Source organism: Gopherus evgoodei, chromosome 13 (genome assembly GCF_007399415.2).
Source record: "Gopherus evgoodei ecotype Sinaloan lineage chromosome 13, rGopEvg1_v1.p, whole genome shotgun sequence".
NCBI classification, from domain to species: Eukaryota; Metazoa; Chordata; order Testudines; family Testudinidae; genus Gopherus; species Gopherus evgoodei.
Genome location: NC_044334.1, coordinates 19,181,132 through 19,324,841, shown reverse-complemented (window position 1 = coordinate 19,324,841; position 143,710 = coordinate 19,181,132). Strand labels below are relative to the sequence as shown.

The 143,710-nt window shown below is 48.5% G+C and overlaps 1 protein-coding gene and 7 gene segments (V, D, J or C); all 8 read left to right on the top strand.

Moving 5' to 3' along the window:
* Window positions 1–12,148: 12,148 nt before the first annotated feature.
* LOC115660722 lies at window positions 12,149–12,849 on the top strand. The segment is given in 2 exon segments: window positions 12,149–12,239; window positions 12,354–12,849. Coding segments are annotated over 2 exon segments (447 nt in total).
* A 19,044-nt stretch (window positions 12,850–31,893) lies between these two features.
* Window positions 31,894–32,539, top strand: LOC115661063. The segment is given in 2 exon segments: window positions 31,894–31,980; window positions 32,097–32,539. Coding segments are annotated over 2 exon segments (489 nt in total).
* Window positions 32,540–43,103: 10,564 nt separating this feature from the next.
* LOC115661062 lies at window positions 43,104–47,695 on the top strand. The segment is given in 4 exon segments: window positions 43,104–43,182; window positions 43,307–43,657; window positions 46,662–46,946; window positions 47,598–47,695. Coding segments are annotated over 4 exon segments (780 nt in total).
* Window positions 47,696–52,654: 4,959 nt separating this feature from the next.
* On the top strand, window positions 52,655–53,181 carry LOC115660729. The segment is given in 2 exon segments: window positions 52,655–52,723; window positions 52,883–53,181. Coding segments are annotated over 2 exon segments (345 nt in total).
* Window positions 53,182–57,663: 4,482 nt separating this feature from the next.
* On the top strand, window positions 57,664–68,440 carry LOC115661061. The segment is given in 3 exon segments: window positions 57,664–57,764; window positions 57,891–58,217; window positions 68,382–68,440. Coding segments are annotated over 3 exon segments (432 nt in total).
* LOC115660723 lies at window positions 61,721–62,310 on the top strand. The segment is given in 2 exon segments: window positions 61,721–61,805; window positions 61,958–62,310. Coding segments are annotated over 2 exon segments (399 nt in total).
* LOC115660849 lies at window positions 64,214–67,610 on the top strand. The segment is given in 4 exon segments: window positions 64,214–64,259; window positions 64,384–64,734; window positions 67,085–67,359; window positions 67,596–67,610. Coding segments are annotated over 4 exon segments (687 nt in total).
* An 8,246-nt stretch (window positions 68,441–76,686) lies between the features above and the next one.
* On the top strand, window positions 76,687–137,911 carry LOC115661060 (immunoglobulin epsilon heavy chain-like). The gene is made up of 17 exons (XM_030583198.1): window positions 76,687–76,796; window positions 76,893–77,196; window positions 80,005–80,010; window positions 87,919–87,926; window positions 93,166–93,172; window positions 97,497–97,534; window positions 100,592–100,906; window positions 103,027–103,040; window positions 104,549–104,648; window positions 107,609–107,923; window positions 110,970–111,066; window positions 111,741–111,793; window positions 114,561–114,878; window positions 122,581–122,895; window positions 130,476–130,741; window positions 134,717–134,861; window positions 137,589–137,911. Exons 1-17 carry the CDS (start codon window positions 76,751–76,753, stop codon window positions 137,909–137,911), a joined length of 2,670 nt encoding a protein of 889 aa, XP_030439058.1. The 5' UTR covers window positions 76,687–76,750.
* The last annotated feature ends 5,799 nt before the right edge of the window (window positions 137,912–143,710 follow it).

Genomic DNA, 143,710 nt, shown 5'->3' with positions numbered 1-143,710 from the left:
GTCCTTGTGCTGAGTTTGTTTGTAATGTTGATTTCAGGGGTCAGTTCGCAGCCCGTGGTGACTCAGGAGCCCTCAAAGTCGGTGACCCCAGGAGGGACTGTCACTCTGTCCTGCAGCCTGAGCACTGGAGCCATCACCACCAGCAACTATCCCTCCTGGTACCAGCAGAAACCAGGCTCTGCTCCTCGGATGCTCATATATGAAACTAATAAGAGACCCTCAGGGATCCCTGCTCGGTTCTCTGGGTCCATTTCCAGTAACGACGCTGCCCTGGCCATCACCGGTGTCCAGGCAGAGGATGAGGCTGACTATTACTGTTTGATATATACCGGTAGTAGTGGTAGTTGGTCTCACAGTGATCCAGCCAGATGGGGAACTGAGACAAAAACCTCCCCTGTCTTCCCCCGTCATCTCCTCCACCCTGGGCTCTGCACTGGCTGCACAATTTGGTTCCTCCCTGCAATAGATGAGACGCCGATTGCTCCTCCTTAGGAATTTCAGCCACCAGCTCTTGCTATCAACAGGGGGCCCTGCTCCAGCCACTCCCCATTCACTCCCTCTGGGGGAGATGGCAGCCGCTGTCATGCTCACTGCTTAGTGTCTACAATGAAGCAGCTTTTGCTGCCTTAGGGATCCCTGCGTTACTGTATTGTTTGGGCTAGTAGTGTGAATCACAGTGATCCAGCCAAATGGGGAACTGAGACAAAAACCTCTCCTGTCTTCACGCCCTGCTCCAACGTAGGCTCTGCACTGGCTGCACAGTTTGGTTCTTGCCTGCAATAGATGAGACACTAATTGCTCCTCCTTATGAATTTCAACCCTGCTTGCTGTCAGCAGGGGGTGATGCTCCACGCACTCCCCATTCACTCTGTCTGGGGGAGATGTTAGCCGCACTGGGTCTCTGCAAGGGGAGCAGCTTTTCCTGTCTTATAGATCCCTGTGTTACAAGCCCACCACAGTCTGGTTCAAACTGGGAGCAGACGGCCGCATGCTCTTGGGTAAAGGGACACGTCTGCCCTAACACTGTTCTCCTGTGTTACCCTGCCAGCTTCACAACACCCTGAATGGCCTGGAAGTTAAGGGAAATGTAAAAAAAAAGACCTCTGAGATCCTTTAGTCCATTCCCGTTGCCAGGGCTGGATGAAGTCTCCAGATACAGGGTGTAGCAGATAATAGATTATATCAAAATTCCTCCTCCCGAGAACCTGCTCCCTGCCCCCATCCCAGCTGCTTTGCAGCTTCCCTGGCCCCTCCAGAAGTTCATTAGTGCTTCCATGGCCCCTGCTCCTCCTGGCCCCTGCAGCCCAGCAAGCCCCTGGCCAGCACAGTGTTTCTGAGCTGTATTAACACGATGGCTGGAGCCTGACACAAGGCTGTGACACTGTGCCCCAAAGCGACACCCCGGCACACCCCAATTCACTACGGTGATATAAATTATGATGTGTTTTGTACAAAGTATGCCTAGTGAGGCATCATTCTTAAAGTCTTAATCTGTTGAACATGGATCTCCTGTTAAGTTGTATGTGCTAGCAATAGGGTTGCCAGGCATCCAGTTCTTTACTGGAACGCCCAGTCGAAAAGTGACCCTGGCGGCTCTGGTCAGCACCAGTGACCAGACCATTAAATGTCCAGTTGGCGCCACAGTCAGGCTGCCTGCCTGGCTCCACATGGCTTCTGGGAAGCAGCGACATCTTCTTCTGACTCCTAGGTGGAGGGATGGCCACAGAGGCTCTACGTGCTGCCCCCACTCCCAGTGCCAACTCAAGAGCTCCCACTGGCCAATGTGAGTTGAGGGGAAATGCCTGCAGGTACGGGCAGCAAACAGAGCTATGTGGTTGTACCTCTGTCTAGGAGCCAGAGGGAGATGTCTCTGCTTCCCAGGAGCCGCCTGAGGTAAGTGCCATCCGGAGCCTGCTCCCCATACCCACTCCCATGCCCCAGCCCTGAGCCCCCTCCTGCACTCCAAACCTCAGCCCCACCCCAGAGCCCACACCCCGAGCTGGAGCCCTCACCCCCCTCACACCACAAGCCCCTGCCCCAGCCCAAAAATAAGCAAGTGAATGAGGGTGAGGGTGACTGAGTGATGGAGGGATGGGGGATGGAGTGACCATGGGCTGGCCCTCAGAAAAGGGGCGAGGTAGGGGGCAAGGGTGTCCGGTTTTCTGCAAATAGACAGTTGCCCCCCTAACTATCATTGTATGTGAAGTTATAAAGTTTTGCTGTGTATGTGCTACGGAAACATGTGCAGTTGGGAACACCCACAGGCAGCCTTTCAGGTACAACACTAAAAAGGCCAAACAATATTGTTGACCTGTTGAGGAAATACGCACCCACAAGGATTACCCCAGGAACTGAGTACAACAGAAACCTCTCAGAGACAGCACTGCTATACAATGGAGACTGTTTGACCCAGGTCACAGCGAAAGAACTTTACAGCAAGTTGGAAGAAGATATAAAAGGGGAAAGTGACATCATGACTGGACTCTCTTTCTCCACAACAAAGCCCCTGGAAACACCTTAGGAACAAAGATTGAACTGGGGAAGGAGGATCCCAGGCAGGGAAGAAGGACACTTGAGGGACTGTTTATACTATCAGTGACACACTGCTTGATACAAATCCTATCAACTGTATAAGACTTAGATTGGGATTTTGTTTATTTGCTAGGTAATCTACTTTGGTCAGTTTGCTATCACTTATCACCACTTAAAGTCTATCTTTTGTAGTTAATAAATCTAGTGTATTAATTTTTCACCTAAAACAATGTGGTTTGAGGGAACTGTTTGGGTAAAATATCAGCTCAGTTAACAAAGGTTTTGTGCATATTCCTCTTCACATGAAGGGAATGGTAAACTGAGTAATTATAATAAATTCATACTGGTCGGGTTTTTGACCAGGGCAGGACAGTAGAGCTGTGGGGTCCTAGGCTGGGGAGCTGAGAGTATTTTGGCTGGAGCCTCCTCTGTTGCTGGTTCATGCAATGGCTGGCCAGAGCATTCATGAATTGAGCTAGGTGTGGTCCCTGCCTGTGGAGGCTGGTGTGAGTGCAAGCTTGGAGGGCTTTGCAGCTTATCACAATGTCACAGTGTGATTGGTGAGACACAGGGCTCAGCTGTACCCCAGTTCTACGTGGCACCCAGGGGAACCCATCACGAAGGCAGTGAAGCCTGTAATCTTAGAACCATTCCTATGCGTCTTGCCTACTGGAGCCCAAAGCTGGGTCTGAAGGTTTTGACCAGCTTCTACTGATGAGGCTGTGGCAAGGGCAGAGGCCGACATGGAAGCTGATAATGCTGAACCACCCGACCAAAGGATTAGTTCAAGAGGACTGTTCTGAGGGAAGCAAGGTGACAGAGACCCCAACTGTAGCATGGCGAGGGGAACATATGGGGAGAGAAATTCTTAGGCAATCTGGTACCTAACAGACTAGAGGAGGTAGCAGCATCTCAGTTATCACAGGACAAGCACCCAGGAATCAGTCAGGAGAACACGGTTGTGTGTTTCCAGTGTGGTTAGAGGCTTGGCTAAGAAAGGACTGTCCACTCCTGGAGTGCAAGTATTTGCATTGCAACCACAGCCGTCTGTGGCTTGGGATGTTCCCTCGGTAGGGACCGCACTCCACCGCTAACATGGCTGGCTGTGAAATGAGAGGACTGATTGACTCCAGGGGCGGGCAGGTGCTAGTTCGCAGGTGCAGACTCCCAGCTGTCAGACTAGGTTGGCATTTGTTGGTGCACATTTCATGTGCACATGGAGTGATAGGAGTGTACCCAGCTGTGGAACTAGACATAGAAATACAAGGTGAAGTGAACAAGCTGAGGGTCAGCCTAGTAAGAAACCTCTCCTGGCCTGTAATTGTAGGCAGAGACTGGCCTAATGCTATGTCCCAGCCCGTTACAAGACGGGTGCTGCTTGGATGAGCTGACCATAGGATGACCCTCACTTGAAGATGGGCTCTTGGGCCAGGGGTCCAGAGGCAAGACCGAGTTGCATGGACTGGACACCCTGGGGCAGTAGATCAAGACAATTGGGCAAAAGATGCCATGTCAACTATAGGCCCTGGAAACACAGTTACAGGAGGCAAACCGAGTGCTGAGGGAGTTGAAAGCCTCATGCCAGACAATAATAGAGAAGGCTGCAAAACAAGGGCAAGAACTGATTGGACAAAAACGACTGTTGGCAGCAACTCGAGCAGGAACTAGCTGCACTTTTCAACTCTCCTGCACCATCAGCAGTGGGTACCCGATCACACATACCACCTGTTGCCAACCAAAAATTGGAAATGGTTGAAAATATCTTCTGTGTTTCAAATCCACTGCTGCCAAGCACCAGGGCACTGGAGTCCCCAGTGGCTTCTCCGGTTCCAAAGATGTGGCTAATACAATCATCAACCCACCATCACCAACGACCAAGCAGACAATGAGGCTGGTTATTACTGTGACACATGGAGTGGGGTGCTGCACAGTGATGCAGATGGAGAACTGACAAAACCCTTGTGTTCCAGGAACCTGTATTGTGCTTGACTCCAGTGTGTGTGTGTCTGCATGCAACAATCTTCCTCGTTCATGTGTTGGGGTTTAACAAGGCACATTTCAGTCACCAGTGAGGGGCACTACCAAGGATTATCAGGGTCTGCACATTTAAGGCCAAATCTTGGGGCCAGTGACACAAGGGGCATTTGTCATTTATTGTCCATGGAATGAGGATGAAACCCTTTATGGAACCTGACTCTCGTACTTTGATCCAGTGATAATCCCAAAGAAAACACTCCAGTGTCCCATTCCCAAGCACATGCCGTGAGAGGAGGGAGTCCTGTCCCTTAAATACCAGCTCATCCTGCAGTGCCAACCCAGTGAGATTCAGAGCCCGAACAGCTGGGTGTTAGGACCCAGAGCCCAGGCATTTCACACACACAAAGCCAGGGCAGGAAAAGAACAGCCTCTGGGCCTGATAAGAAATGCCCCATTGCCAAGGCTGAATCTGAAAAATCATCAAGCCACACAACACAGAGAAGCTACATTGAGAGCAACTGAATAGTAAAGACCCCCAGCACTTTCACTCCTCAGTCATGCTAGCCACGTACCTGACACGTCACTGGGTGTTTCCAAGTCCAGGCTATCTCTGCATATGAAATAGTAGCATGGGAGGTGAATTGGAGGGACATATTAACACGCAGCCACATTCCTAAGACAAACTGGGCTGTCTGTAGCTGGGAACTACAAAGAATCTCTCCTTAAACTCCAGAGATGGAAAGAAAAAAATGGGATTTGGGAGGTACTTAGATTTTCCCATCTACTCTTCTGCAGCTCAGTGTCGGAGATCGGTTGTGACTGGGCACCAGATGGCGACTTTGCCCTGTATTTGGCCCCCTTCTATATGAAGTGTTCAAGCCCCATCTTACTGGGGTCTACAAAATATTAGCCCAAAACACAAATGGGAGAAGGCTGAAAAGAACACAAGACTCAAAAGGGCTTAGCAGAAAGTAACTCGCCAGCAGTGACCAATAGGAGGAAGGACACGCTCAAATCAGGAGGTGTTTGCAGTGGGGAGGCAGAGAACGCGAATGAGAACCCCCTTGGTGCACACAAATTCTACAGCAGCAGCCAGTGAGAAGGGAGATGATTTACATGAAGGGGCCGTTCTCCAGCTCTGGGGGTTTAAGAGAAAATCGGAGGGTCCCAGCCACAGACCCGTTTGCCTCAGGAAGCCGAGCTCATCTGGATTCCCACCATGGCCCGGGCCCCTCTGCTCCTCACGCTGCTCACATGCTGCTCAGGTGGGGGAATTGTTTGCTTCAGTGACAAACATATGAAGGGAACTTGCAGGTGAGGAGGTTTGTCTGTGAGGATTCGGAGTCGTTGTGCTGAGTCTGTTTGTAATGTTGATTTCAAGATTTCAAGGGTCAGTTCGCAGCCCGTGGTGACTCAGGAGCCCTCGATGTCAGTGACCCCAGGAAGGACTGTCACTCTGTCCTGCAACCTGAGCACTGGAGCCATCACCACCGGCAATGCTCCAGGCTGGTTCCAGCAGAAACCAGGCTCTGCTCCTCGACAGCTTATATACTACACTAATAACAGATCCTCCGGGATCCCTGCCTGGTTCCCTGGGTCCATATCCGGCAACAACGCTGCCCTGATCATCACAGGTGTCCAGGCAGAGGATGAGGCCAATTATTATTGTATTGTGTATACGGGGAGTAGTGGTAGCGAGAATCACAGTGATCCAGCCAGATGGGGAACTTAGACAAAAACCTCCCCTGACTTTCCCCTCATCATCTCCTCCTGCCTGGGCTCTACTCTGGCTGCACAATTTGCTTCCTGCCTGCAACACATAAAAACTAATTGCGTCTTCTTATGAATTTCAGCCACCTCTTGCATCAGCAGGGTGTGCTGCTGCACCACTCCCCATTCACTCCTCCTAGGGGAGATGTCAGTCGCTGTTATGCTCTCTGCTCAGTCTCTCTAGAAGGAGCAGCTTTTCCTGCCCTATAAATCCCGGAGTTACAGACCCACGACTAACCGGTTCAAACTGGGAGCAGATGGCCACATGCTCCTTCAGTAAGGAGACACGTCTCCCATAACACATTTCCCTTTTCCCCCACCAGCTGGACAGCACCCTGAATGGCCTGGAAGTTAGAGGAAGGACTTATCAGATCGTTTAGTGTGTCCCCCTTCCCACGCCTGGATGAAATGTCCAGATATAGGATGTATCCGATAATAGATGATGTAAAAATCCCATTTGTTCTTTGCCAAAAGTAAGAACCAGGGATTCTTGGGACAGTTCAGGGTCTCTGGTTCCCAGTCCTGGCCCAGCCCTCAGAGACACACACATGGGGGCAGCAGGGCATAAGGAAGCTGAGGATACAGTTCAAGATCATCTCAGGTCAAAGACCTCCAACTCCTAACCCTGGTGGCACAAACACTGCCCGTGAGACCTGAGAATTTCCCAGCTAACTTTCCCAGTGTCTCACAGACCCCGTGGTGCTAACACAGATCCATTCTCCTGTAGCTCCGGGAGTCAAACCTTTCAGCCCCACGTTACCCAGCAGGAAGCAGCAAAGCAGGGCCCAACCCCCGTTTGCAAGCGCCTCTGGCTGTCTGCTGTGCAGTGTGGAGGGAGGCCAGAGCCCAGTAGAATTCAGGTTTCAGCAGGAAGGGAGGAGTTTGGGAGGGAAGGGAATGGTGCCATCAGCTGCTTCAGCCCTTGGGTTCCCCGGCTGATCATTGTAGAATCAGGCAGAAGTTTCCTTCTTCCCATGGCAAAGCTCGGCAGTGAGGGCAGCTGTCAGGTCCTGAGCACCAGGTCTGTGCTCCCCAAGCAAGGTTATAAATTGCCAGGAGCCCAGATCCCAGGGGACTAGAGATCCTGGTCACACAACGCAGTGTTGGGGTTAGAGACAATTCTTATAAAGAGCTGAGTTCTGCAGCTTAGACTGACTGCTGGGAACTGCTGTAAATGTAACCTTCTCCACCAGTGAGAGGTCTTCATCTACAATGTCCATTGTCCAGGCCAGAGGAGCGTAAGGCTACCAACAGCTGGGGTACAGAGGGATCTCTGGGGTTCTCGGGCATGTTTATCTATACAAAGAAATCTCCCCTTTGCAATAGTGTGAAACCAGCCTCAGGCATCCCCGCTGCCCTCTGCACTCCAGGGTCCGTCCCCTCCCAAACCTGTTTCAGATTCCAGACACCCCCCATCACCTCCTTCCTGGTTTGGGGAAAGGGGCAGATAGGGGTGAAGAGCAGGCAGGTGGGTGCAGATGGGGTATGTGCTCAGAGCAGGTATGAAGCGAAAATCCCAGTGATTTTTGCAGGAACAGTTTAATTCAAAGTTCTTTTGGGACCCAGCACGTGTCATTCTCGTGGGCTACACTGACCTGTCCCTGTGCTGGGATCTGAACAGAGATCAGAGCAGGAACACGAGTTCCCAGCAAAAGCTTTTCCAGTTGGGACCCCAACAACTTCCCTCCTCAAGTCCCATCTCCACCTCCTTCCCTAGGTGTCAGTCACCAGAGCTGAATCCTGTCCCCTAGAGTCTGAACCAGTCAGTCCAGGGCATCCCCACAGGACACACAGGAGAGGCATGTTGATGGCTTTACCCAGAGTTACTGGGACCAGAAATGTTCCTGCTAATTCAGTGCAGTGTATGTGGGGGAGGGGTTTGGAGGAGGTTATGAAATCCCATCATAATCCATGTGTTCCGTGTAGGTAAATGAGTGATGGCACATTTCCCAGTCGGAGCTCTCTGCACTGGGATCACATTGGCTTCCCCACTCAAATGATAAAGCAGAGGGGCCTTTCTTACTTCTGTCATATGGGACCTTAGAGACAATTCTGCCCAGGCAATCTGCAGGGCTCAGCTTCAATATGAGATGCCAACAGTATCAGGCAGATTTGCACGAAGGGGCCGTTCTCCAGCTCTAGGGGTTTAAGAGAGGATCAGAGGGTTCCAGCCAGAGACCTGTTTGGGTCAGGAAGCCGAGCTTATCTGGATTCCCACCATGGCCTGGGCCCCTCTGCTCCTCACGCTGCTCACGTACTGCTCAGGTGATGGAATTGTTTGCTACAGTGACAAAAACATTAAGGGCACTTGCAGGTGAGGAGGTTTGTGAGGATCTGGAGTCCTTGCACTGAGTTTGTAATGTTGATTTCAGGGGTCAGTTTGCAGCCCATGGTGACTCAGGAGCCCTCGATATCAGTGATCCCAGGAGGGACTGTTGCTCTGTCCTGCAGCCTGAGCACTGGAGCCATCACCACCAGCAACTATCCAGGCTGGTTCCAGCAGAAACCTGGCTCTGCTCCTCGGCAGCTTATATACTACACTAATAACAGACTCTCAGGGATCCCTGCCCGGTTCTCTGGGTCCATATCCAGTAACGACGCTGCCCTGACCATCACCGATGTCCAGGCAGAGGATGAGGCTGACTATTACTGTGCTGTGTGGACTGGTAGTGCAAATCACAGTTATCAAGCCATATGGGGAAGTGAGACAAAAACCTCCCGTCTTCATCCCCTGCTCCAGCCTGTGCTCGGCACTGGCTGCACAGTTTGGTTCTTGCCTGCAATTGACGAGATAACGATTGCTCCTCCTTAGACATTTCAGCCACCCCTTGCTATCAATGGGGGGCACTGCACCACACACTGCTCATTTATTCCCCCCAAGAGAGAGCATGAAGGGGCCGTTCTCCAGCTCTGGGGGTTTAAGAGTGAATCGGAGGGTCCCAGCCACAGACTCGTTTGCCTCAGGAAGCCAAGCTCGTCTGGATTCCCACCATGGCCTGGGCCCCTCTGCTCCTCACGCTGCTCACTTACTGCTCAGGTGCTCTGAGGGGGTTGGTTTTTCCCCTAGCTCCCTGCAGATCATGTTAACTGGGGATAAAGTCAATGCTGAGTCTGTTTTATCCAGCGTTTTCTCCTGCTGTCTCAGGTTCTCTCACCCAATATGTGCTGACTCAGCCACCTTCAGTGTCTCCAAAGCAAAACGCTCGACTCTCCTGATCAGGGAACAGCACTGAAGTCTATGGTGACACAACCAGATGGGAGAGTGAGACACAAACAACCATCTAGTGCCAGGAGCCTCTAGATGTGATGGTGCACCTCATTCCCGCATAGTACATGGGCATCTGTCAGAGGATGGGGGGTGGAGGCTGCATTTTTAACGAGCCCCCAAATCTTCCCAGGCCTGTCTAGATTTTATCCCCATGGAAACCAGCTTTCATCTCTCTCCACCAGTTGTTTACCAAACTTCTCTGTGGAGTAGGGGGGCTAGTCACAGAGCAAAGACAGCTCAGGTTTATTCTTGTTGAGCCCTGACAGGGACAAATTGTGCCCTGCCTGCTGCTTGGTTCGTGTTCTTTCTCTGATCTCCCACCTGCTCTGGTATGGCCGTGGAATGAAGCAGGCAATTCCCTGGTAACATTAGACGCAGCCTCTGAAACCACAGAAACCTCACCCCCTCCAGGGGTTCCTAGAGCAATCAGAGGAATCTGTCCCTGCGAGAGACCCCTCCCCATTCACTGTTCTGTGCACTGGCTCTGTAAATGCCAAGTGTCTCTGTGTTGGGCACTGTAGGGCAGCTCATGATTAAGGCAAAGATTTAGTCATTGGTACTTTTAGTAAAAGTCACAGATAGGTCACGGGCGGGGCAATAAAGAAAAATTCATGGCCTATGACCTGCCCATGACTTTTACTATATAAATACCCCTGACTAAAACTTAGCAGCTTCTGGGGGCCCAGGCGCTGCTACTCTGGGGGGCCCCAGGACACTGTTATTGTGGGGGACAGGGGGCCAATGGCTAGCCCCTGCACTGGCTGTGGGGGCTGATTGTCCCCCGATCCCCTGCTCCGAGGCCTTGGGGACCGCTGCTTGGGTGCTTCGTGGGGCCACTCTTGTGACTGCTGCTCGGGCGCTGCTTGGTGCCAGCTGTCCCGGGACTGCTGCTTGGGATTTTTCCCTCTGGGCCAGCCGCCCGAGCTGTGGCTGGTGCAGCTGGGCTGAGGCCAGCCCCGAGATCGCTGCTTGGGTGCTCCCCAGGGCCAGCCACGCTGGGACCGCCTGAGCAGTGGCCGGTGGGCCGGCCATGGGTGCGCTCCAGAAGCGCCTAGTGCTGCTGGCCATGAGGCGTCTGAGCAGCTGGTCCCAGGAGTGGTTGCTCTGACAGCCCTGGGATCAGCCACACCACAAAACCCGACAGAGTCACAGCCTTAGGCATGATGGCCACTTTCCCAGGAGACTCTTTGTGCTTCTCAGCCTCATTTTATCATTTTCCCTCATCTGAATAAAGGTCATTTGAGCCTGTTAAGGATCTTTGTGTGTGGGGAGCATCCCAGGGCCTAAACCAGAACAGATTGAGACAGTGCCCCATCCCCTCCTCTCTCACACACATGGATTTGGGAGGATTTAGTTTGCTGCCCAGATTAGGGCTTCAGCACTTGTACTCCTTTCTAAATCCAAGAGGCCATGGCAGCATAGAGCTCTCCTCGGCCCTGTTCCAGCGCTCACTGAAGTCAATAGAAAGCCACCCATTGACCCCTGTGGGCCCTAGAACACTGCTGGTGCGGTGTGATGCCCTGTGCCATACAAGAAGCTGTTTCTGGGAGCAATGTTGCATTTTGATGTTCATTAATTTCCATTGGGCTCAAATCCCATCTATGCGCTTGGATGTGATTCATTCGCCTTTCAATTTCTTCTCCATGAACATCTCTAGTGGGAAGGGAGAGAGGGACGGGGCTTGAAAGAAAGAAATGGCACAAACACTCCTGCGAATGCGTTGGCACGATGGTCCAAGGTACAAGTCTGCGCAGAGTTGTGTTGAACTCTTTGATTTCTCCCCTCCTCGTTATTAAATTGCCAGCCGTTCTGTCCAAGAGCAGAAGTAAAACCAGGTGACCAGACAGACAACAAATCCAATAAGGAACAGGCAAAGCCCATAGTTCAGTTCACAGAATGTGTTTGTTACACAAATGGGAACCACAATTGTGTGGATGATTTCTGAAGAGAAAAAGGGGATAAATGCATTGAATGAACAGGTTTCTCAGCACAGGTGGCTCTGTAGAAGTTTATGGGTTGATAATTATTTGTGTTGCTGTACAACAGAATCCCTCTCTATTCTGTTTCTCTTGCTTTGCTCTGTCTCCTTTATGTCACCAAAGTGACAGTCAGTCTGGGATCCTTGAGGTTTTTCTTTTGACTCTCTGGGGCAATATATCCTCTGTGAGGTGATTGGGGGGCCTGGGTATTGTGACGAGTGAATCTCCATTGTGGGTGCCTCCCCCTGGGTTTTCCCTGTGCACCAGCCTGGATCAGTTCTGCTATGTTCTTTGGGTCACACATCATGTGACAAGAGTTCATGAGGGTGCTAATGGTGTCTACAGCATCATCAGAGCTGTGGGGCTAATTAAGAAAAGAACTACATGATTATATGACTCATTAAGATATCTCTGCTTGAGTCTTCTACTACTGGGCCAGCTGTGGGGTCTGCCTTTATAAGCCAGGAGCTTGTCACTAAAACTCGGTGTCTCCTCCAATGGGCCCAGCTCTGGGTGGTCACATGGCTGCTCAGAGGAGAGGAGATTAGCATAAGGGGTGGAGCTTGCATACTGCTTATTTAGCAAGTTCAGTACAAGGAGCAGATACTGCCAGGCATTTGCAGTGTGACCACCTTGGTTTCTTGCAGGAGACTGAAATCTTCTCACCATGCTCTGGGCTCCCCTCGTCGTCCTGTTGGGGACGTGGTGCACAGGTGAGAACAGGGGGAAGGGAGAGGATTAAAAGTATCCTGTTCAGTGGCCTGCAATGTGAGATACCAGAGCCAGGTCTCCCTGAGCGCTAACACCTTTTACCATTGTATCCCCAGCCTCCAGCGCCCAGCCTGTCCTGACTCAGCTGCCATCCATAGCCGCATCCCCGGGACAGACAGTGAAAATCTCCTGTTCCATGAGCAGTGGGGTCATGGTGCAGAGCTATCCCCAGACCTGGCAGCAACAGACACCGGGCAGCCCTCTGCGATACCTGCTCTCTTACTATAGCAGCATGAGCAGGGGTTCTGGGGTCCCCGACCGATTCTCAGGGTCCAAGGAGAGCTCCAGCAACGTTTGGTATTTGACCATCACCAATGTCCAGGCAGAGGACGAGGCTGATTATTACTGTGCTGTGTGGTATGGCAGTGGGGGAGTGTCTCACAGTGATACACCCACATGGGGAAGTGAGACAGAAATATCCCCTGAGCAAATCACATCCTCCCAGGCCAGGGTCTGAGCTGGCAGCTGCTCTGGCTGCAGAGGGTGGGGTCTGGCTGTGACATCGTCTGTCAATACCAGAGACTTGACTGTGTGACGCTCACTGTGTCCCTGTGCAGGGAGTCAGGAGTTTGTTGGGTCTGGTACTGGTGGTATCAGGTTCTTCCACCTTTTCCTTCTCGGTTCGGTGTCAAGTGAACTCCCAAACTCTGAAAGTGAATCTGAGTCCCAGCCACTGGCTCCAGCTGGTCCAGTCTGGACACCACGAGTCTGCAGAGATTTCACTCTCAACCATTAACTGGCCTAGGGTTGTTCCGAGGTTTCACAGACTTTTCCATGACCCTGCTCTGAGTTTGTAAAGCAGCCCCAGAGCAGGTGAGAGTCTCTTGTGTTTGTGTTTCAGTTCCTCCCCAGCCTGCAGGGAAACAGCTCTTCTTGGTCTCTCTCACGTGCCAGGCCCCCAGGGATCCTCACTGTCTGTTAAGAGATAACAGTCAGAGCAGATATGTGAACACACTAAAGTTAACCACTAGGGGGAGCTCTTCATCTACTGTATGTGAAAGCTGTAAAAAAATCCCTTTCTACTACAAGCTTCTGAGATACAGAAGTGGGTGTGGATTACAAGGGCTTTTCATCTGTGCTAAGAAATCTCACCCTGATAGCTTCAAGTAATCCCCCTCAAGCTTGTCCTATTACTAACGTACTAATGGTCTTCATTATAGAGCACTTTCCCACCAGGAACCTCAAGATCTTTGGTCATCAAGATTTAAGTTTCCCAACACCCATGCAAGGTATTACGAAGGCCTTTGTGGAGGACGAACGACACGCATGACACACTCCTTCTACTTCACAAAACCCAGCTGACTAAAAAATAAAAAGTAAAAAATACTCCCCTGAAACAAATTAACATGAAACAAAAATTAACCAAGCAGCCAACTACGAAAAGAAAATTAATAAACTAAAAATAACCAAACTCGCAAACCCAACCCCAAACATTGTTTTTACCCCAAAATGGGAGGAAGGGCTGCTGGTCATGGGGGACTTTCTGTGGAAAAAGCTAAGATACGATGGTGATGGGAGGAGTCTGAACCCCTAAAATAAGATCCTTGTTTTATAGATGGGGAAATCTAGGCTCAGGGATGTCTAGACTTTGGCCAGGGTCATTCAGCATGTTTGTGGCAGAGCTGCTAATCAAAATTTTGTCTCCTGACTGCCAGAGCACTCTTCCAACCTGCAGGCCACGCTCCCTCGGAAATAGTCTGCTTTGGAGTTCCATCACCCCCACCTCTGCTTTCCTGTCTATGATCTGTCCCTTCTGCTGGCACCTCCTCATTCCCTTGTATCTTATATAGACCTGTAAACACTACAGAAATACCTTCAGTGCAGTAATCTCTCGGGAGAATACTTTGTTGGTAGCTCGCTGATACATTTTTCCACTAGCTGAGAGAGGCTTAGCAGGGGTATGAACTTGAGCTCTGAGCAAAAACCCAGAGTGAAGCTCAACAGAACTCCCCCTGAACTAACGTCATCCCTTCCTCTTCTAGCCTACAATCCAATGGCATAACTATCACCCCTCCAAGTGCAAGTCTCTCTCTATCAGACTCAGCCCTTTGTGTTCAGAGCTGCCCTGAATGTAACTATCTGTCACAGAGTGTGGGGAGTCCAGTCCTGCACCCTGCTTCCTGGGACCCACAGTGACTCTTAGCCAGACAGTAAAACAGAAGGTTTATTGGACAACAGGAACACAGGTTACAGCAGAGCTTGCAGGCACAGTCAGGACCCCTCCATCGAGTCCTTCTGGGCTTTCAGGGTGCTTGGATCCTAGCTAGGATACCCTGAATTCTGCCCACACAGCCCCAAGCCCAAACTCAAACTGCTTCCCTCCTGCCACTTCCTTCCTTTGTTCCCCTTCCCGGGCAAAGGTGTTGACCTTTCCCCTCCCTTACCTAGCTCAGGTTACAGGCTCCGGTCTCGTCCATCCCCTAAAGTCCTCCCCTGCTCTCCCATTCCCCACACAGAAAGCCCCTACTCCATCACACTATCCAACACCAGATTATGGGTTATTATCCTCCCATACAATTAGACCAGGAGCTTCCTTTGCTAACACTACAGAAGACTTTGTAAGGTGCAATGGATGGTCCTCAGGTATATAAAAGTACCCCCCAATGCAGTGCCACTGTGGATAGGATATTTCTAACTCTAATGTGTAAAGGATCCTTTTATGGCTATGAACAATGGGCTTTGAATGGTTCAGTGACTCAGCAGGACGCCTTTGGCTCTGGATGATATTTAAACTTCGTTAAATGTTTGAATTTACGCAGAGAGGCCCTGGTTCTCCACTCACTTACACTGTTTGTACAACAGTTCGGCTGCATGAAAGTCAGTGGAGTTACCCCGGATTTACACTGATGAAAAACAGAGAAGAATTGGGCCTAGAGACTGGCCCCTGTGTCTGCCCCTCTCAGATGGGTGAGTGAACATGCTTGAGCAGCCAGTGAGCAGGGAGCAGATTTGCATGAAGGGGCCGTTCTCTAGCACTGGGGGTTTAAGAGAGAATCGGAGGGTTCCAGCCTGAGACCCGTTTGCCTCAGGAAGCCGAGCTCGTCTGGATTCCCACCATGGCCTGGGTCCCTCTGCTCCTCACGCTGCTCACTTACTTCTCAGGTACTACAAAAGGGCAAGCTTCCCCCTGAGCTGCCTGCAGATCATGTTAACTGGGGATAAAGTCAATGTTGCTGACTTATTTTGTCACAATGCTTTCTCCTGTCCCAGGTTCTCTGGCACAGTACGTGCTGACCCAGCCGCCTTCAGTGTCTGTGTCTCTAGGGCAAAAGGCTCAACTCACCTGCTCAGGGAACAACATTGGTAGCAAGAGTGTGCAGTGGTACCAACAGAAACCTGGCAGTGCTCCACTACTTGTTATATATAGCGATAGCAGCAGACCCTCCGGAATCCCTGATCGATTCTCTGGAGCCAACTCCGGTAACACGGCCACGTTAACCATCACTGGAGTCCAAGCGCAGGACGAGGCTGATTATTACTGTCAGGTGTGGGACAGCAGCAGTGCTCAGCCTCACAGTGACGCAGACAGATGGGGAAGTGAGACACAAACCTCCCATTTCAAAGGGAACATGTCATGTTATTGTCTTTAACGCGTGAGGTGGGGAAGGTGCATGAAAGGAGGTTGTTTCCAGTCAACCCAGAAACCTTTCCTGCCAACTATGGAGTACAAGTCAACTGCTCGCTATCCCCATGGAGAACTCCCTACACTGCAGGGCTTTTATCCAGACAGTATTTAGGAAGGAGGGGGCTGGGAGGAGGATATACTTGTAAGCAGTGTGCCCTCACCTACAGGCTGTTTAAACACTGAAAGGAAAACCTGGTGCCCCTCCCTGCTGCCTAGCTCTGTGTTATTGCCCCCCCAACTGCCGCTCAGATATCTCCCCTGGTGATGTCAGCTCTCCCCTGGCAAAAGGCCATGGCTGAGGCCTGTTTCCCAGACATGCACTTCCAAGCACAGATCACCCCTCCCTCGCCTCAGGGCCCGACAGAGAAGTTATACAGTCTGTCCCATGGGATAAACCTTCCTCAGAGAGGCAAGAGAGTGGAATTATCCCTGCTCCCAACCCAGGAGCTCTGAGCTTTGCTGGCTGGAGGACTGTCCTAGTTTTCCCCACATGCAGACAGCCCACAGCTCCCTCCTATGAAGGCAGTGTGACTGGAACTGGGGTCTGTCTCTGTCATATTAGCAATGGTCAGTGATAAGGGCTGTAACATGCCCAGAGCTCTAAGGAGCGACAAGTGGAGGGGAGAGTAGAACTCGGGCTCCTGGAATGGGTCCTGTCCCTGCGGCTAATGGATGCTCTGTGCAGGAGACGGTACGGGGACTGCAGAACATGCATGGCTTGACCAAACGAGAGAACAGGATCCAGCCGAAATGTGGAACATCCTGCGAAGTGCACCATGTTGGAGAGCTCCCCTGCCTGCTGCCATGAGGGGAGCAGTCCCCAACAAGGAGCCTCTGGGGTGAGAGCAGAGTCAGATTTAGTCTTTGAAATTGTGAACATCGCAGAAGTAAACGAGGGTAAATATTTGCTGGTAGGCAGTAATGTCCTGCTTTGATTCCCTCCCCACCCCGCTGCAGTCTGGACACCGGAGAAAGGATCTGACAGACCCCCCGCCTGCGTGGGAGATCAGCTCTACTTAGAAGAGCATCAGCAAAATCCTTTATCCAGCCCAGGACTGGCTTCATTGTGTGGCTTACAGGACTGCACAGAACCCACTGAAACCCTAGGGGCCCCCTGAGAGGTGGGGACTCTGAGCATTATGGGATAGAGTCTAGTTCCACCCTCCCCGAACCAATATGGAAACAAGTAAATCTTTAGAAATCAATTTCTGACATTTCAGGTCCTGATTCAGGAAAGCATCCCTCCTCACTACAGCTATTAGCACATATTTACTGATCAGCAGGTACTTCAGGGCTGTCCTGTATCGGGCCTGGGTGTTGATGGGTCTCAGGTTTGAGTGGGTGGGCAATGTGGCAGGTAGATTTCCATCATACAGAATCCCTATGTCCTTCCACTGCCCCCAGACAGTGAACAAGATTCCTCATTAGTCCAAGTCTCCCATGAGGATTATCACCCCATAAAAATCCCTAATGAAGAAGCCAAAACACCTGTAGCCCTGCCGTGTGGCCTGGAGAGCAGAGAAACCGTGGCTGCTGGCAAAGAACAGCTACTAAGCACATGCATCCCCAGCCACAGAAATCTCACCCTCTCATGTGGTCCTGAAGTGGATAGAAAGTGACTTATCAACATCCTTAACCTTTACAATTTCCCCTGCCCACTCCACTAGCTTTACTTTAAAATGTTCCATGATTGGCAATGAGTATTGATTTGATTCTCCTTGTTCTCAGAATCTGCTAGTTGTGTTGGCTCAAACTGTGAGTGAGCAATGAACCTCTAGCAAAGCTGGGAAATGTCAGGCTCAAAGGGGAGGGTTGGAGAAAGTTACAAACTGGTGAAAACAAGGGATTGGAATGGAAACTGTCACCCAGCCTGAACTCCCATGGTTGCTACTGTGGATGAAGAAAGAAAATGATCTCAGCTGAACTGGTCACAGTTGGGGTGGCTCTGAACCAGTGACTTTATACAGCAGGAGCTCATCACCACCAACGATGCTCTCCCCTCCCACGTGCATTTCCCTGTGGGGAAAAGGACTAATCAGACTAGAGCAGATTAGCATAAAGGCAGGGCTTGCATGCGCCTTCCCCAGGAGGATCAATATAAGAGGCAGATAGGTTCAAGTATTCTCAATCGATCCATCAGTTTTTCTCCCAAAGGTCGGAAATCCCCTCACCATGCTCTGGGCTCCCCTCATCGTCCTACTGGGGACATGGTGCACAGGTGAGAACAGAGGGAGCACGTTAAACCCACAGTCATGTTACTGCTGAAGCCAGTGTACAAACTGTGTCACTAGCAGCTGGGAATGGACAAGGAGGGGTTAAAAAGTTTCTACCTTATTTTTTTCCAGGTTCCAGCTCACAGTCTGTGCTGACTCAGCCAACCTCAGAGTCAGTGTCCCCAGGAAACACTGTGAAACTCTCCTGCACCATGAGCAGTGGGACCAGCATCAGTGACTACTATGTGCACTGGTACCAACAGAAACCTGGGAATTCTCCACGATACCTGCTGTATTACAAGTCAGATTCTGACAAGCACCAGGGCTCTGGGGTCCCTGCGCGCTTCTCAGGTTCCAAAGAAACATCCAGTAACACCGGCTATTTGACCATCTCTGGTGTCCTGGCAGAGGATGAGGCTGATTATTACTGTGCTGTGTGGCACAGCAATGCTTGTCACAGTGACACAGACAGATGGGGAAGTGAGGCAAAAACCTGCCCTTTCATCCCCCAGACCAGGCTCTGTGGAGCCTAGGCAGAAGTCACACGGTGCAGAGTTTGGTGTGAAGTGTAACACTTCACCTAAATAACTGCTCCTCCCAAGAAAATCCACTTTCTCATATCTGCTCTCTCCTCTTTACACTTCTGCAGCAGGAGGAGCTGTCAGCTTCCTCTAGAGAAGAGTTAACATCGCTGTTCTCATCATGGGGAGAGGGAGAGATTCAGCTAAAGTTACAGACTCAAGTGACATCAGGGCCTAGATCCATTCAAAGATCTTGCCACTCCTTCCTGCAAAGAGAAAGAGGTCAGAAGAACCTCTGATTTCTAATGTAGGAGTGTCCAGGGGGACGGGAAGGGAGTTAATGGCTATGGAAGCGGGAAGAAGGGGCATGACATGAGCGCGGTAGGGAAACAAAGGGCTCATCAGGCTCACACCCGCTGGCTGAGTGGATGCGCAGCAACTTCTGGGGACTTTCAAAAGCCTGCGCAGGGAGGAAAATCTGGGCCTGGGAGTCTGAGCCAAGGTCCCGGAATGGGGGGAGCAGGAAGTAGAATTGGAAATGATGATAAAGGTGCTGATTGGGGTAAGTGCAAGTGACCATGTAAGTCTAACCGTGAGGGGGAAATCTTCACCTGCAATACACCAAACAGGAGACAGTAACTTTCAGACTACACCTGCCGGGGTGGGGCACAGACTCGGTTGGATTTAAAGTCACAACAACAATTCCCGCCGTTCTCCTTCTTTCTCTGTGGGCAGCAAGGGCTAGTTGGAGCAGGTGAGAACTGGAGGGGAGCAGGTGCAGTCAGACATCACCAAACAAGGAGCCCGTTTGAAACACACACACTCCAATTTCATTCACTGAGCTCTCATGAGGGTATCTCAAGAGGTCCCTTTCTTGGTAATTCTCTCATGACATTTGCTCCCTGCTGATACAGGCCAAGCAGGTGCCTGTAAAAGAAACAGCTCTGAGAAAAAACCAGCCAAAAGTAAATACAGACCTTCACCTCAGCCCTAGGATCTGATGGTGCAAGCCCCTCTCAGTGTGCAGGATGATCTCTTGCAGACTGAACTCTTTGCTTTCCCAGCTCCCATTCTGCTCTGCACGTACATCACCAGCAACCAGACACCTGGTTCCCATCTACAGCTTCAGAGCTTAATGTTACGAAAGTCCTACTGGAAACACTGTAGGAAGCTTTGAAACTGCAGGGGGGGGTCCTCAGGAACATAACCTTTCCCCCGGGCAGTGCCAGAGTTAATATGATATTTATGGGATGATGGGAGAATGGGGACAGGAGAGCGACTGGGAGGGAAGATCTCTGAGCTCAGTTGTGCCCAACATGAGCCTTTGAAGCCAGGAACCACGAAGAGCTGAGATGCAGGAGCGAGATTCTGTGCAAGATGAGAGTGGGCTCAGGAGCCAGGTCTGGAGCGCAGAAGCGTGTCAGCGAGTTCTCAGTGTAGCGGAGACACCGATCCCATGTGGGCACAGTGGGTCACCCCAGGGTGAGGTGTGGAGGGAGAAAAGGAGGAGGGGCAGATGAGAGCTCTCCTATCAAATCACAAATATTTTAAGCCACTCTCTTGCTTCTGGGCAGCAGACTCCTGATGTTTGAGCACTTGGGGTTGGCAGTAGTGCCTTGTGGCAGCGGCCCACGGAGGCTACCAGAGGGCTAGCAATCTGAGTGCTTGTGAAGGGAACTGAGAGACTCCTTTCCCCCACTGAGCAGTCTGCCATGATCTTGAGTTTGACATGGCTGCATTGTAAGGATGCCTTGCAAACCCTAGCAGTGTGGTCACTGCGGAACGAGAACTGAAATAACAACCTTATACAGCTGGATCTCATCACCCAGGGATGGTTTCCTCCGGCTTGTACCCATCTCTCTGGTCAGCAGAGCGAATCATAAAAGATCAAATTAGCATAGAGGGTGGAGCTTGGATGCTGCACACTCAGGAGGATCAATATAAGGGGCAGGTTTCTGTGGGGCACTCTCAGTGGATCTGGCTTTTTATCCACAAAGGGCCTGAAATCTCCTCACCATGCTCTGGGCTCCCCTCATCCTCCTGCTGGGGACGTGGTGCACAGGTGAGAACAGCGGGAGCGGGGTCAATACACATTGAAGATACAGGTGATGCCAGTTTGTAAACTGTGTCACTAACAGCCCGGGACAGACACGGTGGGGTTCACAGGCTTCTCCATTATTTTTCCCAGGTTCTAGCTCACAGCCTGTGCTGACTCAGCCGCCCTCAATGTCAGTGTCCCCAGGAAACACTGTGAAACTCTCCTGCACCATGAGCAGTGGGACCAGCATCAGTGACTACTATGTGTACTGGTACCAGCAGAAACCTGGGAATTCTCCACGATACCTGCTGTATTACTATACGGATTCCAGCAAGGGCCAGGGCTCTGGGGTCCCTGCTCGCTTTTCTGGTTCCAAAGACACATCCAGTAACGTCGCCTATTTGACCATCTCTGGTGTCCTGGCAGAGGATGAGGCTGATTATTACTGTGCTGTGTGGCATAACAATGCTTGTCACAGTGACACAGACAGATGGGGAAGTGAGAAAAAAACTTCCCCTCCCCAAACCTGGGCCCTGCAAAAATCCACCAACTGCAGAGTTTTCTCTCCAGCCTAACATATGATAGTGCTACTCATCACAAGGAAATTCATATGATCTTTCCTCCAGCAAACAACATGCAGCTATCACCTGAGATCTCTGATGTAGGAAAACCAGGTGCGGGGCGGGGAGGTGAGCAGGAGGGGAGGAAGGGCTACTGGAATGGGGAGGGGCATGAAGAGAGAAAGCAAAGGAAACAAAGATCTCTGGTGGCTCAGGGAGCCTATTACTCCTCCCGTGGAAAGAGGGAGGAGGATTCAGAGGTCAATGTTCTCCGCAGAAAGGGGTACAGGCTGCCCTTCCTGGCTGCTTGTTCTGTTATGGCTCTGAGCTCTCCCCTGGTCTGAGTGAAGGAGTCCCTCACTTGGCAGCAACTTGGTCCGTTACCAGCGAGGCCTGCAACACAAGGATAGCTGATGGGCCATGCTGGCATCTAGCATTGTTCTCCGCCTTTTCACTGTGGGGAGATGCATTCCAAAGCCAGGGGATAGATGTTTATTAATAGAGGCAAATTACTTTCCTGTTTTATTGCACTGAACCTGGTAACTGCACATCAGAGAGGACTCCTCTGACTTGCTCACACATTTGATATCTAGCAAAAGGAGCCAGTGATTTCACTAGCAAAACCTCTCAAGAAAGAGTCTCAGTGTTAGAAACGAATCAGGATGATTTCAGTCCAGGTAGCGGTCATAACTTGGTGACTTTAGCCAGTAGGGGGAGCGCTTTACCTCTAGAAGTGGAGTCTGAGACAATGCCAGCTGTGCTGCAGTTTGCACATATGTGAGGCTGCAGGTTGGTGGGGACTGAAGTTCTGGGTTCAGCAGTGTAGAGCTGTGCTAAGAGATACCAGCAATGGGATTTGAAGACAGTAATACAGAAAACATTCTCTTTAGAGTTCTGGATCCTTAACCCCGTAATTGACACCAATTCCACTCCACAGAAGTGAAAAGTAGAATACAGTGACTGCGCAGTCAGCGCCCCTCTTTGCCATTTCTCTGGCTTTTCCTCAAAGGTTGTGGTCAAAATACCCATCTCCTAATTAGTCATGATTGAGACCCTCCCCTGTCTCAGGGCTCTGCTGGGTGAGGGAGATGGAAGGGAGGTGCCAGCAGCAGTCAATGAGCAGGGAGAAGATCTGCATGAAGGGACAGTTCTCCAGCTCTGGGGGTTTAAGAGAAATTCCAGCCACAGACCCATTACACTTTTAAGATGCCTCCAAATCTTCCCAGCCATCCTAGGTTCAGCACCTGTCTAGGTCTTATCTGCATGGAAACCATCTCTCATCTCCCTCTATCAGGAGTTTACCAATCCTCCCCTTGGCCTGGGGATGGTAAGGCAGAGACCAAGGGAGCTCAGGTTTATTCTTGTTGATCCTGACAGGGACAAATTATGCCCTGGTTTCATTAGACTCAGGATACAGAGCCCCAAATGCTAGTGTCCCCAATCAGAGAAACCCTCATTTCCTTCATGGGTTCCCAAAGCCATCAGTAGAGTCTGTCCCAGCAGGGGAACCTTCTCCATTTCCTGTTCTGTGCTCTGGCTCTTTAAACCCCAGGAGTTGATGCTGGTCAATGGCGGGGGGGGGGGGGGGCGGGTAGTTCACAATGATGGCTGTAGCTGTGGCAGTGCAAGACTCCCACTCTGGACCCTCCACAGAGACTCTTCATGTTTCTCCCACTTGCTTTTTTATTGAGGTGAGGTTAAATAATAGACATTTCAGCCTGAAAAGTATCTTTGTGTGCGGGGAGCATAACAGGGCCAGAGCAGAGACAGTGATCCATCATTTTACCTGCCCCACCCACACCAAGCTGAGTGCAGACTTTGATCCAGATTTCAGCTTCATCATTGTCCTCTTTCTAAGTCCAGGGGACAATGGCACCTTAGACCTCTCTTAGGCCCTGATCCAGAGCCTGCAGAAGTCAACAGTAAGACCCCCATTGACTCCAGCAGGCTCTGGGTCAGACCCTAATGCCTTCTGAAGCCTTGCTAATGCAGCGTAATGAAATCATGCTCCACAGAACGGCTATCTCAGGTAGTACCGCACATATATTCCAGTTCATTATTCATAAGTCTCCACTTGACTGAACCCCCATACAGGTGCACTGATGCCTGGGATGGACACATCTTTTTATTTCTTGTCCAGGAGCATTCTTTTAGGGGGAAAGAAAAAGTGTCACAAAAACACATGTGAATGTCTTAGCTTAGAGGCTCATGTCAGAAGTGTTCACTCAGCCATTCTGGACTCTCTTTGATGTTTCCACCTGCCAATAAATGATGCAGCCATTCAATGGAAAAGCAGAAATAAGACCATGTGACTTAGGGGAGCAGTCAGATATCACAAATAATGATTCAAAGTGAATAGCGTATGACCGTCTAGTAACTGAAACAAACTCACAGGAAGTGTCTGTTAAACAATTCTAAATAACAACCAATGTTGTAACAATCAAAATAGGTTTCTGGCTAATTTGTGAAGAGGAAAAAGAGTAAAATTCAATTAATAGTTTCCCCACCTCAAGTTTCTGGGCAGGGCAGTCTCAAAGCTCCATGAGGGTAGTTATGGGGGGACTCAGGTGTGCTTGGTTCCCAAGCCGTTTGTGGGTGGATTATTTTTTTTCTGACATTATATCCCTTCTATATAACGTGTCTCCAGCTCTTCCTGCCTCCTTGGTGGCACCAGGGTGACTGTCTTGGACGCCTGGAGAACAACTTTATCGCCTTTCTTTTCAATCTCGGGGGGTAAATACCCCTTGTGGGGTGACTCTGATCTAGATATTGTAATAAGCCAATCTCCTGCGGGGAAGCCTGAACTTATCTTTTCCTTCTGCATTGGCAGGGCTCAGTTCTGCGACACTCTTTGGTCATGCAGATCATTTAGCCAGAATATACCCGGTTTCCCACCCTACCTGTAGCCCCTTCAGTGTTGTAGGTTTAACTTTGAGCAGAGCGATGGGGTTTTATAGCTCCTCATGGAAATGGCTAGGCTGCTTCCATCACATGCTTGAGTCAGCTGTGGTTACTACTGGGGCACAACTGAAAAGCCCGTTTATAAGCCAGGAGCTTCTCAAGGAAGGTCAGTCCCCTCCCCTATGGCCATCTCCCGGTGGTGACACAGACCCGCAGAAGAGAGCGGATTAGCATAAAGGGTGGAGCTTGGAAGCTCCCTCATCCTGGAGGGTTAATATAAGGCCAAGACACTGTAGTGTATGTTCAGTGTATCTGGCTGTGACTTTTCCAACAGCCTGAAATCTCCTCACCATGCTCTGGGCTCCTCTCATCGTCCTGTTGGGGACGTGGTGCACAGGTGAGAACGGGGGAAGGGGAGAAGATGAAAAGATTCCTGTTCCCCACTCTGCAGAACTCGTCCCCTGCAAGGTGAGGTACCAGGCTCGGGTCTCTCTAAGTGCTAACACCTTTTACCATTGTATCCCCAGCCTCCAGTGCCCAGCCTGTCCTGACTCAGCCGCCATCCATAGCCGCATCCCCTGGACAGACAGTGAAAATCTCCTGTTCCATGAGCAGTGGGGTCACAGTGCAGAGCTATGAGCAGACTTGGCTGCAACAGACGCCTGGCAGCCCTCCGCGACACCTGCTTTATTACTATAGCAGCATGAGCAGGGGCTCTGGGGTCCCTGACCGATTCTCAGGGTCCAAGGAGAGCTCCAGCAATGTTTGGTATTTGACCATCACCAATGTCCAGGCAGAGGACGAGGCTGATTATTACTGTGCTGTGTGGTATGGCAGTGGGGGAGTGTCTCACAGTGATACACCCACATGGGGAAGTGAGACAGAAACATCCCCTAAGGAAATCACATCCTCCCCAGCCAGGGTCTGAGCTGGCAGCTGTTCTGGCTGCAGAGGGTGGGGCCTGGCTGTGATATTGTCTGTTGATACCAGAGACTTGACTGCGTGACGCTCACTGTGTCCCTGTGCAGGGAGTCAGGAGTTCGTTGGGTCTGGTGCTGGTGGTATCAGGTTCTTCCACCTTTTCCTTCTCGGTTCGGTGTCAAGTGAACTCCCAAACTCTGAAAGTGAATCTGAGTCTCAGCCACTGGCTCCAGCTGGTCCAGTCTGGACACCACAAGTCTGCAGTGTTTTCACTCTCAACCATTAACTGGCCTAGGGTTGTTCCGAGGTTTCACAGACTTTTCCATGACCCTGCTCTGAGTTTGTAAAGCAGCCCCAGAGCAGGTGAGAGTCTCTTGTGTTTGTGTTTCAGTTCCTCCCCAGCCTGAAAGAGAACAGCTCTTCTTGGTCTGTGTTTCCCACCCCCTCCCCACATGCCCTGCTGGGCACAAGCTGCCTGTTAAGTAATAACATTTGTGATAGAAACGACGGTAGAAATGTAACCACTAGGAGGCGCTCGTGATCTATAACATGTCAACGATAAGAGAGTATCCATAGCTCGTTCTAAGGACCCTTTCTGCTACAAGCTGCTGAGATCCAGAAGTGTGTCTAGATTACAGGGGCATTTCATCTATAGGAAGAAATCTCACATTTATGACTACTACAAATCCCACTACGGAATGTACTATTGCTAAATACTAATGAGCTGCATTTCATAGCAAGTTCCTTTCAAGAACTGCAGGATACCTACAGAGGTTACTGACTTACGGTTCACAATACCCATGCAGGCTATGAGAAAGGCCTTTTTACAACAAGAATGACATTCATAACCATGACACTCCCTTCTACCCACAAATCCCAGCTGAACAAAAACCAAAAGGTAAAAAGTAACCCCTCAAAACTAATCAGCTAGGAACAAAAACCTAACAAACAAACAAGAAAAGTAAATGAATGAAATCTAAAAAATCTAACCCACAAACCCTGCTCCCAGCAGAGTTTCTACCCTGAGTAGGGTCAGAGACTCCATTAGAGTCTCCATTGTTGCTATCAGTTTTACATGGCAGGTGCTCAGATGCTGTGGTGATGGGTGGTGGTATAAAACCCCTAGATAAGATAGGAGCCTCGTTTCATTGATAAGGAAATTTGGGCTCACAAAAAGTTAGACTTTGGCCATAGTCATTCAGCAAGTCTGTGGCAGGGCTAGGAATCAAACCTGTATCGCCTGACTCCCAGAGCACTCTTCTAACCTACAGCTCCTGCTTCCTCTCAGATAGTCTACTCTGGAATTCCAGCACCCCCACCATCTGTTCCTGGTACCTCCTCATTCCCTAGTTTCTTTATGGGTGACTAGGGACAATGAGAGGGAATAGGAGGAAGGTCAGTGCAGACAGACATGGATCCTATCAGGAGCCCATTTGAAATATGAAATATACAGACTCCAGGAAAGCATCCCTCCTCAGGACAGCAATTAGCATGTATTTACCGATCAGCAGGTACTTCAGGGCTGTCCTGTATTGGGCCTGGTGTTGATGGGTCTCAGGTTTGAGTGGGTGGGCAATATGGCAGGTAGATTCCCATCACACAGAATCCCCATGCCCTTCCACTGCCCCCAGACAGCAGACAAGTCTCTTCATTAGTCCCAAGTCTCCCACGTGGAATATCAGCCCATAAAGATCCCTAATGAAGAAGCCAAAACACCTGCAGCCCTGCCGTGTGGCCTGGAGAGCAGAAAAACTGTGGCTGCTGGCAAAGAACAGCTACTAAGCACATGCATCCCCAGCCACAGAAACCTCACCCTCCCGTATCATCTGCTGACTCTCTGCTCCCTACAATTTCCCCTTCCCACTCCCCTAGCTTTCCTTTCGACTTGTTAATCCTGGGCAAAGTGTATCCATTTCACTCTCCTCATTCCCAGACACTCAGGAGTTGTGTTTGCTCAATCCGTGAACCTGCATGCAAACCTCGGAACTGTCAGGTCAAAAGAGGAAGGGTTGGGAAAGTTATAAACTACTGAAAACAAGTGTTTAGAATGGAAACCATCCCACAGTCTAACCTCCAACAGCCACCCCTGTGAGTGTTCAAATTCACCCTTACAGAGTTAACCTTACGGAAGTGCAACTGAACCAGTGACTTATACAGCAGGAGCTTCTTTCCAAAGCATTGGTCTCCTCTCCCATACAGAGGTGAAAGTAAACCAGTACGGTCCAGTACAGCGTACCGGCAAGAGCCGCACCAGCTTCCTCGGCGGGGATTTAAAGCGCTCAGAAAGGCTGCGGGGAGCCCAGAGCCCTTTAAATTTCCTCCCCCCCTTCACCTCCGGCAGCCCGGCTGGGGCCAAGATTTAAAGGGCTCAGAGCTCTTGCTTGTTGCAGATACTCTCACAGCCACAGGGCACAAAGGTGAGGATGGTTCTGGAGCAGGTGGCAGCGCCATTATTTTAGGAACAGGATGTCCCGGGGCTGTGCTATCACCTATCCGTTGGTGACAGGGGACACCTGAAGATGCTGAACTGTTGCAGGATTCTTTATATGTGACTGTAATTTGCACATTTCAGGTGGTGGCTGAAAGAGGCCATTGCTGGTGGCAGTTTCTCACTTGTTTTGTTGTTACATAGACTTTAGGGTCAGAAGGGACTAATGTGATCATCTAGTCTGACCTCCTGCACAAAGCAGGCCACAGAACCCTACCCATCCACTTCTATAACAAACCCGTAACTTATGTCCGAGTTATTGAAGTCTTCAAATTGTGGTTTGAAGACCTCAAGCTGCAGAGAATCCACCAGCAAGTGACCCACGCCCCACACTGCAGAGGAAGGCGAAAAACCTCCAGGGCCTTAGCCAATCTGCCCTGGAGGAAAATTCCTTCCCGACCCCAAATATGGCGATCAGCTAAACCCTGAGCTTGTGGGCAAGACTCACCAGCCAGCACTCAAGAAAGAATTCTCTGCAGTAACTCAGATCCCATCCCATCCAACATCCCATCACCGACCACTGGACATACTTTTCTGCTGGTAATCAAAGATCAATTGCCGAAATTAAGCTATCCCATCATACCATCCCTTCCATAAACTTATCAAGCTTAGTCTTCAAGCCAGATATGTCTTTTGCCCCCACTAATCCCCTTGTAAGGCTGTTCCAGAACTTCACTCCTCTAATGGTTAGAAATCTTTGTCTAATTTCAAGTCTAAACTTCCTAGTGTCCAGTTTATACCCATTCTTTCTTGTGTCTACATTGGTACTAAGCTTAAATAATTCCTCTCCCTCCCTAATACTAATCCCTCTGATATATTTATAAAGAACAAGCATATCCCCCCTCAGCCTTCTTTTGGCTAGACTAAACAAGCCAAGCTCTTTGAGTCTCCTTTCATATGACAAGTTTTCCATTCCTCGGATCATCCTAGTAGCCCGTCTCTGAACCTGTTCCAGTTTGAATTCATCCTTCTTAAACATGGGAGACCAGAACTGCACACAGTATTCCAGGTGAGGTCTCACCAGTGCTTTATATAACGGTACTAACACCTCCTTATCTTTGTTGGAAATACCTCACCTGATGCATCCTAAAACCGCATTAGCTTTTTTAAAGGCCATATCACATTGGTGGCTCATAGTCATCCTGTGATCAACCAATACTCCGAGGTCCTTCTCCTCCTCTGTTGCTTCCAGCTGATGTGTCCCCAATATATATCTAAACTTATTATTAATCCCTAAGTGCATGACCTTGCACTTTTCACTATTAAATTTCATCCTATTACTATTGCTCCAGTTTACAAGGTCATCCAAATCTTCCTGTATGATATCCTGGTCCTTCTCCGTGTTAGCAATACCCCCCAGCTTTGTGTCATCCGCAAACTTTATTAGCACATTCCTGCTTTTTGTGCCAAGGTCAGTAATAAAAAGGTTAAATAAGATTGGCCCCAAAACCGATCCTTGAGGAACTCCACTAGTAACCTCCTTCCAGCCTGACAGTTCACCCTTCAGTACGACCCGTTGTAGTCTCCCATTTAACCAGTTCCTTATCCACCTTTCAATTTTCATATTGATCCCTATCTTTTCCAATTTGACTAATAATTCCCCACGTGGAACCGTGTCAAATGCCTTACTGAAATCGAGGTAAATTAGGTCTACTGCATTTCCTTTGTCTAAATAATCTGTCACCTTCTCAAAGAAGGAGATCAGGTTGGTTTGGCACAATCTACCTTTAGTAAAACCATGTTGTAATTTGTCCCAATTACCATTGACCTCAATGTCCTTAACTACTTTCTCCTTCAAAATTTTTTCCAAGACCTTACATACTACAGATGTCAAACTAACAGACCTATAGTTACTCGGATCACTTTTTTTCCCTTTCTTAAAGATAGGAACTAGGTTAGCCATTCTCCAGTCATACGGTACAACCCCTGAGTTTACCGATTCATTAAAAATTCTCGCTAACGGGCTTGCAATTTTATGCGCCAGTTCCTTTAATATTCTTGAATGAAGATTATCTGGGCCCTCCAATTTTGTCCCATTAAGCTGTTCAAGTTTGGCTTCTACCTCAGATGTGGTAATATCCACCTCCATACCCTCAATCCCATTTGTCATCCTTCCATTATCCCTAAGATCCTCATTAGCCTTATTAAAGACCGAGGCAAAGTACTTATTGGGCCATGCCTAGGTTATCCTTAACCTCCTTTCCATCCTCAGTGTGTAGCAGTCCCACTTCTTCTTTCTTCGTTTTCTTCTTATTTATACTATTGGTTTTAATTCCCTTTGCAAGGTCCAACTCTACCTGGCTTTTAGCCTTTCTCACTTTATCCCTACATGTTCTTACCTCACTAAAGTAGCTTTCCTTGCTAATCCCACCCTTCTTCCACTCCTTGTAGGCTTTCTACTTTTTCTTAATCACCTCTCTGAGATGCTTGCTCATCCAGCTTGGTCTACAACTCCTGCGCATGTTATCCAGAGCTGCTTGCCTTTTCCCACAGTACAGGAAAGATACCAGGGAGACGTGGGCTGATGATTCTGAAAGAGCTGCAGTTGGGTTGGGCTTCAGTTACCTCCCTTCAAAATTTGCTCGTGACACTGAGCAAGGACTACATGATTCAGCTGCTGCTTGGTTCTTCCTTAAGTCAGTGCCTAGGTCAAGCCTGGCCATGTCCTAAATTCAAAGTAAGGCTCCTAATTTATCAAGCCATCAACAAGCAAAGGCGTGGCTAGCTCCTAGACTATCGTCTCATCTTTGATGTGTGACCATGTCTGAGTGTTTCTGCTCTTTGCCCTCCAAAGGGCTCACGCTGTAGGTAATGGGAGCAGGCCTAGCAATGACAGCAGGTGCTTAAGTTACTGACACGCCACAGCCAATATCTCACACTCGTTCTTGGGATGGGAAGAAATCATTTTTCTTTTGCACAAAGCTAGGGCGGGAAATGAGCAGTATTCACATAGATCATATCTCACCAGCCTTCCCCTGACCGGACCAACACCCAGCCCCAAACCCCCAAAATCCAAGCATTGTTAGACTGTCACTTTGGGTGTATGAAGCAGTGCGGCTGTGAGCAAGGCGTGGAATGCCAACAGGCATGCGAGACACACAGAGGCTGCCGTAGCTTTTCTGTTTAAAAGTGAACTTTCAAAGTGCTCTACAGTTCCCAGACAGAGTCAGATTGGCTTGGAAGTTTGTACGCTGGGAGAAGGCCTTGGGTACCATTTGGGGTCATGGTCAGAGGGCTCCTGAGATACAGCCCTTCCTCTCCTGGCCAATGACGTGTTTAATTTTAGTGTGCTCTGAAAGACCCGAAATAGCCTCTGGGATACAATTTGGAGGTCATTTGGTGAACAGAGCATCCCCTTTCCCCGCCCTGTTTCTACTATGAAGAAAACCGCCCAGGGGACTCCAGCAGAGTTTTAACTGGTGATGCAGACAGCAGTGACGCAGCAGACATGCCATGCTGAGCTGGGGAGCAAACTGAGAATGAGTGTGTTCCATACATGCCCCAGGCCCACAACCCAGACTTCAGGGGAGCTAAGAATGGACACACTTTGTCCACACCAAGCCAGATCCACAAAGGGACGTAGGTGCCTAGGTCCAGTTGTAGGCACCACTGTGACCCACAAAATCCCTGCTCGGCTGTTGCCCAACCCTGTAGGTGCCTAAACTCACTAGGCAGCAACATATTTGCTCTAAAAGTTCCCCGGGCACCTGTGTTTCTGCCCCAGCATAATTCTCAAACTGTCCTGCCTACCTTGCCTGTGGGACTTGATCTGGTGGATGTGCTCACAGGCCACCGAACTCCACACAAGGCCACTGGGGAGGAGACAGCCTCCCTTATAAAATGTAGCTCAATAGTTCGGGTATTCATCCCTGCTTGTGTTTCCGCTCTCTGCTTCATGAAGAGAAGAGATCTGAACAGGGATCTGCCACCTCTCAGATGAGTGTCCAGAGATGAGGAGTACGTCCCCCTCCTAACCCTGAAGCAGGGAAACGACAGGCCGAAAGAGGAAGGATTGGGAAAGTTACAAATGACTGAAAACGAGGGGTTAGAATGGAAACTGTCTCACAGTCTGAACTCCAGCAGCCTCCACTGCGAGTGTTGCAACGAAACTTTGATCCTGGCAGACGGTCATTGCTGGAGTGGAGCTGAGCTAGGGACCTTACACAGCAGGAGCTCCTCCCTAAGGGATGGTCTCTCCTCCCACATGCCCAGCTCTATGTGATCAAAGGACCCAATAAAATAAGAACAAACTAGAATAAAGGTGGAGCTTAGATGCTCCGACCACAGTAGAATCAATATAAGGGGCAGAAACTGTCAGGCCTTCTCAGTGGATCTGGCTGTTTTCTCCCAAGGGACGAAATCTCCTCACCATGCTCTGGGCTCCCCTCATCGTCCTACTAGGAACATGGTGCACAGGTGAGAACAGGGGAGAGTGGGTTAAATAAGTTGCTGCTGAAGCCAATGCACAACCAGACTCACTAGTGGCTGGGGATGGACAGGGAGGGTTGACAGATTTCTACCATTTTTTCCAGGTTCCAGCTCCCAGTCTGTGGTGACTCAGCTGCCCTCAGTGTCAGTGTCCCCAGGAAACACCGTGAAACTCTCCTGCACCATGAGCAGTGGGACCAGCATCAGTGACTATGTTGTGTCCTGGTACCAGCAGAAACCTGGGAATTCTCCACGATACCTGCTGTATTACTATTCGGATTCCAACAAGGGCCAGGGCTCCGGGGTCCCGGCTCGCTTCTCTGGTTCCAAAGACACGTCCAGTAACACCGGCTATCTGACCATCTCTGGGGCCCTGGCAGAGGATGAAGCTGATTATTACTGTGCTATGTGGAAGAGTGGCACTGCTGTTCTACACAGTGACACAGACAGATGGGGAAGTGAGACAAAAACACCCTTCGCTCCTCTCCCCCAACCTGGGCCCTGTGTGCAAAGTTCACCCTCTGCACAGTTTTGTCTCTGGCTGTGACAAATCACACAACTGTTTATGAGCAGGAAATTCACAGCTATTTCCTGCTCCCTCCTCATTCTCCTTCTGCAGGATGGGGATTATCACCTTCTTCTCCCTAAGAGCCAGCATCCCCTCTGCTATCAGAGTGGGGAGCAAGAGACAACACTCCTATCACAGCCATAAGTGTCAGCACAATTTAATTCCTTCTCAGATTTCCCCAAGACCTCCAGCAAAGACAGTGGAGTCAGGCCTTGAGATTTCTGATGCAGAAACACATCAGAGGCAGAGGGGTGGATGGGTATAGAGGGGAATGGGGCATGAGGCACCACAGATAAGGAAACCAAGGGCTATTCAGGCAGCACGACTGGCTGAGAGGGGTTGGCAGAGAAGATTTCTGAGCTCAGTTTTGGCCAGTGTGAGCCTGACACCAGAGGAGCCATTAAAGGGCGGGATACCGCAGAGACCATGCCAGATGCAAGAATGAGCAGCAGGAGACAGGGCTGGTGTGATGTTACACCCCATAGTCTTTATGGATATATGTTTATCATATAGATATGGCATAACTGAGGTATATTTTATGCAAGATGAGTCTTGTAAGGTATCATTCGAAAGGTTACAATTGACTGAATGTGATTATACAATGTCTGTGCATTTTTAATGTCTGTGTCTAAAGTTAGGAATATTGACTATGTTACAGTTACAACTATGTGTGTATTTGGGAGATAACCACCAGACAACAGGCCATTAGCCTTGATGGGCCATTAAGAAGAAAGAATAAGACTTCGAAGATAAAACAACGAGGAGTCCTTTTGGTGCCTTAGAGACTAACAAATGTATTTGGGCATAAGCTTTTGTGGGCTATAACCCACTTCATCAGATGCATGGAGTGAAAAAAAGCAGGCAGGTATAAATATACAGCACATGAAAAGATGGGAGTTGCCTTACCAAGCTGGGGGTGGGGGTGTCAGTGCTAACGAAGCCAATTCAGTGAAGGTAGATGTGGCCCATGTTGACAAAAAGGGGTGAATATCCACAGAGGAAAAATTACTGCAGAACTGAAATTAATTTCCAAACCCGACACAATCAAATTAGGCCTGAATAAAGACTGGGAGTGGCTGGGTCACTACAAAACATAGTTTTCCTTCTGTCGATACTCACACCTTCTTGTCAACTATTGGGAATGGGTCACATGACTGAATTGGCCTTGTTAGCACTACAAAAAATAATTTCTCTGAAGAGAAGAAGATAGTAATTTTCTCCTTCCTGAGAGGTTTCCTGGACCTAGCTTTGACACTACTAGGTCAGGTGGTCCTGTCACCTGGCACTAAACACCATCCTGGATTTCTAGTAATTTTCCGCTAAAAGGAGGGCGGGAGGTCAAGAATGGGAAACAAAAGATTCCTGACTTGTGTATATCTGGGGAGTACGGCAAACAAGACTCGTCTCCATTGTCTTCCTGCCCAAGAAGAAAGACTGCTGAAAGTACCTGAAGAGACAAAGGAACTGAGCGGTAGACAGGCTAGGGCTGAGTCCAGACTAAGACAGGAGTCTAGTCTGTCAAGAGAAATAACTGGAACTCTAAGCTATAGAGACTCTGCAACTTGTCTAAACAACACTTAGGGTGAGAAATTATTTCTTGAAACGAGTCTCTTTAAGATTTTAAGCTTAGTACGCACATTTTGTTTCATTTTCTTAGTAATCTGCCTTGTTCTCTTTGCTATTCCTTATAATCACTTAAAATCTGCCATTTATAGTTAATACACTTGTTTTTTTTTAATTCTTAAACTAATTTTGTGCAATTATTATCTGGGTGCAGGGAAGAAGCTGTGCATATCTCACCTTACATGGAGGGAGAGAGAGAATTTTTATGTGCTTTTGCTGTGCTGATTTTTCTATACAGCGGAAGACAATATTACTTTGGGTTTACTTCTCAAAGGGAGCGTGCACACGAGTGCTGGGTGAATCCTCTCACATAGAGCTGACTTCATTCTGTGTCTGCAGCTGGGTGTGGCCTTTTGTTTATCTCTGTGTGTGTGTGTGTGTGTGTGTGTGTGTGTGTGTGTGCGCGCGCGCGCGCGCTTGCGCTATAGAGGGCTTGAGAGCCTAGCTCAGCACAAACAGGGTGTGAAAGTCCAGGCTGCTGGAAAGGGTGGGCTCAGTGAGACCCCAGAACCTCAGGTGGCATCCTGGATGAGGTGGGTCCAACCTGTCACAGCCAGAGTGGAGAAATGTATCAGCACAGAGGTGATACTGACCCCATGTGAGCAGATGGAGATACTGAAGGATAAGGCTCAGAAAGAGAAAAGGAGAGAACAAGGAGGGAGCCATGTGGGACTACCCAGAGAAGGGGAATGGGGAAGGAGGAGGAGCTGGCAAAAGAGATGCTGACAGCACAGCCAGGGAGGTAGGGGAAATCCAGCCCAATTACTCAGCACCCCAGGCGTCCAAGAGCCCATCATCCCCATCCACCACTCTCTGCACTGGTTTCCCATTGAACAGGGGCCAAATTTAACCTTTAAGTTCCCATCTTCATTGCCCTTCATCAGAGTCACCATCTCTTGCGGTTTTATAGTGAGTCCAGTATTAGTTAGGGGTTTTGCTGAAAACCCCAGTTTCTGGAGTCCAGTGATTCCATGAGCACCTCGGCTTTCAGTGACTAGGTAAGGAAGTTTTCAGGCCTCGAGATTGCAGAGAAGATATTGAAAAAGTGACCCTAGCATGCCCAAAAGGCTCGAACCCGTGCGTATATTTATTCATTTCATTATTTCCAGCGGCCTGACTCATAATTTCAGAGCTCATCTCAATTGATTAGACTCTTCCTGTTGGTATGCATACTTCCACCTTTACATGTTCTCTGTATGTATAAATATCTCCTGTCTGTGTGTTCCATTCTATGCATCCGAAGAAGTGAGCTGTAGCCCACGAAAGCTCATGCTGAAATAACTTTGTTAGTCTCTAAGGTGCCACAAGTACTCCTGTTCTTTTTATCAGATTTTGCTTCCTTTGTTATCTTGTTAAGTTCACGCCCTTTTATCTGTATAAATAAGATAGTTTGAGTCTTGCATGGTGCTCACATTATCTGGGTGTATTAGCAAAGCGCTTTGCTAATAAAACAGAGTGTTCTGACAAATTGTGAGTCCTGAGTCTAACTTTGACAGCGCTACTCATTATATATGAGAGTAGTAGCAGACCCTCCGGAGTCTCTGATCGATTCTCTGGTGCCAGCTCCGGTAACACGGCCACGTTAACCATCACTGGAGTCCAGGCGCAGGACGAGGCTGATTATTACTGTCAGGTGTGGCATAGCAGCAGTTCTCAGCCTCACAGTGACCCAGCCAGATGGGGAAGTGAGACACAAACCTCTTGATGTCCAAGGGAACATGTCACTCTGTTTAGATGCAGGGAGGGTTCCATTCAGAGGAGAACGTGCATGTGGGGCTGAGTGGGCGAAGGATGATATTTTCAATCAACACAGACAGATGGGGAAGTGAGACACAAACCTCTTGTCATCAAAGACAACATGCCCCATGTCCTGTTGGGTCTTCCTTCTGTGGAGCAGACGGTGTGCGAAGGGAAGCTATTTCCTCTGTCACAATATTTCCAGCTGCATGTAGGCGGCTGGTCACCTACTCGCTGTCCTCACTGGGGATTTCACTGTACAGCAAGTTCTCACTGGGGCTAGAGGAGTCGGAGCGATTTGTAAGCAGGGGAATTCACTTATGGCTTCTTAAACACATAAAGGAATCAACTGTGCATCTCCTTCCATTGCTCCAGCCTCTGTCTGGTCTGACATAGCCAGTGGAGGATGTGGGCTCTCAGAGAAGTTAGGGTTCTATGTCTCAAACCTATACTTCCAAGAATTAAAATACCCTCCCTCCCCTCTGAGCGTCTGCCCGGAAATAATATAGTCTCTAATAGGGTAAAACATGAGCACAGAAGCAGGGCAATGGAACGCTGATCCCGCACTCCACCCACAAACAAAAAACCCTTTGGTGCCTTTGGCCTCACTCAGCAATGGTCAGAACCTCTCAATCTGCCCTGGCTGTAAAAGCTGGGTCAGCTCCAGAATTGCTGAGCTGGTTCAGTGACAGCAGGGCATTTGCAGAAGAACTAGAGGCCTCTGGGCAAGGTTGGGGGATCTCTGCACTGATCCCCAGCTCTTTGTGTCCCACTTCGTGTTTAATGCATGTAAAGAAAGTGTTGGGGATGAGCCATGGTTCTGTCAGCCAGTGTCATGCCCTGCTCACTGTTCGTGCTGCTCATAGCAGATACTTCCCCTTCCAGGGTTCAGATGAGTTACACAGGGCTCTGGTTGGTCACCCATTTTTAAATACAAGAACATTAAAAGATAAACAGAGGCTAAATCAGTCATGTCCATGTCTGATTTCGCACCTATTTCAATCTGGGTTCTAGGGAAGGGATCTGAGAGGCTCCCTTCCCCCAGTGGCCAGTCTGCGTGTGAGATCACCTCCATCATGGGGAACTCCTGCAAATGCCTTTATTCAGCTGGGAATTGGCTTTGTCATGTGGCTTAAAAATGAACTTAATGTGTCTGGCACAGAACCTTCCAGAAGGCAGGGACTCAGAGTAGAATGGGACAGAGCTGGGCTCTCCCTTCCCCAGCAAACATAGATACAAGATGGCTAATGAACATCTGAGGGACTTTCTTGTTGCTGCTGAGACTCCATGTTGTTTTGTGTCATTGGTGATGTTTCTAGCACTTTCCCAATTGCCAAGAGCAAAGAGCCAGAAGAATTTCTGAGAAGAAGCCTCCTCAGATTGTGATGCGTCTCACTGGTCTTTAGTAATCAACAATGACAATAACACTTTGTTCTTCAGTGGGATTTTCAGTCTTAGCTCTCAGCACAAGGGGTGGCAGAGTCACCGCCCAGTTCTCTGAATTCCATTTTTTGCCCAATTAAAACTGCTCATGAATAAACAGAAGCTCATGTAGCCCAGCTGGGCAGCCTGGAGATAATGGAAATAAATCATCCCAGTGAGCAGAGAACTACTCCTAATAATGTACATTGCCAGACACAAACCCAGATCCTCTAGTGTGGGCCCTTAGACAGGAGAATGGAACTTTGCAGAATCCCCCCCCCATTTCCTCCTTAGCTCTGCCATAGTTGGCTCCAGAAATGGTAAATCCTGGGCAAAGTGTATTTATTGCCCTCTTCTCCATCTGAGAAACTGCTGAGTTGGTTTTTGATAAGTGTGAGTGATCAGTGAATCCTCAGGCAAAGCAGGAAAATGACAGGTCGAAAGGGGAAGGATTGTGAAAGTTACAAATAACTGAAAACAAGGCATTAGACTGGAAACTGTTGCACAGTCTGAACTCCAGCAGCCTCCACTGCGAGCGTTGAAATGAAACTTTGATCCTGGCCGACGGCCATTGCTAGAGTGGAGTTGAGCTAGGGACCTTATATAGCAGGAGCTCCTCCCTAAGAGATGGTCTCTCCTCCCACGTGCCCTGCTCTCTGTGATCATAGGAGCCAATCCAATAAGAAAAAACTAAAATAAAGGTGGAGCTTAGATGCTGCTCCCCCAGGAGGATCAATATAAGGGGCAGTGACTGTCAGACCTTCTCAGTGGATCTGGCTGTTTTCTCCTAAGGACACGAAATCTCTTCACCATGCTCTGGGCTCCCCTCATTGTCCTGCTAGGAACATGGTGCACAGGTGAGAACAGGGAGGGGGGAGTGGGTTAAATAAATTGCTGCTGAAGCCAATACACAACCAGATTCACTAGTGGCTGGGGACGGACAGGGAGGGGTTGGTAAATTTCCACCATATTTTCCAGGTTCCAGCTCCCAGCCTGTGCTGACTCAGCCGCCCTCGGCATCAGTGTCCCCAGGAAACACCGTGAAACTCTCCTGCACCATGAGCAGTGGGACCAGCATCAGTGACTACTATGTGTCCTGGTACCAGCAGAAACCTGGGAATTCTCCACGATACCTGCTGTATTACCATTCAGATTCCACAAAGCACCAGGGCTCTGGGGTCCCGGCTCGCTTCTCTGGTTCCAAAGACACGTCCAGTAACGTCAGTTATCTGACCATCTCCGGGGCTCTGGCAGAGGATGAAGCTGATTATTACTGTGCTATGTGGAAGAGTGGCACTGCTGTTCCACACAGTGACACAGACAGATGGGGAAGTGAGACAAAAACACCCTTCGCTCCTCTCCCCCAGCCTGGGCCCTGTGTGCAAAGTTCACCAGTTCCACAGTTTTCTCTCTGGCTGTGACAAATCACACAGCTGTTTATGACCAGGAAATTCACAGCTATTTCTCACTCCCTCCTCATTCTCCTTCTGCAGGATGGGGACTATCACCTTCTTTTCCCTAAGAGCCAGCATCCCCTCTGCTATCAGAGTGGGGAGCAAGAGACAACACTCGTATCACAGCCATAAGTGTCAGCACAATTTAATCCCTTCTCAGATCTCCCCAAGGCCTCCAGCAAAGACAATGGAGTCAGACCCTGAGATTTCTGATGCAGAAACAAATCAGAGGCAGAGGGGTGGATGGGTATGGAGGGGAAAGAGGCATGAGGCACAAAGATAAGGAAACCAAGGGCTACTCAGGAGGCATTACTGGCTGAGGGGGGTGGCAGGTAAGATTTCTGAGCTCAGTTTTGGCCAATGTGAGCTGACTAGAGGAACCATCGAAGAGTGTGATACCACAGAGACCATGCCAGATGCAGGAATGAGCAGCGGGAGATAGGGCCAGTGTGATGTTACATCCCATATTCTTTATGGAAATATGCTTATCATATGGATATGGCATAACTCAGACATATTTCATGCAAGATGGGTTTTGTAAGGTATCATTGGAAAGGTTACAATTGACTGAATGTGATTATCCAATTTCTATGATTTTGAAGATAGTCATTTCACTCCTTCCTGAAAGGTGTCCTGGGACCTAGCTGTGACACTACTAGATCAGGTGGTCCTGTCACCTGGTACTAAACACCATTTTGGACTTCTAGTAATTTTCCACTAAAAGAAGAGGGGGGAGGTCAAGACTGAGAAACAAAAGATTCCTGCCTTATGTAAATCTTATTTCAGGCTGGGGAGTACGGCAAACAAGACTCGTCTCCATTGCCTTCCTGCCCAGGAAGAAAGACTGCTGAAAGTGCCTGAAGAGACAAAGGAACTGAACGGTAGACAGGCTAGGGCTGAGTCCAGACTAAGACAGGAGTCTAGTCTGCCAAGAGAAATAACTGGAACTCTAAGCTATAGAGACTCTGCAACTTTCCTAAAACAACACTTAGAGTGAGGAATTATTTCTTGAAATCCGTCTCTTCAAGATCTTAAGCTTAGTATGCGTGTTTTGTTTTATTTGCTTAGCAATCTGCCTTGTTCTGTTTGCAATTCCTTATGATCACTTAAAATCTGTCTTTTATAGTTAAATAAACTTGCTTTTGTTTATTATTAAACCCAGTTTGTGCAATTATTAACTGGAGGAGGGGCAAGAAGCTCTGCATATCTCTCCTCACATTGAGGGAGAGGGCAAATTTTTATGAGTTTGCTGTGTGCAGATCTTTCTATACAGCGCAAGACAATATTACTTTGGGTTTACTCCCCAAAGGGGGTGTGCACACGGGTGCTGGGTGAATCCTCTCACACAGAGCTGACTTCAATCTGTATCTGCAGCTGGGTGTGGCCCTAACTCTGTGTGTGTGTGTGTGTGTGTGTGTGTGTGTGTGTGTGTGTGTGTGTGTGTGTGTGTGTGTGTGTGTGTGTGTGTGTGTGCGCGCGCGCGCTTTAGAGGGCTTGAGAGTCTAGCACAGCACAAACAGGGTGTGAAAGCCCAGGCTGCTGGAAAGGGTGGGCTCAGTGAGACCCCATCGCCTTATGGGGGGCGTCCATCCTGTCACAGCCGGAGTGGAGAAATATATCAGCACAGAGGTGAGACTCACCCCATGTGAGCGGATGGAGATACTGAAGGATAATGTTCAGAGAGAGAAAAGGAGGACAAGGAGGGAGCCCTGTGGGACTCCCACAGTGAACAGGAGTGAGGAAGGAGGAGGAGCTGACAAAAGAGATACTGACCGAGCAGCCAGGGTGGTAGGGGAAATCCAGCCCAATTCCTCAGCACACCAGGCATCCGAGAGCCCATCATCCCCAGGCACCACCTCTGCACTTGCTTCCCATTGAACACAGGCCAAATTCAACCTTTAACTTCCACCTTCATTGCCCTTCATCAGAGACACCATAGCGAGTCCAGTGCTAATTAAGGGTTTTGCTAAAAGCCCCAGATTCTGGAGTCCAGTGATTCCACGAGCACTTCGGCTTTCAGTGACTAGTTAAGAAAGTTTCTAGCCCTCGGGATTGCAAAGAAGATATTGAAAAAGTGACCCTAGCATGCCTGAAAGGCTCAAACACTCAAACACACATAGAATGGGGCCCCTGTGTGTACATTTATTCATTTCATTATTTCCAGCAGCCTGACACAGAACTTTTGAACCCTTGGAGCTGGCTGTTTGCTTCATGGCACTGGCCCATGTCACCTGTGGAGGCTGCCAGAAGCCTGCATGCAGTGCTAGCAACCAGGGGAGCGACGGGTTAAGGGACTCAGTGAAACTGAGCAGTGCTCCATGACCCTGTGGCTACAACTCCCCATTTGGCCTCTGTGAGTCAGCTCCCCTCTGCTTCCAGCCTTCCCTGTCCCCAGAAGGCCCCACCTTCTTTCTAACTCCCCTCCCAGCTTGGCATCCCTATGGGGCTGCCTGACGTGCACAGGGCCGGCTGCAGTGTTTGGGGGTCAGCAGGATGGTTGGGCTAATGCAAAGGTTACTAAGAAGAAGAGCAACTTCTCCTGACTTTAAAAATTCTGCCAGGAGGCAAATTTGGGCTGAGGAATAGGAACCAAGGTCCCGAGCTGGCCAGGGGAGCTGGAATTAGAATAGGAAATGTTGGTAAAGCTGTTAGCTGGGGCAAGAGATCACTTCTGCAAGTGCAGCGCTGGCCATTAGAGGGAGCTCTTCAGCTATAACATGCCAAACAGGAGACACTGGGCATTGTTTGTAATGAATCATTTGGCCACATGCTGCTGGGGAGGGATACTATGGGGGGCTACAACATTCATAACAGTGATGCTTTTTTCCTGGTACCTCCCAGGTTGCCCTCTTTCCCTTCTTTCTTTGTGGGCAGAGGGGGCAGGTGAAGCGGGTGGGAACTGGAGGAGAGCAGGTGCTGTCAGACATCACCATACAAGGAGCCCATAGGACATACACACTCTCCGTGTGTCATTCCTCAGTCTCTCAGGAGGGTCTCTCAAGGGGACACTTTCCAGTAATTCTCTGATGACATTTTCTCCCTGTTGATACAGACTAAGCAGGTGCCTGCCCATAAAACAGCACTGAGCAGAAACCTGTCCAAATTGAACACACACAAACTATACCCTGAACTACCTCCCTCCCCCTCTGTGGCTCCAACTCTGCCCTAAGATCTGATGGTGCGAGCACCTCTCAGTGTGCAGGATGATCTCTTGCAGACAGGGCGACCAGACAGCAAGTGTGAAAAATCGGGATGGGGGTGGGCGTAATAGGAGCCTATATAAGAAAAAGTCCCAAAAATCGGGAGTCTGTATAAAATCGGGACATCTGGTCACCCTACTTGCAGACTGAGCCCTCTCTCTCAAGGCCAATAGCGGAACAAGCTAACCCATTAGATGTGACTACTTGATGATTCGGTTTTGGTCTTCCCTACCGCTGCCTATGCATTGCGGGGATTTCAGTGGCTGGTGGGGCAGGCCCGTTCCCTATGTCCAGAACAAAGGGTTCTAGGGATTCCCTGGGAGAAGCCCATCAGAGTGTCAGGGTCTTATTTTTCTTCCACAGTAAATAATCATCAACATACTTTGCTCTGATATTGAGCTTTCCCTCCCCCTGGCTCTTGGAGCAGGGCTGCCCTGCCATGGCCCGGCTCTGCTGACTACCCGATCACCCCTAGACAAACTCCTAATGAATAAGTGAAATCCTGGGCAGCGTCCTCTGCAGCCTGGAGACACTGTTGCTGTTAGCCACAATGTTCCCAAGAACAAAGCTGCAAACATCCAGCAAGATGCTCCCCGATATGGGTGGGTTATCACTTTTGCCCCGTTTCCCTCTTAGCTCTGCTGTCTTTGGACTGTTTTGCTCATGGGCCAGGTGTATTTACTCCACTCTCCCCTTTTGCAAAACCTACTGAGTTGTGTTTGCTCCAGCTGACAATGAACAAAGGACCCGCAGGCAGAGCTGGGAAGTAGAAGGCCGAATGGGGAAGGATTTGAGTAGTTACCAACAATGGAAAACAAAGGGTTAAAATGAAACCTTTGCTGTAGCCTAACCCTGAGAACTGGCTTCTGAGAAGGAGAGTCTAGCAGAGGGGTCATTGTAGGCGTAGCACTGAGCTGGTGAGTGACCTCCCATGGCTGGAGCTCATCAGCAAGGGATGGTCTCCCCACCCACATGAGCACCTTCCTGTGATCATAGGGACCAATCAAATGAGAGAAAATTAGCACAGAGGCAAAACTTGGATGCTCCTCACTCAGGAACCTCAATATAAGGGCCAGGTGCTGTGGAGGATTCTCAGTGACTCTGGCTGTTTTTTTCCCAAAGGCCTGGAATCCCCTCACCATGCTCTGGGCTCCCCTCATCGTCCTACTGGGGACGTGGTGCACAGGTGAGAACACAGGGAATGGGTTAAATATACATTAAAGTTGCGTCTGAAGCCAATTCAGAAACTGCATCACTAGTGTCCAGGGACTGAGAGGGAGGGTTTGACAGGTTTTTACCGTATTTTCCAGGTTCCAGCTCACAGCCTGTGCTGACTCAGCCGCTCTCAGTGTCCGTATCCCCAGGAAACACTGTGAAACTCTCCTGCACCATGAGCAGTGGGACCAGCATCAGTGACTACTATGTGCACTGGTACCAACAGAAACCTGGGAATTCTCCACGATACCTGCTGTATTATTATACGGATTCCAGCAAGGGCCAGGGCTCTGGGGTCCCTGCTCGCTTCTCTGGTTCCAAAGACACATCCAATAACGTCGCCTATCTGACCATCTCCGGGGTCCTGGCAGAGGATGAGGCTGATTATTACTGTAGTGCATGGAAGGGTGGGAGTGCTCCTCACTGTGACACAGTCAGAAGTGAAAGTGAGACAAAAACCTGTCACCCGTCCCCTCCTGCAGCCTGGGCTCTGTGGGGAACTGAACAACTTGTAGACTTTGCTCTCCCCCTGTAATGCATCACACTAACAGCTGCTCTTTGCAGTGAATTTCAACTCCTCACACGCTGAAGGCGGCATCAGTGCCAGTTCAAGTCAAATACTCTCTAGGACGTGCGGAAGGGCCCAGACTCCTTAGTACAATGAGGAGATCAGAGTCTCATCTTTCCCTAAAACAAAAATTTTAACCCTGTGAAGAAAAACTTGGAAATGTGATTTGAATATAACCAGTGCCTGCCTGAATGTGCAGCGAGCCTGAAAGAATGCTGACAGGACGTGTGAATGGCCTTATTCACCCTCAACTGTGAACAGTGTAGCTCAGGGAGCTCCTAACAACACCACCCTGGCTGTTTGAGGGGCTCTTTACTGAGGCTGTCCCATCATAGCTCTGCTGGGGATGTGTCAGCAGATAACCCCACAAGGAATCCTCAGCCTGCCTGGGTGAGTGCTGATGCCTCTCCCTGCCGGGACGGAGCCCTGGTGACAGAACAAATGGTTCCAGAGTGTGGGGAAGCTCCTGCTGCACCAAACGCAGTTACTGGCAGTGCTCACTCTTGTGTGGATGATCCCTGGCCCTGACAAGCCAAGGAGCAGAAGGGCCGTGGTATGAGGACAAGGCCAGAACCCAAGGGGGCTGTGCTAGGCAGACGTGTAGGGCCCCAGAATGTCTCCATCTGGCTCTAACAGACACAGCTCTGTGTGGCCCTTGCTCTTTCCCTCCTCACACTATCACTGCTGTGGTTTGCCGGACACCTCTGCCCTTCACCTGCTCAGTCTCTCTCTCTCTTTGGGGTGGGGGAATCCTTGCTCTGGGTGAACAGCGTCTGGTCTCCCCCCTCCCTCTCCTCCTGCAGGACAGGGACTGTCTCTGGGTCACCATCCCCTCCACCTGGGCAGTGAGAGGAGCAGCCCTAGTTACAGCCGCCTGTGACGTCCCCATTCAGGGCTCCAGAGATCTCATCAGGGGCCTGCAGCAAAGAGGGGGCTGCAAGACCCTGACATTCTGGATACAAATCAGCCCATGGGTGGGTGATGGAGCGGGATGAATCAGAATATAAAGGAATGACAGTCCTGATGGAGCACCCCCAGGAATCCAGAGTGCAGGGCAAGGGAGAGGGGCCACCCACCTACCCCCTCTCCCGCAACCCCAGCAGGTTCCACAACAGCTGCAATTCCTCCTTCATAGTCCAACCTGCTGGGGATTGGGATAAATCCTGCAAAAACCCCAACATATGTGTTCCAATTTGAAATGTGCATTGAGGGGACAGAGCCCTTTGGGTGGGGAGGGGGGCTCATGGCCCAAAGGAGGTTTTTGCTGATAGCCCCATTGTGCACAGACTGGGGTATGAGAAAGGCAAAAGCTGCTTGCAGGGAATATTTTTATTAATCTAAATATGCTGGTTTGAAGATGCTCCGTTCCTCCTGGACTTTTGGCTTTGACACACACTGAGAGGAAACCTCATCAAGGCAATTCAAGCTGTCTGAAGAAATGACTGATCTCCCCAAAGATGGGAGGAAGGCAATGGCGTGATCAGCCTGGACACCCAGAGAAGAACGAGCTGCGAAGGAACAGCCTGTGTGTTGCAATGACTGTGAAGTGATGCTGCTCCACAGCCCTGCGGAGGAACAGGACCCTGGCGTTTGTGACCTTGACCACTAGGGGGAGCTGATCCTCCACAAGCTGCAGCAGGGCAGGGAATGGGGGGTGCAGGTCACAGTGACCAGCTACCAACTGCTGCAGTAGTCGTGTCTGGGCTCAGTGGCTTTTAGACGTATGGTTCATATGAGGTCCCCTAGGGGTCTTCAGCTCTGGGGGCAAAGCTTCTCGTCCAGCCACGTCTGCCCTCCCTGCTCCATGATCTCTAGGGCAGGGGCTCTCCCCTCAGGGCACGATGAAATCCCCAAACCCTGAGGACAGAGGGGGAGAAGCACTGGGGCTGCCTACGCCTGCAGCCCCTCCTGCTTCCTCCCTCCCCCTGTCACTCAGTGCTCTGCCCCAGGGGACCCACGTGTAAAGGGGGTGATCAGCTGGCCCCTGGCCACCTGCAGGCCCCACGACTCACAGTGACCAACGGGCTCCTTACCACCTTCAAATGGTGCCGCCCTGACTCAAAGAGCAGGTGACAAGGAAGCATCTGGAAGCACCATCCAAGCCCTCTACCAGCACCCCACTGCTCCCCACTCAGCCGAGCCACCACCCCCAGCCAGCAACCCCCAAACCATGGCCCTGCCCCAGATTCCACTCCTCCCAGCCCCCACCCCTCTCAGCATCACCCACTCCAGGCAGTATCTCACCAGTGATCACCCTGAACCTAGCCCTGTTTCTGGTTATGACCCAAAGAACTGTGGGATGTGACTGCAAGGGATTGTGGGTTGGGGCCAAGACAACAAACCTCAGTTGGTTTTATTGCCCAAGGTGCAGACAGTTAGAGACTCTCCCCTCCATGACCTAAATGGTGGAGCAGGTTGTGCAGACTGGGAACTCCTCTGCTCCAGGATTTTCTCTATTGTCTCCCTGCACATGGAAAACAAAAGAATTCTTTCTTACCCCAGTTACAACGGGGATTTATAAAGACAAGCTCTCCCTGTGTTACTGATCTCCAAAAGGGGGTGGTGATCATATGTATTGGCAGCCAACCAGCAGGGAGCAGATTTGCATGGAGAGGCCGTTCTGCAGCACTAGGGGTTTAAGAGAGAATCAGAGGGTTCCAGTCACAGACCCGTTTGCCTCAGGAAGCTGAGCTCATCTGGATTCCCACCATGGCCTGGGCCCCTCTGCTCCTCACACTGCTCACTTACTGCTCAGGTGCTGTGAGGGGAAGGGTTTATTTCTGTCTCTAGTTCTAGAGGGCTCTGCCTGCACAAAGCTTTAACGTGACAGTAAATGACAAAATAGGTGTTTTTCACCCATGCATTTTGTTTTCCTATTTCAGGGACTCTCACTCAGTACGTGCTGACTCAGCCGCCCTCAGTGTCTGTGTCTCCAGGGCAAAATGCTCAACTCACCTGCTCGGGGAACAACATTGGTAGCAAGAATGTGTACTGGTTCCAACAGAAACCTGGCAGTGCTCCACTACGTGTTATATATGATAGTAGCAGCAGACCCTCCGGAATCCCGGATCAATTCTCTGGTGCCAACTCCGGTAACACGGCCACGTTAACCATCACTGGAGTCCAGGCGCAGGATGAGGCTGATTATTACTGTCTAGTGTGGGACAGTAACGCTATGCACAGTGACACAGTCAGATGGGGACGTGAGACACAAACCTCCTCTTTAACAAAGGCCACATTTAACATTCTTTCTTGTGATATGGGAGGGGCTCTCATTTCAGAGGCGGGGAAGGGGGCTTTCATATAGAATCACCCTAGAAACTGTTCAAGGCAGAGATTCTGTTAATGAGCAGAGATTGACAGAATTCACAGCACTTCTACAGGCAGTGTTGGTTAGCTCTGTCAGTCCCAGGATATTAAAGAGACAAGGTGGGCGAGGTAATGTCTTTTATTGGACCACCTTCTCTCTGTGAGGGAAAGACAAGTTTCCATGCTACATAGAGCTCTTCCTCAGTCGAGAGCTGTGTGTAGCTTGAAAGCTTGTCTCTCACCAACAGCAGATGGGCCAATGAAAGATGTTACCTCACTCACCCAGGCACTTCTACAGTCTAAGCTATGTATCTCAGCTAGCACAACTCATGCACCTGAAATTTCATCACTGCTCTACATACGTCACACTGCCTGAATCTGCATTTCTTAGGCAACGAGCTATGGGCGCTATAGATGATCAGCACAGAACTTGGGAAGTGCTTCCATTACATGGCTGGCATCTCAGATTGAGCTGAGGACTCAGATGCCCTCCCTGCCTGTGTCCCCAGGAAACACAGTGAAACCCTCCTGCACTGTGAACAGTGGGACCAGCTTCAAAGATTACAGTGAATACTGGTCCCAACATGCACATGGGGGTTCTCCATGATACCTTAGTTACTTCTCAGATGCTGAGAAAAAATGGGGTGCTGCCAGAGTCTCTGCTTCAGCCTGTGGGTACCAAGACATATCCAGTAATACTGGGTGCTTAGCCCTCTCCAAGGCACTCGGTGGAGACGATGCTATCATTGTGCTGTGGAGTATAGCAGTGGAAGCAAGAAAAAAATCTCCTCCCTCACTCCTGCAGCCTGTGCTCAGCTGGGAAGTACATGACCCGCAGTTTGGTTTCTGTCTGTACTCAAGGTTCAAAGTTCGCTGAATTGGGCTGAAACATCATCCCAGTATTTTTCTCACGAGTAAACCTGTTTGTGCAACGTCTGAATTTTAATTTAGTACATTTACATTTTCTTGCCCTTCCACAAGGTGAATGTGACTTAGTACAAAGTTGCCAAAATATGTCTGCAAATAACAGCCTGCAAAAGCTTCCTTAAGGAGGTGTGAACTGTCCCATTCATCTCAATGGCATCTTAACTCTGAAACTGAGCAAACACAAATAAAATCAGATTCACAGTACAAACATTAGTCAAAGATATCACTGGGCAGAGTATATATGTGGCTGTGTTGTATCTTGTAAGTTGCTTGCTATCTCCTTTATGCCCTTTAGGTCTGGGCAGGATGGGGAAGGTATAATAGCAGTCATGTTAGGAATGAGGATTTCGCATACTCTCCTGCTGTCTGTAGTTTGTACCATTTTTCCCAAGCCCCCCAGTGAGTGTATTAGTAAATGTAACCAAATTCCCTACAAACATTGTTGTGGGTAAGATTTTCTCAGAATGACTGGCTGGCTGACTCCCTAGCACTGCATGGACAAGCTAAACCATCTCAGGTACATTTGAAACACACGCTTTAACGCCCAGTTGTTTTTGGTCCTGGATCTAAATGGAAGTGCCTGTCTGTCTGTGCACGCTGTGGCTGCTGTGGTCAGCAGATTCACTGCTGATTGCAGTCCATAGCTTCGGGGGTGAGGGCCAGGTATTTTCAGGGAGGGATCTTCAATGTTGGCATTCACTGCACTTGCTGGTCCTGCAGACGTTGAGTCACTGAGCAAGGCCCCGCTCTTTTCTCACACTTTATGTTTACCCCCACTTTATTCAGAAGATGGGTGGGGCAGAGTTCAGTTTTGTCTGTGGTATTGAACAGCACAGACATGTGCCCAAAGGTGGTGTTTTAGGCTTATTTGATTGCAAAGAATTACATACTAGATTAGTAATAAAGTGCCCCTCTAGGACCACCCAGAGGTGCTCACTCTAAATTCTGCAGGCCCCAAAGTGTCTCCCAGACGTGGGGCTGAAGTGATGTGAAGAGCAGCTTGGGAGGTTGATGTCTCCACTCCTCACCTTTCCACTCTGTTCCTGTGGCTCCCACGGATGCCGTGGGATAGGGATTCTGTCTGGCCGCTCATGGTCTGTGAAGCATCATTGGATGTATGCAGACAAGTTCTACTGGATGTTTTAGGACATTGGTAACATAAACACCAAACGTTTTACTCCTGCGGGGCCACAGCTTGTCCTTCCTTCCACCCGGCATCTCCTGAGCAACCAAAGAAAACAGGACATTGACGTTATCCCCCACGCACCAGAGTTCAGCACCCTGCTCTGCCTTTGTCTGCTCCACACAAGCATTTCCAGGGTCTCTCAGAAACGGACAAGGCCCAAAGCCCTGTTCTGGGAGACGTACGTCAGCTCCACACTGTTTAGTTGGTGTGATAACGCACAAGGGGCTTTCACCAATGTTACTAGAGGCATCAGAGCAGCATCACAGCCTCTGTTTCTCTGATTCCCAGGTTAATTGTCAATCATCTAAACAAAATGCTGGAGAGGAACCTTGACGCTGTCAGCCAGTGACTGAAGATTGTCAGTTCCCCCCGCCCCCGCCACTATCTATGTGAGGTGCTGGTCACCCTTTCCGTGCCCCTGTGCAGCTGTGTGTGATGCGGTATCTCACTTGGTCACCCAGCACAGGAAGAAGAGATCAGTTGGTGTGGCTAGGGTGTTGCCAGGTGGCTCCTGCTGAGCATGGGGCACTTCAGTGGCAATAGGCAGTGGCCCTGCCAAATGTCGCAAATATAAATGGCTGGGGAATATTCCCAACTGGAGAGTCAGGTCTTTGTTTGAGTCCCCCCAGGAACAGCCTGGGGCCAGGGAAGGGATCTGAGAGTCTATCCTCCTCCCCACTGGCCAGTCTGCCATGGGACCCTGCACGTGACATTAGCTCTGTTCAGAGGAACACCCTAATGCAGCTTAACTGGTCTGCAGGAAAACCCCACCTCCAGACCGTGCTGGAACAAAGGCTATTATGGGACAGAGCCAACATAGATCCAAGGAAACCCTTGGGAGTGAATGTCAGATGATTCATTTAGTTCATGTCTGGTGCTGCTGATCCTGTGACATCCTGTGAAGGAACAGAATGAGTCCCCCAGTGGTTCTCAATTCATAGGTCTTCCAGGGGACACATCAACTCATTTATATTGTTTTACAACAGGCTCCATAAAAAGCACAAGCAAAGTCAGTACAAACTAAAATTTCATACAGGCAAAATGAGAACGTCCGCAATGTTTCAGTACTAGTATGGCTGTGACACTTTTGTATTTTTATGTCTGATTTTGTAAGCAAGTCATTTTTAAGTGAGGTGAAACTTGGGGTGTACAAGACAAGTCAGACTCCTGAAAGGGGTACAGTAGTCTGGAAAGGTTGAGCACCGCATGATTGTGTCCTGATGGTTCTTACACCTGATCTCAGCAAGCCTGACATTGGCCACTAGAGGGAACTCTTTGTTTACAAAGTGCTGAAAGTGGGAGAACAAATGAACTTGGCAGAAGTTGGGGAAGTGCTGATCTGAAAAAAATCTCTAAGTTTCAAAAATGTTGCCATTTTGTAATGCTCAGAATGGATCAGATTTCAAGTTTTGGTAAAGTTTTCTGCTATATTTTTTCACAGCCATTGCAGCTTAAATTTCTATCAGTAGTGTTTATGTTAGCACAAACAGTTTTTGGTAAGAAAATATGGATTTTTGGAAAAACGATAACCATTCTGAGTGCGATTCAATAAAAATGTTGCTAATAGTGCAGAAAATGTTAAAAACCAGAATAGTTAGGTAATGCCAATAAGTTTTCACAAAAATGTTTTAAAAGCCTTTTTTTGTCAATGAGAAAACTTTTAGTACAAAATATGTTCACCAACCCTGCAGTGCATTTCTCCAGTCGATACAGTACTAGCTTACAACATTTGGGATTGAGAGGTTTCTGGGTATGATGGTCTTTTTATTCTACTACTAACTCTCACCCTAATACTGTGATTACCGCTGGAGCTCTGCAGGCACCAGACTTTCCAATGCAGGGATAACCCTGCAATTTCAAAATGTGTTTTTGCTCTAAATGAGAATGGAACACTGAATTTTAAAATTTCCCAAAAAATCATTTTGGGTCAATTGAAATATTTCGTTTCAATAAAATCAAAATAATATATTTTTATCTCAGTGTTTGAGACTTACTATGCTAATATAAAATGAAATTAGGAAAACGTCATTTTGAAACAAAAAAATCAAACCATCCCATTAGGAAAATGTGGACTCAGAAGGTTTTGATATTTTTGAAATGTTTTGTTTTGATTCTTCTCCTACACAGAATTTCGGTGCAAAACCACAGATTCCTGCGGAAAGTTTCCATTTTGACGAAAGAGCCTTTCGCGGTCGAAAAACAGCCCATTGGAAAATTTTCAGCCAGCTCTAATTATGTATTATTTGCATTGTGGTGTTGCCTAGAAGCACCAGCACCCCAGGATGCTCAGTGCTGTTCAAACACAGAGTGACAGACAGTCTCTACTAAGAAGACCTTAGAATCTAAATAGACAAGACAGATGAAGAGGAAGCAGAGGCACCCAGAGGTGACGTGACCAACCCAAGCTGATGAAGCAGGTCAGTAGCAGAGCCAAGATTAGAACCCAGGTCTCCTGATTCCCAGTCTAGTGGGACAAAGCTGCTGCCACTCCCGAAAATATGAATAAACTGCCCCAGGGGACATTATGCTGGGGAGTCCAGTTCCCTGTTCTCTACCTCCCCTCTCTGCAGACGAGGTTCTCAAAGAGAAATTGGGCTGGGGAATGGGGGTCGTGACAAAATAAACCAACCACTAAAGAGAGAGAAGGAGACACTCAGCTCCTTTCTACTCCTGCTGCTCTTGCCTATCCTGTGCTGCACCTGCTCACACGTCCCTGTCTCCACCTGCACTGTGCTGTGCTCCAGAGTAGCACCCAGGAAACGGTGGGAGCAGTGAGCTGGCTTGATCCACACACACACAGTTCTTCACCATCCTGAATGGGCTTTCTCCTGAGGAGAAGGGCCAGGGAAAGAGGAGAAGAAGCACCACTCCTACCCCCTGTGAGAGCAGCCCTGGTACCTCCTCTGCTCACCCACCCAGTCAGCCAAACCAACTCCCCCAGCCAGCCAGCCTCAAACCAGCCACCAAGCCCAGCAGTGCTCACCCCAGTGATCAACTCCCTCCACCAGCAGCTAGCTATTCCTCGAGCCCCACCAGCAGCAGCCACTCCACAGATCCTCACCCGCCAACCAACCCTGGTTTGTGGTTGTGACCCCCAGAGGATTGTGGGATGTGATTGAAAAGGATTGTGGGTTGGGGTCATGGCAAGAACCAGCTAGTGTTGGGGGTCGGGTGCAGATACAGTGTGACTGCCCTATTCCAGGGGAGAGCACTCCGAGAAGGACCTGCCGGAGCAGCCTGTGCACATGGAGGGCACCTCGCCGCCAGGATACCTTTTATTTTCTCCCTGCAAATGGAAAACAAAAGAACCCTTTCCCACCCCAGTGAAGGGGTGTGACAGGCAGCAGCCGCCAATGAGCTGGGAGCAGATTTGCATGAAGGATCCATTCTCCAGCTCTGGGGTTTTAAGAGACAATTGTAGAGTCACAACCAAAGACTCATTTGCCTCAGAAAGCCGAGCTCGTCAGATTCCCACCATGGCCTGGGCCCCTCTGCTCCTCACGCTGCTCACTTACTGCTCAGGTGCTGCACAGGGGAGGGTTTATCTGTCTTAGTCAAATGGGTCTTTGCTTTCAGAGACTCTTCCCTGTGTGGTTCCAGGCTGCTGGCCAAGAGCTTTAAGTTCACAACAAATGACTAATTATTGATTTTACACCCCTCTGTTCTCTTCTCCTGTCGCAGGTTCTCTCGCCCAGTACGTGCTGACCCAGCCGCCTACAGTGTCTGTGTCTCCAGGGCAAAATGCTCAACTCACCTGCTCAGGGAGCAGCGTTGGGAACTACTATGTGCAGTGGTTCCAGCAGAAACCGGGCCGCGCGCCCCTACAGCTTATCTATCAAAATAACAAGACACCCTCCGGAATCCCTGATCGATTCTCTGGGTCCAACTCCGGGAACACAGCCACGTTAACCATCATTGGAGTCCAGGCACACGACGAGGCTGATTATTACTGTCAGGTGTGGCACAGCAGCAGTTCTTAGCCTCACAGTGACCCAGTCAGACGGGGAAGTGAGACACAAACCTCCCCTTATGAAAGAACATTTTATATCATCTTGTGATGGTGAGGGGATGTTTTGTTTTGGGGGGAGGTTGGAGGGCAGGGGGCGGGAAGGTATTTCCTCTTCACTCAACCCAGCACTGATTCCAGGCAGCCTGGGGTCAAAGTATGTTGCCTCAGTGGCACCCTTTGTCACTCCAGGACACTGGGGGCTCCAGAGAAGAAGGACAATTCAGAGCAATTTCATTGCAACTAAAGGAATAAACTCGACTCATAAACTGGCCCACCAGCAATTCTGGTGCAATGGCTTTGTGTTCTCACCGCATCTGGTATCCCCCTCACAATGCTCAACTCAGTGGGATCTTAAGAGGGAGAGGGGCTACCCATCTGCTCCACCCCCCAGTAGTTTCCACAACAGCTGCAATTCTTCTTTCACAGTCAGACAGCCTGGGGAGTAGGGGAAATACTCCAGCAACCCCAAGGGTTACCAACATGTGTCCCCCGATTTGAAATGTGCAGTGAGGGGACAGAGCCCTCGGGGGCTGGGGGGGGCAACGTGCCCCAAAGAAGGTTTTGCTGACAGCCCCATTGTGCACAGACCAGGGTATGCAAAAGGCAAAAGCTGCTCTTGGGGAATATTTTTATGAATCTAAATATGCTGGTTTAGCTAGCAGGGGGAGCTGATCATCCACAAGCTGCAGCAGGGTGCGAAATAGGGGGTGCAGGTCACAGTGACCAGCTACTAGCTGCTGCAGTAGAGTCGTGTCTGGGCTCAGGGGCTTTTCATACCCTAACGGCTCTTAGACTTATTGTTCATATGAGGTCCCCTAAGAGTCTTCAGCTCTGGGGGTGGAGCTTCTCATCCAGCCCAGTCTACCCTCCCTACTCCATGATCTTTAAGGCAGGGGCTCTCCCCTCAGGGCACGATGAAATCCCCAAACCCTGAGGGCAGAGGGGGAGAAGCACTGGGGCTGCCTACGCCTGCAGCCCCTCCTTCTTCCTCCCTTCCCCTGTCACTCCGTGCTCTGCCCCAGGGACCTGTGTGCAAAGGAAGTGATCAGTTGGCCCCTGGCCACCTGCAGGCCCCACGACTCAGTGACTAACGAGCTCCTCACCACCTTCAAATGGTGCCACCCTGACCCAAAGAACAGGTGAAAAGGAAGCAGCTGGAAGCACCATCTTAGTCCTCTACCAGCATCTCAGCACCTCACTGCTCCTCACTCATCCGAGCCACCAGACCCAGCTAGCACCCCCTAAACCATGGCCCCGCCCCAGATTCCACTCCTCCCAACTCCCACCCCTCTCAGCATCATCCACTCCAGGCAGCATGCCACCAGTGATCACCCTGAACCTAGCCCTGTTTCTGGTTATGACCCAAAGAACTGTGGGATGTGACTGCAAGGGATTGTGGGTTGGGGCCATGACAACAAACCTCAGTTGGTTTGGTTGCCCCAAGTGCAGACTGTTAAAGATTCTCCCTTCCATGACCTAAATGCTGTTGATTGGTTATTAATGACTGCCGTTTCACATGTGTGGGTCCCCGCCACTCCCTGGGAGTGTGCACATGTGTGGGTTCCCGCTGTCCCTCCATTGAAGCAGGTGTGCAGGATACTGGCCTGGGAACTGCAGTGCAGCAGTGGACATGGGGCTGTTTCGAGGCAGGGCAGGGGCTGACTGGAGGTAGGGTCTGGCTGCAGGCAGGGCAAGGGGTGCGGGGCTGGCTGGAGACAGGGGAGAGTGGGGCGGGCTGGCTTCAGGCAGGGCCACAGGGGGGTGCAGCAGGGGTTGGCAGGGCTGGAGACAGGAGTATGGGATTGGCTGGCTTCACGCAGGGGGGTGCAGCAGGGGTTGGCTGGAGACAGGGCAGGGCGGGCAGTGCAGGGCTGGTGCGGGCAGGGGTGTGTGGCAGGGGTTGGCTGGAGACAGGCAGGGGGTTTGGTAGGGGCTGGCTGTGGGCAGGGGGTGCAGAGCTGGCTGCAGGAAGCGGGGGGTGGGGCTGGTGCGGGCAGGGCAGGGGATGCAGCAGAGGCAGCTGGAGCCCTGACCCTTTAAAAAGCCCCCAAGCCCCTGCTATCCCAGGGCTCTGGGGGCTGTTTAAAGAGCCCGGGACTCCCCTTCTTCTACCCCGCCCCGGACATTTTAAATAGCCGTGGGAGTCCTGGGGAATGCATGGGGGCAGCGGGGCTCCGGCGGCTATTTAAAGACCGGGGTGGCAGATGCAGCTGGAGCCCTGGCCCTTTAAATAGCCTCCAGAGCCCCCTGCTACCCCAGGGCTCTGGGGGCTATTTAAAGGGCCCAGAGCTCCAGCTGGGGGCACAGGGCTTGCCATGCTCCAGCCGGAGCTCCAGCCAGGAGAGCGGGGCCGCAGGGCTTGCGGCGCTCCAGCTGGAGCTCTAGCCAGGGCCACGGGACTTGTTGTGCTCCGGCCGAAGCTCCAGCCAGGGCCACGGGACTTGTCTTGCTCCGGCCAGAGCTCTAGCCAGGGTCACGGGGCTTGTCACGCTCCAGCCAGAGCTCCAACCAGGAGAGCGGGACCGCAGGGCTTGCGGCGCTCTGGTCAGAGCTCCAGCTGAGAGAGCGGGGCTGTGGGGTTTGTCGCGCTCCGGCCAGAGGTCCAGCCGGGGCCGTGGGGCTTGTGGCGCTCTGGTCAGAGCTCCAGCTGAGAGAGCGGGGCTGTGGGGTTTGTCGCGCTCCGGCCAGAGGTCCAGCCGGGGCCGTGGGGCTTGCGGCGCTCTGGTCAGAGCTCCAGCTGAGAGAGCGGGGCTGTGGGGTTTGTCACGCTCCGGCCAGAGGTCCAGCCGGGGCCGTGGGGCTTGCGGCGCTCTGGTCAGAGCTCCAGCTGAGAGAGCGGGGCTGTGGGGCAGCCACGCTCCCGCCGGCGCTTTGGTCAGGGGAGTGGGGATATGGAAGACCCCAGAGCAGACCGCAACCAGCGTAAGTAAAAAAATTTAAAAGGCGCCTAAAGCACGGAGCCCGATTCCCAGGAATCGGGCGAATCGGCCTAAAGCTGGCCCTGGCTGAAGGAGTAAGTTCAGAGGAAGCTGGTGTTGCAATACATCCTATGACGGCTTATTTGCCTATTTCAGAACAGAAATTGAAGGAATTTTAAGGAGCTACTGCAAATGATGTTGTCCTGCAAACCATAAAACAAACTATTTTGCAAGAATGGCTGGATAAGAGACCAGATGTACCAGACGATATCTGTGCTTATTCGTTATATAATGAGGAACTAAGTATACAAGAAGGATTTGTCTTTCAGAGTGATGGAATCATAGCACCGGCAAATCTCAGCGAAGAGATCTTGGCTATTACTCAAGACAGTGCTCTGGGAGCAGAGCTATGTGAAAGGAGAGCTCAAGATGCCATCTATTGGCCAAGCAAGTGCTGTCAAATTGAGGACATGATACAGTCTTTGCATCACATGTCAAACTTTCAGAAACAAAAATCCAAAGCAACCTGTGCTACCACATGAGGCCCCAAACAGATCTAAGCAGAAACTTGGCATGGACCTGTTGAGTTCAAGGTGCAGATTATCTTATTCTGGCTGATTAATATTCAAATACTTAGAAGTCTGCTTGCTTCAGGACACCGCAAGTGTGTCTGTTATCAGACATCACGAGTCTATATTTGCAAGACATGAATTCTCGCCATGGCTCTGAGAGGCAAATAACTGAGTGTTAAAGTCCCCACTTCTCAAATGGGAAGAGAGAGGCCTCACCAGCCAAACCCACCCTGCTCTAGAACCCTGTAACTCGGTGCAGTTACATGAGAGATAAACACAGCTCATGGAAATCATATGACGTGCCCAAGGGTGCGCAGTCAGTGCAGGAGCTGGAAGTAGAGTGATGGAGTTCCTGGCTCCCAGTCCTGTCCCCACAGCACCAGCTCTCACTCCCTATTTTATTCCTTCCCCTGGGGTAGAGTAAGTGCTGCGGAAGGTGGATACCTGCCCGTCTCTCTGGTCTGGATGTGCTGGGAATGAGGCTCTGAGACTGACAAACATTTACTGTAACTTCCTAGCCCTCTTCAGCCATGAACTTGAGGGCTCTCCACACACCCCACAGTAGCTAGAGACTCCTGCAGACTGCACCTGCCTGCCCAGGCACTCAGAGAACCATACAACGGAAGAACCAAACGGTGGACACAGACTGAGAGCAGGTCTAGGGGACCACTCAGGCAAAAGTGAGTTATGCATTACTAGAGCTAGGAAAATGTTTCTGGCAAATAATTATTCAGCTAAAGATGCAGTTTCAGTCAACACAAAACTGTTCACAGATTAGACACGAATAGTCAAATCTCATCTGGGATGTGGAAGCTTTATCTTATAGGGCTGTAGCTTGTCCCTCCTCCTGCACAGCTCCTCCCTGTGATCGTCGGGGCCAATCGGATGAGAGCAGATGAACATAAAGGAGGAACTTAACAGCTCCTCCCCCAGGACGGTCAATATAAGAAGTAGACACTGTTAGGCATTGTCAGCAGCTCTCGCTCGATTCCTCCCAAGGGCCTGAAATCTCCTCACCATGCTCTGGGTTCCCCTCATTGTCCTACTGGGGACGTGGTGCACAGGTGAGAAAGGGAGAGCAGGTTAAATACACAATAACATTACTGCTGAAGCCAATTGCACAACCCGTGTTACTAGCGGCTAGGGATGGACAGGGAGGGTTTGACAGGTTTTTACCATATTTTTTCCAGGTTCCAGCTCACAGCCTGTGGTAACTCAGCCGCCCTCGGCGTCAGTGTCCCCAGGAAACACCGTGAAACTCTCCTGCACCATGAGCAGTGGGACCAGCATCAGTGGCTATGCTGTCTCCTGGTACCAGCAAAAACCTGGGAATTCTCCACGATACCTGCTGTATTACTATTCGGATTCCAGCAAGGGCCAGGGCTCTGGGGTCCCTGCTCGCTTCTCTGGTTCCAAAGACACGTCCAGTAACGTCGCCTATCTGACCATCTCCGGGGTCCTGGCAGAGGATGAGGCTGATTATTACTGTGTGGTGTGGAGTGGGAGTGCTCCTCACTGTGACACAGTCAGATGGGGAAGTGAGACAAAAACCTCCCCTCCCCCAGCCTAGGCCGTGTGGTGGAGGAACGGGGGGACAGAACCACACAGGTTGCACTGTTTGGTCTCTGCCTATAACACATCACACAACAGTTGTTCTTCGCAGTGAATAGTTGTTCCCTCTGCAAGGGGGTCGGGTGAAACATCTCGGCCCTTCTCCTTCTCTCTCTTTTTGAGGGGAGGAGAACTCTTCCCAGCTCCCCCTATGCACTGTGTGAATGGCCTTTCCCCGTCTCCCTCCTCCATCTCCCGGTGCAGGACAGGAACTCTCTGCTCAGACTGGCTAAGAGTCATCACACACACCCCCTACATGAGCAGGTGGAGCTACAGCTCCATTTACATCCTCATGAGACATCCCTATTCAGGGCCCTAGAGATCTTGCCAAGAGAACATAAGAAAGGCCATACTGGGTCAGATCAAAGGTCCATCTAGCCCAGTGTCCTGTCTCCCTACAGTGGCTAATGCCAGGTGCCCCAGAGTCAATGAACAGAAAAGGTAATGATCATCTGATCCATCCCCTGTCTCCTATTCCCCACTTCTAGCAAACAGAGGCTAGGGACACCAGGACACTGTATGCAGGGCCGGCGCTTCCATTTAGGCGGCCTAGGCAATCGCCTAGGGCACCAGGATTATTGGTGGGTGGCATTTTGCAGGTGAGGGGGGGCAGGCGGCTTCGGTGGACCTGCCACAGTCGTGCCTGCGGAGGGTCCCCTGGTCTCGCGGCTCCGGTGGAGCTGCCGCAGGCATTCCTGCAGATGGTCCACTGCTCCCGCGGCTGCGGTAGACCTCCCGCAGGCACGACTGCGGCAGCTCCACTGGAGCCGCAGACCAGCGTGCGGAGCGGCGAAATGGCCGTGCCCCTAGGGTGCTAAAAACACTAGTGCCGGTCCTGACTGTATGTTGGGATTATATTTTGCCATGTGCATTACTTTGCATTTAGCAACATTGAATTTCATCTGCCATTTTCTTGCCCAGTCACACAGTTCTGTGAGAGCCCTTTGTAACTGTTCACAATCAGCTTTGGACTCAGTTATGTTGACTAGTTTTGTGTCATGTGCAAACTTTGACACCTCACTGATCACACCTTTTACAGATCAATTATGAATATGTTGAACAGCACTGGTCCTACCCAGATCCTTATGGACTCTGCTATTTTCCTCTCTCCACTCTGAAAACAGACCATTTCTTCCTCCTCTTTTTTTCCTATCTTTTAAGCAGTTACTGATCCATGCAAGGACCTTTCCTCTTATCCCATGATTTGCTTTGCTTAAGAACCTTTGGGGTGAGACCTTATCAAAGGCTTTCAGAAAGTCCAAGTATATTATGTCCACTGAATCACCCTTGTCCACGTGCTTGTTGACACTCTCAGAGAATTGTAATTGATTGGTGAATTCTAAGAGCTCTGCCCTTCCCCCTCCACATTCTCTCTCTTTACTTGGGGAAGAGGGGACAACTTCTCCCAGCTCACTCCATGGACCATGTGAACTGCTCAGTCCAGTCTCTCGCCTCCATTTTCTTGTGCAGGACAGGAACTCTCTGCTGACTAAGGATCTCCATCCCCTTCAGCCTCAGAACGGGCAGAGGAAGCTGCCACTCTGGCTACACCCTCATGAGACATCCCTCTTCAGGGCCCCACAGATCTTGCCAAGGCCCTGCAGCAAAGAGGGGGAAGGTAGATCCTGAGATTTCCAATGTATGACAGGCCCCTGGGCCAGAGGATGAAGCAGGGCTGTTTGTTTAAATATTCACCGGGAAGCATCAGCCTACCCAGGAATGACATTCTGACTGATGTACGTGGGAATGACAGAAATTCCTCTCAGAACGTACCTGGTAGGGCTGCTAACCCTCCACGATTGTCCTGGAGTCTCCAGGAATTAAAGATTGATCTTTAATAAAGATTATATCATGGGATTAAACCTCCAGGAATACAGCCAACCAAGGTTGGCAACCCAAATACCCGAAGTGCACGTCACTGATCGACCCTCCACTGGAGAGCTGGCCTGCACGGCCCCAGCATCCGCTACCGCTCACTCCGGGTGCCCCTGGGGTCAGAACAGGCCATTAGTGTCATGGGAAGAGGCAACAATATCAAACCAGCTAGGAAGAGGTGACTTCCTTAGTTTGGGTTGCATTAGTCTTAATCTAGGCAGGGGCAATTTCTGAAATCCCTGGGTAATCCCTTCCAAAGACGCAACCAGGCTGATGACCTGATCAGTGCAGCCAGCACAGAGAACACCCTGAAAAGGAACAACATAAATGCTGGAAACAACTGTACATGATGTTCCCTGCAGCTGTGAGAGACAGAGAGTGTGGGCCTGTTTTGTGATGAGCTCAGCATGGAGGGTCCCTAGCTTTTGTGAAACCCCAGTCAGAATAATCTTAGAAACAGCAGCTTTGAGCACCAGGGGGTGCCCTTCACCCTCACAGTACTGGAGCTCAGAGTCTGTACTAGGGCAGTGTAATGCGAGTCAGGCTACACACTGCTGGGCTAGAGAGATCTCTGGGCTTTGGGGCTTTTTATTCCCCACCAGCGCCCACATGATCTGGACAAGGGACCCTAGAGAACCTTGTTTGGATTCCAACTTCCCAGCCGCCCCCTCTGCTCCCTGATCTCTGGGGCACGGGTTCTCCAACTGGCAGTCTTGCTTGGAGTGCTGGGAGGGTCACGACAAGATCACTAAAACCCAGAGGCTGCTGTAACCCGGGGGAGTAAGCGTTCCCCTCGCCCTGCCCACATTGTCCTGCTGCAGGGAAGTACCACTGAAAGGAGAGCAGTCAGGAGCCAGTTGCCTTGATCCCCACGGGCCCCATTGTTCACCATGGTCATTGGCTGGTTCCTCGCCGTCTTTCAGTGGGGATCCCCTCCAGGAGTGTGCAGTGCAGAAGGGTCTCAGCCCCACTCTGTCCAGCAGGGCCTCACCTAGCACCATGCTCCAATAGCCCTCAACAGCCACTCAGCAGCATCATCCTGGTCAGTCCCAGCCCCAATCAAGCACAACCCAGAGCCCAGGCAGCAGCCACTCACTCCACAAGCCATCAGTCTGCAGCAGCCACACCTGTCAGTGACACGTAAACAGCCAGCAGCCAACACATCCAACACACAGCCCCAAACCAGCCAGAGTTTCTTGCAGCCATAAACATTGTGGGTCATGGACATGGCAAGAAACCCAGCTAGGTTTGCAATGCCCAGTGGGGAATGTTGGAGACTTCTCGCTCCAGGGGGAGTGCTCTGAACAGTAACAGTCTGAGCAGACATAGCACTTTGGGATCCCCTCACCCCCAAGATAAGCTTCATTTTTCCTTGCAAATGGAAACCAAAACCATTCTTGGGGCTGTCAGTTGCTGTCTCTGAGGGGACAGAGGTGCCAGCAGCAGCCAGTGAGCAGGGAACAAATTTGCATGAAGGGGCTGTTCTTCAGCTCTGGGGGTTTAAGAAAGAATCGGAGGGTCCCAGCTGCTGATCCGTTTGCCTCAGGAAGCCAAGCTCGTCTGGATCCCCACGATGGCCTGGGCCCCTCTGCTCCTCACACTGCTCACTTACTGCTCAGGTGCGGCGAGCGGGGGAAGAGAGGCTTATCTCAGTCTTTCAGTCAAAGGGGACTTTGATTTTAGAGCCATTTCTCTCATTGGTTCCCCAGGCTGCTGGCCAAGAGCTTTAATCATTATGATTTTATCCTCATGTTTTCTCCTCCTCTTGCAGGTTCTCTTGCCCAATACGTGCTGACTCAGCCACCAGTGGTATCTGTGTCTCCAGGGCAAAGTGCTCAACTCACCTGCACAGGAGAAAAGATTGACAAACAGTATGTGCACTGGTACCAGCAGAAACCTGGCCATGCCCCTGTACTTGTTATATATGATGATAGTGAGAGACCCTCTGGAATCCCTGATCGATTCTCTGGGGCCAGCTCCGGTAACACGGCCACGTTAACCATCACTGGAGTCCAGGCACAGGACGAGGCTGATTATTACTGTCAGAGGTGGGACAGTGACAGCAGCTCTTCTCACAGTGACACAGTCAGATGGGGAAGTGAGACACAAATCTCTGTTGTCTAAGGGACACAATTATTCTCATTCTTTCTGTGACAGCGTGAGGGGCCATTTCCAAGCTGGGGATGAAGGCTTATTTCATCTGCCCACAAACACTCCTTGGCAGTCTGGGCTCTCAGTTTGTCTCCTTAGTAAGATTTCACCCAGGGCATCCAAAGCAGGGAGCAATGGGGTCTCCTCTTCAATCTTGTTACAGGGAGAAACCGGAATTAGACCCACCCCTGGCTCTTTACAGCTCTGAACTCTGCCATCTCTTCTGTTGTGCCATGGAATGAGGACACCCTCACCCGATAACAGGCCAAGTCTGGACACCCATCTCCAAACTTCCAACATTAGACAAGTTCTCTTCTCCTCCCACTGTTGTCTAGAAACCAACAGACAACACTTCCCCATAATGGTGAGAGCTGCTCAGTGAGAATAGGGAGATTGACCTGCCCTGGAGATGGAAGGAAGCCAGACACAGGAGGTCACTCTTGACCGCTCTGCCTTCTCCAGGACACGCTGGGTTTGGGAGCAGCTGCCTCCTCCAAATAAAAGCCACTCCTCACACAGGCTCCAAGCATTCCCAGCCATCCGAGCACCAGCACAACGGCTCTGGGGAAGCTGGGCTGCAGCCTGTGCAAAGCCACCACCTGGCTCCACAGCAAAGGTACAAGCCTCTCGCCACTGAGCACAGCTTTAAAGAGACGATTTCTGACAGAACTAACGAGACCAGGAGCAGTCACTGAGCGTGCAGAGCTAGGCCAGGCTCTCACACAGGGAGAGAAACAGAGGGTGTTAGTCAGTGTTACCAAGATCCCATGTAGAGATGGGCACTCATCAGATCACGTTAGCAGAGCTTCTCTGCTGCGGAGGAGCCAGAGCACCTTGGAGTGAACGGGAAGGGACTCTGTGCCCCTGCTATTGGCTAACAGAGTAAGGCTGTTACCCAAACCCACCCTCTCCCTGAGCTGTTCCAGTAAGTGACAGGACCCTCTGTCTCAGTGGAGTTACTGCCGAGAGGAACAGGAACCAGGAGGATCATGTAACCTGGTCTAGGCCCCGCAAGGAGCCAGTGCAGGAACTGGAACTAGAACACCAGAGTTCCCGGCTCCGAGTCCTGACCCCTGAGCACTAGCTCTTGCCCCTCCTCTGGGGCAGGTCAGTGCTGCTGAGGGGGGTAGCTGCCCGGCTCTGCTCCCTGGCGTGGCTGTTCTGGGAAGTGAGATTGAATATTAACAAAGTTACCATAACGTCTGCAAACCTCATTCAGCCCTAAACTGGAGACTGCCCGGTGCAGCTTTAGTGCACTACGTGCACCAGACAGCAACCACTGACACCCACAGATCTTATCTGCCTGCCCAGGAATGCAAATATCACAGAGCAGAGCCATATGATCAGCCTCCATGGAAACCAGGCTGAAATGACCGTTCCAGAGACGGGTAAGTGGCTTATACCGCGGGACAGTAATAGACAGCACATTGGAGGACCATTTGGGATGGTCTCTATGCAAGTTTCACATGAAGCATCATCAGTCCAATACATTGATTGCCTTAACTATGTATCCATGTAATAAGAGAAGCCTTATTGGGTGTTCTGAATCTTCAGTGACTTCTCTTCCCTCCCATGGCGGAGACAGATCAGCTCATACCAGCGTCAGGATAAAATGCTCTGTGCGTGAAATTGGTCACATTCAGAGTGCAACTGAAATAGGAACCTTATGAGGCAAGAGACTCTCACCAAAGGTGGGTTATTCTCACACATGACTCTTTCCCTGTGATCATTATGACCAATCAGACCGGAGCAGATTAGCGTGAAGGTAGAGCTTGGATGCGTCTCACCAAAGAGGCTCAATATAAGGGGACGATGGTGTTGGACATTCTCAGTGGATCTGGCTTTTTATCCTCAAAGGGCCTGAAATCTCCTCACCATGCTCTGGGCTCCCCTCATCGTCCTACTGGGAACGTGGTGCACTGGTGAGAACGGGGGAGCAGGGTCAATACACATTAAAGTTGCTGCTGGAGTCAATGCACAAACTGTGTCACTAGCGGCCAGGGACGGACACCATGGGGTTCACAGGCTTCTCCATTATTTTTCCAGGTTCCAGCTCACAGCCTGTGCTGACTCAGCCACCCTCGGTGTCAGTGTCCCCAGGAAACACTGTGAAACTCTCCTGCACCATGAGCAGTGGGACCAGCATCAGTGGCTATGCTGTGTCCTGGTACCAGAAGAAACCTGGAAATTCTCCACGATACCTGCTGAGATACAAGTCAGACTCCGACAAGCACCAGGGATCTGGGGTCCTTGCTCGTTTCTCTGGTTCCGAAGACACATCCAGTAATGCCGGCTATTTAACCGTCTTCAGGGTCCTGGCAGAGGATGATGCTGATTATTATTGTGTTGTGTGGAGGGGTGGCAATGCTCCACACGATGACACAGACAGATGGGGAAGTGAGACAAAATCCTCCTCTGTCTTCCCGCCCTCATACTATGTTCCACAGGGACCTGCGCAGGCTGCTAGGTTTGATCTCTGCATATCACAAAAATACTTGTTCTTCACACTACATATCAGCTCCTCATAACCTGTAATGGGAAGAGAGCTGGATTTCAACTCAGGCACAGTCTATATGCCCAGGCCCAGGGTCCTGACTCTTGGGATGAGATCAGAATCTCAGCCTTCTTTACAAGAAATTATAGCCAGTCTTCATAGGTTGTTAAGAAAAGCTTGAAGTGTGACTGAAGTGTCCCTGATACCTGCCTGAGTCTGCAGAGAGCCTGAAACAATAGCTCCAAGAGCTGTGACCCACCCAATCATCTTAACCCTGAGAACCTGCTGCTCGGTGTATGTTCTCACCACAAGAGCATTTTTGGGCCCCTGGCTGATTCTGTCTCAGCATAGCTCTGCTCAGGTGCTGGCCACACACAGAGTTCTGTGCTGGGCTGGGTAAGGGCTGAGTATTCCCACCCCTGGCACAGACTCTACCACTATGCAGACAGGGCTCCGCGCTGCCATGAGCTGAGAGTCTCATTCTCCTACCAGAGGAGCATTGGAAAATCCTGCAGCAGACAGCTCTCACATAGGTGAGCCAAGGAGGCATTGTTACTGAGAACTCCAGGAGGTCCTGAGGAAAGGGAGAGGAGACACACCCCTGCCTCTCTGGAGGGTGGCCAGGTTCCTCAGCAGCCCATCAGTTGTTCTACTTCTGAATCGACTCCTCAGGCGAATGGGGTGAATACGACAGTGATGCCATTACCAACTCTCCTGAGGGTTGTCACCATGCACCCGCCGTAGTGGACTGTGCAGAGCAGGGATCGAGCACTCCAGGGGGATCTCATCTCTGAAAGAGGGTTTGTTGGGAGTCCCCACTTGGTGCAGCCTGGAGCATCGAAAGACACAGACACTCTCCCAGGATATTGTTATTACATCTGTGGAGATTTACGGTTCTTGGCGCTCTCAGTGTAGGGGCTCTAAGATGGTGACAGTCAATTTCTACTCTGTCTGGCAATGTTCAAAACCACAGGGTAAAGCGCCGTGCAGGAGCCCGGGGTGGTTCTGCATCCCTGCCCCTTTCCCTGGGGATGGGTCTGTCTGTGTCTGACAGAGCTAGATCCATGTAGCTGCAGCTGACGGCTGTCCAGCTCTAGAATGTCTTAATCTTCATCCAGCGGGCGGCAAGTACCTGAATAACTAATTGATCTCTGCCCAATGTGACTAAGCTGAGGGCCTGATCAGCCTGGTTAGTGTGGAGAAGGACATCCTTAGAGGAAGAGGATGAATGCTGGAAGAGACTGGCAGGCAATGTTACCTGGAGAGTCAGGGACGGGATCATGGCAAGTGTGATGCTGGCCACTAGGGGGCGATATTAATCTATGGGAGCCGACCCCACTGCAGGGAGTGGCTGTGAGGGTTGGTGTGCACCAGTCCTGGGTGCTGGGTGAGGTGCGTGTGCCACACGCTCAGAGTCAGGGGCTGTCAGCACCCAGCACCAGACCCCTCCAGCTCGAGCCCACAAACACTCACACTCTGCTCAGTAACAAAGGACGCTGTGTGAGGGCTGCCAGGAGTAAACGGGGCCATCACACTTGGCACGACAGCTGAACAGTACACAGAAAAGACGAACCAGCAGCTCCTCCCTCATTCCCATAAGGCGGCCATGCCAGATCTGAGCAGAGCTGTGACCCGCTCACTAGGGGCCAGGTTCGAGTTCCCAGAGTGAGGAGCCAGGCCCAGCCAGCCTCATGGAATAGGGATTTTGTGCATCAAATTGGGACAGTCCTGAGAACCATGGGATTGATGTAAGGTCTGCGAATATCAACAGCCCTCACTGACTTTCTGAGCAGACCAAACGCATTGAGAGTGCCTCATCTCTGGGATGAGCTAGACGTTCACCTTGCCAATGAAAAGCAAAGCAGTCCTTCCCTACATAGATGTCTGAGGGGATTTATGAGAAAGACTCTACCCTGGGTCTCTTTGCTCTTGGGGAGTGAAAGGCAGCAGCAGCCAGTGAGCAGGGAACTGATTTGCATGAAGGGGCCGTTCTCCAGCGCTGGAGGTTAAAGAGAATCTGAGGGTCTCAGCCACAGACCTGTTTGCCTCAGGAAGCCGAGCTCATCTGGATTCCCACCATGGCCTGGGCCCCTCTGCTCCTCACGCTGCTCACATACTGCTCAGGTATTATAAGCAGGAGAGTTTTTCTCCATCTTTCAGGGGATTTTCTCTTCCTCAGATTCCTCCATGGCCTGTGGTGTGTTAGATCTTGAAAGATTGATTTTATCCCCATGTTTTCTCCTCCTGTCTCAGGGTCTCTCGCCCAGTACGTGCTGACCCAGCCGCCCTCAGTGTCTGTGTCTCTAGGGCAAAAGGCTCAACTGACCTGCTCAGGAAACAACATTGGGGGCAAGTATGTGCACTGGTACCAACAGAAACCTGGCAGTGCCCCACTACTTGTTATATATAGTGATAGCAGCAGACCCTCCGGAATCCCTGATCGATTCTCTGGAGCCAACTCCGGTAACACGGCCACATTAACCATCACTGGAGTCCAGGCACAGGACGAGGCTGATTATTACTGTCAGGTGTGGGATAGTGACAGTAGCACTGCTCACAGTGACACAGCCAGATGGGGAAGTGAGACACAAACCTCTTGTCATCAAAGGGGAACGTTTAATAGCATTCGTCCTGTGACAGCGTGAGGGGCCATTTCAGAGGTGGGGAAGCAGGTATCATTTTTAATCTGCCCACAAATCCCTCCAGGCAGAGCCTGGGACCACGCTGTGTCTCCTTCATAACCCTTGTGAACTCTCTCACCCAGTGCCGAGAGCTCTAAAGGACAATTCAGAGAGCGAGGGGATCTCGTCCACATTCCTGTTAAAGGGACAAACTGGACTCGCACCCAGTCCCTGGCTCTGTGTCAGTTCTCTCATCTCACGTCTTCTCTGATACCCCCGGGAATGAGGACGCCCCTCACCTGGTAACAGTCCAAGGCTGGACACTGTTCTCCAAACTTCTACTGCTAAGTCAGACAAGTTCTCCTCTCCTCACGCCTTTGTCTAGACAGAGACACACACACACACACACACACACACTTCCCCACAATGGGAACGGGGGATGGACCCTGGCACTGGAGAAGATCATTTGAGTGTCAGGCTCCTGGAGCCAGCAGCCAGAGCTCACTTTCCCCCACTCCCTATCCACATGGGACTTGGGGTCATCTGTGCCCTGCACCCAGGAGAACTCAAGCCCCTCCCAGCCTCCTGAGATCCTGCACAACAGCCTGCCCGTGAGCAGGGGCCAAGGTCTGTGACAAGCCCCCACGTGGCACCAGCAGGAAGGAGAAGAGCCTCAGTCTCTGAGTAACAGGAATGTTAAAGAGCTGATTTCTGAGGTGAAACGCACAGGAGCAGGAGGGCTCTGACTGCACAGAGCTGCGCCAAACACTCAGAGCCATGAGCGAGTGCAAAGGTCAGTTAGCACAGCCCTGACACCAGGGTGAGGGAGGCAGTGTGAATGCACTGGGCTGGGTTCACTGCTCCCGGCTTAAAACAAGAAGTCCCAGAATGCACTTCTGCTGCTTCCATCTGCTACCATCACTGTCCAGTCGGTGCAGGAGCTGGGACTAGAACTGCAGATTTCCCGGCTCCAAGTCCTGTCCCCTGAGTGCTGCCTCTCACCCCTCCTGCTGGGGCAGGCTTAGTGCTGCTGCTGGTGGGTACCTGCCCATCTCTGCTCCCTGGTGGGGCCATTCCGGGATGGAGATCAAACATGATTAACAACAACTTCACAATAGCTTATGCAAACCTTTTTATTCAGCCCCAGACTGAAGGGTTCTGGTTTCCTGTATGACATACACCCCTCAGCAACCACTGACACCCCACAGACCTGCCCTGCCTGCCCAGCAATGCAGATAGCAAAGAGCTGAGCCAGAGGATCAGCAGAGATTGAAACCAGGCCGAAATGACCACTTGAGACAGATGCGAGTTACTTAATAGTTCGCCTCAAGGCACAGATCAGTATTCAGAACAGCCAAGGGTCATTTGCCGTGGTGTCTGTGGAGGTTTCACATGAAGCTGGGGTGCTGGCCACACGTAGTCCTGTGCTGGGGTGGGTAAGGGATGAGTCTTCCCTCCCCTGGCACAGATTCCGCTGCTGTGCAGACAGGGCTCTGTGCTCCCGTGAGTTGAGAGGCCCATTCTGAGCATTGGAAAGTCCCCCAGCAGACAGCTCTCATGTGGGCTCCTCCCCAGCCAAGGCAGCATGGCTACTGCGAACATCAGGGGGTGCTGAGGAAAGGGAGAGAGGACACACCCCTACCTCTCAGGAGATGGCCAGGTTCCTCAGCAGCCCTCAATTGCTCTACTTCTGAATCAAATCCTGAGGGCAGTGGGGTGAATATGGCAGTGATGTTGTTGCAGACACAACAGTGCCAGAGGCAAGCAACAGCGGTTCGTTGCCCAGAGTGCTTAAGCGCCAATAAACACACTAGGGTGGAGAAGCAAACAACGAAATTTATTTGAGCTCAAATAAGGTGCCAGGGAGAAATAACAATCTCAGATCCTGCACATAGCACACAGGCAGGGCAGGAATATTTATACCCTTCTTCTTGTATTCCTTTTCTGATGCTGATTAGCTGATCTTTCACTCCCCTGTACTTTCCCATCCAGCTGCAGTATCCTTTCTCAGTCAATCTTTTGTCTCCCCCCACTTTGTTCCCCCTCTTCGCTGCTGAGGCATGTATACAGTATCTTAAAACGACCTTGAGCGTGCTCTAGCCTAGCTTCAATGTGTTACAGCAGAGAACTGGCTATTACAATCAAAAGCTAACTGCTAATACTACATTTTTGCAGCTCTTAACATATTAGGTTACACTAGGTTACACAAAGTGTTTAACATGGAGGAACATTGGTTCATTAAGGCCTACAACAGGAGGGCTTCATTGACACTTGTGGTTTACCACCCTCCCGAGTTACCTAGATTTATGCCTAGTGTCACCAACATTGTGGTTACCAACTCTCCTGAGGGTTGGCACCAGGCACCTGCCGTACTGGACTGTGCAGATCAGGGATCATATGGCTCCATCCAAAGGAGATATGACCCCCGAAAGAGGACTTGTTGAGAGTCGCCATTGGCTGCAGCCTGGGGCATCAAAAGACAGAGTTGCTCCCCCAGGATATTGTTATTACATCTGAACTCTGTGGAGATTTACGGTTCTTCGGCGCTCTCAGTGTAAGGGCTCTAAGGTGGTGATGATCTATTTCTACTCTGTCCGGCAAGGTTCAAAACTTCAGGGTAAAGTGCCGTGCAGGAGCCCGGGGTGATTCTGCTCCCCAGACCTTCCCCTGGGGATAGGTCTGTCTGTGTCTCACAGAATTAGATTCATGTAGCCACAGCCCAATGGCTGCCCAGCTCTAGAATGTCTTAATCTTCATCCAGGGGCTGCAGCTGCCTGAATAACTAACTGATCCCTACCCTACATGACTAAGCCAAGGGCCTGACCAGCCTGGTTAGCGTGGGGAAGGACATCCTTAATGGAAAAGGGTGAAAGCTGGAAGAGACTGGCTAGCAATATTACCTACAGCCCTGAAGAGTCGGGGATGTGATCATGGCAAGTGTGATGCTGGCCATTAGGGGGGCGATATTAATCTGTGGGAGCTGACCCCACTGCAGGGAGGGGCTGTGAGGGCTGATGTGCACCAGCCCTGAATGTTGGGTCAGATGCGTGTGCCATACGCTCAGAGTCAGGGGCCGTCAGCACCCAGCACCAGACCCCTCTGTCCCCAGCCCACAAACACACACACACACACTGCGGAATAACAAAGGATGCTGTGCGAGGGCTGCCAGGAATAAACGAGGCCATCACACTTGGCATGACGGCTGAGAGGTACAAAGAAAAGACGAACCAGCAGCTCCTCACTCATTCCCGTGGGGTGGCCAGGCCAGACCCGGGCAGGGCTGTGACCCACTCACTAGAGACCAGGTTCCAGTTTCCAGAGTGAGAAGCCAGGTCCAGCCAGCCCTGTGGAATAGGGAGTCTGCGTGTCAAATCGGGACAGTCCTGCGAACCAGGGGATTGATATAAGGTCTGTGAATAACAACTGCCCTCATCCAACCCCCACTCCAAAACCAGCCCCTATCCAACAGCACCCACACTATCCCACACCCCACTTAAGATCACCCCAAAATGGGCAAGGATTTCTTCCTGCAATGACCAAAAATGGTGGCATGACTCTGAAAACAATTCTGGCCCAGGGCCTGAGAACAAACCGCAGTTTAATTTGAGGTCCAAGGCAGATAAAATTGGAGTCTTCTAGGGAGAGGGGTCTGTACTTGACTTTCTGAGCAGTCCAAACCCATTGGGAGCGCCTCACCTCGGGGACGAGCTAGATGTTCTCCTTGCCAATGAAAAGCAAAGCAGTCCTTCCCTACAGAGGTGTCTGAGGGGATTTATGCAGAGAGATTCTCCCCGGGTCCCTTTGCTCTTGGGGAGTGAATGGCAGCAGCCAGTGAGGTGGGAGCTGATGTGCATGAAGGGGCCATGCTCCAGCTCTGGGGGTTTAAGCTGGAGGGTCCCTGCACAGACCCGTTTGCCTCAGGAAGCCGAGTTCGTCTGGATTCCCACCATGGCCTGGCCCCCTCTGCTCCTCAAGCTGCTCACTCACTGCTCAGCTATTATAAACGGGAGAGTTTTTCTCCATCTCTTTATTCAGGGGATTTTCTCTTCCTTAGGTTCCTGCACGGCCTGAGGTCTGTTAGCTCTTGAAAGATTGATTTTATCCCCATGTTTTCTCCTACTGTCTCAGGTTCTCTCACCCAGTACTCGCTGACTCAGCTGCCTTCAGCGTCTGTGTCTCCAGGGCAAAATGCTCAACTGACATGTTCAGGAAACATCAGTAGCAAGAATGTGCAGTGGTGCTAACAGAAACCTGGCAGTGTCCCACTACTTGTTATATATGATGATAGTGACAGACCCTCCGGAATCCCTGATCAATTCTCTGGAGCCAACTCCAGTAACACAGCCACGTTGACCATCACTGGAGTCCAGGCACAGGACGAGGCTGATTATTACTGTCAGGTGTGGGACGATGACACTAGCATGGCTCACAGTGACACAGCCAGATGGGGAAGTGAGACACAAACTTCTTGTCATCAAAGGGGAACATTTAATAGCATTCATCCTGTGACAGCGTGAGGGGCCATTTCAGAGATGGAAAAGCAGGAATCATATTTAATCCACCCACAAATCCTTCCAGGCAGAGCCTGGGACCGCGCTGCGTCTCCCTAATAATTCTTGTGAACAATCTCACTCAATGCACACAGCTCTAAAGTGGAAGGACAACCCAGAGAGCGATGGGATCTTGTCTCCATTCCTATTAAAGGGACAAACTGGACTCGCACCCACTGCCACGAGCAGATGAGCAACTGTAAGATCTATTCCTAAGTCCTGAGCTTCCCAAGGATGAATGGAATGAGGATTCTCTCTTTAATGATCACAAAACAGCAAGCTTTAAACTTGATACTAGGGCACAGGCCAATGTGATGTCTATAAAGGTCATACAACACATTAAGGCCCAAACCACTTTGCACTTTTAGTATCCAGCTGATAAGCTACTCAGGGGACCAACTGCAAGTATGTGGTAAATGCAGTTTGGACTGTCAGCAGTGGGGTAAGAAAGTGTTGCTGGAATTTCACTCGCAAGCCATACTGGGCTTACAGACTGTGACAAGTGCAAAGAGTCAATGTGGTAATGGAAGAACCAGAAGATGACTGGGATATATTTAGAGAATACAAGGATGGATGTGCAGGGTTGGGATGCTTCCCAGGTAAGCACACCAGAAAGGTGAATTCACAAGTTCCAGCTGCAATTCATTCCCCTGGTAAAGTTCCAGTGGAATGAAAGATCTGCACCACATGGAACAGTTGCAAGTAATAACAAGAGTTGCAAGAACTTACAAAACTCAATTCTATAGTAAGTGTAGCCAAATCAGGTTGAGATGAAATAAGAATGTGCTTGGATCTGAGTGATCTGAATAAAGCAATACAAGGAGAACACTTTCAATTGCCTTCAGTGGAAGAAATTACCAGCAAGTTAGCAAAAACTGCCGTTCCCGGGATTTGAACCCAAGGAATAGATCTTGGCTAGTACAGCTGGATGACAAAAGTTCTAGACTGCGTACATTCAGCACAGCATTTGGGAGGTTGAGGTTCACCAGACTTCCTGTAGGCACCTGTTCAGCTCTTGAAGGGTACCAGATAGTGATCCAACAGACAGTTGAAGGTCTGGAAGGTGTTGAATATTATAAGGATGACATACTGGGTGGGGAAATATCAGATGGGAATATGATGAAAGGCTCAAGGGAGCGCTAGACACTTGCCATGAAAGGAACCTGTGCCTGAACTAGATCTGAGAGATGAAATATTTGGGGTGTTTGCCAAATGAAGGTCTAAAACCTGACAACTCAAAAATTGCTGCAATTACTGAAATGGCCTTATCAACCTGCATGGCTGAATTGCCAAGATTCTAATGGTTACTTACCTTGGGAAATTCATGCTGAACATGTCAATGGGAGCTATTCCTTTAAGGCAACGTTGGGGAAAGACGTCATGTTTGCTGGGATGCCAGTACATGGAGGTGGCACATGAACTCTTGAAAGAATTACTTACAGGGACACTGGTGCTGAAATACTTTCTGTCAAAGAACCCTTTGCTCTGCCAGTGGGTGCAAACTCTCCCAATTAGGGGCTGTACTGCTGCAAAATGGGGCTCCTGCTTGTGTCGCTAAAACTCTAAACTTCCACACCACAGAACAATGCCCAGATGGAAAAAGAAATGTTGGAAACAGTATTTCGCTGTACTTGATTTCATCAGTTTACCTGTGGGGGAAAGTAGCTGTGAAAACCTTTGTAGTGCTCCACCAAGGTTCCCTAGATGGTTGTTAACACTCCCAAAATATTAGCTGGACGTGAGACACAGATCAATGAAAGAATTAGCACTTGCTGATTCTTTGTCAAGAGCTGGAATCATAGCACCGGCAAATCTCAGAAAAGAGATCTTGGCTATTACTCAAGACAGTGATCTGGGAGCAGAGCTATGTAAAAGGAGAGCTCAAGATGCCATCTATTGGCCAAGCAAGTGCTGTCAAATTGAGGACATGGTACAGTCTTTGCAGCCCATGTCAAACTTTCAGAAACAAAAATCAAAAGCAACCCGTGCTACCATATGAGGCCCCAAACAGATCTTAGCAGAAACTTGGCATGGACCTGTTGAGTTCAAGGTGCAGATTATCTTATTCTGGCTGATTAATATTCAACTACTTAGAAGTTCACTTGCTTCAGGACACCACAAGTGCATCTGTCATCAGACATCGCAAGTCTATATTTGCAAGGCATGGCATGCCTGAAGAACTCATTAGTGACAACGGACTACAGTTTTATGCCAGAGATTTAAAAATTTTTGCAAAGCAATGGGACTTGATTTACAAAACTTGAAATCCATTGTTCCCACAATCAATTGGAATGACAGACAGCAATTCCAACTGTAAAAAGGATTCTTAAAAAAATCTAGCCTGGTTAACACAGATCCCTATCTTAGCCTGCTGGACTATTGGAATACACCTGGAGGAGGTATGAGATCACCTGCTCAACTCCTCATGGGAAGATGTCTAAGTACCTGATTACTGACTTCATCAATGTTGGTACAACCAAAGCTGATACAAGGAGACATACAAACTAGCCTAAAATTGAGCCAAGCGAAGCAGAAATATTTCTTTGACAAGGTGCAAAGCCTTTATCCTCACTGAAAAATGAAGAGACTGTATTTGTCAAACAGGAGTAAGGAAATCTGAATTGGTGATTGACCAACACTCTGCTTCAAAACCTTATCTTGCCGAGACAGAGGAAGGAGATGTCTATAGAAGAAACAGACTGTATTTGATGAGCACTAACAGAATTGTGCAGGAGGAGAATGAAAATATGAGACAAATAGAAATTGTGCTAACATCCAACTCAGAAATACAAGCTCTACTAAACCAGTCTACTGAATCTACTGATTCACAAGTGGTTGGCTCAACTACAGGGGAAAAATGGGGCACTGATACCCCTGGTCCTACCTCTAAAGGCAGAGTACTAAGAAACCCTGTAAGATAAAGAGACTAGTTGTTCTAGACTTTTAAGGATTCAGATTAGAGTTGTGGGTGCTATATTAAGTCCATACAGTTAAATAAAAAATTGAAATTTAGTTACACTGTGTATTTTTTAAAAAAAGGAAATATAACAATCGTAGGAACTTTGGACTAAGAACAAATTACCCGTAGTGCTGTCTGGAAGGAGTCATGATGTCAGGAGCCTATCAGCAGGAGCACTTTGCTACAGCACTTGGAGCCAGGCAGGCAAGTCTGCAGTACGTATCTGTACAGTTCTCAGTAACAAGTTAATTAAAGTGTTTACTGTTATGTAAAGCCTCCCGGATCTTTTCGTATGTTATAATAACTGGTTGGCAAGAGCTGTTACAGCTTGCACTTGAGACAGTCACTTGGGTCCTGGAGCCAGCGGCAAGAGCTCACTTTTCCCACTCTCTGTCCCAAGGGGCAGCTGGGAATCGCGGGCATCTGTCTCCTGAATGCAGTAGAACTCTCTGAGCCTTCCCAGCATCCTGAGAGCCCACACTCCAGCCCCAGTGCGAGCAGGGCCCGAGGCTTGTGAAAAAGCCACCAACGGGAGAGAGAGACAATCTCTGAGTAACAGAATGTTAGGGAGCTGATTCCTGAGGTGAAACGTGCAGGAGCAGGAGGGCTCTGACTGCACAGAGCTGTGTCCGACTCTCAGAGCGATGAGAGTGAGGGTGAAAGTTAGCGAGCACAGCCCTGGCTTCGTGGCACGGGCGGCAGTATGAATATACTGGGCTGGGTTTCATTAGAGATGTCAACAGAACCTTCCCGTTGCTTTTCTCTTGAGGGCCCTCTGGGTTTTTAACTGGCAAGACTGCCAGTAAAGATGACACCCACACACACAGCTGCTTAATATTTCCAATAACTGGGTTATGTCTGTCACCTCAAAGTAAGAGGTACCCCTTGAATGGCACCCCAAAGCCATGAACAAGAACTCATGAATTCTCCCCATGGCTCTGAGAGGCAAATAACTGAGTGTTAAAGTCGCCACTTCTCAAATGGGAAAAGAGCCTCATTGGCCAAACCCACCCTGCTCTAGAACCCTGTAACTAGGTGCAGTTACATGAGAGATAAACACAGCCCATGAAGATCATATGACATGCCCAAGGGTGCGCAGCCAGTGCAGGAGCTGGAAGTAGAGTGATGGAGTTCCTGGTTCCCAGTCCTGTCCTCTCAGCCCCAGCTCTCACTCCCTATTTTATTCCTTCTCCTGGGGCAGAGTAAGTGCTGCTGAAGGTGGATACCTGCCTGTCTCCCTGGTCTGGATGTGCTGGGAATGAGGCTCTGAGACTGACAAACATTTACTGTGACTTCCTCAGCCCTCTTCAGCCACGGACTTGAGGGCTCTCCACACACCCCACAGCAGCTAGAGACCCCTGCAGTCTCCACCTGCCTGCCCAGCACTCAGAGAACCACACAGCAGAACCAAGCAGTGGACACAGGCCTACGGGACCACTCAGGCAAAAGTGAGTTATGCATCACTGGAGCTGGAAAAATGTGTTTCTGACAAAGAATTTATTCAGCTAAAGATGCAGTTTTGTTCAACCCCAAACTGTTCACAGATTAGACACGAATAGTCAAATCTCATCTGGGATGTGGAAGCTTTATCTTATAGAGCTGTAGCTTCTTCCTCCTCCCGCACAGCTCCTCCCTGTGATCGTCAGGGCCAATCAGATGAGAGCAGATGAACATAAAGAAGGGACTTATCAGCTCTTCTCCCAGGAGGGTCAATATAAGGAGCAGACACTGTCCGGCCTTGTCAGCAGCTCTCGCTCGGTTCCTCCCAAGGGCCTGAAATCTCCTCACCATGCTCTGGGTTCCCCTCATTGTCCTACTGGGAACATGGTGCACAGGTGAGAAAGAGAGAGCAGGTTAAATACACATTAAAATCACTAGCGACTGGGGACGGACAGGGAGGGTTTGACAGGTTTCTACCATATTTTTTCCAGGTTCCAGCTCCCAGCCTGTGCTGACTCAGCCGCCCTCGGCGTCAGTGTCCCCAGGAAACACTGTGAAACTCTCCTGCACCATGAGCAGTGGGACCAGCATCAGTGACTACACTGTGTATTGGTACCAGCAGAAACCTGGGAATTCTCCACGATACCTGCTGTATTACTACTCGGATTCCAGCAAGGGCCAGGGCTCTGGGGTCCCTGCTCGTTTCTCTGGTTCCAAAGACACGTCCAGTAACACCGGCTATTTAACCATCTCCGGGGCCCTGGCAGAGGATGAGGCTGATTATTACTGTGCTGTGTGGCACAGCGGTGCTGCTCACAGTGACACAGACAGATGGGGAAGTGAGACAAAAACCTCCCCTCCCCCAGCCTAGGCTGTGTGCTGGTGTTGGGGGGACAGAACTGCACAGGCTGCAGTGTTTGGTCTCTGCCTATAACGCATCACACAACAGTTGTTCTTCACAGTGAAGTCCATTTCCTCACTCAGCAGATGCACAGCGCTCCCCTGATTCCTTCTCATGTTCCCTCTGCAGAGGGTCGGGTGGAACATCTCTGCCCTTCTCCCTCCTCCTTCTCTCTCTTTTCGTGAGGAGGCGGGGAGGAGAACTCTTCCCAGCTCCCTCCATGCACTGTGTGAATGGCCCTTCCCCATCTCCCTCCTCCATTTCCTGGTGCAGGACAGGAACTCTTTGCTCAGACTGGCTATGGTTTATCACCCCCTCCAGCATGAGCAGGGGGAGATACAACTGCAGTTACATCCTCAGGTGACATCCCTATTCAGAGACCTAGAGATCTTGCCAAGAGAACATAAGAACGGCCATACTGGGCCAGACCAGAGGTCCATCTAGCCCAGTATCCTGTCTTCTGACAGTGACCAAAGCCAAGTGCCCCAGAGGGAACGGACAGAAGAGGGAATCATCAAGTAATTCATTCCCTGTCTCCCATTCCCCACTTCTAGCAAACAGAGGCTAGAGACACCAGGACACTACAGCCTGCAGCAAAGAGAGGTCCTGAGATTTTCAGCATAAAACAAGCCCAAAGGCCGGGTGATGGAGGAGGGCTGTTTGCTTAAATATTCAAAGGAAGCATCAGCCTACCCAGGAATGACATTTGGATTAGTGTATGTGTGAATAAACAAGTTACACTCAGAACACACTCGGATTCCACGTCACTGACTGTGCGTCCCTGGGGCAACCGACTCGAACGGCCTTAACTTCTGCCACCGCTCAGCAAAGGGGTGACGCTGGGGTCAGAAAAGGGCCGTTGAGGTCACTAAAAGGGGAAATGATATAGAAACCTACTAGGAGAGGGTGGCTGCTGTATCTTATCCTGGTGTGATTGTCCCAATACCTGGGCAATCTCTTCCAAAGCTGTGACCAGGCCCAGGACTTGGGGAGTTGGTTTCTGCACTCAGAGAGCCAGGGAGGAGCTGCTGGATGCTAGGCACCCTATTTCCTGCAAGATGCCCGGGTGGGAACTGAGCTCTTTCATCAGCGATCAGCAGGCAGAACCTGCTCCATTGGGCAGCTAGCCCTTGGAAACAGTCTCTGCCTTTGCCAGGAACGATGAGACCTGTTGAAAGAACAGGAGTACTTGTGGCACCTGAGAGATTAACAAATTTATTTGAGCATAAGCTTTCGTGGACTACAGCCCACTTCATTGGATGCATAGAATGGAACATACAGTGAGGAGATATATATGCATACAAAGAACATGAAAAGGTGGGAGTTGCCCAATTAACTCTAAGAGGCTAATTAATTAAGATGAACTGTTGTCAGCAGGAGAAAAAAAATAACCAAGATAGCCCGTTCCAGACAGTTGACAAGAAGGTGTGAGGATACTTAACATGGGGAAATAGATTCAGTGTGTGTAATGGCTCTGCCATTCCCAGTCTCTATTTAAGCCTAAATTGATTGTATCTAGTTTGCATATCAATTCAAGTTCAGCAGTTTCTAGTTGGAGTCTGTTTTTGAAGTTTTTCTGTTGCAAAATAGCCACCTTTAAATCTGTTACTGAATGGCCAGAGAGGTTGAAGTGTTCTCCTACTGGTTTTTGAGCGTTATGATTCCTGATGTCAGAGTTGTGTCCATTTATTCTTTTGCATAGAGACTGTCTGGTTTGGCCAATGTACATGGCAGAGGGGCATTGCTGGCACATGATGGCATATATCACATTGGTAGATGTGCAGGTGAATGAGCCCATGATGGTGTGACTGATGTGATTAGGTCCTATGATGGTGTCACTTGAATAGATGTGTGGACAGAGTTGGCAATGGGATTTGTTGCAAGAATAGGTTCCTGGGTTAGGGTTTTTGTTCAGTGATGTATGGTTGCTGGTGAGTGAGTATTTGCTTCAGATTGGGGGGCTGTTTGTAAGCGAGGACAGGTTTGTCTCCCAAGATCTGTGAGAGTGAGGGATCATCTTTCAGGATAGGTTGTAGATCTTTGATGATGCCCTGGAGAGGTTTTAGTTGGGGGCTGAAGGTAATGGCTAGTGGTGTTCTGTTATTTTCTTTGATAGGCCTGCCTTGTAGTAGGTGACTTCTGAGAACTCTTCTGGCTCTGCAATCTGTTTTTTCAGTTCAGCAGATGGGTATTGTTGTTTTAAGAATGCTTGACAGAGATCTTGTAGGTGTTTGCCTCTGTCTGAGGGATTGGAGCAAATGCAATTGTATCTTAGAGCTTGGCTGTAGACAATGGATCGTGTCGTGTGTCCTGGATGGAAGCTGGAGGCATGTAGGTAAGTATAGCAGACAGTAAGTCCAGTATAGGGTGGTGTTTATGCGACCATCGTTTAGTAGCACAGTAGTGTCAAGGAAATGGACCATTTGTGTGCATTGATCTAGGCTGAGATGGATGGTGGGATGGAAATTGTTGAAATCATGGTGGAATTCCTCAAGGACTTCTTTTCTATGGGTCCAGATGATGAAGATGTCATCAATGTAGCGCAAGTAGAGTAGGGGCATTAGGGGACGAGAGTTGAGGAAGTGTTGTTCTAAGTCAGCCATAAAGATGTCGGCATACTGTGGGGCCATGTGAGTACCCGTAGCAGTGCCGCTGACTTGAAGGTATATATTGTCCACAAATGTATAATAATTGTGGGTGAGGATAAAGTCGCAAATTTCAGCCACTAGGTTTGCCATGACATTATCAGGGAGTCTGTTCCTGACAGCTTGTAGTCCATCTTTGTGTGGAATGTTGGTGTAGAGTGCTTCTACATCCATAGTGCCAGGATGGTGTTTTCTGGGAGATCACCGATGGATTGTAGTTGCCTCAGGAAGTCAGTGGTGTCTCGAAGATAGCTGGGAATGCTGGTAGCGTAGACCCTGAGTAGAGAGTCCACATAGCCAGACAATCCTGCTGTTAGGGTGCCAATGCCTGAGATGATGGGGCATCCAGGATTTCCAGGTTTATGGATCTTGGGTAGCAAATAGAATATACCTGGTCGGGGTTCTAGGCATGTATCTGTATGGATCTGTTCCTGTGCTCTTTCAGGGCGTTTCTTGAGCAAATGGTGTAGTTTCTTTTGATAATTCTCAGTGGGATCAGAGGATAATGGCCTGTAGAACATGGTGTTAGAGAGCTGCCTAGTGGCCTCTTGTTCATATTCCAACTTATTCGTGATGATGACAGCAACTCCTTTGTTCGTGCACATTGACCTCTGCTGGCCTGGCTTTATCTACCCCAGCCCCAGCTTGTCTGACATTACGGTCCGTGAGGTGAGTGTTGGATTCACATCAACTCCAATCTCTGTGGCTCTGCTGCCATCTTCAGGCTCATCCCAAGCAGGAAACGTCTCCAGCTGTAAGGGTCTGGTTGAAATATAGACATGGGAATCTTCGCATGGCACTGCTGCAAAATGACACTAGATGGGGATGTGCACCAGGGAACAGGGTTAGTGCAGAGCTGGGGTGCGTGGGCAGAGTTGCACATTCCCACAGATACCCAGGAGTCATGATCTGGCTAAAATGTTCAAAAAGGACAGGGATCTGGGGAGCCTCTGTTTCTATTTGCCCAACTAAAAACACGGGAAAAGGGGCCTGATTTTCACAGGACAGATGCTTGGCCCCCTTTGGATACCCCCAAATCACTAGCAACCGTTGAAAATCTTGGCCAATCTCTTTTCTTTCCTCTGAATTGAGTTCCTGTTAGAGGTCTGAACCCAAGCCCTGGATCTAAGCAGATGCAAACTGTGTGTTTGTGAAAAAGATGATGGGGCAGGGGAGAAGAGAGGACTGCAGGGGGAGTAGAGGGATCCAGATATGAATTTCCCAGCACTGTCAGGGACTTAGCAGAGGGAAACTCATTGCTTAGCTCTGGGAACTGGGCCTTGCCCATTATCGGAACTGTGTTGCACTGATTATTTGTCGGTGTCTGACATTTGCCCAATATCAATTTGCTTGCTGCATTTCAGGGGTGGGTCCATCTCTTGTTCCTGTGTTTGGCTAATTTAATCATTTTCCTTTGCATGGACTCAGACTTATGCATAACTTGATGGGAGGTGGCAGCTTGCTACAAAACATTTACCTGACCTCTTCTTTAGAGCACACGGCTCAGCATCTCTGTCTGAAATTGAGGCATTATGAGCTGCTAAGACTGCACTCATTACGCAGCAATGAAGTTGAGTAACTGATCATATTCACGTCCCTAAGAGACTCGAGTACATGCTGGGACGAACAACTGACCTGGAGGAGCTGCTCGTGACCAGCTGCACAGCACATGTGCAGAGATGGCACGGTTAATACTAGGCAAGGCTGCTCAAGCAGAGCACAGTAATTGGTCCCACCTTGCATGCAAGACTGCCCAAGCGCACCGGAGCAAAACCAACAGTCTCTTGCCTTAAGAAAGCCTCTCTGATCCGGGGGGATTCCCAAAGCTCCTCTCAAAATGATATACAAATATCACCCATCACTGATCTGCAGCCACCTCTGGGGTGAAGAGAGAGAGCTGATGTACAGCCAACACCACCCCTACACACGAGTTTGGAGCAGGCAGCACAGAATAATAATACGGCTGATCCACCAAGAAATTGAGATGGGCAGAACTAGCTTTGTTACAACAGGCCAGGTCACTGGAGTTAACACCTGAAAGTGTGGTGGAGTCTCAGTGAACCCAAATGACTAGGAGCTCCTCAGATGGCTGCAAAGTGCTTTCAAAGCACTAGTATCATTTATTACAGATGCTCAATTTCACGTCTCCTCTAAGAGATATTTCTTCCAGAGATCGTGTCCCCTCACGCCATGCTGGTACACCAGCTTCCGTTCTGCCTCAGCACCTACCAAGTCTACAACACCCAACTTCCTGCAGCCCCTAGGGTGGTTCTTGGAAGTCTCCGCGTCCAGCTCAAGCAGTTGCAATGGGAGAGGCCTGACATGGTCCCAACACGAGGCGCTCTGGCATGCTGGGCTGCCCAGCCACCCCACGCAAAGCTGCGCAGCTACTCACTGTGGCCGTGGCTGATCACTCAGCTGATGAGCCATCGGAGCTCAACTGGGCTTCGCTCCATGTGACAAGGGCAAGGCCATTGTGAAGCGACACGTGTAAATACCCCTGACTGCACAAGGTCAATGACCAATAACCCAGGAGAGCAGAAAGCTTGGCTCTGAGGTGAACTGTGCTAACAACAGGGTGAAAGGACACCCTGGCAAAGGACAACAAGCCCCAAGCCCCATGGCAGTTTCATTCGATCCTCCAAACAGGGGCTAGGTGTTGCAATGCTGCCCAGGCCCTGGCCTGTGGAGAGAACGGGGTGGGTTGGGCGAGGCAGGGCACTGCAGCCAGAACAACTGAAAGGAGAGCTGATGATAATGGGAGTCTGATTAGCTTCAACTGGCCACCAGATGCCCTGAGCCAAGGACAAGGAGGGGTGTGGAATGCCGATGCTCGGTGGGCAGTGGGGCTACTGGCTGTGAAAGCCAGGCTGGTGCTCTCTGCTTTGGTTCGATTCTTTGCTGAGTCTCTGACCCTTACCTGTCTGATAAGCCAGGAAGGAGTAAAGCAAAGGAGATGGGATTGTCTATGAGACACCTTGCCACTCCCCCCCCCCGGCCCACAGGTTTGGGTTTTGTTGGATTCAGAGTTTTTCTCAGGCTAAATGCGCCCAGTTGACCAGTCTGAACCCAGAGCAAAGCAGCCCCAAGCCGTGCGTGCTGGCTGGGCTGGCGCACGCTAGGTAAGCAGGGAATAAGTTCTCTGGCCCAGTCGCTCCCCACCAGCCGGAACGAGCCGTTCCTGGGGGTAGTGAAAGGAATTAACAGGTCTCTTCACCTGGCTCTGGTTTAATGCAAACCGGCAAGACGGTTGCTCTTACACATGAGGGATTGACAGCCCTGGCTAGACCCAGCCAGAGCACCGGCCACTTCTCCAGGCAGCTCCACCCAAGGCACCCTAGTCCTGACCCCCAGCACCATGGTCATTCCACTCCAAGCTGTCCAAGGGGGGAGACTGCCCATGGGAACAGGGGCAAGGCAGAGACCAACTCAGCCTCTTTCCTGCCATAAAAAGGCTTTGAACCCAGATTCCCAGAGGTGAACAGTTACCAACTGAAGGACGGGAGACTTGCTTTCCTGAGAGCCTGGCTGCAGGGAACTATAAATAAAATGATTGCGACTTGCACTGAGAGACAGCAACATGCCCCAGAAACTACTCTGATTTCCTTTCAGGGTTTAACAGAGAAAGGAAGTGGTTTCCAGGAGCTGGACAGTTACACACCATCTGCCAGATGTATGTGCAATCGCAGGACAGTTTAACCCCACTGTGGGTTTCCCCCATGACTAAAGTGTTTCAATGCATCAATGGAATCATGAAATCATGTAACCACAAGTCAACTTGTAACCACAGGAGCTGACCGCAGAGGGCACATACTGGTTACACATGGTAACTGCCCTGCCACATTACAGCACACAGCAGGTTTTCATTGGCTAAGTGTTGGGTACCCAACCGGCACTTCCCAGCCTATGAGTCAGGTATACAAAACTGCCACTCAGGGTCAAGCAACCAGCTGTGAACAGATAAATTTCATGAGTCTATTTGCCATCATCAGCTGATCCAGGGGGATTTTGTTCTGATAAATCAGGTGCAGTGCAGCATTTTCTTACCATTAGCACATCCATACGGTTCTCAGCTCTGGCTGCTCCGGACAAGGGACAGCAGAGTGGCGGCAGTCACTTTGACTGAAATAAAACCGTGAGTGTGACCCCCCATTCCCTAGGAAGCTACGAAAAGCTGGAGCCTTTCACTGCTTCGAATGGCTTTCTAGGGTCTCCTCATTGTTTCGCCCCTCAGAGCAGTAATAGAATGATCAGGATGAGGAATGTTACATGAGTGTCCTCATCTTCTCAGCTGAACACTAGGTATTTTCCCAGCCCCAACCAGCTGTGCAGATTTCTGCTACCCTCCCCCCGCCCCACGGACATGAAATCAGGTGTCTGAATATTTTGACGTTAACGCTAAAATCCTTCCATTTAAAATAGCACCTGCCAGTTGTGTGTGAAGGGGGGAGTTGCTCTGTCAGGACTGAATACTGCACCATAAGGGATTGGGGACTTTCAAAGGGGATGTTATTGAAGAAAGGCTTTAAAGAGCAAGAGGAAGCCCTACGAGCTTGGGAATCTGGGGTTGACGGAGCAGGCTTCAATTTCAGTTTACACCTGTCCCCGGGGACCTGCTATTGCAGATGTCTTCAGGCATCAGCAGTCACTGCCCAAACTGACTCTGTCTGAGTCAGCCCTCCCTATCCTGCTACCAGCCCTTGGCTACTGGCCCCTCCCCTCCAAGCTCGCATCGCTAGCTGTACCTCTCACCCCATGCTTGTCTCGATCTCTGGCCTGTACTGCGCACACCGAGCTCAGCTCGTCAGGTGTAACTGGCTGAGAATCCAGGGATTAAGAAGCAGCATTTCATTTCCCAGTCAGGTGGCAGAGCCGGAGCTGTGGGCTTCCTGAAGACGCCAATTGAGCAAGAGACTCTGTCCATGACTGAGATGGTTCCTGTCTGTCCTCTCCAGGGCAGATAAGGGAAGGACTTATTTTACTACTGCAGTGAATTATTAGATTGTAGGAACAGCATCTGTTGGGACCATTTTGCTTTGTGCCTTGTACATACAGAAAGATGGATCTCTATGGCTTTCGTGGGATCCAGGAGCTTGCACAGAAGATGTTTATGGTAGATGTCAGTTGTGTGAACATCCAGAGGGCCATACTCTGGGAGGGGCAGCCGGACCCTCCCTAACTCTAAGAGACACCACCAGGCTCAAAACTTGGAACAGGCCTGTGGGTTCCCCCTGCGGTGGATCACTCCATGGTTCCCAGCAAGGACCAAGCCCCAGGGCTAGCAGGGCCGTTCACAGAAAGAGTAACCCTTGCATTGCAACACACACCAGGAGCCTTCCTACCTGCTGCTTCACAGGGATCTCTCTGAGCGGCTTTCTGGGGAAACCGATCTGCTTATATGTTCTAGAGACATCTTCAGAGCTGCCTTCACTGGGGGACTCAATGGAGGATGCTGCTGATACTTCAGTAGCAAGTGTTGTTTAGCCACTGCGTTCTCCTTCTAGAACAGGATTCATTGACAGCATCGAGGTGGATTTCAGAGCAGAGACCCTTATTGTCCTGACCTTGTGTGTCAGTGGGACCCACCGGGAATCAAGCCACAGGGTCACTGGAAATCTAGAAATACAGAAGCAGGTAAACCAGGTTTAAAGTCATAATATCGCCTGTTTCTTGATGTTTATTTGTCTTGACCTAAACTAAAACAAGGCTGCACTGGGGCTGGCTCTGGATTTCCACAGGACCTGGGCAAAGGGACCACTATGCTCTAGACATCTGTCTGTGACCCTCTTGCCTCCCCGAGCATTTCAGATCACACATTGGTTCAGACACACGGTCTGAGAAGCAGGGGAGTCTGCAGCCATGGAGTGGGGGGAAGTGCCATGGTCTGTGGGCTGGTTCATGCTATCAGGGGAGTTATGGATACAGGAGGGGGCATAAGGTGCTGGCTTTGTAAAGGGAGAATCTAGGAACTGTGGCCCTTTGCTAAAACTGGCCCAGTGCAGCATTCTAGAGATTGGGAATAGTCATGTAGCCTCTTTCTCCGTTCCGTCTATCAACTCCAGTACAATGTATATTATTGATCCATACTCCAGTCCCCAGCTGTACATCCTGCCATCTTATCCACTCTGTGGTCAACTTTATAACCGGAAAGCCAGGCTCCCCTTCCTCACAGCCCCTATTGCTTAGCTCTCCACGTCTTGTTCTGCGGTTCCCTGGAGGCCCCGGGACTCCAGGCCGAAAGGTCCTTTGCCAAACGGGCGGGCGGAAATTCTGTTCATGTCTGCGATCTGTTTTGTTTTATGGGTTCTGTGCATTGCTGTGCACCAGCACCGCTAATGTGACATTAATTGCGTTTACATGTGTGCACGGTGCATGGTGCCATGTAGCAGGACACCATAGAAATGGAAACAAAGCTGGTCCCAATGACCCCATTCTGCCAAAATGAGAGGAAAAAAGATTCAGAAAGGACGAGCTGGTGAAGAAGACAGGCCAAGACGCTCAAAGACAAATGGATCTGAACAGAAAAGCTCTATGCTAGGACTCAAAGAGAATGAGAGTTCGTTCTTTGGGATTAGCAGCTGATTTAACTCAAGCCCTTGACCGGTGGCACAGTGGCTTATCCCTTGGGAGAGAAACTGATTCCGCAATTACAATCCCCACTGAACTATTATCCATCTACCTGTATCACCCAAGTTTCTTCAGAGAGGAGAAATCTGGGTCCCTTCTCCCAAAGCTTAACATTCTGGCCCATCAGCCTACTCATCTAATTCACCCCACCGATGGGACGCCCAGGCCACAAAGCAGAAGCAAGCAGCTGCCGGGATATTTTTGCACAGCTGTGTGTCACTGTGCATATATCTTTGGTGGCGGAACGCAGTTGACCGTCCTCGGTAAGTCACTCTAAAATTCATTTACAATTGTTTCCCAGTTGTTGTGGGTTTTGAATTTTTTTCCTTTGTCTCCCCTTCTCAACTTCTCTGTCTATTCCAGGCTGGGTGCTCTTCTACTCTGCCCTAATCACCAGGAAAATGTGTGCGTGGGCGGAGGGGGGTTGCTCTGTTGAATGACAAAACACAGGTCCTATGTTGTTACAGATTTTTCTGCTTGTAAAATGTTTTTGTCCTTTCGTTACTGGTGAGTCCCCATTGATCAAATCTTTGGTCACATAATGGGGCTTTGTTTTATTACAGGCGATAGCTTAGGCGGGGGAGACCTCCTAATTTCAAAGCCCAGCCAAATTGTATTTTAATTGTTTATCTAACAAAACTTTCTCTGTCAGTTTTCACTCTCTGATGGAAACATACCCAGGTAAGGCTTTGGTAACAAGGAGAAAATATTCAAGAATTTGAGATATAAGGTTTTAGTTTCGTAGAAGACTGGTCAGTCCTGCAGCCAAAAAAGTGGGGGGAAAAGGGTCTCCATTTCAGAAATGGTCAAAAAAGACAGCTGCTTTTTTTTTCCCCCATGTCTAATGCTTTTTCTGAGGTTATGCTGGAAAAGTTAGAATGTTTTCGTGAGAATTTTCAACTCAGTTGCAATTAAAAGGGATACAGAGCAAATTCTGATGACTTCTTAAAACATGAGACACCCTCTGTTGCAAATAGTCCATTCGGTTTTAAGCATCTGGCTGGCTGCCTAGTCACTGTTGAATCAGGGTTTGATGAGATTGAAAAGATCCAGAGGAGGATCTCTCCTTGTCATGCAGATACTTAGATATTACCACGATGGGCGCTAGGAATACCCGCAGTAGCTAGATAGGAGACAAAGATGGTCTTAAATAGAGAGACTCACGTATGGATGAGGAACTAACTGCTCCAAGTAGGACTCTGTAGCCTGGAACAGAGACATGCAAGAGAGGATTCAGCTGAAGTGTTTAAGATTATGAATGAATTATTGTGATTGTTAGCAAGTGAACACGGCTCACTCCTCTCTTCTCACTGTCCATTGAGCCGAGGGGTCTCTAGATGGAAGGATTGGCAGTATGTATTTGCTAAGTAAAAGAGTGTATCATCCCCAGGGGAGATGACAGAGTAAAACACTGTATCTTGAGTCAACAAGAAGTTGAATTATTTTATGACCAGTTAACGCCACTGTTCTGTGTCTTGTACATGCAAAGGCAAGGGAATTGATATCTTGTGCTTCGGGACATAGGCTGATCATTGCGACAGGACAGAAGAATGTTCCTGCCTAGCATTGCACAGCTGCATTGAAACGGGCCAGATTATGAATTCAATGGGAATTGTGGTGGCCCAGTGCCTCTGAGAATCAGATCAATAGGAATTGCTGTACAGTGTCCAGGGCCGGCTTTAGGACGTGCGGGGCCAGACTCAAACAGTTTTGACGGGGCCCCGGCAAGGATGACTTAAAAAAAAAACACGTGGGGCTTGTACTCACAGAGTGGCGCTCCTAGTCTTCGGCGGTGGATCCTTCACTCGCTTCGGGTCTTCAGTGGCACCGAAGGACCTGCCACCGAAGTGCCGCTGAAGATCTGGAGCGCCGCCGGGTGAGTAAAAAATTACAAAGGAGTCTCTAGCCAAGGAAGGGATTCTCAGCCACTTTCTGCCTCCCCCTCCCCGTGGCCCTGCCACTGGGCGCGGGGCCCTCTTAGGCGTGGGGCCCGATTCGGGGAATTGGTGGAACTGGCCTAAAGCCGGCCCTGACAGCGTCAGGCCACTGAGCTGGCAATTACCACACATGCTTAAGAGGTGCTAATTTTCAGAGGTGCTGTGCACCCATAGCTCCCAATAGCAGTGCTGGGTGCTCAGCATCTCTGAGAATCAAGCCGTGTGTGCAGGTCTGAACATGTCTGTGGAACCAGAATATGCAGGACTAAGTCAAAGGATGATTTCCTTTGGGAGTTTATCCATAGCTATTTATTCCTCTCTACTAGCGAGAGGAAAGCCAGCGGCAGACAGGGTCACACCAGCACCATTCGAATTTTTTTACTTTATTTTTTTTAGAAAGCGTCTCGTGAAACATCTAGGTCAGTGGTATTCAATCCTGGGGGGCCACAGACTATGACTAAGGTTGCCAAAGGGGTCCGCACCTCTATTCAAAATCTTTTAAGGGTCCGCAAATGAAAAAGGCTGAAAGCCATTGAACTAAGAGGTTTTGAGATCCTGATGGAACTAAAGTATTGTCATTTAAGAGAAAATGAACCCCGATCTAGAAAGGATGGGCCAAATTCTGCTCTCGGTTACATTGGTGTAAATCTGGAGTAACTGGATTCGCTTTGTCCTGGAAGATATTAAAATGATGGGTTCTCCCTCCAACAGCATGTGTGTGTGTGTGTGTGTGTGTGTGTGTGTGTGTGTGTGTGTGTGTGTGTGTGTGTGTGTGTGTGTGTAAAAATTAGCCTCTCTCAATCAAAGCCGTGAATTTGCAATAGCTGAGAATCTGACCACAACCTTCAGTGACTATCAATGACCACTGAATCCAGTGGGCTTCTGTGTTAGCACATGGGTCTCCTTGGGGGAACTCATTGCAGGATGAGGGCATAAGTCTCAGAAGGATCTCTCTTCCTTCAGGAGGAGGGAATCTCCCTATTTAATCAGTTGCAACATTGTTCAGTGCTATGGTGTAGTTAATCAATGAATAATACATTGATGAAACTCTAGATTGCTCTCTGATGCTCTTGTTTGTTCTGCAATCAGTGCTGGGAATATTAGCAGCTCTGGCAGTTGTTAGCAAGGAGGTTTCTTTAAACATGAGCTGAAATTGGCTTCTGAAAATATTGGGCCATATTCTTCTCGGATACTGTGGTAAAAGTGCATTGATTACACGGGATTTACACAGCGTAGATGAGAGGAGAGTTTGCCCTAGAGAATCTGGTTCACTATAGCTATCTCTTTGAATTGCCAAATGCTGTACAATTGAACACAGGAGAGCGAGCCCTTCTGGCTCTCTACTCAGATAAAATATTGCCACTCCTACCATTGAATCCACACAGGCATACTCAGAGAGCATCTTTGAAACCAATAGGAATCCGGCCCGGGCCGGTGGTATGAATCTGATTGCAGGATCAAGGCCTAAGAGGCTAAATTTCTCCAACTTGAACTCACAGAAATAATCGGACGTAGCAATGCCTGGGTGTGATTGTGAACTCTGCAGTAACGGAACTATGGGATTAAATGTTGGCTTGTGCCAGGTCAGCCTTCAGCTGAGCATTTCTCAGTAAAGGGCCATTCATTCCCACTAATGTGGTGTTCAGCTGTTGTAGCCGTAGAGCCAGCGAGGTCGTAACGGACAAGATTATTAATGCTAGGACCGAAGGCCTAATTCCAGGCAAGCAGGAGATCTGCAGTGGGAGAACTGTACCGACAGGAAGTAGCAATGTAGGGCGCCGTGACAGATTCTGAACTTGCAGAAACTCTGATGCTGCCTGTGGGCCAAAATCTACCCTAAATCTTTGCACAAAAAATCTAATCCAGCAGAGCAGTTAAGCACATGCTTAACTTTAAGCACCTGAGTAGTCAGTCTATTGACTTCCAGGGGATTGCTGATGCATTTAAAGTTCAGCATGCATTTAAGTGCTCAACTTATTCTCATTTTAAGGGCTCAAATTTTGCTTTTGGTTTCTCTGATGCAGTCAAATTGATGGCAGTGGTTTAACATTTCCCTCAGTACCTGCCTAATGCAGCCCTAAAGTATTAAGAAAACTGTAAGAATAAAAACTTGAAAGACGCTATGCAAGTTCTCCGCCATGTGTGGAGTATCCTGCAGGAGGAGATACTGAAGGGGCACAAATTTCTATAATACCACCCAGTAAAAACAAACCAATTTAAATAGCTCTCAGGTTAGGCAGGATTCCGTATCAGAGCTAAACCTGGAGCCCTCCGAAACATCCACATTTCCTACAGCCAGCAGCTGGGCACAGGATGCTAGCTGGCAGTTTTAAAGATAGACACGCAAGAGCCAGAGCACAGCAGCCCAGCGGTAGCGGGCGCCATTTTGTGTACGAAAGCAACAGCTGCTTTCCATGTTCTGCTGGCAGCTCGCAGCAGATCAAACATAGTTGACTCAGAATAATCCTGCTGCATTCCTCAGCCTTGAATTCCTGGGCAATCTTGCAAATCCAGCCGCAGTGTCACATGGCTCCTTAGCTGGTGGGAGAGGGAAGATGGTGGGAGAGATGCTGGGGAATATTTAACACTGGAGATTATTATAGAGTATTGCCAAATTTTGGTGCAAGATTTCTCTGGGAGGATGATCTGTATCCATAGAATAGTCCTTTCAGTGGAAAAACATTATCAGGGAAATACCTGGTAAGTCATTTGAAAAGAATAGTGTCACTGTTGTAGTATTGTGTTAGCACAGGGGTTTAGCTGTACTTAGCTTTTCCTGTTCTACTCCACTCTATCTTTGCCGGATAGAATCAGGGGATGTAGATGAGATTTGATTTGATTTTTAATGGTAAGACTTTGTAGTTACAAAGCAGCATTGGTTTAGATTTCAGGCAGTTTCTCCCTCAGGCACCACAGATTTTATTTAAAAAAAAATAAAGCTTTATAGACCCAAAGAGCCAGATCCTCCACTGGTGTCATGGAACTACATTGATTTATAGTGGGTGAGGATCTAGCTCAAAATATCTAGTACCTTGCATTCTGCACTGGAAGCATCTGAATTTGATGTTCCATTGTGTATCTGAATTGTCTTTGGCTTTGTTCCTAATCTGACTCTGAACCACATTGTCTTGTAGGTCAGCCAAAGGCATCTCCCACCGTGCACCTCTTCCCTCCATCCTCGGAAGAGATAAATGCAAAGAGCAAAGCCACACTGGTGTGTCTGCTGGGCAGCTTTTACCCAGGGTCAGTCCAAGTCACCTGGAAAGCTGACGGCCAGCAGATCTCCACTGGAGTGGAGACGACCAAACCCTCCAAACAGAGTGACAACAAGTACATGGCCAGCAGTTACCTGTCTCTGACTGGATCAGATTGGAACACCCATGAGACCTACACCTGTCAGGTGACACACGATGGGAAGAACTTCAAGAAGTCTTTGCAGCGCTCACAGTGTTCTTAAACCTCTGACCCTCAGATGGCTCAGCTGGTCCTTGTGTCTATCAGTAGAATTTTCCCCAAAAGAGCCAGGATCAGTCTGTAGCATCACCTTAATGCTGATCTCCAGCAGGCTCTGCTTCCTGTGTGATGTGGGGGATCTTTGACGATCCCTTTGATATCTGCTTTTATTCCCATGTTCCCACTGCTCTCATCCCCCTGCATTCCCTGGAAATGCCCTTCCTGCTTTAGTCTCTGATGCAGCCTTGTTATGATATTAATAAAACCAGAAACATTCAGCGATCGCTGTGTTCGTGAAGAGTTAAAATTATTGCCTCTTTCAAATGTTTTCAAAAAGTTGTTTATCATGATCCTGCAATAAAAAGATGGACATTTATCTGCCAATAGTTTATTCTTCTGGTTCCAAAGGCTGAACTGATTTCTCTCAATTTATCTGTCAATAACTTATTCCTAGCAAATATCAGTAAGATTTAGTAGTCACTGGATAAGATGTGTTCATAGTTATAAAACTCTCTTTTGGATTTTCATCTGGCCTAGATTGGCACCAAGCCATTAAATTGAGTGGAGTGAGGCCAATTTACACCCGCTGACCATCTCACCTTGTTTGCTTTTCTCTAGCAATAAAACAACTAGCACCAAGCTTGGGAGTTACCCTAAGTCTGCTGGAAGGTGCTACTGCTCTAAGCAACAGAGATTGCAGCTGCCAGGGCAGAAATATTCTGGTGGGACCACTGCCCGGTTTCTCTTGTGAGCTCCCATGGTCTGAACTCAGCCATAGTTCAGACCACAGTTATGTGGCACTTGAGTCCCACTTAAACACTATGGAGCAAGTGTAAGTGGGTCTTTCTGTTAGTGGTGCCGTGGGTCTTTTGCTGACTCTCTGCACAAGAGCGTCACTTGACCCACCTTTGAATGGCATAACTGGACCACGAACAGACCTCATGCTACGACAGGCCACTCAATTCACTGAATATCTCTGGCTGCTGGTGTCCCTGGCCGCCCACAAGTCACAAAAACAGCAGTGCAAGCAGGGAAATGCACCTTCCCATTGAATGTCAAACTGCACTGTGCTTCTCTGTGTGGGACCTGCTATTCGTTCACAGGGGGCGGATGGCTAGGGGCTTGTCAATCACAAACGAACCTTATTAGGTAGGATGAGCTTTGAATAGATTTTTTTAAATCAAAAGATCTTTGTTCTGAGCTGCTGTGTCCCTGTTCCTTCTCCCAAAGATGAATGTCTCAACAGTGACCCTGCAGCTCCAGTAAGAGTAAACAGGTTATAATTTACCAACAGAGGCCTGGCAAATACAGTCATAGATACATTTACAGTTACAAATGTGAACTCCAAATGAAAACACGTCCTTTGTAATAGCTTGAAAAGCCATAAAGACACGAAGCCCCCCAAGGGAGAGAGTCTATTGCTCAGCCTAGCTCCATTTATCTGTGGTCTGTCATTCATTGTGCTGTAGGGTTATCATTACTGAAAAGAATTCTTATGGGATGTAAATGGCTTGCCTGGTCGTTAGCCTGCAATCTCAGCTGCTCACACAGATATAGTCAGCCTGCTCCCCTGGACCCAAAAGTGTGGGTACAACTAGTAACAGAATTCATGGAGGGTGAAATTCACCCTGTGCAATGGCCTTCATGAAGCCCATGAACAGTTCATGTGAGTGGGCTTCAATAGTACACAGGCCTTCTGCAGAACTCCTGAATTACACCCAGAGAGAAACCACCAGGGAGACAAGAATTCAAGGCCCATCTCCCAGGCTGGTACTGGGTCACCATGCTACAGGAAAAGAGAAGGCTAAGATCAAGCATAGTCTGGTGGAGTAGCTAGTTTTACTTCAGGCCCTGAGGTTTTTTCTCCCACGTGCGATTTCCCAGTCTGCTGTGGCACCTATACAAGCTAAATCAAGCATAGGGGAAAGAAACCAAATAACTCTATAATGCCAATTTTTGTTAAAGATTCCAGAGGTGATCCTGGAAATTACATGCCAATAAGCCTAACTTTAGTATCTGGCAAATTGGTTGAAACGATAGTAAAGCTCAGAATTATCAGACATAGAGATGAACTTGATATATTGGGGAAGAGTCAACGTGGATTTTGTAAAGGAAAAAAATCACATCTCACCAATCTATTAGAATTTTTGAGGGTGTAAACAAGCATGTGGACCAGGATGATCCAATGGATATAGTATACTTTGACTTTTGGAAAGCCTTTGATAGCCAAAGGCTCAAGCAAGGTAAGCAGTCATGTGATAAAAGGGAAGGTCCTTGCATGGATCAGTAACTGCTTAGGGATAGGAAACAAAGCATAGGAATAAATGGTGAGTTTTCACAATGGAGAGAAGCAAATAGTAGCGTGCCCCAGGGATTTGGATTGAGACCAGCGCTGTTCAACATACTAATAAATGGTCTGGAAAAGGGAATAAACAGTGAGTGCAAAGTTTGCAGATAATATAAAATTATTCAAGATATTTAAGTCCAAAGCTCACAGCAAAGAGTTGCAAAGGGATCTTACAAAACTCAACAAAATAGCAGATGAAATTCAATGTTAATTACATAATCCCAATGATACATATAAAATTATGGGGTCTAAATTAGCTGTGGTGCGGAGAACCACCACAAGGATTACACACCACTTCAGTCCCACCTACATCCCCATTTAGCCTGTGGCCATCCAGTATGAAACGTCATTAACCCTTCATTTGCTGGATTAAAATAGTAACCAAAGCAAACACCAGACACAAATAATGCAGCCTGAGGAAACTGAGCAAAAGGAAAACAGGCCCTGATTCAGCAGAGCAGTTAAGCACATGCCGACCTTTAATTAAGTTAAACATCTAGATGAGTCACTCCTGAATGATTCAACAGTTAGGGTGTGCATGTTAGCTCTTACTCGTGAGCTTTTACTCACCTGAGTTAGTCCCATGGATTTCAAGAGGACTGTTCGGGTGAAGAAGTGCTCACCAGTGGGTGACATTCACCCTGTGCAGAGGACCTGCATAATGTCTATGCACCACTGAAATCCTACATCTGGCCTGTTACACTGAATTTAAATGGAGCATAGACCTATGCAGAGCCTAAGCCCAGGGGTGACTTCACCCTACTATGGGTAAGGGACACATTACCCAGCCCTCAACTGGGAGAATGATGAAGTCACTTAACGTATCAAATCAGCAAGTGCCACATTAGAGGTGTGAGGGAATTTCTAATAACCCGAAACATCTTCCCTGGAAGAGCAACACGTCTGTAGCTGAGAATTAGACAGAAGCCCTGATGCTCACCACAGCTGCAGCTGCGCAGAATTCTCCTGCTCATCACGTGTTCCCAAGCCCACGCCACACTACACAGGGGAGTGTGCTTTAGAGCCTCTGTCGGCCTGAAAACCACCGTCCGGGGGCTTATGGAAGGTCTGGTCCGTTGGAGTCAAGGGAGCTGTGTAACTGACTTCAGTAAGTGTAAGATAAAGTGCTATAAACAGCTCCAACTGCGGCCCATTACTGAGGGAATGAGGCTGGTACCATTCACTCCCGGCCGTGCTGAGCTGACACACACCAGGCTCTAAGGGGAGTTTGTATTTACAGTCAGAGGGAGGGTCCAGTGCCCTGGTTTAATTCAGAAGAAATCAGCTGAGCATGGACACAGCTCACAGCCTAGATGTTTACTGGCCCTGCCCTTGGTGAGAGGGCCCCACACGCCCACACTCTGCTGGGCAGCAGGCCCCAGAGCTACTCTCCTAAGGTGAGGGGCAGGAAATAGCCCAGTGATAGTGAGAGTCTCATGGCAGCTCTGTCCAGGGAATAACACTGCTGAGAACAGCTGGGAAATACAGAGCAAATGGCTGTCGTTGGGGGCACTGAGTTAATTTCTAAAGCAACTGGGGGCTCCCACGAGGAAAGTGCTGATGTCTCCTCAATACTGGACATGGGCTGAGCAGACATGCTCTCTATTGATACCAGCATTGCCTTGTATTGCTACCTACAGGGGCTGGAGCATTTTCCAGCATATGCCAGCTGTACAATGGACATGGCTTTTACAAGCACCAAAGGTTCTGAGCATCTTGACTGGCTGCTGGCTTCCAGGGAGACTGACAGTAACACCTATATCTGATCCACTGCTGGTCAACCATCCAGGATTGTCGATTAATCCAGGAATTAAATTTAATTAAGATTAATCTTTAATTAAAGATTATGTCATGTGATGAAACCTCCAGGAATACGGCCAATCAAAACTGGCAACCTTACCTCAGGGATCAGACAGAGTGTGGGGTGATTGGTTTCATGGAACATGGATCTTGAGTCATTCCTCTGGAACCTCCAATGTGGAGACTTCACTCTCAGCTGAGCCATGCAGGGGGCTGGTGAACACAGGACGCCATGACGCAGCTCTGTGCAGAAGGGCTGTGTCCAGTGACTCAGAGTGGCCCCCTGGTCCATCTGAAGATCCTGATCAGGTAAGTTGGGACAATCTGGGAGGGGATGTCTTAGCTTCTCACGAACAGGCACAGAGAGGCTGCACTATTCAGAGAGTGGATGAGGACAGCACGTGGTTTGGATCACATCTGATCCACTCGTGTGCAGCCCCTGGCATGTCTGACCTGTCTTTTTGCAGACACTAACTGGTGGGTCACAGGGACATGCTGCACATTAATTGTCAAGAAAGATGCTGGTGCTCCCAGAGGTGTGGGGTCATGGACACATGGTTTCTAAGTACCGTTATCGTATCCATAACATACACCATTGAATCCATTCAATACTGACAGCTAATGCACCCCATTCCTTCCATGACGCAATTCCACCGAAGTCACTACAATGGCACCCGTGAAGAATTTGGCCCAGTACTGGCCTGTCATGGCCAAATGGCAGTAGAAGGACCAACACACAGTCCAGTTGTGTACATGCCTCCACAACCCACAACCGTTCTCCACGGGGTCCAGCCACAGCTGCACAGACATGCAGGCAGATCCACAGCCTGTGTGGGGGGTTGGGGGAGTGCTGTAGTGGGGGAACCCAGCGCGGTAGCAGAACACAGAGCTCCTTTGCTTCTCTCTCAATACCTTTACACCCTCAACCACTGTTGTGCCTGAGCATCTCTGAGACATGATTGAACTTATCCTTATACCACCCTGTGAGGCAGGGAAGTGCTGCCCCCATTTTACAGATGGGGAATGGAGGCACAGAGACGACATGACTTGCCCAAGGATACAAAGTCAGTGGCAGAGCCAGGACATGAACCCACTCACCTGACTCCCATGCCAGTGCCTTAACTACAAGACCATCTTCCGCGCTCTTATGTGGGCTGTGTGCAGGGAACAAGACTTGGCCTTATTGCGAGTTGTCCTAAGGAATACTCCATTGCTTCACTTCCCAGTGGATCTTCAATCCTCTGATTGTATGATGAGTTTCTCCAGAAAGGATAAACCTGCCAGTGGAAATTGCCCTGCGTCTCTTTTTCCCTACTTGGGCAGTGGTGGCGCCCTCTCCCTGCCTTCAACTGGGACAGGTTTTTGTATGGCCCTGTGTCACTGTGGTGGGTCTTCGGTGGAGGAACCCAGCTGACCGTCCTTGGTAAGTCACTGAATTACTCACAAATTTTCCTTCTCCTGCCTGTATTGTACGTTTTCCATGATTTTTTTCCTGATTACTTTGTCTTCATGCTGGGCTCGGGACTCCTCTCACTTTATAAATGGACCTTCACATAGTGATGGGAACAACATTTAGTCTCTCTGGATAGTCATGGCAGGTGTACACGGCCCATGCTGGGTTTTCTTTTCTTTTCCTAATGAAGAGAAGTTTGAATTTGCCCATGAAACCTACTGAGATTCTGCCACTGGGTCCCTAGTTACGATGACTTAGTGTTAGCCCCTTAAGGAAAAGATTTTCCCTCTTTTTCTTTTAAGGTATGAACTATTTCTCAGTAGCACTGGGTATTAGTCAGTGTATGAAAGAAACTCAGAGCCAGGTTCTCAGGTGCTGCACTGTCCTAGCTCCATTGTCCGCAACAGAGCTCCACCAAAACTCACCCCAGGCTCCTACAGACAGGTGTCCAATCCCATGAAATCTAATGTTCTATAAAAGTCATTGGTCCCTGGTGATTTAAAATCTGATTTTTCGGAGGCTGTTGGAGGGAAATGCTTAGCACTGAGGGCTGGGCAGAAAATAGGGTTTTATTCTATGAGTAATTTCAGAAAAAGCAAAATAAAAAAAAAATTTTTTTCATCTCAATGGTTCCAAAATCCCAAACAAGCATTTTCAGCTGAAAACCGAAAATGCTTCAGTTATTGACAGGTTTTGGTTTAAGATTTCCATTTTTTCCATTTTGGGATTTTTAACCAAAAAAAATTTTTTTTTCTTTTTGAGAAAAGCAGATACTTCCAACAAAAATTTACATTCAATTGAAAACCAGTTTTCCACTGAAAACAATTTTGATGGGTCATTTTCAACCAGTCCTATTTGTAGCATTGCTCTGTTAGAGCTAGATAAGTGACTGATAAATTTTTAAAAATAGAAAGCCAGCTCCTCATATGGTGTAAATCCATGTCGCTTCCTTGCCAGCAATGGATGCACTGATTTACATTTAATCTGAGTGAGTTTGACTGCACTGACTGACTTACTCCTGACCTGGAGGATCCGTTCCATTGTACCTTGGATAACTGTAGCTACCACTGGAGTTCAGTTTAGAAATGCAACCCAACCCCACCCAAAACCTTTAAAATATGCAGAGGGGAGTTGAAGCAGCCTGCAGGGAGAGAGGGCTTTAAAGATGTTGCACTAATTGTGTCCCTCGAGCCTAGGGCACACTAATGAGGTTGCTGGCCAGTCTGAAAGGCTGGTCGGCTTCCTAGAGGCTGGGTTCTGTGTCTGCCAAGCTCAGAGCTCAGTGATCAGGATGCTGGTTGGACCAGCCGGCTTCAGTTACAGAACAGCCTTGGGGACCTGATGGACCTGGCTTAGCCAGAGCTCCGTGAGTCAGGGCAGTATTAGCTCAAACACCACTGTTGGCTGCTTTGTCCAACATAAAGCATGAAATAATTAAGGCCCAGACTGCGACAGCCCTACTCATGCCAAGTGGCAAATTGCTTCTCATACAGTCCCGCTAATGTAAACGGGACCAACCACCTGTGGAGTAAGATGAAACCTGGTGTGATGACGAGCATCCCAATCTGGCCCCCACGACTAGGCTGGTGCAGAAATGTTAGCAAGGATTTAAAGTTTCCCCAAATTTTTGTGCCCTTCCTAAGCAGGTCATGCCTTCAATGTCTCCCTGCAGTTACACAGCACAGCCCAGGCTAGGGCCCCGGGGAATCTACTCTGCACCCGCCATGAAATCAACCCTCATTGTGGGATTTTGCAAAGTCCCTTTTCCTCTTCTCTTGAACCCCATCCAGCAAAGCGCTCAGATGCACATTGGATCGGGCCCTGTAGCAGGGATTTCTCCCATAAACGAGTCTGTACTTTACAACTGCTGAAAACGTTTCAACAACAAGCTTGCTTGGTAACTCGGCTGTTCAGCAACAAGAACAGACAACCAGGGTGTGGTAGGAGGTTGTTTGTCACCCAGGTGTTAATCAGAAGATCTGACCCTTAGCAGAGAGACCTACAGCCCCACATAGACAATGATAATTCAACAATGGGTTTATTGATCCACTTGGCAGAAGAGAGAATTTATCCCTGCTGTGGAATTCCATAGGATGGTTCAAAAACAAACACACACTCTCTCTCAAAACTGTACAGAATTTTATACTATTTTCTATTTAAAAAAACTATTTAATGCATGTAGCTCTCCTTCCTATGCTTTGGATCCTATTGGTTTTTTGTAATTATCTGTTTAGCATTTTTTTTCCATTAGGAAATATGGGGGTTGCCCCCAGATTCCTCTGTGCCTCTTGTGAAACGGCCCCCAAGGCCTGAACAGACAAATTAAACTCTAAGCTTAGACCGTAGGAAATAGCCCCAAAATAATAAATACAACATAGTCCTAGAGAAATACTTATCTGCTGTTTTTACATTTCTAAGATGGGCACAAGGCCGAATGACCTAGAGGTTTTCTCTGTGAATGGCTCTCACTATCTCATACGCAGATAGTCTGTTCTTGAGAAATGAGAGGGAGAGAGAGAGAGAGTTTTCACCATGGAAATATCTTCCGAGTTAATTCAATGAGTAGCACCTTTGTCTGCACTTAACGACACCATTTCAGAAGGAAGGTGCTACTGTATGTGAGGAAGGGGATCAAAATCTAGCACTTAATGAGGAATTTTGTGCAAACTGCCTAGGTTGCTAGCTGTTTAGAAGTCATTTTTCCCTGTATCTGACAAACAATGAATTAAAAGGTGAGTTTGGAAACAATACTGATAATCTTTCACACTTCTACAGCATCTTCCACCAAGTGTTTCAGTGCTTTAGAAATATGTAAAAAAACATAAACTTTGAGAAAAAGCCTGTGCGCGGAGAGTTCAGTGATGTAATCCCCTTTCATGGGCAGAGAGGTCAATGACTTCATCAGATTCACAGAGGAAGCCTGTTAGAGGTTGGATTTGTTACATTGCAGAGATCTGGAATTTCTTGTATTCTACACTGGCAGTCTCTATTTTGGGTTTTCTAACACTGAGTTTCCTTGTCTTGTAGGTCAGCCAAAGGCATCTCCCACCATGCACCTCTTCCCTCCATCCTCAGAAGAGATACAGACAAAGAGCAAAGCCACACTGGTGTGTCTGCTAGGCAGCTTTTACCCAGGGTCAGTCCAAGTCACCTGGAAAGCTGATGGCCAGCAGATCTCCACTGGAGTGGAGACGACCAAACCCTCCAAACAGAGTGACAACAAGTACATGGCCAGCAGTTACCTGTCTCTGGATGCATCAGATTGGAGGAGACATGAGACCTACACCTGCCAGGTGACACATGATGGGAAGAACTTCGAGAAGTCCCTGACGAGCTCAGAGTGTTCTTAACCCTCTGACCCACATAGGGCTCGGCCAGTTCCCGTGTCAGTCTGTAGGGGATTCCCCAAGGGAGTCAGGATCTGCCTGTAGCATTCCCATAATGCTGATTTCCAGCAAATCTGCTTCCTATTTTAGGTGGGGGATATTATCAATCCATACGATACCGTCTTTATTCCCACATCCCCACTGCTCTCACCCCCCTGCATTCCTTGGAATTGTCCTTCCTGCTTTGGTCTCTAATGCAGCCTCGTTATGATATTAATAAAATCAGAAAAAAATGACAAATCGCTATGATGATGAAGAGTTTAACTTCTTCTGTCCCTTTTACACCTCGTGTATTAATTGCAATATTCACCTTCTCTTCCAATAAAATAAACTTACATTTTATCAGCTAATATGGTTTTCTTTTTTGGCTAGGTCAATGCTCAGCTGGGTTACTAGCCCTGCAGAGAGCAGCCTGCTCTGTGAGTTAGTATTGAGTCAACCTCTGCCCTTGCATGGGGCAGATTCCAGCTCCCTGCTTCTCCCTGAGCATTAGTCATTCTTCAAGTAGCCTCACTGGAGTCAATGGGCTGTTGGCTGAACAGCTCCACACTCAGAGGAATAAGTGGCCAAAGAGGGAGGGGCACGACACTGCTGATGGTGCTTACCTCTGATAGTCTGTATACAGAGTTTCTGGCCACTTCTGGTCAGTAGAGACCCAAACCCTTCTTTGGAAGAGTGGCTTTTAATATCCTGCAAACACCACCTTAGGTGACAGCTCTCAACCCACCCAACTGGCCCTCTCACCAGGTTCAGCTGTACATGGAAATCTACCTCAATTAAACCAATGCTGCTGGCCATTGTGTCACACCTATTGTGCAAAGGGGAAGGCAGTGACCCTTATGTCCAGTTTGACCACCTGTGTACATGGGTGAAGTGCTTTGGGAGCCTTCACATTCAAGATGCTTTTCAAGTGAAAGCAGAACATGAATGGTGATCTGGATTCTCTGGTATCACTCAGGCCTGTGTTACTTCTGGGGTGCTGCACTATTTGGGCCTTGGCAGGCTAGAGCAGATAGTCTGTGTCCCATTAAAAACCGATGAGTTGTGCTGGGGGATTGGGTTCATATGAGAGTGGATACTGGGAGGAGCACTTTGGGGTCTGTCCAACCCTTCCCAGACAGCAGCACGCACCATGTGTACAGCTGGGAATTTGCATCACAGAGAGCGTTTATCATAGACCCCTGAGCCATGCTGGGCAGCCAAAGGAGATCCATGAACACTGATTCTCTTACAGCCATGGGGCCAGGGAGGTAAAGGGATACATTTGTATCACATGTGCCACATATATGTCACATTCCACCATGCTACCATCACTCACAATATGGGTTACATGGATGGATAGCCAGTCATGCATTGCCATCTCCTACAGAAGGGAATAAGGGGGAAAAGAAGCAGAGGGAGGATGAACTATGGAAAAGTTTTCAACAATGAGAGTTTTTATAACCTTCACATATTGTATTTTTAACATCCCCAGACATACTGTCCCACCTTCCCAACACACTCACAGAACTGTACTTTTGGGGGCTAAGATTTCCAGGTGATGATTTATGCAGCACCAAGAGTGTGCAGAGCACAGAGGGGACAATGGCTCTCAGAAGTTCTAGGGAGCTTACAATACAAAGATGACAATGAAGGGATCAGACAGAGCGGGGGGGGGGGTGTCAAAGGAGAGTGAGCATGTGCCATAAAGAGTTGGCTGCCAGAACCTATTGGTGTGCGCTGATTTTAACACTACTTCATTGACAAAAAGGCTCTGAAAGAGATTAACTTCCTTTGCTCAATGTTTAGAAATTGGTCCTGTTCCCTTGCACATGTGAACTGCAATAGACTGATGAATGGACTGAAAAACTGCATGAAGTATTTAGGGTATTTTCAAAAATGACTCACTCCATTAAAAGTCTAAGTTCAACTGGAAGTCAATAGGATTTAGGAGCTCCTCAAAATCCCACAAGGCGCCTACCTGTATATTAGATACTTAAATACCTTTAACACTCCAGGCCTAAGTGCTTTAGTCACTTCTGACAATAAGACTTAGGCACTTTTGCTCACGGCTCAGGCCTGCCCTCCACTTCCCAGGGAATTCTCACAGGGTATGAGACGGAACCACTCAAGTCACAGGAGCTTCCCCATCAAGTGCTGGATCACATGTTAAACACAGCACAAGAACCTTGGCTTCAAGTATGGCCCATTAGTGAGGGAATGAGGCTGGTACCATTCACTCCCTGGCCGTGCTGAGCTGACACACACCAGGCACTAAGGGGAGTTTTTATTTACAGTTAGAGGGAGGGTCCAGTTCCCTGGTTTAATTCAGAAGAAACCAGCTGAGCATGGACACAGCTCACAGCCTAGATGTTACTGGCTCTGCCCTTGGTGAGAGGGGCCCCACATGCCCACACTCTGCTGGGCAGCAGGCACCAGAGTTTCTCTCCTAAGCTGAGGGGCAGGGAATAGCCCAGCAATGGTGAGAGTCTCATGGCAGCTCTGTCCAGGGAACAGCATAGGGATTTACTGCTGAGAACAGCTGGCAAGTACAGAACAAATGGCTGTCCTTGGTGGCACTGAGTTAATTTCCCTTCAGAAAAGTTCTGATCTCTGCTTCATACTGGATATTGGTACCAACATTGCCTTGTATTGGTACGTACAGGGTCCCAGCAGACGACGGTGGTGATCGGTTTCATGGCACACGGATCTTGAGCATTCTTGACTTGTTCCTTCGACATGTCCAGTGTGGAGACTTAAACAGCCCCCGGCATCCTTCAGCCAAAAGTGAACACAGGACATGCTGTGCCCAGAAACTCGGAATGAGTCCATCGGGCCAGGAGTATCTGGAGATCCTGATCAGGTAAGGCAGCACCACGTGTCATGGGATGTGATAGCTTCTCACTGACAGGTGCAGGGAAGGCTGCACTATCTGGATGAGAGATGAGGACAGCACGTGTTGTTGGGTTCCTATCCACACACATGCAGCCCCACATGGCAGATCTGTTTCTTTGCCGACACTTGCTGGTGTGATGCTAGGATAGTGTTTAAACTATGTCTGTAGAGATGCCAGCGCTCCCAGGGGTGTGGGGTACAAACACGTGCTTTGGAAACAGGGGTATCCCTGACATGAAATACACGATTAGATACATTAAATACTGGCAGCAAATGGGCCTAATTCTTCCCTAGTATAATTCTCACAAGTCACTGTAATTGCACTAGGGTTGAACATGGCTCAGCGTGTTCACTATCAGCATCCCAAAGAAATCTGTCAGCCCCTCCCTCCTGGGGACCTACAAGGGGCAGCTGGCAGGGGAAGGAGCAACAACTTAGCAGCCCCAATTCAACACTCTCTGTGTCCCATCTTTGAACCCAGTCTCCTGACTCCCACTCCAGTGCCTTGAAGACAAGATGATCTTCTGCTCTCTTATGTGATGGGCATATATGGACCAGCATCTGGCCCCATATGAGCTCTCCCAAGGAATACTCCATTGCTTCACCTCCCAATGGATCTTCAGTCAATCAATTGTACTATGAGCTTCTCCAGAAATGAGGAACATTCACTCTCATGCAGAGCCAGCAGAAGTTGTTCCATGGCCATTTTCTTCCATACGTGCAGTGGTGGCGATCTCTCCCTGCCATTGAACGTGACTGGTTTTTGTACAACCATGTGTCACTGTGGGTTGTCTTCGGTGGAGGAACCCAGCTGACCGTCCTTGGTAAGTCACTGAATTACTCACTGTCTTTCCTTCTCAATGCCAATACCCTCATGTTTTCAGGATTTTTAGCTCCTTTTCTGTCTTGGTGCCAGGCTCGGGTCTCCTCTCACTTTATGCACAGACCTTCCCAAGGGGTTGAGAACAATGTTTAACCCATGGATAATCAGAATAGTGTGTACATGTCGCATGCAGGATTTTCTTATATTTTCCCTCTGAAAGGGGTTTTGAATTTGCCCATGAAACCTGTGCAGATTCTGCTGTCAGGTACCATTTTCTAAGTAACTAGTATTAGCCTCTTCAGGGAAATATTTCCACCCCAAAGTTTTTTTATTTTTTAATTTGCGTTGGTTTTAATGGACTAGACATTTCTTATTAGCACTCCATTTTGTCTCATATGCGAAAGGGCCAGATTCTCAACCAAGGAAAAACAAAATAGTCCCATTGTCTTCAAATAAACCTACCCCAAAACTCATTCAAATCTCTTTAAGATGGGCATAAAATACCTTGAAACCGAATGTGATATAGAAAATGTGTTTGTTGCAATCTAAAACCTGATTTGTCTGGTTAGATTGAAGAAAATTCAAATTAGTAAGAGCTGGTCACAAAATAGGGTTAAATTTGCTGAAAATTTTCAACAAACATTAAAAAAACTCTTTTTGTCTAAATTTTCAGCAGAAAATTTTGACTTTTTGGCAAAAACCCAAGACGCAAACACTAAAACATTGTCACCGAACAATTACTGAAAAGCCGGGGTGGGGGGATGGAGGATGAGCAGGAGAAATCAGAGTTTAGGTAAAAATATTTGGTTTTCAGATTTTGCTTTTCCAGCGATGAAAAAAGATTTTTTTCTAGATCTCCAGAAACTTTCTGCAAAAACTTCCATTTAGATAAAAACCCAATTTTTAATTGACAAGAGATTTGATGGGTAATTTTTATATCCCTATTTGCGGGATCCTTTTAGAGCAAGTTCTGCAATTGCTATTTTTCCAATATAAGGACAGATCTTCATGTGGTGTAAATCAGTGTAGCCCCCTTGGCAGCAATGGAACTACACTGATTTACCCTTACACTGAGTGAGTGTAATTGCACTGACTGACTCATTCCTGACCTGGAGGATCGGTTCCATTGTACATTGGATGTCTGTAGCTATCGTGGATTTCAGTTTGGAAAAACCACTCAAAGCTGATTTTCTGACATTGCTGAGGGACACCCAACACCCATAAAATATGGAGAGTTACAGATAAATGGGGTGGGGTTGAAACAGCCTGCGATGGAAGAACTTGAAAGAGGCGGCACTAATTGCCTCTCTCAAGCCTGGAGCACACTAACGAGGTTGCTGGCCAGTCTGGAAAGGCTGGACGGCTTCCTAGAAGCTGCACTCTCCAGCTGCCAGCCTCAGAGCTCAATGACCAGGATGCTGGCTGGGCCAGCAGGCTTCAGTTACAGTAAAACCTTGAGGATCAGGTGGAGCTCAGCTAGCCAGGGCTCAGTAAATCAGGGCTGACTGTGCTAGCTCAGACAACATTGTTTGTAGCTTTGACCTGTGTAAAGCGTGAAATAACTACAGCCCAGGCTACACTGGGCCTACTTGTCCTAAGTAGCACCTTGCTCTTCAAACAGGCCCACTGACGTCAGTGGGACCGACTACTTGAGGAGTAAAGTGCTACCTGGAATGTGGAATAGTGTCTCAATCTGATCCCAGGTGTCTAGCTGTAAAAAGTCTGAGGAATTTTTAACCCCCTGGTCCGCCCATTCCGAAGACAGAAGGACCTTAATTGTCTCCATATCTCCATGCAGTAACATAGCCAAACATCAGCCTAGGGCCTGGGAAACTCGACTCTGTGCCCACTGGGAAATCCTGCAAATGTCCCTTTTCCTCTTGTCTTGGACTCTGATCCAGCAAGGCACTGAGACACATACTGGCTCGAGTCCTTTGGTCACATAAATGCTTCTGAAAACATTGCAGCAACAAGAGTATCCAGCATATAACACACTGCGATAAAAGGCTATTTCTCAGCCAAGAGTCCTGCAGATCTGACCCTTAGCAGAAAGACCTACAGAATGTGATAGAAACTCCTCAATGACATCATTGACTTAACGTTGCAGAATTTCATATATTGAAACTTTATCTGTGCCATAAAATACCATAGATTGGTTAGAAAGAGCTCTCGCTATGAACGTTCTGTACTATTTTACAGTAGTTTCCATATAACACTATCAATGTGTCTAGATCCCCGGCGGATCATGCTGGTTGCTTTGTTATTCCATTTTACAGGATTTTTCCATAAGGAGAAATGTGGGTTACCCCAGATTCCTTTCTGGCCACTGAAGTGGTTTCTGGTGCCCTAGCCACACGCGTTAAAAACTCTAAGCAAAGTTTAGACCCTAAGAAATAACCCCAAACAAATATCCAGAACATAGTCCAAAACCCTCCGAAAGCTGATTTTAGATTTTTTAAATGAGGCACAATGTAGAATGAACTGCAGTTTTTCTTTGTGAACCACTTATGTTAGAAATCCAAGGCATATAGATTGCAATCGACTATTTTGCTCACTTTCATAACAATAATTTGTATCTTTAGCACCAACGCTGTACACTTTGAAGGCCCCAAGTTGTGGGAGTTATGGGTCCAGAAGGAATACAAGATCAAGCCTTCAAGGATTAAAGTGACAAAAAGGATGAGTAAAGTGATATCCCCTTTCACAGGCACAGGGTCAGTAACTAACTAGGCCAGCTTCACAGAGGAAGCCTGTGGCAGAGCAACGATTGGACCCCAATTGTCCTGATTCCCAGCCCTGTGCCTTAACCACAAGAACATCTTGCATCTCAGATAATTACCCTGCCCAAGACACTTGTGAAAGGTTGGATTTATTACACTGCAGAGATCTGGAACGTTGACCATGATGCACTGCCAGTCTCTGGATTTGGGTTTTTTAACATTGAATCTCCTTGTCTTGTAGGTCAGCCAAAGGCATCTCCCACCGTGCACCTCTTCCCTCCATCCTCAGAAGAGATACAGACAAAGAGCAAAGCCACACTGGTGTGTCTGCTAGGCAGCTTTTACCCAGGGTCAGTCCAAGTCACCTGGAAAGCTGACGGCCAGCAGATCTCCACTGGAGTGGAGACGACCAAACCCTCCAAACAGAGTGACAGCAAGTACATGGCCAGCAGTTACCTGTCTCTGACTGCATCAGATTGGAAGAGACATGAGAGCTACACCTGTCAGGTGACACACGATGGGAAGAACTTCGAGAAGTCCCTGAAGAGCTCAGAGTGTTCTTAACCCTCTGACATGCAGAGGGCTCGACCGGTTCCCGTGTCAGTCTGTAGGGGGTTCCCCAAGGGAGCCAGGATCTGTCCGTAGCATTCCCATAATGCTGATTTCCAGCAAATCTGCTTCTTATTTTAGGTGGGGGATATTATCAATCCATATGATACCGTCTTTATTCCCACGTCCCCACTGCTCTCACCCCCTCTGGAATTGTCCTTCCTGCTTTGGTCTCTGATGCAGCCTAGTTATGATATTAATAAAATCAGAAAAATTTGACTATCGCTGTGACTGTGAAGAGTTTAACTTCTTCTGTCCCTTTTACACCTCGTGTATTAATTGCAATATTCACCTTCTCTTCCAATAAAATAAACTTACCTCTTATCACCCTATATGGTTTTCTTTTCAGTAAGGATCTCATTGGCTTTGGTGTTTCATACAAGCTAATGAGAAGTGGAGCTAAGTGACGTGTAATGTCATGGAGATCAGGAAAGGGATCATTACCCAAGCTGTGATTGTTCCCCCCAAGACTGGTCACTCTGGCTCCCAGCCGGCCTTGTGTGAGGTGTGACAATTGCTGCTGCACAAATCTCTCTGCAGAGCACACATTTTTTTAGGGAATTCCTGGGTGATAGTGGGCTGCATAAGAGAGTAACGCAACCCCCGTAGGTCTGCAGCCAGCCCTGCTTGTGCTGGGATCCTGGCAACTCCCAAGAGAGAAGTAGGGCTAGGCTGGGTCAATGCTCAGCTGGGTCACTAGCCCTGCAGAGAGCAGCCTGCTCTGTGAGTTAGTATTGAGTCAACCTCTGCCCTTGCATGGGGCAGATTCCAGCTCCCTGCTTCTCCCTGAGCATTAGTCATTCTTCAAGTAGCCTCATTGGAGTCAATGGGCTGTTGGCTGAACAGCTCAGCACTCAGCGAATAAGTGTCCAAATCTGGCCCATACAGCGAGGGGCAGCACACAGCTGCAGGCTGGTTCCTGGGATCGGCTGTAACCTGGCTACGTCTCGTCAGTAGAGATCCAAACCCCTCTTTGGAAGAGTGGCCTCTAATATCCTGCCAACACCAACCTGGGTGACAGCTCTCAACCCACCCAACCGGCCCTCCCAACTGGTTCAGCTGTACAGGGAAATCTGCCTGAAATTAACTAGCACCGCTGGCAACAGTGTGATAGCTTCTATGTTTCAACTGGACGTGAAGGCAGTGATCCTCATGTCCAGTTTGACCAGCTGTGTAAGTGTGCAAAGTGTTTTGGGAGCCTTCAGATTCAAGATATTACACTTGAAAAGCATCATTATTTACAAGTAAATCAGACCAGTCCTAACGGTCAGGATTCTCTGGGTGCACAACGCTGGGGCCCTTAGTAGGTGTTGTGTGTTGCACAGTTTGGGTCTTGATGGGCCAGAGCAGACAGTTTGTGTCCCATTAAAACCCAAAAATGATGCTGGGGGTCCGGGGATAAGTTTCACGTTACATGTGAGACTGGATTCTCCGAGGGGCACCTGGGAGTCTGCCCCATCCTTCCCAGACAGCAGCATGCACCGTATGTACAGCTGGGAACTCACCTTCCAGAGAGCGTTTATCATGCACTTCCACCTCCTTCAGAAACAAATAAGGGGGAAGGGGAGCTGAGGGAAGCCTCCCTATGAATGAGTTTTAAAGAATAATGGGTTTTTAAATAAGTATTTTTAACAACCCCACAATCTCTCTCTCTCTGTCACACACACACACACACACACATACACACACACATCCATCTGTATGTGGAGTTGGGGGGTTAAGATTTCCAGATGATGATTTCTGGAGCACCAAGAGTGTACAGAGTACAGAAGGGACAATGGCTCTCAGAAGTTCTAGGGAGCTTGCAATGCAATGATGACAGTGAAGGGATCAGACGGAGCGGGGGAGGGGGGGGCAGTCGGAGGAGAGTGAGCATGTGCCATAAAGAGTTGGCTGCCAGAACCTATTGGTGTGCGCTGATTTTTAACTCTACTTCATTGACAAAAAGGCTCTGGAAAGAGATTAACTTCCTTTGCTCAATGTTTATTAATTGGCCCTGTACCCTTGCACATGTGAACTGCAACAGACTGACAAATAGATTAAAAAACTGCATGAAGTATTTAGGATATTTTCAAAAAAGTGACTCACTCCATTAAAAGTTTAAGTTCAACGGAAAGTCATAGGATTTAGGCTCCTAAGGGCCAGATTTAAAAAGCATTGAAATGAATTGGCATTTGGCAGACAGGTGCTTCTCAAAAACTTGTTAGGTGCCTCCCTGTACATTTAAGTGATTAAATACCTTTAACACTCTGGCCCAAGTCACTTCTGACCATGGGACTTGGGCACTTTTGCTAGCGGCGCAGGCCTGCCCTCCATTTCCCAGGGAATTCTAGCAGGGTCTGACCCACAGGGTCACTGGAGCTTCCCACCATCTTCAGTAAGTGTCAGATCACATGTTAAACACAGCACATGATCCTTGGCTTCAACTATGACCCATTACTGAGGGAATTAGGCTAGTACCATTCACAGCCTTGCCCCTGCTGAGCTGACACACACCAGGCACTAACGGGAGTTTGTATTTACAGTCAGAGGGAGGGTCCAGTGCCCTGGTTTAATTCAGAAGAAACCAGCTGAGCATGGACACAGCTCACAGCCTAAATGTTTACTGGCCCTGCCCTTGGTGAGAGGGGCCCCACATGCCCACACTCTGCTGGGCAGCAGGCCCCAGAGCTTCTCTCCTAATGTGAGGGGCAGGGAATAGCCCAGTGATAGTGAGAGTCTCATGGCAGCTCTGTCCAGGGAAAAAGTGCAGGGATTTACTGCTGAGAACAGCTGGAAATACAGAGCAAGTGGCTGTTGGTGGTGGCACTGAGTTAATTTCTAAAGCAACTGGGGGCTCCCTTCAGGAAAGGGCTGATCTCTGCTGCACACTGGACATTGATCTCAACATTGTTTATATTGGTACTAATGGGGTCCCAGCAGAGGATGGTGGTGATGGGTTTCATAGCATAGGGATCTTGAGAACTATTTACTGGTTTCTCAGAAATGTCCAGTGTGGAGACTTCACCAGCCAAATGCGAGACAGGATGTGATGATGCAGCTTTTTCAGAGTGACCCATCACCCACGGACTATCTGGAGATCCTGATCAGGTAAGGCAGGACCACGTGTCATGGGATGCTGTAGCTTCTCACTGACAGGTGCAGGGAAGGCTGCACTATCCAGATGAGAGATGAGGACAGCATGGCAGATCTGTTTTTTTGCTGACACTTGTTGGTGTGATGCTAGGATAGTGTTCACACTATGTCTTTAGAGATACTAGTGCTCCCAGAGGTGTGGACTACAGACACGTGCTATAGAAACAGGGTATGTCCAACATGAGCATCCCACAGTCATAAAAGAACTCATCCTTACAGCACCCCTGTGAAATAGGGAAGTACTATCCCCATTTTACAGATGAGGAATTGAGGCACAGAGATTGTGCGTCTTGTACAAGGGCACAAAGAAAGTCAGTGGCAGAGCCAGGACTTCAACCCGTCTCCTGACTCCTACTCCAGTGCCTTAACAACAAGACTATCTTCTGCTCTATTATGTGGTGGGCATGCATGGACCAGGATTCGGCCCTATATGAGCTCTCTCAAGGAATACTCCATTGCTTCACCTCCCAATGGATCTTCATTCAATCAATTGTGCTATGAGCTTCTCCAGAAACAATGAAACTTCGCTCTCATGGAGAGACATCAGAAGTTGTTCCGTGGCCATTTTCTCCACCCTTGCAGTGGTGGCAACCTCTCCCTGCCATTGAACGTGACTGGTTTTTGTACAGTCGTGTGTCACTGTGGTATGTCTTCGGTGGAGGAACCCAGCTGACCGTCCTTGGTAAGTCACTGAAGTACTCTCTGACTTTCCTTCTCAATGCCAATCCTGGAATATTTCCATGATTTTTTCCTCCTTTTCTGTCTCTGATCCAAGCTGGGTCTCCTCTTACTGTACATTCAGACCTTCATATGGTGTTGAGAACATTGTTTAACCCATCCATACTCAGAACAGAGTGTAGATGTCCCATGCTGGATTTTTTTTTATCCTTTCCCAGTTAACAGATTTCTGAATTTGCCCATGAAACCTACCCAAATTTTGCTGCCAGGTCCCAATTTTTAAAAAACTGGTGTTAGCATCTTAAAAGAAAATATTTTCTACCTTGTTTTTTGTTTTAATGGACTAGACATTTATTACTTGTTCATACTGGGTTTTTCCACTATGTGAAAGAAACCCAGGGCCAGTTTCTCAGCCAGGTAAAACAACATAATCCCGTTGTTTTCAATAGACATCCACTAAAACGCATCCGAACCTCCTTAAAATAGATGCACAACCCCTTGAAATCTAATGTGATATAAAAATAATTGGTCCTTTGTGATTTGAAATCTGACCTTCTGGAGTAGTTTGAAGACTATTCATTTTGGTAAGAGTTAGTCACTAAATGGGTTTCATTTTCTGGAAAATTTCAACAAAAATGAAAAATTTAATTTTTGTCAAAATTCTCAACAGAAAAGAGACTTTTGGCAAAAAAAAATAAAAAATAAAACATTTTCATCAAATTATTACTGAAAACAGGAAAAAACCTCTGCAGAAACTTTTTGGTTTTGAGTTTTTGCATTTCCAACAAGAAATTTTTCAACATCAGAGACTTTCTGCAAAAATGCCCATTGAGATAAAAAACAGTTTTTAACTGGAAAGAGATTGAATGAGTTATTTCTGACCAGCGCTATTTGTAGAATTGCTTATTTACAGCCATTTAAGAGACTGACATAACTTTAAAAATATAAGAACAGATCCTCGTGTGTTGTAAATCAATGTAGCCCCCTTGGCAGTAATGGAACTACACTGATTCACGCTTACACTGAGTGAGTGTAATTGCACTGACTGACTTACTCCTGACTTGGAGGATCGGTTCCATTGTACATTGGATGACTGTAGCTATCGTGGATTTCAGTTTGGAAATGCCACTCAACCCTGATTTTCTAACAGTGCTGAGGGACACCCAACACCTATGAAATATGGAGAGTTACAGATAAAATGGAGTGGGGTTGGAGCAGCTTGTGGCGGGAGAGAGCTTGAAAGAGACGGCACTAATTGCCTCTCTCAAGCCTGTAGCACACGAATGAGGTGGCTGGCCAGTCTGGAAAGGCTGGATGGCTTCCTAGACTGCATTCTAGGACTGCCAGCAGGCTTTACTTAGGCTTTGTCTACACTACCAATTGAACCACTAAACTTTTGGGCATTCATGGCTCCCTTTTACTAGGAGGTTAAAAATTCCCCCAACTTTTCTGCCCATTCATAAGCCAGAAGGTCATAATTGTCTCCATATCTCCATGCAGTAACATAGCACCCCATCATACGTGGGCGCAAGGGACTCTACTCTGTACCCACCGTGAAATCAACCAGTACTGTGATATTTTGTAATGTCTCTTTTGCTTGTCTTGGACCTGGATACAGCAAAGCACTTAGACACATACTGGCTCGAGTCCTTTGGCTGGGGTTGGTTCCATATAGGATTCTGTACATTACAAGCTTCTGAAAAACTTTTAGCAACAAGCTAACTTGTTAACTAGGCTGTTCAGCAGCCAGCATATCACAGGATGAGTTAGGAGGTTATTTTCCATTGAGGTCTTATTGAAAAGTGTGGTCCCTTACTAGAAAGGCCTGCAGAATGTGACAGATAATGATAATCGCTTAATAGGTTTATTGACCCAGCTTGCAGAATTTAATATATAGAGACTTTCTTCCTGCTGTAGAATATCATAGTATAGTTTAAAAAAAAAGGGGGGGGGGCTTTCACTTAGAACTCCATAGAATTTTATGTTATTTTATTTGAAACATTCTTAAATGTGTCTGGATCCCCTTTCCCATCCCCTGGATCATTTTGGTTGCTTTGTTATTACGTTTTATAGGTTTGTTCCATAAGGAAAAATGTGGGTTACTCTGGATTTCTCTCTGGGCACTGAAGTGGTCTCCAATACCTTAACTACACACATTAAACTCTAAGTGAAGCTTAGACCCTAAGAAATAACCCCAAACAAACAAGCAGAACTTAGTCCAAAGTCCTTAGAAACTTGCTTTTAGATTTCTAAAATGCAGCATAATGCAGAATCAGCTGCAGGTTTTCTTTGTGAATGGCTCTTGCTAGAAGTCCAATGCATACAGACTGCAATGCAATTCTCTACTCACTTTCATACCAACTGATTTTTTTCCTTTAGCGCCAACACTGTATCCCTTGCAGGCCCCAACTTGTTATTTGAAGTCAGTAGAAGATATCTGTGCAGGAGGAATATAGGATCAAGCCTTCGATGATTCAAGGGACAAAAAGGATGAGTAAAGTGATATCCTCTTTTACAGACATAGGGAAAGTTACTAACTAGGCCAGGTTCACTAAGGAAGCTTGTGACAGACCAAGGATTGGATCCCAAATGTCCTGATTCCCAGCCCTGTACCTTAACCACAAGAATATCTTACATCTCAGATGATTACTCAGCCCCGGTGCTTGTGAGAGGTTGGATTTGTTACACTGCAGAGATCTGGAATGTTGAATATTATGCACTAGCAGTTTCTGGATTTGCGTTTTCTAACATTGAATTTCCTTGTCTTGTAGGTCAGCCAAAGGCATCTCCCACTGTGCACCTCTTCCCTCCATCCTCGGAAGAGATACAGACAAACAACAAAGCCACACTGGTGTGTCTGCTGGGCAGCTTTTACCCAGGGTCAGTTGAAGTCACCTGGAAAGCTGATGGCCAGCAGATCTCCACTGGAGTGGAGACGACCAAACCCTCCAAACAGAGTGACAACAAGTACATGGCCAGCAGTTACCTGTCTCTGGATGCATCAGATTGGAAGAGACATGAGAGCTACACCTGCCAGGTGACACACGATGGGAAGAACTTCGAGAAGTCTCTGAGGAGCTCAGAGTGTTCTTAACCCTCTGACATGCAGAGGGCTCGACCAGTTCCCATGTCAGTCTGTAGGGGGCTCCCCAAGGGAGCCAGGATCTGCCTGTAGCGTTCCCATAATGCTAATTTCCAGCAAAACTCCTCCCTATTTTAGGTGGGAGATTTTATCAATCCATACGACACCGTCTTTATTCCCATGTCCCCACTGCTCTCACCCCCCTGCATTCCCTGGAATTGTCCTTCCTGCTTTGGTCTCTGATGCAGCCTAGTTATGATATTAATAAAAATCAGAAAAATTTGACTATCGCTGTGACTGTGAAGAGTTTAACTTCTTCTGTCCCTTTTACACCTCGTGTATTAATTGCAATATTCACCTTCTCTTCCAATAAAATAAACTTACCTCTTATCACCCTATATGGTTTTCTTTATAGGCTGGGTCAATGCTCCGCTGGGTCACTAGCCCTGCAGAGAGCAGCCTGCTCTGTGAGTTAGTATTGAGTCAACCTCTGTCTGCGCATGGGGCAGATTCCAGCTCCCTGCTTCTCCCTGAGCATTAGTCATTCTTCAAGTAGCCTCATTGGAGTCAATGAGCTATTCGCTTAACAGCTCACCACTCAGATGAATAAGTGGCCAAATCTGGCCCATAGAGGGAGGAGCACCACACTGCTGATGGTGGCTATCTGGGATAGGCTGTAACCAGAGCTCCTGGCCACTTCTGGTCAGTAGAGACAAACCCCTCTTTGGAAGAGTGGCCTTTAATATCCTGCCAGCACCAACTTAGGTGACAGCTCTCAACTCACTCAACTGGCTCTTCCACCAGGTTCAGCTGTACATGGAAATCTACTTGAATTAAACTAGTGCTGCTTACCACTGCATGACACCCATTGTGTTTCAGCCAAAGGGGAAGGCAGTGACCCTTATGTCCAGTTTGACCACCTGTGTACATGGGTGAAGTGTTTTGAGAGCCTTCACATTCAAGATGCTTTTTAAGTGAAAGCAGAACATGAATGGTGATCTGGATTCTCTGGTATCACTCAGGCCTGTGTTACTTCTGGGGTACTGCACGATTTGGGCCTTGACAGGCAGAGCAGATAGTCTGTGTCCCATTAAAAACCCATCAGTTGGGCTTCAGGATCAGTAGCATGTGAGACTGGATTCCCTGAGGGGCACTCAGGAATCTGTCCCACCCTTCCCACACAGCAGCATGCGCCGTTTTTGCAGCTGGGAACTCACCTCACAGAGACTGTTTGTCATGGACTCCTGAGCAGTGCTGGGCCAGCCAGCCAAAGGAGACCCATGAAAACTGATTCTCCTACAGTCATGGGGCCAGGGAGGTAAAGAGATACATTTGTACCACATATGCCATGCAGGGCCGGCTCCAGGGGTTTTGCCACCCCAAGCAGCCAAAAAAGAAAAAGAGCCACTATCGCGATCTGCGGCAATTCAGCAGGAGGTCCTTTGTTCCGACTGGGAGTGAGGGACCTTCTGCCGAATTGCCGCCGAATAGCTGGATGTGCCACCCCTCTCCAGAGTGGCTGCGCCAAGCGCCTGCTTGCTAAGCTGGTGCCTGGAGCCAACCCTGATGCCATGTACATGTTGGATCGCACCATGCTACTGCTACTCACAATATGAGTTACACGGATGGATGGATGGCCAGTCATGCACTGCCACCTCCTATAAAAAGGAATAAGGGGAAAGGGGAGTAGAGGGAGGACAAACCATGGAGAAGTTTTAAACAGCAAGTGTTTTTTTAACCTTCACATAAAAATCTTTTTAACAATCCTCAGACCTACTGTCCCGCCATCCCAACACACTCACAGGACTGTACTTGGGGGACTTAAGATTTCCAGAGGATGATTTATGGAGCACCAAGCGTGTGCAGAGCACAGAGGGGACAATGGCTCTTAGAAGTTTTCAGGAACTTACAATGCAACGATGAGAGTGAAGGGATCAGACAGAGCGCGGGGGGTGGGGGGAGAAGTGAACATGTGCCATAAAGAGTTGGCTGCCAGAATCTATTGGAGTACGCTGACTTTTAACACTACTTCATTGACCCAAAGGCCCTGGAAAGAAATTAACTTCCTTTGCTCAATGTTTAGTAATTGGTCCTGTTGCCTTGCAAATATGAACTTCATGCCGTTTTTCAGTCCATTCAGTCTATTGAAGTATTTAGGGTACACTTCCACCCCGATATAATACAACTTGATATAACACAGATTCGGATATAACGTGGTAAAACAGCATTCTGTTGGCGGGTGGGGGTTGAGGGGCTGTGCACTCCGGTGGATCAAAGCAAGTTCGATAAAACGCGGTTTCACCTATGACACAGTAAGATTTTTTTGGCTCCCGAGGACAGTGTTATATCGAGGTAGAGGTGTATTTTCAAAAGTGACTAACTCGGTTGAAAGTTTAAGTTCAACTGAAAGTCAACAGAACTTAGGAACCTAAGGGCCAGATTTAAAAAGCATTGAAATGAATGGGCATTTGGCAGACAGGTGCTTTGGAAAATCCTGTTAGGTGCCTCCCTGTACATTTAGGTGTTTAAATACCTTTAACTCTCCAGGCCTAAGTGATTAAGTCACTTCTGACAATGGGACTTAGCACTTTTGCTAGCGGTTCAGGCCTGCCCTCCACTACCCAGGGAATTCTCGCAGGGTATGAGACGGAACCAATCAAGTCACAGGACCTTCCCCACCAACTTCAGATAACGTGTTAAACACACAACATGATCCCTCTTGGCTTCAACTGTGGCCCATTACTGAGGGAATGAGGCTGGTACCATTCACTCTCCTGGCCGTGCTGAGCTGACACACACCAGGCACTAAGGGGAGTTTGTATTTACAGTTAGAGGGAGGGTCCAGTGCCCTGGTTTAATTCAGAAGAAACCAGCTGAGCATGGACACAGCTCACAACCTAGATGTTTACTGGTCCTGCCCTTGGTGAGAGGGGCCCCACAGCTGCACTCTGCTGGGCAGCAGGCCCCCAGAGCTTCTCTCCTAAGCTGAGGGGCAGGGAATAGCCCAGCGATGGTGAGAGTCTCATGGCAGCTCTGTCCAGGGAACTGTGCAGGGATTTACTGCTGAGAACAGCTGGGAAATATAGAGCAAGTGGCTGTTGGTGGTGGCACTGAGTTAATTTCTAAAGCAACTAGGGGCTCCCTTCAGGAAAGTGCTGATCTCTGCTGCACAGTGGACATTGATACCAACATTGCCTTGTATTGGTACTAACAGGGCTTAGAGCATTTTCCAGCATATGCCAAATGCAGAATCTTGGCTTCCAGAGAGACTGCCAGGAACGTCTGCATCCGAACCATGGCTGGGGTCCCAGCAGAGGATGGTGGTGATCGGTTTCTTGGAACATGGATCTTGAACACTATTTAACCAATCCTTGGACATGTCCAATGTGGAGACTTCACCAGCCAAATGCAAAACACAACATGATGATGCAGCTTTTTCAGCGCGATCCCTGACCTTAGGGACTATCTGGAGATCCTGATCAGGTACGGCAGGACCATGCGTCATGGGATGTGGTAGCTTCTCACTGACAGGTGCAGGGAAGGCTGCACTATCCGGATGAGAGATGAGGACAGCATATAGTGTTGGTTTCCTATCCACACACATGCAGCCCCAGCATGACAGATCTGTTTCTTTACTGACATTTGTTGGTGTGACATTAGGATAGTGCTTACACTGTGTCTGTAGAGATGTCAGTGCTCCCAGAGGTGTGGGCTACAGACACGTTCTTTGGAAACAGAGGTATCACCCACATAAGAGATATGATTTGATACATTAAATACTGGCAGCAAATGGGCCTAATTGTTCTCTGGTATAATTCCCACAAGTCACTATAATTGCACCAGGGTTGAACGTGGCTCAGCATGTTCACTATCAGCCTCCCAAAGAAATCTGCCACCCTCTCCCTCCTGGGGACCTATGAGGGGCAGCTGGCAGTGGAAGAACCAACAGCGTAGCAACCCCAATTCAACACACTCTGCGTCCCCTCCTCCACCCACAATGGTGCTAGATGGAGATCCATGGGGCACCATCCACAACAACACATACAGGCAATGCTGGAGGTACCTGCAAATCCCCAGACCATGGGTGTGGGGGGGAGCACAGGGGCAGTGGAATTAGTGCAGGAGCAGCCTAGCATTCAGTTCCTTCGCATCTATCTAGGCAGGTTTATGACCTGTATCACTGTCATACCTGAGCATCTCACAGCCATAACGGAATTTATCCTTACAGCACCCTTGTGAAATAGGGAAGTACTATCCCCATTTTACAGATGGGGAATTGAGGCACAAAGATTATGTGACTTGCCCAAGGGCACAAAGAAAGTCTGTGGCAGAACCAGGATTTTACCCCGTCTTCTGACTCCCACTCCAGTGCCTTAAATACAAGACCATCTTCTGCTCTCTTATGTGGGCTGCGTGCTGGGACCAGGATTTGGCCCCACGTGATCTCTCCCAATACTCCATTGCTTCACCTTCCAATGGATCTTCATTCAATCAACTGTACTATGAGCTTCTCCAGAAAGGATGAACCTTCACCCTCAAGGAGATCCAGCAGTTTTCATCCTGCTTCTATTTTCCCCACACTTGCAATGGTGGCGACCTCTCCCTACCTTTGAACATGACAGGTTTTTGTACAGCCATGTGTCACTGTGGTTTGTCTTCGGTGGAGGAACCCAGCTGACCGTCCTTGGTAAGTCACTGAATTACTCACCTGCTTTCTTCTCAATGCCAATCCTGTCATGTTTCCATGATTTTTTCCTCCTTTTCTCTCTTAGTCTCAGGCTTGGGTCTCCTCTCTCTTTATGCCCAGACCTTCACATGGTATTGAGAACAATGTTTAATCTCTGGATAATCAGAACAGGGTGTAGATGTCCCATGCTGGATTTTTATCATCTTTTCCCAATAAACAGTTTTCATAATTTGCCCATGAAACCTAACCAGATTCTCTAGTCATTTTCCAATTTTTAAATAACTGCTGTTAGCATTTTAAAAAAATATTTTCTACCTTGTTTTTTGTTTTAGCAGATTAGATATTCCTTATTCACACTGGGTTTTTTCAATATGTGAAGGAAACCAAGGGCCAGATTCTCAGCCAGAGTAAAACAACATAGTCCCTTTGTTTTCAATAGATCGCCACCAAAACACATCCAAAACCTCCTTAAAATAGATGTACAACTCCTTGTAGGATTGTACATCTAATGTAGGATAAAAATAATTTGTCCTTTGTGATTTGAAATCTGACCTTCTGGAGTAGTTTGAAGACTATTCATTATGGTAAGAGTTAGTCACAAAAAGAGGTTTAAATTTCTGGAAAACTTTCAATAAAACATGAAAAACATTATTTTTATCTAAATTCTCAACAGAAAATTGACTTTTCAGCCAAAAAAATTTTTTTTAAAAAAAAATTTCACCCAATATTTACTGAAAAAAGAGAAAGAAAAACCCCAGATATTTACATAAACCATTTGGTTTTGAGTTTTTACGTTTCCAACATGAAATTTTTCATCATCAGACACTTGCTGCAAAAAATTCCATTGAGATGAAAACCCAGTTTTTCACTGCCAAGAGATTTAATGGGTAATTTTTGACCTGCCCTACTTATAGAATTGCTAATTTAGAGCAAGTTATGAGAACAATGTAATATTTAAAATATACGAACAGATCCACATGTGTTGTAAATTAATGTAGCCCCCTTGGCAGTAATGGAACTACACTGATTCACGCTTACACTGAGTGAGTGTAATTGCACTGACTGACTTACTCCTGACTTGGAGGATCGGTTCCATTGTACATTGGATGACTGTAGCTATCGTGGATTTCAGTTTGGAAATGCCACTCAACCCTGATTTTCTAACAGTGCTGAGGGACACCCAACACCTATGAAATATGGAGAGTTACAGATAAAATGGAGTGGGGTTGGAGCAGCTTGTGGCGGGAGAGAGCTTGAAAGAGACGGCACTAATTGCCTCTCTCAAGCCTGTAGCACACGAATGAGGTGGCTGGCCAGTCTGGAAAGGCTGGACGGCTGCCTAGAAGCTGCATTCTGTGTCTGCCAGGCTCAGAGCACAACGACCAGGATGCTGGCTGGGCCAGCAGGCTTCAGTTACAGTAAAACCTTGAGGAGCAGGTAGAGCTCAGCTAGCCAGGGCTCAGTAAATCAGGGCTGACTGTGCTACCTCAGACAACATTGTTTGTAGCTTTGACCTGTGTAAAGCGTGAAATAACTACAGCCCAGGCTACACTGAGCCTACTTCTCCTAAGCAGCACCTTGCTCTTCAAACAGGCCCACTGACGTCAGTGGGACTGACCACCTGAGGAGTAAAGTGCTACCTGGAATGAGGAAGAGCTTCTCAGTTTGGCCTGAGTTAGAAGACAGGTGCCTTTCACTAGGAGGTTAAAAATTCCCCAAACTTTAGCGTCCATTCCAAAGCCACTGGTCCTTTACTGTTTCCATATCTCCATGCAGTAACATAGCGCAACATCGTGCAAGGGTGCAGGGGCTAACTCTGTACCACCGTGAAATCAACCAATACTGTCAAATTTTGCAGTCTCCCTTTTGCTCGTCTTGGACCCTGCTCCTGCAGGGCACTTAGACAAATCCTGGCCTGAGCCCTTTGGCAGGGACTGGTCCGATACAGGAGTCTGTACATTACAAGTTTCTGAAAACATTTCAGCAACAAACTAACTCGGCAAAGAGGCTTTTCAGCAGCCAGCATATCACAGGATGAGTTAAGGTTATTTCCTATCAAGGTCTTATTCAAAAGTGCTGTCCCTAGGTAGAAAGGCCTGCAGAAGAAGGTGGAAGACAACAACAACTGCTTAATTGTTTTATGGACCCAACTTGCAGAACTTAAGATATAGACTTTATTCCTATCATAGTATCCCATAGGATGGTAAAAAGAGTCTCTCTTTTAGAACTCCATAGAATTTTATGCTACTTTATATAAAACACAAGCATATCTAGCTCTCTGTCCTGTTCTTTACTTATGTTGGTTGCTTTGTAATTATATTTTATAGGATTATTTCATAAGGAAAAATATGGGTTATGCTGGATTCGTCTCTGAGCACTGAAATGGCTTCCGATGCCCTAACCACACATATTAAACTCTAAGTAAATCTGAGACCTTAAGAAATATCCTTAAGCTAATAAGTACAACGTAGTGCAAAATCCTTAGAAAGCTGCCTTTAGATTTCTAAAACGCAGCATAATGCAGAATCAGCTGCAGGTTTTCTTTGTGAATGGCTCTTGCTAGAAGACCAATGCATACATACTGCAATGCAATTCTCTACTCACTTTCACACCAATTGATTTTTTCCTTTAGCGTCAACACTGTATCCCTTGCAGACCCCAAGCTATTATTGGAAATCAGTGGGAGTTATGGGTGCAGGAGGAATACGGGATCAAGCCTTCAATGATTCAAGGGACAAAAAGGAAGAGTAAAGTGATTATTATCCCCTTTTACAGGCAGAGGGACAGTTACTAACTAGGCCAGGTTCACTAAGGAAGCCTGTGACAGACCAAGGATTGGATCCCAAATGTCCCGATTCCCAGCCTTGTGCCTTAACCAGAAGAACATCTTGCATCTCAGATGAAAATTACCCTGCCACAGCACTTGTAAAAGATTCGATCTCTTACACTGCAGAGATCTGGAATTTCTTGTATTCTGCACTGGCATTTGGGTTTTCTTACATTGGGTTTCCTTGTCTTGTAGGTCAGCCAAAGGCATCTCCCACCGTGCACCTCTTCCCTCCATCCTCGGAAGAGATACAGACAAACAACAAAGCCACACTGGTTTGTCTGCTGGGCAGCTTTTACCCAGGGTCAGTCCAAGTCACCTGGAAAGCTGACGGCCAGCAGATCTCCACTGGAGTGGAGACGACCAAACCCTCCAAACAGAGTGACAACAAGTACATGGCCAGCAGTTACCTGTCTCTGGATGCATCAGATTGGAAGAGACATGAGAGCTACACCTGTCAGGTGACACACGATGGGAAGAACTTCGAGAAGTCCCTGAAGAGCTCAGAGTGTTCTTAACCCTCTGACCCCCAGAGGGCTCGACCGGTTCCCGTGTCAGTCTGTAGGGGGCTCCCCAAGGGAGCCAGGATCTGTCCGTAGCATTCCCATAATGCTAATTTCCAGCAAATCTGCTTCTTATTTTAGGTGGGGGATTTTATCAATCCATACGATACCATCTTTATTCCCACATCCCCACTGCTCTCACCCCCCTGCATTCTCTGGAATTGTCCTTCCTGCTTTAGTCTCTGATGCAGCCTAGTTATGATATTAATAAAATCAGAAAAATTTTTCTATCGCTGTGACTGTGAAGAGTTTAACTTCTTCTGTCCCTTTTACACCTCGTGTATTAATTGCAATATTCACCTTCTCTTCCAATAAAATAAACTTACCTTTTATCACCCTATATGGTTTTCTTTTCAGTAAGGAACTGTGGCTTTGGTGTTTCAGACAAGCTAATGTTAAGTGACACTAAGTGATGTGTCATATCATGGAGATCAGGGGAGGATCATTACCCAAGCTGTGACTGTTCTCCCCAAGACTGGTCACTCTGGCTCCCAGCCGGCCTTGTGTGAGGTGTGACAATTGCTGCTTCACAAATCTCTCTGCAGAGCACACATTGTGTTAGGGAATCCCTGGGTGATAGGGAGCTGCATAAGATTGTAACACAACCCCCGTGGGTCTGCAGCCAGCCCTGCTTGTGCTGGGATCCTGGCAACTCCCAACAGAGCAGCAGGACTAGGCTGGGTCAATGCTCAGCTGGGTCACTAGCCCTGCAGAGAGCAGCCAGCTCTGTGAGTTAGTATTGAGCCATCCTCTGCCCTCGCATGGAGCAGATTCTGGTTCCCTGCTTCTCCCTGAGCATTAGTCATTCTTCAAGAAGCCTCGTTGGAGTCAATGGGGTATTTGCTGAACAGCTCAACACTCAGGGAATAAGTGTCCAAATCTGGCCCATTGAGTGAGGGGCACTATGCTGCTGCAGGCTGGTTCCTGGGATCGGCTGTAACCAGAGCTCCTGGCTACATCTGGTCAGTAGAAACACAAAGGACCCTGTTGGAAGAGTGGCATTTGGCAACATGTTAAATACCAACTTGGGTGACAGCTCCCTATGCACCCAACCTCCCCTCCCAGCAGGTTCAGCTGTACATGGAAATCTGCCTGAATTAAAAACTGATGCCGATAGCCACTGTGTGACACCTGCTGTGTGTCAGCCAGAGAGGAAGGCAGTGACTTTTATGTGCAGTTTGACCAACTGCGTAAATGGTTAAAGTACTTTGGGAGCCTTCAGATTCAAGATGCTTTTCAAATCAAATCAGAACATTATTGATGATCTGGATTCTCTGGAATCACTCAGGCCTGTGATACTTCTCGGATGCCGCACAATTTGGGCCATGGCAGGCCAGAGCAGACAGTCTGTGTCCCATTAATAACCTATAGTTGTACTGGGGGATCAGTTTAATTTGAGACTGTATACTCCAAGGGACAGACAACAGCATGCACCGTGTGTGCAGCTGGGAATTTACATCATGGAGACCATTTATTATGGACCCCCAAGCAGTGCTTGGCCAGGCAGCCAAAGGAGATCCATGAACACTGATTCTCCTACAGTCCTTGGGCCAGAAAGGCAAAGGGATAAATTTGTATCACATATGCCACATATTTGTTAGATCCCACCTAGGTGCCACCACTCACAATATGAGTGACACAGATGGATGGTCAGTCATGCACTGCCACCTCCTACAGAAGGGGATAAGGGGAAAGGAGAGCAGAGGGAAGCTGCAATATGGAGAAGTTTGAAAGAAATTATTTTTATCATCCCCAGACCTACTGTCCCACCATTCCCTCCCCCCCCACACACACACACACGTCTGTACGTGGCGGGAGTGTAAGAATCCCAGGTTATAATTTGCAGAGCACAGTGTGCAGAACAGAGGGGCCAATGGTGCTCAGAAATTTTCAGAAGTTCACACAGAGCGTGTGTGAGAGAGGGAAGCAAGCATTTGCCATAGAGTTGGCTACTAGAAACCAGAGCATGCGCTGATTATACAACTACTTCATTGACAAAAAGGCTCTGGAAAGAGATTAACTTCCTTTGCTCACTGTTTATTAATTGGGTCTGTTCCTTTGTACGTGTGAACTGCAATAAACTGATGAATGGACTGAAAAACTGCATGAAATATTTAGGGTATTTTTAAAAGTGACTCACTCCATGGAAAGCTAAGTTCAACTGAAAGTCAATAGGATTCAGGAGCTTAAGGGCCAGATTTAAAAGGCATTGAAATGAATGGGCATTTGACAGACAGGTGCTTTTCAAAATCCCGCTAGCTAGCTGCCTGTACATATAGGTGCTTAAATACCTTAAGCACTTGGGTTGGAGTGTTAAAGTCACTTTGACAACAGGACTTGGGCACTTTTGTTAGCGGCTCAGGTCTGCCCTCCACTACCCAGGGTATGAGCCTGAACCACTCAAGTCACAGGAGCTTCCCCACCAGCTGCAGTAAGTGCTGGATCACATGTTAAACACACCACATGATCCTTGGCTTCAACTGCGGCCCATTACAGAGGAAATGAGGCTGGTACCATTCACTCCCCGGCCGTGCTGAGCTGACACACACCAGGCACTAAGGGGAGTTTGTATTTACAGTTAGAGGGAGGGTCCAGTGCCCTGGTTTAATTCAGAAGAAATCAGCTGAGCATGGACACAGCTCACAGCCTAAATGTTTACTGGCCCTGCCCTTGGTGAGAGGGGCCCCACACGCCCACACTCTGCTGGGCAGCAGGCCCCAGAGCTACTCTCCTAAGGTGAGGGGCAGGAAATAGCCCAGTGATAGTGAGAGTCTCATGGCAGCTCTGTCCAGGGAACTGTGCAGGGATTTACTGCTGAGAACAGCTGGGAAATACAGAGCAAATAGTTGTTGGTGGTGGTACTGAGTTAATTTCTAAAGGCAACTGGGAGGCTCCCTTCAGGAAAGTGAGAACCACCCCTGCACTCTGGACATGGGCTGAGCAGACATGCTCTCTGATGATATCAGCATTGCCTTGTATTGGTACCTACAGGGGCTGGAGCATTTTCCAGCATATGCCAGCTGTACGATGGACATGGCTTTTCCAAGCACCAAAGGTTCTGAGCATCCTGCTTGGCTCCTGGCTTCCAGTAATGCCTGCACCTGATCCAGTAATGCCTGCTGGGGTTCAGACAGAGCGTAGGGTTATTGGTTTCATGGAACATGGATCTTGAGTCATTCCTCTGGAACCACCAATGTGGAGACTTCACTCTCAGCTTAGCCATGCAGGGGCCTGGTGAACACAGGACGCCATGACGCAGCTCTGTGCAGAAGGGCTGTGTCCAGTGACTCAGAGTGACCCACTGGTCCCCTGGCCCATCTGAAGATCCTGATCAGGTAAGTTGGGACAATCTGGGAGGGGATGACTTAGCTTCTCACGGACAGGTGCAGAGAGGCTGCACTATTCAGAGAGTGGACGAGGACAGCACATGGTTTGGATCACATCTGATCCACCCGTGTGCAGCCCCTGGCATGTCTGACCTGTCTTTTCGCAGACACTTACTGGTGGGTCACAGGGACATGCTGTACGTTAATTGTGTCTAGAAAGATGCTGGTGCTCCCAGAGGTGTGGGGTCACGGACACATGGTTTCTAAGTACCGTTATCGTATCCATAAACATACACCACAGAATCCATTCAGTACTGACAGCTAATGCACCTCATTCCTTCCATGACGCAATTCCACTGAAGTCACTACAATGGCACCCGTGATGAATTTGGCCCAGTACTGGCCTGTCATGGCCAAATGGCAGTAGAAGGACCAACACACAGTCCAGTAGTGTACATGCCTCCAGCACCCACAACTGTTCTCCACGGGCTCCAGCCACAGCCGCACAAACATGCAGGCAGATCCACAGCCTGTGTGGGGGTTGGGGGAGTGCTGTAGTGGGGGAACCCGGCGCGGTAGCAGAACACAGAGCTCCTTTGCTTCTCTCTCAATATCTTTACACCCTCAACCACTGTTGTGCCTGAGCATCTCTGAGACATGATTGAACTTATCCTTATACCACCCTGTGAGGCAGGGAAGTGCTGCCCCCATTTTACAGATGGGGAATGGAGGCACAGAGATGACATGACTTGCCCAAGGCTACAAAGTCAGTGGCAGAGCCAGGACTTGAACCTCAGTCTCTTGACTCCCGTGCCAGTGCCTTAATGACAAGACCATCTTCTGCTCTCTTACATGGGCTGTGTGCAGGGACCAGGACTTGGCGTTCTTGCGAGTTGTCCCAAGGAATACTCCATTGTTTCACTTCCCAGTGGATCTTCAATCCTCCGATTGTATGATCAGTTTCTCCAGAAAGGATAAACCTGCGCTCCCATGGGATGCCAATGGAAATTGTCCCGTGCTTCTTTTTCCCTACCTGGGCAGTAGTAGTGACCTTTCCCTGCCATCGACTGGGACAGGTTTTTGTACCACCCTGTGTCACTGTGGTGGGTCTTCGGTGGAGGAACCCAGCTGACCGTCCTTGGTAAGTCACTGAATTACTCACAAACATTCCTTCTCCTGCCTGTATTGTACGTTTTCCATGGTTTTTTTCCCTGATTTCTTTGTCTTCACACTGGGCTCAGGACTCCTCTCACTTTATATATGGACCTTCACACAGTGTTGGGAATAATGTTTAGTCTCTCTGGATAGTCATAGCGGGTGTAGACGGTCCATGTTGGATTTTCTTTTCTTTTCCCAATGAATAGAAGTTTGAATTTGCCCATGAAACCTATTGAGATTCTGCCACTGGGTCCCCAGTTACAATGACCTGGAGTTAGCCCCTTAAGGAAAAGATTTTCCCTCTTTTTCTTTTAAGATATAAACTATTTTTCAGTAGCACCGGGTGTTAGTCAGTGTATGAAAGAAACCCAGAGCCAAGTTCTCAGATGCTGCACTGTCCTAGCTCCATTGTTCGCAACAGAGCTCCACCATAACTCATCCCAAAATCCTACAGACAGGTGTCCAATCATTGGTCTCTCGTGATTTAAAATCTGATTTTTCAGGGGCCATTGGAGGGAAATGCTTAGCACTGAGAGCTGGGCAGAAAATATGGTTTTATACGGTTAACAATTTTAGGAAAAGCAAAAAAAAAATCATTTTCATCTCAATGGGTCCAAAATCCCAAAGAAGCATTTTCAGCTGAAAACCAAAAATGCTTCAGTTATTTCAATTTTTTCCATTTTTGGATTTTCAACCAAAAATTTTTTTTGAGAAAAGCAGATACTTCCAACAAAAATTGTCATGCAGTTGAAAACCAATTTTCCACTGAAAATAATTTTCATGGGTCATTTTCAACCAGCCCTATGTGTAGCATTGCTCAGTTAGAGCTAGACAAGTGACTGATAACATTTGAAAAATAGAAGACAGCTCCTCATATGATGTAAATCCATGTTGCTTCCTTGCCAGCAATGGATACACTGATTTACACTTAGCCTGAGTAAGTTTGATTGCACTGACTGACTTACTCCTGACCCGGAAGATCCGTTCCGTTGTATCTTGGATGACTGTAGCTACCACTGGAGTTCAGTTTAGAAATGCAACCCAACCCCACCCAAAACCTTTGAAATATGCCAGATCTTATCATACAGACTAGGGTTGGAGCAGCCTGCAGGGGAAGAGGGCTTTAAAGAGGTTGCACTAATTGTGTCCCTCGAGCCTGGGGCACACTAATGAGGTTTCTGGCCAGTCTGAAAGGCTGGTCGGCTTCCTAGAGGCTGGGTTCTGTGTCTGCCAAGCTCAGAGATCAGTGATCAGGATGCTGGTTGGACCAGCCGGCTTCAGTTACAGAACAGCTTTGGGGACATAGTGGACCTGGCTTAGCCAGAGCTCAGTAAGCTAATATTGTCAGCCCTGACTTTAACACCATTGCTGGCTGCCTTAACCTACATAAAACATGAAATAATTAAGGCCCAGACAGCCACAGCTCTACTCATGCCAAGTAACAAATTGCTTTTCATACAGTCCCGCTAATGTAAACGGGACCAACCACCTGTGGAGTAAGATGAAACCTGGTGTGATGACGAGCTTCTCAATCTGGCCCCCGCGACAAGGCTGGTGCATAAATGTTAGCAAGAGTTAAAAAATTCCCCAAAATTTTGGGCCCTTCCTAAGCAGGTTGTGCCTTCAATGTCTCCATGAAGTTACACAGCACCAGACGAGGGCCCCCGGGAATCTATTCTGCACCCACAATGAAATCAACCCTCATTGTGGGATTTTGCAAAGTCCGTTTTCCTCTTCTCTTGAACCCCATCCAGCAAAGCACTCAGATGCACACTGCATTGGTCCCATAAAAGAGTCTGTACTTAACAGCTGCTGAAAATGTTTCAGTAACAAGCTTGCTTGGTAACTCAGCTGTTCAGCACCAGGAACAGGCAACCAGGGTGTGGTAGCAGCTTGTTTGTCACCCAGGTGTTAATGAGAAGATCTGACCCTTAGCAGAGAGACCTACAGTCCCAGCTAGACAACGATAATTCAACAATGGGTTTATTGACCCACTTGGTAGAATAGAGAATTTATCCCTGCTGTGGAATTCCATAAGATGGTTCAAAAACAAACTCTCTCTCTCTCAAAACTGTACAGAATTTTACAGTGCTTTCCATAAAACACTATTAATGCATGTAGCTCTCCTGTCCTATGCTTTGAATCGTACTGTTTTTGTAATTATCTGTTATAGCATTTTCTTTCATTAGGAAAAATGGGGGTTACCCCCAGATTCCTCTGTGCCTCTAGCGAAACAGCCCCCAAGGCCAGAACAGACAAATTAAACTCTAAGCTTAGATACTAAGAAATAGCCCCAAAATAATAAATAGAACGTAGTCCTAGGAAAGTACTTATCTGCTGTTTATATATTTCTAAGATGGGCACAAGGCCAAATGACCTAGAGGTTTTCTCTGTGAATGGCTCTCACTATCTCATACGCAGATAGTCTGTTCTTGAGAAATGAGAGAGAGTGTTTTCACCATGGAAATATCTTCCGAGCTACTTCAATGAGTGGCATCTTCCTCTGCACTAAACAGCACCATTTGAGAAGGAAGGTGCTACTGTATGTGAGGAAGGGGATCAAAATCTAGCACTTAATGAAGAATTTTGTGCAAACTGCCTAGGTTGCCAGCTGTTTAGAAGTCATATTTCCCTGTATCTGACCAACAATGAATTAAAAGGGGAGCTTGGAAACAATACTGATAATAATTCACACTTCTACAGCATGTTCCACCAACTGTCTCAGCGCTTTAGAAATATGTAAAAAACCATAAACCTTGAGAAAAAGCCTGTGTGCAGAGAGTTCAGTGATGTGATCCCCTTTCATGGGCAGAGAGGTCAGTGACTTCATCAGGTTCACAGAGGAAGCCTGTGGCAGAACTAGGATTGGACACCAAGTGTCCAGATTCCCAGTCCTGTGCCTTAACCAGGTGAACCTCTCAGATAATTACTCTGCCCACAATGTTTGTGAGAGGTTAGATTTGTTACACTGTAGAGATCTGGAATTTCTTGTATTCTGCACTGGCATTTGGGTTTTCTAACATTGGGTTTCCTTGTCTTGTAGGTCAGCCAAAGGCATCTCCCACCGTGCAGCTCTTCCCTCCATCCTCGGAAGAGATAAAGACAAACAACAAAGCCACACTGGTGTGTCTGCTGGGCAGCTTTTACCCAGGGTCAGTCCAAGTCATCTGGAAAGCTGACGGCCAGCAGATCTCCACTGGAGTGGAGACGACCAAACCCTCCAAACAGAGTGACAACAAGTTCATGGCCAGCAGTTACCTGTCTCTGGATGCATCAGATTGGAAGAGACATGAGACCTACACCTGTCAGGTGACACACGATGGGAAGAACTTCGAGAAGTCCCTGAAGAGCTCAGAGTGTTCTTAACCCTCTGACATGCAGAGGGCTCGACCAGTTCCCATGTCAGTCTGTAGGGGGCTCCCCAAGGGAGCCAGGATCTGTCCGTAGCATTCCCATAATGCTGATTTCCAGCAAATCTGCTTCTTATTTTAGGTGGGGGATATTATCAATCCATATGATACCGCCTTTATTCCCACATCCCCGCTGCTCTCACCCCCCTGCATTCTCTGGAATTGTCCTTCCTGCTTTGGTCTCTGATGCAGCCTAGTTATGATATTAATAAAATCAGAAAAATTTGACTATCGCTGTGACTGTGAAGAGTTTAACTTCTTCTGTCCCTTTTACACCTCGTGTATTAATTGCAATATTCACCTTCTCTTCCAATAAAATAAACTTACCTCTTATCACCCTATATGGTATTCTTTATAGGCTGGGTCAATGCTCTGCTGGGTCACTAGCCCTGCAGAGAGCAGCCTGCTCTGTGAGTTAGTATTGAGTCAACCTCTGCCCTTGCATGGGGCAGATTCCAGCTCCCTGCTTCTCCCTGAGCATTTTTCCAGTAGCCTCATTGGAGTCAATGGGCTGTTGGCTGAACAGCTCGACACTCAGGGAAATGTGTCCAAATCTGGCCCATTGAGTGAGGGGCACAACACTGCTGATGGAGGTTACCTGGGATAGGATGTAAACAGAGCTCCTGGCTGCTTCTGGTCAGTAGAGACTCAAACTCCTCTTTGGAAGAGTGGCCTTTAATATCCTGCCAACACCAACCTGGGTGACAGCTCTCAACCCACCCAACCGGCCCTCCCAGCAGGTTCAGCTGTACAGGGAAATCTGCCTGAAATAAACTAGTGCCGCTGGCCACTGTGCAATAGGTCCTGTATTTGAACTACAGGTGAAGGCAGTGATCCTCATGTCCAGTTTGACCAGCTGTGTAAGTGTGTAAAGTGCTTTGGGAGCCTTCAGATTCAAGATATTACACTTGAAAAGCATCATTATTTAGAAGTAAATCAGAACAGTCCTTATGATCGAGATTCTCTGGGTTCACAACACTGGGGCCCTTAGTAGGTGTTGTGTGTTGCACGGTTTGGGCCTTGATGGGCCAGAGCAGACAGTTTGTGTCCCATTAAAACCCATAAATGGTGCTGGGGGTCCAGGGATAAGTTTCATTTTGCATATGAGGCTGGATACTCCGAGAAGCACCTGGGAGTCTGCCCCGCCCTTCCCAGACAGCAGCATGCAGCATATATACAGCTGGGAACTCACCTCCTGGAGAGCGTTTATCATAGACCTCTGAGCCGTGCTGGGCCAGCCAGTCAAAGGAGACTCTGGAATACTGGTTCTCCTACAGCCATGGGCCCCGGAGGTAAAGGGATACATTTGTATCACCTATGCCAGATATTTGGTGGCAGCACAATGGGATCTGACACTCACAATATGGGTGATGCAGATGGATGGATGGATGGACGAACGGCCAGCCATTCACTTCTACCTCCTCCAGAAATGAATAAGAGGGAAGGGGAGCGGGGGAGAACTGCACTATGGATGACTTTTAAAGAATGATGGTTTCTTAAATAATATCTTTAACATCCTCCCACCTATTTGTCCCACCATTGTAATACCACCCCAACATAGCACTCCAAGTACAGGGGTGGGTGAGTGTGTTAAGATTTCCAGATGATGGACTTGTGGAACACCAAAAGTGTGCAGAGCACAGAGGGGACAATGGCTCTCCGAAGTTTTCAGGAGCTTACAATGCAAGGATCTGTGTGAAGGGATCAGACAGAGAGTGTGTGTGAGTGTGAGTGGGAGGGGAGGGAGGGAGAGCGAGCATGTGCCATAAAGAGTTGGCTGCCAGAACCTATTGGTGCACGCTGACTTTTAACACTACTTTGATTGACAAAAAGTCTCTGGAAATAGATTAACTTTCTTTGCTCAATGTTTAGGAATTGGTCCTGTTCCTTTGCACATGTGAACTGCAGTAGACTGACGAATGGACTGAAAAACTGCATGAAGTACTTAGGGTATTTTCAAAAATGACTCACTCCATTAAAAGTCTAAGTTCAACAGAAAATCAATAGGATTCAGGAGCCTAAGGGCCAGAATTAAAAGGCATTGAAATGAATGGGCATTTGGCAGACAGGTGCTTTGGAAAATCCTGTTAGGTGCCTCCCTGTACATTTAGGTGCTTAAATACCTTTAACACTCCGGCCCAAGTGCTTAAGTCACTTCTGACAATGGGACTTGGGCCCTTTTGCTAGCAGCTCAGGCCTGCCCTCCACTACCCAGGGAATTCTCGCAGGGTGAGATGGAACCACTCAAGTCACAGGAGCTTCCCCACTATTATCAGTAGGTGCCGGATCAATTGTTAAACACACCACATGATCCCTCTTGGCTTCAACTGCGGAAATGAGGCTGGTGCCATTCACTCCCCTGGCCGTGCTGAGCTGACACACACCAGGCACTAAGGGGAGTTTGTATTTACAGTCAAAAGGAGGGTCCAGTGCCCTGGTTTAATTCAGAAGAAACCAGCTGAGCATGGACACAGCTCACAACCTAGATGTTTACTGGTCCTGCCCTTGGTGAGAGGGGCCCCACAGCTGCACTCTGCTGGGCAGCAGGCCCCCAGAGCTTCTCTCCTAAGCTGAGGGGCAGGGAATAGCCCAGCAATGGTAAGAGTCTCATGGCAGCTCTGTCCAGGGAACAGGAAAGGGATTTACTGCTGAGAACAGCTGGGAAATACAGAGCAAGTGGCTGTTGGTGGTGGCACTGAGTTAATTTCTAAAGCAACTTGGGGCTCCCTTCAAGAAAGTGCTGATCTCTGTTGCACACTGGACATTGATCCCAACATTGCCTTGTATTGGTACTAACAGGATCCCAGCAGAAGGTGGTGGTGATCGATTTCATGGCACATGGATCTTGAGCATTCTTTATCTGTTCCTTCTACATGTCCAGTGCGGAGACTTCACCAGCCAAATGCAAGAGAGAACATCATGACACTGCTTCTTTAGAGTGACCTCTGGCCCTTTGAACTATCTGGAGATCCTGATCAGGTAAGGCAGCACCACGTGTCATGGGATGTGGTAGCTTCTCACTGACAGGTGCAGGGAAGGCTGCACTATTCGGATGAGAGATGAGGACAGCACGTGGTGTTGGTTTCCTATCCACACACATGCAGCCCCAGCATGACAGATCTGTTTCTTTGCTGCCACTTGTTGGTGTGACGCTAGGATAGTGTTTACACTATGTCTGTAGAGATGTCAGTGCTCCCAGGGGTGTGGGCTACAGACATGTGCTTTGGAAACAGGGATATCACCCACATGAAATACACAATTGGATACATTAAATACTCACAGCAAATGGGCCTAATTGTTCTCTGGTATAATTCTCACAAGTCACTATAATTTCATCAGGGTTGAACGTGGCTCAGTATGTTCACTATCAGCATCCCGAAGAAATCTGCCAGCCCCTCCCTCCTGGGGACCTACAAGGGGCAGCTGGCAGTGAAAGGACCAACAGCGTAGCAGCCCCAATTCAACACCCTCTGTGTCCCCTCCTCCACTCACAATGGTGCTAGATGGGGATCCATGGGGACCATCCACAGCAACACACACAGGCAATGCTGGAGGTACCTGCAGATCCCCAGACCATGGGTGTGCTGGGGGAGCACAGGTGCAGTGGAACCGAGTGCAGTAGCAGCTGCCTAGCACACAGATCCTGTGTGTCTATCTAGGCAGATTTATGACCTGTATCACTGTCATATCTGAGCATCTCACAGCCATAACGGAATTTATCCTTACAGCCCCCCTGTGAAATAGGGAAGTACTATCCCCATTTTACAGATGGAGAACTAAGGCACAGAAATGGCGTGACTTGCCCAAGGGCACAAAGTCAGTCTGTGGCAGAACCAGGATTTCACTCTAACTCCCACTCCAGTGAACCTTGGAGAGTGAGCAGAAGTTGTCCCATGTCTATTTTCCCCATCGTGGGCAGTGGTGGCGACCTCTCCCTGCCATCAACTGGGACTGGTTTTTGTACAGCCGTGTGTCACTGTGGAACATCTTCGGTGGAGGAACCCAGCTGACTGTCCTTGGTAAGTCACTGAATTACTCACCTGCTTTTCTTCTCGATGCCAATCCTGTCATGTTTCCATGATTTTTATCTCCTTTTCTCTCTTAGTCCCAGGCTTGGGTCTCCGCTCCTTTTATGCACAGACCTTCATATGATGTTGAGAACAATATTTAATCAATGGATAGTCAGAGTAGCGTGCACGTGTCCCATGCTGGATTTTCTCATCTTTTCCCAATGAACAGGTGTCTGAATTTGCCCATGAAATCTATGAAGATTCTGCTGTCAGGTCCCAATTTTTAAATAACTGGTGCAAGCCTCCTAAAATATTTTCTACCTTGTTTTTTTTTTTAACGGACTAGACATTTCTTAAGTCGATATGTGAAAGAAACCAAGTGCCATGTTCTCAGCCAGGGTAAAACAACATAGTCCCTTTGTTTTCAATAGATCTCCACCAAAACTCACCTAAACCTCTTTAAAATATATGTACAATCTCTGGAAATCTAATGTGATATGAAAAAATAATTTGTCCTTTGTGATTTGAAATCTGATCTTTAGGCACAAAATGGGTTTTAATTTCTGGAAAAATCAAAAATTAAAATATTTTTGTCTAAATTCACAGCAGAAAATTGAAAAATATTTTCTATCAATAATTATTGAAAACAAAGAAAAACCCTATATATTTGCAGAAACCTTTTGGTTTTGAGATTTTGCATTTGAAACAAGAAATTTTTTAACACTTTCTGCAAAAATTTCCATTGAGATAAAAACCGAATTTTCAACTGAAAAAAAGATTTGATGGACAATTTTTGTCCAGCCCTATTTGTAGAATTGCTAATTTAAAGTGAGTTAAGATATTGATGCAATTTTAAAAATATAAGAACAGATCCTCATGTGGTGTAAATTAATGTAGCCCCCTTGGCAGCAATGGAACTACACTGATATACCCTTACACTGAGTGAGCGTAATTGCACTGACTGACTCATTCCTGACCCGGAGGATCAGTTCCATTGTACATTGGATGACTGTAGCTATCGTGGATTTCAGTTTGGAAATACCACTCAAACCTGATTTTCTGACAGTGCTGAGGGACATCCAATATGTTTGAAACATGGAGAGTTACAGATAAATGAGGTGGGGTTGGAGCAGCCGGGGGGGAAAGAGGGCTTGAAAGAGGCGGCACTAATTGCCTCTCTCAAGCCTGGAGCACACGAACGAGATTGCTGGCCAGTCTGGAAAGGCTGGACGGCTTCCTAGAAGCTGCACTCTCCAGCTGCCAACCTCAGAGCTCAATGACCAGGATGCTGGCTGGGCCAGCAGGCTTCAGTTACAGTAAAACCTTGAGGAGCAGATAGATCTCGGCTAGCCAGGGCTCAGTAAATCAGGGCTGCCTGAACTACCTCAGACAACATTGTTTGTAGCTTTGACCTGTGTAAAGCGTGAAATAACTACAGCCCAGGCTACACTAAGCCTACTTGTCCTAAATAGCACCTTGCTCTTCAAACAGGCCCACTGACATCCTTGCTACCTGGAATGAGGAAGAGTTTCTCAATTTGGCCCCAGTTAGAAGATAAGTGCCTTTTACTACGGGGTTAAAAATTCCCCAAACTTTTGCATCCATTCCTAAGCAAGTAGGTCCTTTATTGTCTCCATATCTTCATGCAGTAACATAGCACAACATCGTGCAAGGGGATTCTACTCTGTACCACCGTGAAATCCACCAATACTGTGATATTTTGCAATGTCTCTTTTGCTCACCTTGGAACCCCTATCCAGCAAGGAACTTAGACACATACTGGCTCGAGTCCTTTGGCTGGGCTTGGTCCCATATAGGATTCTGTACATTAACAAGCTGCTGAAAATGTTTCAGCAACAAGCTAACTTGGTAACTAGGTCTTAAATATCAGAGGGTAGCCGTGTTAGTCTGGATCTGTAAAAGCAGCAAAGAATCCTGTGGCACCTTATAGACTAACAGACGTTTTGGAGCATGAGCTTTCGTGGGTGAATACCCACTTCCTCAGATGCATGTCATCTTAAATGTGTCTAGATTCCCTGTCCCAGCCTTTGGATACTATTGGAATCTTTGTAATTACATTTTACAGGATTTTTCCATAGGGATTCCTCTCTGGGTGCACTGAAGTTGCTTCTAATGCCATAACCACAGACATTAACTCTAAGTAAACCTTAGATCCTAAGAAATATCCCTGAACTAATAAGTCCAAAATCCTTAGAAGGCTGCTTCTAGATTTCTAAAACACAGCACAATGCAGAATCAGCTGCAGTTTCTCTTTGTGAATGGCTCTTGCTAGATGTCCAGTGGGTATCGATTGGAATGTAATTCTTTACTCACTTTCAGGCCAACTGATTTTTTCTTAGCACCAACACTGTATGCCTGGCAGGCCTTGAGCGGTTATATTAAGTCAGTGGGAGATACAGGTGTAAGAGGAATATGAAATCAAGCCTTCAGAGATTCAAGTGATATTATCTGACTGCTACAGGCAGAGGGACAGTTACTAACTAGGCCAGGTTCACTTAGGAAGGATGTGAAAGACCAAGGATTGGGTCCCAAATGTCCTGATTCCCAGTCCTGCACCTTAACCAAAACAACATCTTACATCTCAGATGATTACCCTGCCCACAGCGCTTGTGAGGAATTGGATTTGTTACACTGCAGAGGTCTGGAATGTTGAACATTCTGCACTAGCAGTCTCTGGATTTGGGTTTTCTAACACTGAGTTTCCTTGTCTTGAAGGTCAGCCAAAGGCATCTCCCACCGTGCACCTCTTCCCTCCATCCTCGGAAGAGATAAAGACAAACAACAAAGCCACACTGGTGTGTCTGCTGGGCAGCTTTTACCCAGGGTCAGTCCAAGTCACCTGGAAAGCTGACGGCCAGCAGATCTCCACTGGAGTGGAGACAACCAAACCCTCCAAACAGAGTGACAACAAGTACATGGCCAGCAGTTACCTGTCTCTGACTGGATCAGATTGGAACACCCATGAGACCTACACCTGTCAGGTGACACATGATGGGAAGAACTTCGAGAAGTCCCTGAAGAGCTCAGAGTGTTCTTAACAGGGGACTCCGCTGGTTCCCATGTCAGTCACTAGAGAGTTTCCCAGGGGAGCCAGGAACCATAATGCTGATTTCCAGCAAAACTGCTTCCTGTTTTGTATGATCCCTTTGATACCCGCTGTTATTCCCATGTTCCCACTGCTCTCGCCCCTCTGCATTCCCTGGAAATTTCCTTCCTGCTTCAGCCTCTGATGCAGCCTTGTTACAATATTAATAAAACCAGAAACATTCAGCTATGGCTGTGTTTGTGCAGAGTTAAACCTCTCCTGTCCTCTTCACACTTACTGACTGTATTTGAACTATTTACAATATCTTCCAATAAAACATGTACCTTTATCATTCCAATGTTCATCCTTCTGCATCTGAATCTTTTGTGTTACATTTTTTTCTTAGCTACTTACTACGTGAATGCTAACAGCACAGAGCCTGCATATTATTCCTTGGGAGTCATAGAAGAGCTAACGATTGATCTGATCTAAGATGGTAACACCAAACCCAGGGGTCCCTACTGCAGAAACTCTCCCCTGAAGCAAGTTCTGTTGATTAATTACAGAGGACCAAATTCTGCCTAAATCCCATTGAAGTCAATGGGGCTAATCCCAGAGTCAAATGGGATAAATTCCAAATGAGCAAGGATGACAGAATGCAGAGATGTTTGATTGTGTAATGCGAACACTCTAGTTACAATTAAATCAGAACAATCCAGGCTTCTCTGAGGTTTACACCTTTAGGCTGCTCATAGTTTCTGATGAGTCAGTTCACACTATCAGACTCTTAAATACAAGTGTCTTGCATCAAAACCACACACCGTGTGGAGGTATTATTTCCCCTTAGGGCAGATACGATAGACATACCAGACAGCAGCACTTAGGTACCACTGGGAACCAAGTTCCCACGGGAGAGTTATCAAGGACTCCAAGTGCCCAGGTTAGATGCAACCAAAGGAGATGACTTTATTAAAACAGAGTCTTCAGTAATGATGTACACTTTAAAATAATGATTGAGGAGCTCAAAGCATGTGGGGAATGGGTTAAATCAGTTTGCTCATGGAAGGACGTAAGAAGGAGATATGCACTGTCTAGCACTAGTGTTTGGGGTCCCCTCCCTGGCCTGCCAGGTTCTCCACCTCTGAAAGGGAATTAGGAATTGAGAACAGGAGAGGAACCTTTCTCCTTCTTTCTTCCCTCTACCCAGATCTGTACAATGGACACTGGCCAGTACTATGCATGGTGCAATGAGAAACATGCACACACACAGACAGGGAGGGAGCTGTGAGATGGAGCCAATGAGTTCGCAGTCATGTTTTAAAACATTTACTTATTAAAAGGCTCCAGGCACAGAGTAACTTTTCTTTTGTTGAGTGGCTACAATGTAGTTGTTTCATAGGATCACAGAATATTAGGGTTGGAAGGGACCTCAGGAGGTCATCTAGTCCAACCCCCTGCTCAAAACAGGACCAATCTCCAGACAGATTTTTGCCCCAGATCCCTAAATGGCCCCCTCAAGGATTGAACTCACAACCCTGGGTTTAGCAGACCAATGCTCAAACCACTGAGCTATCCCTCCCCACATTAAAATTTGAGATGAACCCAAACCCAAAGTTCTGCTTTGGATCTGAATCTCAAACACCCCAAAGATCATGGTGGGGTGGGGTGGGGAGAGAAGAGGAGAGGAGGGGAGGGGAGGGGGCCTTGAGCCCAAGTTTTTGCCTCTACATTGAAGCATGAATCCTCTGCCATCCAGAGTTCAGCACTTGGGAGAAACTGGGCCTGATCCTCTCTCGCTGACCCCTGCTTTACATGGGGCTCGTTGTGTGGACTTCAGTGCAGTTTCTCCCAGTTTACACAGTTGTAACTGAGGGGGGAAATCAGGCCCAGGATGTCTCCTCTTTCTCCAGCGATGAAAGTCAGTGATCAGTATCATGAACCCCTCACTAGCCCCTTGCTGCGACCATAGCACCCTTTAGCTAACAGCCATGGTAACCAGAAAGCACCATTCCGAAGCTGTTTAATGGTGTCAGTGATGGGATAAAGAAACGAGGTTCAGCTCCTAGCGGCCAAGTCACCACACCCCAAAATTACCACCACAGATGGCCCCTTTATGAGCCTTTATAGTGGAATGGCCAAGGGCCTGGACAACTGGGACCACTCACCCTAGAGCCGGGCCTTCCCGCTTAGGGTTGAGGCGCATTAGCAGGGCATCATGGGGAAATCCTACATGCAACACCTCTAAAGAGGGCTTCGGGCTCTAGGCCTGCCAGTCCAACCCCTTTCCTAAGCCCTACTGCCCTGGGTAACCAAAGTTAGGGACCTAAGTCCATACTCAAGCACCAAATTGAGTGGCTTGGCTCTCCGAGGTGCCAAGGACTGCAGCTGGAACCAGGGCAAAAACATTGGCCTAAAAAAAAAAAATAGAGAGACAGAAGAATGGTAAAAAGAAAGTGTCTGGCAGACCCCTAGTGCCCGTTAGAGGGGTAAAAGCAGGACGGAGCTCACAAGAGTTATGAACTGGGCTGCGCATGATGGGTCATTACCCTGAGAGATGGTCTCTGAGTACAGAAAGCCATGCATGCAGGTAGGCACTTGAAATCATTGAGGAACGGTAAAGGCAGGTACTGACCCAATGTCCTCAATGACATCAATTATTAGGTTTCCAGGCCGGTTCCATTGAAACCAATGGAAGCTTTGCCATTGACCTCAGGTGGGAGCAGACAGGACCTTACGGCTTGGAACGGCTTCCCTATTAGCCAGAAATCTCTTCACTTCCCAGAGAGTTGGACATTCCTTCAGGGAATCCATCCAGAGCAAACCCTTGGAGCCAGATTCTCTGCTGTGGCCCAGAGTCGCTCCGTACAGCGGGGGATATCAGTGGTCAGGATGAGGACATCAGGGGGTCAGTTACAGCCCCATGATTCTGGGCCTGATCCAGAGCCTGTGAGTGTTTTTCCATTAGTTTCAGTGGTTTGGACCAGGTCCTATGAGCCCAGCTGTCCCCAGCAGGCTCAGAACAATGGGATGAGACTGGACCCTTAACCCTGCCCCCAACACTTTTGGCTTAAATTCAACTCTATAAATGGGTGAAGGGGTGGGGGTGGAGGAGTGCATTCTATTCAAACCAGTTTGCCCATCCCCAGGACCCTGCTAGGAGCACACTGCTGGGTGTTCCCAAAAAACTCATTTCACCTCTTGTGCCAGAAGTTTCTACAGAGAGAAGACATCTCATCCTGCTCTTGAGCATCAGAGGAATAACCCCAAAGGAGTTTTTCCATGCTGGATTCATAACACGAGTGGGATCTTCCTCTCACTGAGCAGGAGGTTTTTGCACAGGTGTGTATCAAGGTGGTGGAGGAACCCAGCCGAACATCCTCAGTAAGTAACTGGAATAGCCTTTTATGGTCTCCTCTCCAATGGAGACAATTTTTTCCTTTCATGTGCATCTTTATACTTTTAATCTTTTTCCCCGGGACAGGTGCTTCTCCTATGTAGAGTGTTCAGAAATCGTTCTCTTTTGCAAGATACCACAAGGTGTTTTTCAACTAGGGGCAGCCTGAGGGTCCCAAAACCCCTAGACTCTTTCCAACAGCCTTTGACAGGAGTTTTAGATTTCAGTTAGGGGGAAAATACTGTTCGGTGGCCAAGCTGCATAGAAGCCCGCACATAGCTCCTCTAAACTGGAAGCCAATTATTCTTTTAAAGGACAGGTTCAGGAGTCTCCTTTCTCAGCCATTTACTGCATAAAGCCTGCATATTGTAGCCATAATTTTCAAAGGTGGCCACTGATTTAGGGTGTCAATTTTTGAGCCCAATAGATAACCTGATTTTCAGATATGGGGAATTCCCAGCTGCCATTGACTTTAATAGGAGTTCTGGGGGCTCAACAGCTCTGAAATCAGGACTACGTTCTCTCTGGCCGGGAAGTGCAAACCAAGCCATCCCCCTTAGAAAAGTCAGCTCTAGAGTTCTGCAGTGAGTCCAGGCAGGAGCTGTAAAGTCATAGCACTGGGCTCTCCATTCGTTTCAAGTCCCTGCCCTGGTGTGCCTGACGAGCCTCTGCCTCTCATCTGATCATTTTCCCCACTAGGGATGTCTCCAGAAGGTGCAGAAAAGCCAGTTTAACTCAGGCTGTTCTGCTTTCCAGCCGGGAGAGGAAATCTCACTAATTATTGATTAAAAGATTTGCTGAACCGTGTCCTGAAGCACCCATTTGGAAGTGAATAATCAATGAATAATACATCAGTGAGCTACTGCAGAATCCTCTCTGCTGCTTGGCTTCGTTCTGGGAGCGAGATGAACTTCAGGGGTTCTGTCAGTTGCTGCGGCTCTTGCTAGGCAGAAGTCTTTTAAACAAGACTTGACATTCATCATTGAAAATGCCTTTTTATGGGTTGCTTGTTTGTTGAATGGTCCTCTAAAATGTCCTTTTACAAGGGGGTTCAGCAGAAACCTGCCAACTCTATTGAAGTCAGTCAATCTTATGACTGCTATGGGAGCTGGATCACACTCTAGCTGATTTCAGGATCGGAAAAGCAGCTTACGGGAAGCGATGGGGTGCAGGGTTTCTAAGCAGTGTCCCAGCACCGAGGGTAAAAGGCAGAGAATGTCCCCATTCTTATTCCAAAGTCACCTCTCCGGTAAGAGGGAACAGCTAGTTGATGTGGATATAAAACTCACCCTGGGCTCTAGTGTCTCCTGGTTCTGATACAAGTGTCTGAGCATGGACTGAGCTACACGAGTAACATCTGTCGCTCCTGGTGCATTTTCTCACTCCTCCTCTTTGATGAAGGACACTTAGGAAATGCCCCTCGGCTCACTGCTGGGGTAGACGGGCAGCTGAAGAGGCCCCGTCACTGCTCTTGCTGTTCTGGCTCCCCCCAGGAGTGGGCCCAGGTGCCGCATGCATGGGGACACTCCAGCAGCTGCTCCCCACCTAGGTCCTTTGCCTGTCAGAGTAGTGGTGTTAGGCAGCGGGGGGCAGCTTATGCAATAGCTCGGAGTCTCTCTGTTCTGCAAGTGGGGCAGCACAACGCAGGACAAGGCTCATGGCATTTAGCCACATGCCCTGAGTAAGGGGGTGCTGCGGAGTCCTACTGCTGCAGGAGGCCTCAGACAAGGGCGAGCCCATTTAGGCTGCCAGAGGATGCTCCCCGAGGTACAACAACCTGCCCTTCCCCATCCCGGCTCAGCATCATGCTCCTCCAGGAGCAGGACAAAGGAATGAGCATATCCCAAAGGGCAGGGCTTCCTGGGACTGCTGTTGTGGGCACCCCTTGCCAGGGGCCTGGAGGGAAGCCTCTTGCTTTCCCCTCTGGATGCAGCTCAGTGGAAGACCCAGGACACCTACACCTGTCAGGTGACACGTGATGAGACTTCTCAAAGTTCTTCCCTGAAGAGCTCAGAGTGTTCTTAGCCCTCTAATCCCTAGGGTGCTCAACCAGTTTCTGTGTCAATCGGTAGGGGGTTCCCCAGAGGAGCCAGGAACCATACTGCTGATTTCCAGTAACTCTGCTTCCTGTTTGACATGGGGAACTTTGCTGATCCCTTTGATATCTGCTCTTATTCCCACGTTCCCACTGCTCTCACCCCTCTGCATTCCCAGGAAATGTCCTTCCAGCCTCTGATGCAGCCTTGTTCTGATATTAATAAAACCAGAACCATTCAGTGATTGCCATGTATGTGGAGAGCCAATGGGCGTAATCCAGCAGATGTACATAACTTGGAAATGCTTTAAGTAAAGGTAAAAATGGACACACACATAGCATGGCCCAGGCCTGTGCCCTAGCCCTCCCTAACACGAGTGGGT

What these genes read in the sequence shown, in the direction of transcription:
- LOC115661060 (XM_030583198.1), top strand. Translation starts at nt 76,751, where the DNA reads ATGCTCTGGGTTCCCCTCATTGTCCTACTGGGAACATGGTGCACAG. An exon ending in ACTGGGAACATGGTGCACAG is followed by an intron (nt 76,797 to 76,892) that starts GTGAGAAAGAGA and finishes TATTTTTTCCAG; the next exon opens with GTTCCAGCTCCCAGCCTGTG. An exon ending in TCTGAGGAGCTCAGAGTGTT is followed by an intron (nt 114,879 to 122,580) that starts CTTAACCCTCTG and finishes CTTGTCTTGTAG; the next exon opens with GTCAGCCAAAGGCATCTCCC.